The sequence below is a fragment of the Acyrthosiphon pisum genome, chromosome A2 (genome assembly GCF_005508785.2).
Source record: "Acyrthosiphon pisum isolate AL4f chromosome A2, pea_aphid_22Mar2018_4r6ur, whole genome shotgun sequence".
NCBI classification, from domain to species: domain Eukaryota; kingdom Metazoa; phylum Arthropoda; class Insecta; order Hemiptera; family Aphididae; genus Acyrthosiphon; species Acyrthosiphon pisum.
This window is the reverse complement of record NC_042495.1, coordinates 33545042-33655557: the sequence shown is the minus strand read 5'-3', so window position 1 is coordinate 33655557 and position 110516 is coordinate 33545042. Positions and strand designations below refer to the sequence as shown.

At 30.0% G+C, this 110516-nt stretch overlaps 2 protein-coding genes and 1 long non-coding RNA gene across 6 annotated transcripts; 2 read left to right on the top strand and 1 right to left on the bottom strand.

Annotated features, from left to right (window-relative positions):
• Positions 1–128: 128 nt before the first annotated feature.
• On the top strand, positions 129–3025 carry LOC103309962. 2 transcript variants are annotated; one of them, XR_510892.3, is made up of 6 exons: positions 129–828; positions 883–1154; positions 1224–1364; positions 1438–1618; positions 2043–2186; positions 2732–3025. It is a non-coding gene; the product is annotated as an uncharacterized LOC103309962 (long non-coding RNA). The 2 variants fall into 2 exon arrangements; XR_001679820.2 differs by having other exon boundaries at positions 130–828; positions 905–1154.
• Positions 3026–17432: 14407 nt separating this feature from the next.
• Positions 17433–26418, top strand: LOC100166084 (tubulin beta-4 chain). The gene is made up of 3 exons (XM_001946941.5): positions 17433–17738; positions 23573–23684; positions 24141–26418. Exons 1-3 carry the CDS (start codon positions 17682–17684, stop codon positions 25400–25402), a joined length of 1431 nt encoding a protein of 476 aa, XP_001946976.1. The 5' UTR covers positions 17433–17681; the 3' UTR covers positions 25403–26418.
• Positions 25816–105508, bottom strand: LOC100159234 (RNA-binding protein fusilli). 3 transcript variants are annotated; one of them, XM_008186769.3, is made up of 15 exons: positions 105053–105505; positions 97564–97819; positions 76528–76674; positions 59198–59426; positions 47215–47304; positions 46516–46570; positions 40014–40124; positions 39607–39782; positions 39437–39531; positions 39129–39344; positions 38595–38888; positions 38158–38380; positions 33406–33671; positions 29971–30022; positions 25816–29610 (listed from the first exon to the last, which is right to left on the bottom strand). In XM_008186769.3, the coding sequence occupies exons 2-15, from the start codon at positions 97807–97809 to the stop codon at positions 29579–29581; spliced, it is 2232 nt and encodes a 743-aa protein (XP_008184991.1). In that variant the 5' UTR covers positions 97810–97819; positions 105053–105505; the 3' UTR covers positions 25816–29578. The 3 variants fall into 3 exon arrangements, with proteins under 3 accessions (XP_008184991.1, XP_016661500.1, XP_001946855.2); XM_016806011.2 differs by having other exon boundaries at positions 29975–30022; XM_001946820.5 differs by lacking the exons at positions 25816–29610; positions 29971–30022; positions 33406–33671 and having other exon boundaries at positions 35742–38380; positions 105053–105508.
• Positions 105509–110516: the final 5008 nt, after the last annotated feature.

Here is a 110516-nt window from a genome sequence, read left to right as displayed (position 1 = left end):
TCGAGAAAAAAACTAAAGTAATCGAAAATGTCATATGCATATGAATACCAGAATACCTCGACATGAATCTAAATATTTGAAAATGTTATGGTTTTAAATTCTAATAAATACAATCAGTGAAAATTGCATGTATAACTACAGTAGTTTATTTTAGAGTAGGTAAAACGAAAAACCAAAACCGAACTCAAGTACTTAAAAATTCGCGTTTTCTTAAATTTTTTTTTGTTATTCCCAGCGCTTTTGTAGAGTAACTAGGTACTGTTCATTTCGACATCCCCTATGCACCTACTAGATTCACTTACCGGAAAAGATGAAAAGCGGAGCATTGTTTCGAATACTTATCGTGTACACTGACACAAATAATAAAAATTTATTAAGCAGAACGTACATTTTGTCATTAGTATCGATATAGGTCGATTCACTCTAATTTTTAAACTAATTATGCTAAATGTGATCGTAAATTTGCTATATATAAGACGGACACAATAAAATGCCCGTGTTACGTGTTAAATCGTGGAGCTGCATCGTTCACGAATTTTCAAAATTTTAATGCCCGCGATTCTGTCTTATCACTATGTACCATTAAATAGTAATAACTGTTATCAAATAAATAACAACATAATATTATTATTTTTTCGTATGCCGACTTTAAATTTGAATCACTCACGAATCTCGATTATTTGAAATTTGAACAAAAATACAGACTACAGAACAGTCGTAAAGAGTTCTATTCATACATTTTAGTACAAAACCATCATGGACAAGTGTGTTCTTTTCAGTAAAACATTCAATGTATCGCCTCGCCACACATCACGTTAATCTTCATTTGTAAGTATTATTTTCTAGTTGTATTGATTATATGTGTTAATAATATGGAGTCAGTCTAATTTGTTCACAAATATAGATTTCCAAAAAATCAATGAAATAGAAGGAAATAATGGCTAAAAATGATTATCCCAATTTCTACCTGGCATAGAATCTGCGGTAATCATTTCACAATGATTAGTGGTTGCAAACAATGCTCAGTAAATGAGTAAACATGGTCAGAGGCTGTCTCAAAACATAATCCAAACCACTTGTCTGGGATAGAGAAGTAAAATAAATGTTAGTGATTCACGGCAACATTGGCACGACTAGTAAATCGCATCTAAGAGGTAAAATCTATTAACATAATTCATAACTTAGGTAGGTATTTATATATTTTTTACAATTTGCATTTTCAGAAAATTTTGTTTCTCCAACGATGTGTTAGGAGAAAATGAACAGACTAATAAAGGATTTTTCGAGTCCGTACAGTTGATGATTTTAATTCACACCTAGAAAAGCCTTAGATACCTAATAATGTCTAATTCACACATAATTATGTAAGTATATCACTGTGTCAAATTTAAAATGTTTGCCAAAACCAAAATTAACTTGATAGTTAATCGTTTTTAGCTCATACAATGGATTATGATTATTATGGTTATCAAAACTGAAATATATGATATACCACATACAAGGAGCTAGGTAGTGGAGCCAATGTATTGACAATTTTTCAGACGTTGACTTTCTTGAAGATAATTCTATTGACCCAGATGAAGCCATACCTTATTGGAGCGAATTATAAAACTGAAAGGTGAGAATATTGTTGATAGGTTTTTATTCCAGATCTATTTTACTGTGCTATTAGCTAACATACCTACCTGTTCATGCGGACACATTGTATAATATATTCTAATTGTGTGCGTGGACATATTATATTCAACCCGTTTAGTCAAAATAAATTAATAAATAAATAATTATATGTTACAATCTTAAAATATCCATGACTTGTTTTAAAAATAAAATACAAATATAACAGGTGCTCGTCAACATGAGGTCCTTTAAAAAATATTCTTGCCTTTAAGTTTGATTATAACATTATGTCATATCACTCTAATATATTAAGACTAACGGTACAAAACTGGATCTATTGTACACACATTTGCGTGTTGCTTGTTGTGCAATTAACGAAGACAAATGGTGCACTGACATATTTTTAACAAAGTTTTAATTTTCAGGTAATACAATTTTGCTGACCAAGAATCCAATTTTAACAACGCAGAGGGCCTCAACATATTCCAATAGCAAAGAAACACATAACCAGTTTGGACATTGGTATCTTTTCTGCAGGGAAAGTGCATCTAGTTGGATGCGTTAAACAGGTAAAGATTGAATGTTTCCAGTTGTTTTCAAATACATGGGGAAAAACAAAAAGATGATTGAGGAAAAATGATAATATTTTTGACAAATATTGATTTTCTTTTATTGGTAAAAAATCCTAGGTATAGATACATGATTTGTTCGCCAAATGTTCCTATTAGCATTTTTCTATACACCATACAACTTTTAAAACTGTTTTACTCTTTTTGAGCCAGTTACGGGGATAATACATTTCAATTTTTTCGATTAGTTTTGTTTTTAAAATCGTCGTCAATAAAATGTTCTTTGCTGTGTCGAAGAGTTTGAAAATATAATACAGGCATCCCATTATAGTTTCTATAATATCTGTTCACAAATATAATATATACGTAGCCACCATTTTTCATAAGCATTTTCAGATCACATTTCGACAAAATTCATCAATAATTTGCAAATTATTTTGTAGTTAAAAATGTATCAAATGTTCAATTATATATTTAGCTTATGCTTATAGTAAAAATTGATAAAAATTGATCATAATAATATTACCTAATTCATTGGTTTACAGATCGGCAAACCCGTTCTCATTACCAACCAAGAAAGACAAACTTGTTTGAAAAATAGTATGCAATTACCAAAATGCTTCAGTGGCTGTTATTAAAATTCTTCAACTATCAACAATAGACATAATTGATGAAGATGTTAGGTATATTCTGATTGGTACCTATTTCCTTTAATTTGTGTACTAATTTTTTCCCCCACCACACATCAGAAAGTAATTAGTTACTCAACCAAAAAAAAAACTATATTTATGCACTCTGGAGTTATGTTTGTGAATAAAATTATCTTGTTAATGACTAATTTAAGAAAAGTTTATTTTTGATGTTTATGATAATACTCAGTTTCCAATTTTTTTTTAATGCTTTATTTCAATGCAAATATTATATTGAAAAAAAGATGCTTTATGGAATCAACAGATTTATAGAATCAAAATGTCCTGAAGCCCTGAACCAATGTGATTACATTGAGCGTATCACTATATTATCAGTGGCGATATAATCATTATTTTATTATGAAAAGATAGTATAGGCTTATGCATAGTGTTTAAACTTATCTACTTTGTCTATGCTATCTATATATTATATAACAGCTATATAACATTATAATACTAGTGCATTTATAATATACAATATACCAGCTACTTATATGCTATTTCTTTATAGTCTATGGACGTACTGATATAAAATCAATAAAAAAAAAAACAATGGCCCTACTCAGTCTCTCTTCCCTGACTGCGTTTATAGCTGATAATCACTTGATATTTTGTAATGGTCTGGTGGGCTCCGATTTCCGTCGATGCGCCATTCTGCCGTTTTGCTCAGTTTGTACTTAGCAACCAAATTCATAATGAACTTACCAGTGAAGTAAAATCTTTTATTCATTGTTTGTAATATGTCGCATTATACCGAACACTATACAAAATGGAACACTCGAATTAACACTTGATGAGAGTTTCATCTTACAAAACTGATTAATTTGCGTGTAATAATTGTACACTGAGTACACTAGGCCCTGGTGACTAGAGCGCCACTTAAATTTTTTATTTTGTTTTTACCTGTTTCTTATTTTCTTACATTATTTTTAGGTAATATCTAAAATAAGATATGTATTTACGCGTATGACGTATTACCTAAAATTTATTATGTATAATTAACATAATAACATAAAATAATGCAGAATGACAGTGTTTACATATTAGGTAGGTATATGATGTTTACAAATTATGTTTGTATTACAATGTAACTTAAATTACAATATATTTGTTCAATATTGTTGAACAGTGAACGACTATAGTTAATTTTTTTTTCATAATTCGATGCATTAAAATAATTGGTTAGTATTTCTAAGCTTGATTAAGTATAAAAAAAAAACCAGAGCCTTGAACCCGAATTGACCAGAACCCGTAACACCCTTAAAATCTTTAAAAAATCAAACACCCCAAAACCCATATAACACAAATGATTTTATTTTCAAAACACCCAAATAAACCAAAACCCGAATAAAACACTGTGGTTAACCCGAAACCCAAATAATTTTTATTCTCTAGTTTTCATCTAAAATTTTGACACTTAAAGCTTTATGGACATGAAATATTATCGGTTTTTTAAGTTTTTTTTTCAATAATTGACTTGAAATTGTTATGGCAGATTTTTTATAAGTGGTTTAAAGTGTAATTAAAATAAAATTTGAGCTTAATCCACACTGAATTTTTATGATTGGCTGAAGTTGGAATATTTATGGAATTCGTCGAAATCACTTAAATGTGGAAATTATTTTTCAGTTAAGAAACATAGTTAAAAGTAACATAAACGCCGTTTAAAAAACTGTCGCCAACACAAAGTTAAAAAAAAAGTAATATTTTCAATTTTTTTTTCCTTTAAACGTATAGATCGCCATTTAAATAAATAGTTTAGCGCAGTTTAAAGCGTCAAAATAAGCTCCTTCCTTTTAAAAATCTAAGTAAGATAAACTTTGTTTTAAAAACTGTTTTCAATCCTTTTGACAGTTAAAACTAATATTTTTGAAAATTGTTTTGGCAAAGTTGTTACTCGGCGGTTCCGTAAACTATCTAGCTTAGTTTTAAAGTTCGCTCGGAAAACATTCCTCCACAAAAAATCACTAAAAGTAAAATTTGTTATTAAAAAGTCATCAACAGGTATGCTGCCACCTAAGCTTGAAAAAAAGTAAAATTTTTCTTTTAAACGTATAGATCGCCATTTAAATAACTATATTATAGCGCAGTTTAAGGCGTCAAAATAAGCTCCTTCCTTTTAAAAATCTAAGTAATATATACGTCGTTTTAAATACTTTTTTATAATTTTATATTATTATATATATTTTTTCTTTAAAAAAATGGTTGTTGCAATTAGAAATATCAAATATTTTGTGACTAATTTATAAAAATAAAATTTGTTTAAAAAAAAAAAAAAAAATATATAAATTATATTTTGATATCGCTCAAAAATTAACAATAATATGTAATCCACTGATTGAATATTGGTAATTTGTATTGACTAATAAATATTAATTGTGGTAGGGTGGGTTCTCAGAATTTTTCTCAGCAATACATATTTATTTGAGTATATATAGCCACCACTGGCATGTTATACAGGGTGTAACAGATAGAACTGACTTTTGGAATAACTTTTATTTCAATCAATATTTAAACATTTCATTTTTTGATATATAATTTATAGCCACTTGCGCTGCACGTGTAACAAAAATAAATATTTTTATTTTTCAATACCGAAAATGAAAAATTTTAAATTTGATTTAAATTTTTTTGAATAAATTAAAAATAGCCAATTTGTGAAAATGATTATAAGAACGATTTGGATTGTAAAAACATTTATCTAAACCAAGTAGTTTATTTTTTTAAATATCAATATTTTTTTGATTAAATTAATTTGGAACGCAATAACTTTTTTAAAAATATTATTTTTGGAAATTTGCTAACATGTGTATATTTCTAAAACTATTTACTAATCCTATAATTTTATCAGTTTTTGTCATACGCTTAAGTAGCATAAATATTTTTTTTTTAGTCAGTTCTTTCTGTTACACTCTATATATCATTTTGTATATGATTTTGTTGTTAACTATTTGTTTAATAATAATACAATTTAAACATTTTACTAAACAGTTAAAAATTAAAATAATATATCTTATATAAAAATTACCTACTATAAAAATTATGTTTTTTCTTAACTACTAAGCACCCGTATCAAACAATATTAAACCCAAAACCTAAAACCCGAATAAATCATTCGGGTGCAAAGCCCTGAAAAAAAACATCGATTAGTATTAATATAGGGTAACAAATAATTGTAATCATAAAACACAATAAAAATGTATATTAGTTACAAATTACAATATTTCATATGTTGATTACATATTTTTAGACATATCAAAATATTTGGTTTCTGTTTGATTGTTATCGCCTGGTAAAATAACATTATAATATGATAATAGGTCAAACAATTAAAATATATAAAGCACTTCATCGAACTGAACTGAGACATTTCAAAAGAATCGTATAGAAAACACAATTAATACACTTGATCATCTCGTAACGCATACGTGGTTAATATGGTTATTATAATTCAGTGGCACCGAACTCTAAAATTTTTTATGAAGCGAAATGCAAAATTATTATCTCACCAGCCAAACACCCGCCGCGACTTTCCAGCCATCTACATTGAAGGAGTGAAGCAATCAATTCATATGATATACGAGTTAAGCGCCACATTATTATAATATATAAATAATTTTAATAATTGTATGATTAGTTGTAAGTATACAATGTATTGGGCAAGATAATCAAAAAAAAAAAAAGTAAAAGCATTTAGTAGGAGACCAGGGTAAAGCGGATAGCTGGGCAAAGTGAATAATGTTAATAACTTTTTGAATATTGGTGATTCAATAATAATGAGCATATAAGTTGGCATCAATGTGTATCGTATTTGCTGGGATGATGATTTAGTATCATTCACTAGTTTACATTCACCGTAAAAGCGTTTATACGAAAATAGTTAAATTTGTTGAAAAAAATACATGATAAGAATTTAAGGTTTTTTAAATAATATTTATAAATTAACTTTTTTAAACTTAGTTTATTATGTTCATAATTATATTTATTTTATATAGTTATTAAACACAAGTTCCTAAATCACGTATACATAAAAAAAATAATGTTTATTTAAGAAAAAATCAATCTGGGCAAAGTGGAAATATCATCGCTTTTTAGGAAATATTTTATTTTTATTTGATGAAGAATATCTAAAAATGTCATATTTTCGTGTTTATATTGTAATATGAAAAGATAATTTTTTATTTTGTTTTTATTTTACCGAGAAGAATTTTATATTTTATGTTTTTTTATGATAATGAAAAATTAAATATAATATTTAAAAATGTTGTTTTTTTATTGTGAGTAAATTTATTAATATGTGTTCGTATTCATATTATACAATTATTAATTGAAGAACATAAATTATTTATTTATCTCATTGTTTATTACTTTGCCCAGCATATGTTTTCACTTTGCCCTGGTATCCGGGCAAAGTGAATAAAATTCCATTTTTAAAAATTTTTCATTTTTTTATTAATTGAGTGCTTATTAAATTTTTTGAATGGTTAAATAATGAATTTGAGAAGTCAATTTATGATTATATTAAAAAATTGTTCTTAAAATAATAGTTTGGACACCATATTTTGACACATAAAGTTAACCTATGCGCTTTGCCCTGGACTCCCCTATATATACAAAGTACAAGATACATAATATTATGAAACTCGTACTTTTGTATTTCCAAAATAATTTTATTAACTATTATAATATTTTATAGTTATTTTACTGACAGTTGACACAGACCAGTCACACAGAAGACAGAACGAAAAAAAATTTACAACAATGCGAATGGTAGGTACACTGTAATTGCTCATCTGTAGGTACTTTTGATTTAATTTTTTATATTATGTGGAAAGTACGAAGTTAGTGGTTTCATATTTTATGAGAACTAAAATTTCAGCATAGCGCTTATCTATGTATGACTGTAGTTAAATAATATTGTAGATGGGTATAATTATTATAGATAGGTAGATGGTAATTTAATTTAATCATTTTAAAATTATTAAGATATTTATTATCTTACAAGTTATAACATTGTCTGGTAATTTTTTTCGTTATTGCTCATTTCGGTATTCGGTTCAATTGCGCCTGGACGATTTTCCGTAAAAATACAATCCGCGACAAAATTATAATATACAATTCAATATTAATAATAGACGCACACGAAAAAAATTACCACAATATTGTTACATTCATTTGAATTTTGAGTGTCCTGCAAATCGAATTCAATTTTCTTGGTACTATTATTCAGTACAAAAGTTAATAATAATAGTATATCTTGTATCTTTTGGGGAAAAAAGATACATTCTAATTTCTAGTATAAAATATATCAAGATACATGATACTATTGGTACTTACATCAAAATTATATACAACGATACAAGATACAAGATACAAGATACAATTGTATTTTTGATACGAATCACGGACATTTCCCCCCTAGACAATTTACCCCTGACTGTTATCGGTGTAATACGACATTTTTCCCCGATATATTTTTTATGTGGACATTTATCCCCCCCCCCCCAATTTTTTTTTAAACTTTACTATTTAATAATATTAAATTATTGCTTAACATGAAATTATTTTTTTTTGCCTATTGCCTAATATTTTCAAATATTTTTATAAATATAATAAATTATAGATGTATACTTTTTATCAACCGAACTACTTGAATCAAATTCACAAACAACTTATTAAATTGTTTAATATCCAAATGGCAAACTGGTAGTTTAAAGTCCAGCGGTTCTTAACTTGTGGTCCGTGAGAGCCTTAACGCATTAAGTACATAACATACGTAAATAATAAGTGACATGAGTGCATTATTACAATATTGTTGGATTATTATTTTTTTATTCCTATTTTATTAAAGGTTAAGAACCGCTGGTTTAAACAAAATAAAAAAATTGAACAAACGCTAAAAAATATGTGTTTAGATTAACAAAAGAATCAGAAATCAAGTTTTTTTTTACAAAATGTATAATTTTTAGGCATTTTTATTAACTATTAATTATATTTTATTTTATACATGTTTTTTTTTAAAAATTTTTATCGTTTCAAGTAGTTCAGTTGATCAAACGTATACATTTACAACCTATTATAGGTATAATATATTTTATTTAAAAAAAATAATTTCATACTAAATAATAAATAATATTATATTATTAAATTAAACATTATTAGTCAATAATACACTTTGAAAAAAAGGGGGGAATGTCCTACTATAGTATAGTTTCTATTGTAACTATACCGAAAACAGTAAGGGGGGAAATGCCCATTTACCCATTGATATTACTGCCCAACCCTGGTCGTATATAATATATTTAAATCTACATTCTATTATAACATCTCCCATTAGCCCAATTAGGGTTAGAATAATGGCAGTAAGTGTCGCCACAGCATTTCGAAGCATGTGTGCAAACAGAGTCAAACGGTAGACAAGAGGCAGACGATGACGATGGATTTTTCGGATCAGAATAATCTGTCGAACATTTTATATCGGCAGATATCGCGTTACCGCTGAATGGTAACATTGTAAGGTCCATGTGCGTACAATTTGAGAGCTTACAATTTACATAATTAACGTTGTCGAACGGGTTGCAATACTTTTTGTCATAGTTCTCGTAAATAATGGAGAAGACTTTCTCCCGAACCACGTAAGGACGACACACTATCCCTGTAAAACGTATAGCGTTCGTTCTGGCAAGTAATTTCACTCCCTGACCGGCTTTAGCCGTACACGTCACAACTTCTTTCCTTAGCATCGAATTTTCTCTGGTCAAGGAATACGATACGGTGGACCCCGTGGTAGACGTTGTTTCTATCGAGGTTTCTCTCGTCGATGATTTGTGAAATTGAATATCTGCTCCCAATGTGGCGGTCAAAAATTTGATTGGAAACCCTATTTCGGCTTTAAATGATTCTGTAGATTCAGATGTGATAACATCTATCACCGAGTGCGAAACTCTACGTTCTTCCGACAATTCGCTGCCCTTTTGCCACGATACGTTTTCTCCAAAAGACACGTGTAACTCCCGCGAACAGTCGTTATCGCCACAGTACAAAGTAGACGTGACAGTTCTCCAGACATTGTCAACTGTAATACTTACATTTTTAAAATATGGTTCAGTACTCGATGTACACAATGGACCAATAAAGTAGTTTTCACACGAAGTTACGAAATTACTACTCATACAACCGACGAGGCAAATCGAGTTAATCAAGGTATGTTTGGTGAACATTTTATTTCTTATGGAGGCGATCCGTTTAGAATAATTGTAATTTTTACACTGCACAACGCGAAACTGAACTTTTTATTTCCAAATAGTTATTCGGAAATTTAAAATAAATTATATCGAATATCAAAATAATTATATAATTGACTTACAACATGATTCACGGCTATACAGTTACTACTTATGGAGTATTATTCTCTCTCTGTTCTCAATCCTGTGAATTGTGATAACCTGTCCATAATGTGGACCCACCTGGTGGGATTTAACAACCTCAGACTCAGAGTTAAGATAGTGAGGTGGGCTAACCTTGCCACCTTGGGATGACCTTGCCACTTAGACCTAGTCTAAACTTGTAACTAATATGTGCGGATTAAAAGTAGTTACGGACTATTTCACTGCCACGTAGCGCTCTCTGTCGCTTAAATGTTGCAATATATTTTTTGGCGTGAAGTTAACTTACATTTTTATTTCGTTTTTACCTGTCTTGTATTTTCTTACATTATCCTTAGGTAATATTTAAAATAAGATGTGTACCTACTTACCGGTATGACGTATTACATATAATTAATCATAATATATAATTAACATAATAACATAAAATAATGCAGAATGAGCATAAAGATATTTGAAGGGGTCTGTGGATAAAGGTGTTAACTGACATTTTTTTTAAAATCCTTATTATTATACAAAATGTCGCATCATGACGTACCTATTATATAGGCTATACAAATATCAGAACAAAATAACATATATTTATGGAGATATCAAATTCATAAAGGTGTTATTTATACAATCTGTTGTTCTTGTTTTGTGGATTAATGGGCTATTGTATTATATCCCCTATTATCATAATAGCAGATAACATTTATAATTAAATTTATACAATTTCAGAATACTGTTTATGACTTTAAAATACATAATTTTTGTTTTCAAAGATTTCTTAGCGTTTGAACAGTTAACAAGTTCCAAACGTTTATATAATTGAACACTAAAACTGTCCTGAATAATTTCAAAATTGTGAGTTATCACCTTTATCTACTGACCCCTTCATTTATCAGTAAGTTAAGGTATCCGTGTAAATCCATGTGACAATCAAGGTAAAAAAAAACTTAAACAGGTTTATTAATATTGAACATTCCATACTAAATTGACAGTGTTTACATGTTAGGTAGGTATATTATGATGTTTATATAATATGTTTGTATTACAATGTAACTTAAATTACAATATATTTGTTCGATATTGTTGAACAGTGAACGCCTAAAGTTATATTTTTTTTCATAATTCGTTACATTAAAATAATTGGTTAGTATTTCTAAGTTTGATTTAGTACAATAAAAAAAAAACCAGAGCCTTGAACCCGAATTGACCAGAACCCGTAACACCTTTAAAAACCTTAAAAAATCAAACACCCGAAACTCATATAACACAAATGATTCTATTTTCAAAACGTTCGAATAAAACATTGTGGTTAATCCGGAACCCGAATAAATTTTAGTTTATAGTTTTCATATAGGTACCTACCTAAAATTTTAAAAACATTTTGTCACTTTTAAAGCTTTATAACTATGAAAAATTATCGGTTTTTTTTTCAATAATTGACTTGAAATTTTGATGACAGACTCTTTATAAGTTGCTTAAAATGTAATTGTCTAGCTCAGTTTTAAAGTTCGCTCGGAAATCCTTCCTCCAAAAAATTAACTGAAAGTAAAATTTGTATTAAAAAGTCATCAACAAATATGCTGCCACAAGTTTTAAAAAAGTAACATTTTTCTAATTTTTTTCCTATCAACGTATAGTTTCAAGTTTGTATTTTTATTTTATATTTTGTAGAATTATATTTTAGGAATACGTATATATATACGAATCGCGGACATTCCCCCACCATCAATTTTTTTTTTTTAAGTTGACTATTTCATAATATTATATTATTATTTAATATAAAATAATTATTGCCTAATTTTTTCAAATATTTTCATAAATATAATAAATTATAGATGCATACCTACTTTTTATCAACTGAACTACTTGGATCGAAGCAGTTATTAAATTCTTAAATATCCAAACTGGTAGCTTAAACAAAAGAAATATATGAACAAAGACTAAAAAATATGTGTTTAGAAATAACAAAATAATCAGAAGTCAAGTTTTTTTTTTACAAAATGTATAGTTTTTAGCCATTTTTGTTAATTATTAATTATATTTTATTTTATACGTATTTTTTTAAATAAATTTATCGTTTCAAGTACCTACCAAGTTCAGTTGATCAAACGTATACATTTATAATCTATTATATATTTTATATTTTATTTAAAAAAAATAATATCATATTAAATAATATATAATATTATATTATTAAATTCAACATTATTAGTCAATAATAAGCTTTAAAAAAAAAATTGGGGGGGAGGGAAATGTCCAGCATCAAAATTATATCGGTGGGGGGGTGGATGTCCATTTACCCTTTGATACTGCCCAACCCTGGTCGTATATATATATTTAAATCTACATACTATTATAACATCTCCCATTAGCCCAATTAGGGTTAGAATAATGGCAGTAAGTGTCGCCACAGCATTTCGAAGCATGTGTGCAAACAGAGTCAAACGGTAGACAAGAGGCGGAAGGTGATATATTTTTCGAATCATCTGTCGAATCAGAATAATCTGTCGAACACTTTATATCGGCAGATATCGCGTTACCGCTAAATGGTAACATTGTAAAGTCCATGGACGTACAATTTGAGAATTTACAATTTACATAATTGATGTCATCGAATGGGTTGCAATACCTTTTGTCATAGTTCTCGGAATTAACGGGATTGCCATGAACATCCTGAGACCCGTAAGGACGACAGACTCTCCCTGTAAAACGTATAGCGTTCGTTCTGGCAAGTAATTTCACTCCCTGACCGGCTTTAGCCGTACACGTCACAACTTCTTCCCTTTGCATGGAATTTTCTCTAGTCAGCGAATACGATACGGTGGACCCCGTGGTAGACGTAGTTTCTATCGAGGTTTCTCTCGTCGATGATTTGTGAAATTGAATATCTGCTCCCAATGTGGCGGTCAAAAATTTGATTGGAAACCCTATTTCGGCTTTAAATGATTTTGTAGAACCAGATGTGATACTGTCCATCACCGAGTGCGCAACGCTACGTTCTTCCGACAATTCGCTACCCTTTTGCCACGATACGTTTTCTCCAAAAGAGACGTGTAACTCTCGCGAACAGTCGTTATCGCCACAGTACAAAGTTGACGTGACAGTTCTCCAGACATTGTCAACCGTAATACTCACATCATATAACTGTGGTTCAGTAATTGTTGTACACGATAGACCGTAGAAGTTTTTACATGTACTCACGAAATGGCTCATACAGCAGACGAGGTAAATCGAATCAATCAATAAGGTGTGTTTGGCGAACATTTTATTTCTTATGAAGGCGAACCGTTTAGATTAATAAATTGTAAATGTTACACCGCACAACACGACACTGAACTTTTTATTTAAAAAAAATCTTTGGAAGTTTAAAATGAATTAAATCAAATATCAAAGTGATTATCAAATTGACGCGTATAATCACGAGTCGCGGCTATGTAGTTACTATATACTTATATAGACGTATAGTATTATTATCTCTGTTCTGTGAATTGTGATAAACGCTGTTCATAAGGTGGACCCACCTGGTGGGATTTAATATACTCAGAGTTAAGTCCGAGAGGTGGTCCATAATTGGCCATAATTGAGCAAACCATGCCACCTTGGGCTAAACTTGTGACTGATATTAAGTGCGTAGTAAAAGTGATTACGGACTATTTCACTGCCACGTAGCTTAAATTTTGCAATATATATTTTGGTGCGAAATTATTGAAACTATATTATATTTTCCGTTTATTTTTACGTATACTTACCTTCAAAGTATATTGTATTTTATTTTGTTGTAAGTTGTAACTTTATAAGTTTAATATATACAATAATATGTGGGTTGTGTATTTTACAAGTTAATAAAAAGGAACAAATTCACTTTAGAATTTGGTACTTTTAAAATTTTTCTAAAAAATGTATGTATTTTTAACTAAATAAGAACGATGCAGCAAAAAAAAAAAAAATTGCGGAATTAACTATTTTGTACAATATAACGTATAGTCTTCTGAATTTGCGATTTTTCACTTTTATGCATGCGCACAACGGCTCTAGTTTACCACCTCTTTAACCGTTTTTGTTTTCTGGAACTTAAGTATTTTAACGAGTTAATATTGGCGGTACATTGTACAATCATAATCGAATAAACTTTTCTTTTCAACCCTGCAGTTAATACCTACTAACTAGTAACTGCATATTATAATATAATACCATATTGACTATTTATATAATTATATGATATTATAACACATCATAAATAATAATTTGCAGGTACCTAATAATAAAGTATTACAAGTATAGTCAATAGTCGCCATCGCTACGCCTGCTAAAATACATTTACATAAGGCATAAGTATTAAGTAAATAAGTGATAATTTGATAAACTTTTTTGCTGAGTTGGAGATTAGGTACGTTATACACTTCAAGGGGTGGGGAGGGGGTGGGAGGGTACCTATTGTATACATTTTTGGTCCTCACAAAAATTAGTTCAACACGCCACTGATGATGATATAGTTAGTATTATAATATTATAGTAAACACGATTTCGACATAATAATAATATTATAACGTAGGTATAGACAATGTAGACGTATAGTCAACGCTTATATATTATCCATAATTTTTAAGTAGTTCATTTTTTTGAATATCCAAATTCCAAATTCAGAAACCCACAAATTACAGTCTTCTATAGTTTTAATGTTTGATCGAATAACATATTCATAACATTCTAGTTCAGTTACTATTTTGTCAATGAACGACTTAGGCAAATGCAGATTCATTTTGTAAATTATAAGGGTGATTTTTATAATTAAAAACCGTACAAGCAACAACCCATTGACGCATTGTATGATACCATAACAATCATTATTATAATGGTTACTTGTTTAATTATAGCTATAACTATTAATAATATCAAATATTTTTTAGTAATAATATTTAATATTATAATTTTAAAATAAATATTATGTAAAACCGCGGCATCTGATATCGTATACTTTTGATAACATAAAATAATAATTAATTACTATTCAATAAAACCGCGGCAAATTTGAATCGTCCAATCAGAGAACAACGGTCGTATAGCAATGTACAGTACCTATGTTAATATGCATCCGGGGCAGGATATATTATTCGGTGTACTTCGTTCTACAAATATCAAATTACGGACAGTTAGTTTATTAGTTAGTAGTTATAGCAGTTATGGGTAAGCAGTTATAGTTGTGATGAGCGGAGCGGTGTTTTATCAATTTTATTATTGTAGCTCCACTACTCTGCTTAACATAATTTTTAAATTTAAATAGGTTATAGATAACTAGTATCTAACTACTAATAAGTTATAACTACTAACTAATAAACTACTTGCCCATAATTTGATGTTTGTAGAACGAAATAATACGAATAATACTCTATCCCGGATATACAAAAGAGTAAATAATTTTAAAATGATAGATAATGATATACGATTTTTTTTTTGCAAAAATATCGTTTCAAAACTAATTAAAATTATGTAAAAGAAATATTTTTAAATTTCTTTCTATATAAATGAGTGTCAGCGTAATTTGTACCTATGTCCTGGTCGTATTTCTATTAATTTTTCTAGGACTCGCAGGATTACTATAGGATTCGATCAAATAGCATTGTGATTGGACATTAATTTTTTGGTATCATTATATTTATTTATTTATTTATATATAATAAACGGGTATTAAACCCTTTAGCAATTAGAAAAAATATAAGTACAGTTTAGCTTATCTTATAACATAATTTGGACACAATAATGATGTAAAATTACAGTAAAACTTCCGTTTACGGTCACCTCTATGTAACGGTAAATTGTTTTGGTCCCGTCGAGTGTTATCCTAGTGTTGTCCTACCTCTGTAGGACGGGCACCTCTAAATAGCGGTCATTATTTACAGTCCCTTCGGTGACCGTTATAGGGAAGTTCTACTGTATTTGTACCAATGGAAACAGCTAACAGCCAAAAAAGAATAAATATATAGTACAGTAAAAATCATTAAATTAACAATTAATGGTTACACAAAAAAAAAAAATTAATAAGAATAAAATAATAATAATGATATTTAAACAAGAGAATTAAAATTTAAAGCCAGATAAACATTTTGTCTGAATACAAAGCGCGACATAGCAAAAAAATCAACACGGTCCATTATACTGTTAGCCAAAGACAAAACTCTGGGGAAAAACGAGGTGGAAGTATAATTATTTTTGGAAAGAAAAACATGAAAAAAGTTTGATTTTCTTAATTATAGTAACCAAATTGCAAGTTGAAACCGAGAGCCTACCAAGAATTGACTACAACTCAACTTTTCAACCAATATGGTTAGTGGTTACTTGCAGTTGTAACTATTTATCTATAGTTAGGTATACCACGCCCTCGCACGACATGACACGCGCATGACATAGTATACCTACCTAGCTGTGACGAATACCTATATTATATACCTAGGTATACTTATAAAGCCGTATAGGCTTGGTCCAAAGTAACGACTAACAATAAAATTAAAATAATCGTTTTTAGAATAGAATCTCATTTGGCCTAATAATGTATTTTAAATTGTAGTCCTATATATAAGGACGAATACCCACTTTTTTCTGTCGTTCAGTAGATATTTTTCCTATAAATACACTCGATTTTTCCCCAAATATAACTTGGAACATATTTCAACCTATCTATATATATTTATAATTGTATAATGTATAACATACAAGAAACTTGGAAACTTTAAAACTACGTAAAAATCTATCATACAACACCTTTATCTTCAAATTGCTGGATAACGAGATTGATGATTCATTTTTATTAAGTCAATTGAATGTCAAAGTTAATAAACACTATGCACTCGCAACAATCAGTTATTTTATATTCCTCACACTTCTAAAAAGTATACGTCAAACGACCCAATAAACATTTTAATGTATTCAAGAAAAAGTAAATTACTTTAAAAAACATCGTATGTGTATTATTATCATTATTATTATTATTATTATTATTATATGTATTAGTCTAATTATCTTTTATGATGTTATATCTTATTATTTTAAATTATATTATATTATTGTTATTTGTACAAATATAATGTGAATCGGTTGTCCGCATTAATAAATAAATAAATACTTGTAGGTAGGTACCTACCTAGTACCTAAATATACGCATAAATAATATTAATAATTTCGAAAGTCGATGTTTGAATATTATTTAAACACTTCCTACGCTACTATAGGAGCATATTGGACATTTGTTGTCAAGGGACTTTTTCTCTCAGCTGCTGCTAGTTGCCACGTTATCATCACGTATATATACGATTGGAAGATAAAAATTGTTTGTTTTCAAACAATCTAAAATGGAGTGATGTGATCGAGATTCGTAACATTCCAGAATAACTTTTTAACAGCTGTATCCGCTGGTGGTAGTGATCAGCACAGGCGGCATGGGAGAAATATTGCAAATTCAAGTTGGTCGTTGTGGCAATCGGATCGGAGACAGCGTACGTGTGATGCATAAAAAATGTATTTTTTCTCGAAATAATATTTTATATTTGCCGTAACTTTTATATAATGAGCACATTTAAAGTTCGAACAAGGTTCGGGCCTCCTCTACCGCTACCGCTACCTCTACCGCACTAGAGTAGGTAAACCTATATTAGACTGCACTCCAGAGCAGGGGTCACCGATTGATATTTTTTAAGGGCCGCATTACGAATCTGGAAGTTTAGATTTATTATTTATTACAATAGATTATATAATGCATCAATAGATAATAATTTGCTGGCCTTCTTTAAGCTGGTGCTTGTATTGAAGGTGATGAGTTCTTGAAATAGTGTATAACAATTAATATAGATATTTAAATAGTAACATAATATTATAAGTAGACTGAACCAGAAAAATATATCATAGTTACAATATATTATAATAGAAGAGAAAAAAAAGAAGTTAATAATAATAATAACTGAAAACAATAGTATATGAATAAGACATAATAGCATACTTAATACTTATATATTAATTATACATTAGAAATTAGAGTAGTTTTAATATGCTATACTCAAAATGATAATAGTTTTTGAAAAGATTAAAATTAATTTTTAAATCTTTATGAACCATAATAGCAGTAGGTACCTACCTTTTAATGAGCCCAAAAGATTTATAACATCTATAACATAGGTATATTTATATTACAATTTTTTTTTTTATTAAATAATCGTATACGATTAATATATTAATATGATGGTTACATATTGGTACAACATTCCTATGCTTATATATAAGTGATAATATTTTATTTTTTTTTGATAAATTGTTTGCGGGCGCTATCAAAATCGCAGATATCCGTAAAAACAAACGAACAAAAATGAGAAATTACAACGTACATAATAGAGTCTAGACGTACAATAATAACGATTTTAACTTCTCGTCCGCGGGGCTCTAATACTATCTACCATTAATCTAATGGTACCTATATAATATTTAACTTATAGGTACATATATCAATGGTTTACCTTCCATCCTCCTAAATTGGCTGTTACCTATTGTGATGGCCACCCATTATAATATAACAAAATATTAAATAATATATATATTTTAAATGTTTAGCTGTTAAAAACAACAATGATGTAGTTGAGCCTTCTATACAGCTTATGTAGGTAGCTCGGAGGTACAATAATGGATGCTACAAATTACAATGGTACACTGACAGTTTAGTAAAATTACTTTACAGCGAAGTCTTTATGATAGCTACTCAACGCTAATATAGATAGGTATAGTAATATCTATAGGCTATAGCAGTGGTGTTCAACCGGTGGGTCGCTATCCATTTTTGGGTCTCGTCAGCTTTAAAATTGGATCACGACTCACGATCACATAGGTACGTCTTCTTTTTAAAATAAAAAATAAATTTAATAAATGAAATAAATAAAAATGCAGTTTATATAATCTATATTCTATAATATAATGGATATCAAATCACAGTATATTCAGTTATAATAGGTAGTATACTATACAAGGCATTAAGCAATTATAGCTTTGTTTTTGTTTTTCTACAAAGCTTACATGGGTCGCGAAAAATGTGGGCCTAAAAGAGTGGGTCGCTAGTCCAAAAAGGTTGAAGATCACTGGGCTATAGTACCTTCCTGGCTGCACAACAGCTAGCGACTAGTCAATCCCCTAATATTGAGGATTGCGACAATATGATTTATTTTCCTTTAAGGGAGACATAAAAATACACGCCTACAAGTGGTTCCACGACAAAATATCCCAAAATCAAAATATTCCCGCAAAAGTATTCCATGACAAAATATCACGCGTAAATATTTATTCAACATTTGACCTTCATTATAAAAGTTGCGATTAGACGAGAAGTACCTAATAATCGCTCAACAATAATCGCACTTTATCTATCTAAATTGATTGTCTGTTATTCGTTATATTGTTAATGGTATAGGTCAGCGGTTCTCAACCTTTTTAGCCGGCGATGCCCTTTTGTTTGTACAAATTTTGTTAGGTGACCTTCTGTGAATATCACGAGGCACGTGATAAAAATAAACACTAGTTTTCATTCATAACTGATTTAAATAATTTTATCGAACATATTATTAATAAATTATAATTTTATAGTTGAAAGTAAAAAAAAAAAAAAATACTGCTTTAATAGTGAAAAACTAATAACTAGTTAATGAGATATTTGAGGCTGCTTATTTTTGGAAAGTTTAACAATATCTGGTTCAATTTGAGACAACTGGATACGGAGATCAGGTTGCGGTATTTGGTTTTACCGGTGAAACCCAAAAGCGCAAATCGACCTTTTTTTCCGATAACTCAAAAGCGCAAAACGAATTTGCGCTTTTGTACCTTGGTAGTGGGATAAAAGCGCAAAAATAAATTGTATTACCTGATACATTATTTTATTTTTAATTGAAATTTGAGTGACATTTTTCAATCGTATACTGTGTCCGGTTTTCGCTAAAATTAAAATTATAAGTCTTCAAAAATGTATTATTAAAATGTCATTTACATTAACTTACACAAAAGGTCTGAGCTACCTTCGATAGAGCCAAAAACTACCAATGATCCAGAATCATATCACAGGCATTTAAAGGTTCAATTTTATAACCCCCCAACCATATATTTATAATTTTATTAAAATTTTATTAAAAGTGATTAAAGAACTAAAAGTTTATTTAAAATTACAGTCAAACGGTCGAAAAACTACGTAGGTATCACAAATTTTAAGCCATAAAAAACTTGGACCTTCTGTAAAGAAAAGAAAATTACCAGGTTGGAATACTTAAAGACAGTGGGCTTCAAATTTCAAATTTAATTTTAAAGTACCTACTCATTATTATATTAGATAGTTTAATATATTTATTTATTTATTCATAATACTTTTTTGACTAATTTAAAATAATACTCAAAATTCTAATATTTATTTTTCACTGATTTTTTGAGCTTATTTCAATATCACTGTAAATGCTTAATTAATTATTAATAATGACTACAATTTTTTTTTGTAAAATTGATTTGCGCTTATGGGTTATTTATTTTTGCGCTTTTAGGTTTCGTTTGGGTCATACTTGCGCTTATGGGCTACAGCCGGTTTTAGTAGCCTTATAGGCCGAAAATCCTGCCTATGCAGTGGCGGCTATCCTCAAAAAAATATGTGTTGCTGAAAATTTATTTTTTGAGGACCCACCCACCTTCCAATATTTATTAGAAAATAAAAATTACCAATATTCAATCATCAATGGGTTCACATATTTTTCCAATTGTTGGGTCTTATTTAAACTGTGTGATAATTTAAAAAAAATATACAACACTATATTAGGTATAAATTAGTTACAAAATTAATTATACTTATAACCTATTACTTTAAAGTTGAAAACAAGAACAACCAAATCAAAAACTATATACTGTATAATACTATACAATATTGTATATATTATATAAAAAATAATGATGATGATAATATAATAATATTATAGTCTCATAATTTCAAAAGTTTTGGTTAGTCATAGTTTAGTTTTAAATTGAGATATAATAAATTACTTCAAGGAAGAATTACCTATAGGCAATATATTAAAGCAGTAAATAATATAATATACTATATTATTACTATGTACATTTCTATGCTAATTTTATAAAATCTTTATTTATTTATAACTAAGCATAAAAAATTACATAACATAATTATTTATTAATCATAACATATTCGTCTGAAAACGATTTATTCCAGAACTTGTATTTAGTATTGTTTTGTTTTAATATTATAAATCATAGTATAATAAAAATGTACACAAGTACCCAAGATCCATCCAATCACCCATCTGGGTACCCACCCACCCACCAAATGTTGTGTGTGTTGCTCAAGCAATACATTCACCATAAGATAGCCGCCACTGCTGCCTAGCATAAACAAGTTGTAGCAAAGGGTAGGAGTATTGTTATTGCTTTTTTATTCAAATCATCAAAACTTGTATTTTTCAAATTTAGCCAAAATTGAACGTAAGAATTGCTGCTGAAAGTGGATTTCAATGTCGAATTTGAAGTAATATCGATCAAACTCTCATATTAAATCGAAGACAAACATGAGGGTTTTTCAAAAACCGAAAATGGATTCAGTATCTATTCATGGTCTTTCAACAACACTTATCGATCTGTAGGGAAATATTGATCAAATTAATTTTTCAGCTGTTTGAAGTATTCAGAAATCTCGTTGATAATGCTATAATGGGAGCCTGTTCTTCATTTTCCTCCGAAAAAGCTTGCGTTATTGGAAAATACTCAAACTCTCTTTTAGAAATGCACTCTGCCCAATAATGGAGTTTTCTTTTAAATGCACATACTCTGTGGCTCGCATAAAAAATGGTCAAAGTTCTACCTTGTAAGGAAAGACTTAAGTCGTTAATTTTGTTAATAATGTCTGCCAAGTACGATAGTTGACAAAGCCAAGTGCGTCATTCATTGTTTCAGCTAATGTAAATTTTTTCATTCTCGGGTGTGTCGTGGTACCTCTTAAATGAGCTAATAATCTCAAATATTAATATTAATAATATTATATACTAGCTGATCCCGTGCACTCCGTTGCGCGTAAAAAAATATAACTCTTAAAATATTGTGATTACTCATGCTTGTCCCTGGTGTGCCCAATGGGGACTAATAACAAATAAATACTAATTTCTACTAAATATTTCTCCTGTAACCAATAGCAATCATTAATAAACGAAAATTTCAATCATAAATCTCATAATCCCCGTTTGAGCCCCTACCAGTGGCGTCCTAACACGAATATAATTGGCGATACGTTCTTCTTCTCGACGAAAAGAATGTATTGAAAAAAAAATAAATTGAATCGGTCTAATATCTCTTGAGAAAAATGGTCACGATTATCCCGCCACTTAATTTTATTATATAGATATAATATATTTTAATATTTATTTAAACATTTTTATTTTAACTATTGCTACCTGCGTATTACAGTTACCTATACACCTACATATTCATTTTTTTCTGATTTTTGACAATAGATATTTCTAATATTTATTTTAACAATTGTTTTTTTTTTGTGTTCAATAAATGTAAATATTAAAATATGTATGTAACTTTCACAAAAAAGGTTTATTATTATTTACGCAGGATATTTTGACGTGTCACCCCTACAAGTGGCTACAACCATTATCGACAGCGGTCACCGGGATTTATTAGGGGATTAATAATTAATATAAAATAATAAACTCTAACCGGCAAGGGGAGTCGATTTTGAAATCATCCGTGATCGACTGTCTGGTCGACCTAATTATACAGGAAGTATAATGTAGGTGGTTTTTTGTTTTATTTTCGTACTTCACTCACAACTACATTGTGGTCTGGCCGACTTGAGTTTTTAACTATTAAAAGTATTACTATTTAATAGCCTATAATAGCCTACTACAAATATAAATTCAATTTTAAAAACACCCTGATACAAAACTAATTTACTTTTTTTTTTGTCATAAGTTACTTAGATTTCAGATAGGTATTATGTAAAACGTAAGCTATATGTACTATACTAAAAAATTTTGTTAAATTTGTTTTTACCGCGAAGTTGTATTGTTCGTGATAAGTAGGCACTAGGCTAAGATGTTTCATTACCAACATAGCACACAGCATAAAAAAAATCCTAGATCCGTCACTGCCTTTGATTCAATAATTTTGATCCGTAGGTATAGGTACCGATTCAAGTTTATTGTACTTGAGTCGTACAATTTTTTTTTGTCGACTGGTTGTCGGTTGGCGTTAAATAATCGCTAAGTTATATTTGCAATGATGACATTTCTATAATCTTTTATAGTTTTGGAAAACCATATCTAACGAACATGGACTTGACGAGCAAGGTAAATTTGCCGGTTATTCAAAAGACGAGCAGTTGGAGCGCATAAATGTGTATTACGATGAATCCAAAGGTAAAAATACTGTACCTACTTATATGCGGATTTAAATGTTGATAACATTATATAAGAATACAATTGGAGCCAATACCTATAGCTATAATATAAGAATATTTTACGACTATTGAATTTTCAAAAATTATTGAATCACATTTTACGTGACATTATTATACTCCGTACAATTATAAAAAATTGCAAGTTTACATAAGTCTATAAAATCCCGAGGTGCCATATTTTAAAAACATTCTATTCTTAATAGAAAATGGCAATATAAACATTTGGTAAGCATTTAAACAAACTATCGAGCTTCGCTCCGACCTTAAAAATATTATCTTTTTTTAAATAAAAAAAAAATTTAACAAAATCCGCCTATTCTACAGCGGCCTGAGAGTTTTCCTGTAAGACGTGTATTTGTACTATAAAAAACGCACCGGGTCAACGCCCTTAAAATGAATTAATTGAACTGCGCAGATGGAGTGTACGTGCCTCGCGCGGTGCTCGTGGACTCCGATTCGACTTTGTTGAACACGATCGGCGGGCGGCAGTGTGGCGGAAACGCGTACCGGAAGGAAAACTTTGTGGGGGGACATGGCGGAACCGGAAGTAACTGGGCAAAGGGCTATTACGGTGGCGGCGAGATGTCGAGACGCGTTGCGGACGCGGTCCGGTCGGAAGCGGAGCGGTGCGATCGGCTCCAAGGGTTCCAGTTGGTGCACTCGCTGGGTGGCGGAACTGGTTCCGGTCTGGGCGGACGCGTGCTGAAGAATGTCCGAGCGTCGTACCCGAACCGGGCGGCACACACGTACAGCGTGGCGCCGTGGACGGCCGTGTCGGACGAGCCCGCCGAGTCGTACAACGCGTCGCTGTCCTTGGCCAGGCTGATCGGCTGCTCGCGCGCCACGTATCTGGCAGACAACCGGGCGCTGTTCGACGCGTGCTGCGGTGGTGCCGCGTCCGCTGCCCCCGCGTACGCAGATCTCAACCACCTGGTGACGCAGATCATGTCTGGCACCACGACCGGGCTCCGGTTCTCCGGCCGGTTGAACGCCGACATGAAAAAGTGCACCGCCAACCTGGTGCTGTATCCGAGACAGCACTTCTTTTTGCCGGGATTCGCGCCGCTCACGTTCCGCGGGCAAACGGACGCGTGCGCGTACACCGTTCCCGAGCTGGCCACGCACCTGTTCGAAGCGGTGCGGCTGCAGCGGCGTTGCGCCGACGCCGGTGCCGTCGCGGCCGTCGTGATGGCCGCCGTCATGACGTTTCGGGGCAGAAGTTTTGCGATCGAACCACGCAGTGGCCACGTACCGCTGCAGCCTTGCACGGGGCGGACTACGGCCCCGGAACATTGTTGGCTACCGGACAACCTCAAGACGGCCATTTACGGTGTACCGTCGCACGGACTCAAGAGTAGCGGCACAGTGGTGGCCAATACGACGGCGGTGCGGGACGTGTTCGAACGGTACTTCCGGCGGTCCGCGTCCATGTTGGCCAAGCGGGAGCTGTTACACCTGTACATGGAAGAGGGCATGGATTCCGACGAATTCCGAGTCGCCCACGAACAGATCGAATCGCTGATGGCCGAATACTTGTCGATCGAGCAGATCAACTGCACCGGTGACGGTGACGACGTCGACGGCGACCACGAAGACGACTGCGGACAATCGTCTACAATTATGGGCCTGCAGGCCACAACATCGACGGTCGATGGACTCGACCCGCCGATGCTTTAGACGTAGTGTGGAAATTATATAAATTTTTTATACCAACAACAAAATATTTCTTCGTTTATTACATAGACAATCTGTAAAATTCCGATGGTTGTTAATTATAGTAAATTGTTTACACCTAGCTGCAGCAGCTCGACGTCTACTACGTATTTTCTCTTCAATTCAAAATTCTTGTAAAATAATAATGAGAGGTTCAATTTTTTTTTTTTTTAAGAAGATATATACTTTGTTAAGGAGTATCGAGTATATACCACCTATCGTTATAAGACTGGTACGTATCGAATTATGTGTATTATGATAGCATTATTATTTGTGTATTATGACACCATTATTGGTGATGTTGTCGTTGAGTCGTGGCCAAAAATGGAATATAAGGCTCAAGGTTTAAGAATAAAAGACATAAAACGCACATTAAATGTATTTTTCAAAGGTCTATAATAATATAATATATTGTATTCAAATTAAAACAAAAATGTAATATTAATAATGTCATACAAGTATTGGTACTAGACGACGATTAGGTGTACAATTAGGTAGGTATTAATAATAATAATAATAAAATTGAAACTATAATAATTAACTAAAAAACATATTATGTACGTACACTTTATTTTCATGTATTTAATAATATTATAATTGACTAAAAGGGACTGGAGACGACTTAAATACAAAGGGGTTGATCTACGGTCAACCATAAAAAAACTACGTATTATACCAGATAATAAGTAGACTTTAAAATATGTGAAGTGAATCACAATTTCTAGGTTACAAAATAATTAAACATTGTTTTCACACGCACACACACACATTTAATTTATATTTAATTTAATTTTAAAACACTACAACTATAACGTAAAAATAGTAATAATGTATAATTAATTAACAACACGGGTATATATATTATAATATTCAACGATTATTATATTATTGCACTACAAAAACACAGATAGCAGCATAAATTATTATTTTGGTCTATATATTCTTAACCTGCATATTATTATACATCTAATCGAACGAAACAAAAGTAGAATTTAATCATAATAATATTTGTAGGTACCTATATCTATATCCTATATCTATATGATATATTAATGCACGACAATGAATTATTTCAAAGTCAGAGAGACATCGAGCAAAATAAGATATGTAGTAACTTACAGATCATACACCAAACCTAACCTATATATGAGCTTAGGGTGGTAATAATACAAAATTCGATTACTAAATTTTATTATAGTGACATGTTTACGCGATGTAGTTACAACCAAAATGGAAAAACGGACGCGATGAGAAATACTATTACTTGAAATCGTAAATTGTATTGTTCAACGGACAAAATTATATTATATCATTTAAAGTATTAAACTATACAAGACATTATACAACGAAAAATCGCTTATTTTTTCGATTGGCAAACGGAATTTTTTATTGAAGCCAAATGGCGAATACAAAACATTAGTCATCGGATGTTTTTTTTTTTTTAATATTCACATTATATAATACATTGGTTAGGGCAGTATAAAATATTTAGAGTTTTACAAAGTGCCTACATCACACATAAAAACATCCATACATGTTACGAATAAAACATTTTAAAATTCAATAACGACGTAGACACTTTAGGCAGACAATTATCGTTATATGATCGAGATTAAACGATACATAGGTATCCAGGGTATAATATATTACAGTATATAGGTATTTGCGTAATCCATCCCTCTTTTTTTAGTAATTTATTGCGACTTGAGTGGTATAATATATTATATATTCGGTATATTATTGTTCGTATTTATTTCGGCCAACTGAAAGTCTGAAACCTATGTATACTATTATATATACATAACATACATATGTATTATGTATATATATTATATACACGTTACGATTACATATAGACGTTATAGATGATAAACACGAGACTTATAATTATTGTATATTATATCATAACATTATGTAAAAGCTGACACTTCGTCCAGTTTAATAACTATTTCGCTTTAAAATTACTGTCTGGGGCGAAGACTTTTTCACACTTCATAAAATAATATTTTTTATAAATAATATTTAATAACAATAATAATATTATGAAAATTATATATATATAAAAAAAAAACCGTATACACATTTTTGGAACATTGTCGATGTATATTATTATTTTATATTATATAATACCTATATTGTGCGGCCGTGACGGTAGGGGGGGGAGTAATGTATTTCAATAAACGCACCTAAGTATACTCGAAAAATACGAAAATACGAAACTACTATATAGAAAGCAATCGTAATTATAATTGTTTATATTAAGACAGATGGCCGTTCGTTGGCCGGGTAGAATGTATTATTATTGTGTTGAAAATTCGTTCATCCGGAGGAGGACCAAAGTATAAAATATACATTCGAGATTAATTTAATTAAAAAATTGTCAAAACATCTACTTTTTTGAGATCTACTTGGAAATAAACAAAATTAAATTAAATTGCACAAAACATTATATAGGTAATGTTAAAAAAAATATATATATATATATATCATATTACAATACTATATAAATATTGTTTTCGTTATGTTTTGTCGAGCATAAAGAATACTAGAGATCGTACAACCGAATGTTAAAATTTTAAACAAAAATAGATTCATAAACTAACATAATATTATTATTATAGCTGGTACCTATATGTAAATGATGACTTTGGCGGCTTAGCGCCCGTCATCGTTATAAGTTACAATGTGTGCATTTCTTTTATACGCATTCAAACCGCACTTAATGAAACGAATATAAATATAAATTAATCTCACTAATTCCTACGAAAAAAAAAAAATATTAATAATACTAATAAACAAATTTGGTCGTTAAATAGGACTTGACTAATGACAATGCGAGGGCATAAAAACGAAAAAAAAATATTTTCAAGAACCGTTGCTTGTTATATGATTAAGAAAACTCGATGAAGACCGTATTACGTGCGGAATATTTTTTTTATAAACCGTTATTACGATATTCCGATCGCATCGATATATTGTATTATATTAATAATAATAATAATAATAATAAAAATAATAATATATTATATTAAATAATCTAACTGTAACAATGTGCTAGAGTTGTATTATGTGCGTCAAATTATATAATGACATCAACGCCATCTACAAGAATAACGTCCACACACCAGTCATTTTTAAATTGTTATGTGTAGCACTTGATATATTTTATTACATATACACTATCATCCTACAAAGTGAATTTTTCAAACTTAAGACATATTACACGGGTTTTCGCAGTCGACAAGTTTGTGAAAAAATATTGTTTTCATAATTTTTTTAAGCTTTAGAACAATATTTTGAATTTCATATTCTAAAATTTTTAGAAAACATTCGACTTCAGAATATGAAATAAGAAATATGATGGGTTGCCATTCGAAAAAATTAAAATTCTAAGAAATAAGTAAGTACTATCATATTGTATTGAGTATGTATCATTTAAATGCATTAAGTAAAATTCACCATGTATATATTTGCAGATAAAATGGGAAGTATGTTATTTTATGTCATTTAAAAATTGAATATAAAAGAGTAAAATTTATAAAAAGAATACTAAATTGGTAAAAATAATAGAAATCACATTGAAAACACATACGTTAATAATTCACACAAAACATAGAAATTCGACTTAAAACTTTCGATATGATGATAAATATGTAAATATCATCATATTGTATTGTTATGTACACGTGACCAACAATAATATTATTAACGAGGATTAGGTAAGTACTATTTCTTCGTCTTTAATATACGCGCGGTGGAAGACGACTATATGATATTTGTTGACTTTCTAAGGTCGAGTTATCTCGACTATATTAATATTAATGTTATATGTATACTATTTTTTTCCGTCTAAGTATATATATATATATATATATATATATTATATACATTCTTAAATCTAATAGAAATATCTCTCACTCTATATATAACATAATATTATATAGTTATAAATAAATACAAACATTACTATTTATACATATTATTATAAACACGTTAAGTACGCGGCCGTTTGTACTTTGCACAATTTAGTACGGTCATTGTTGTGACTTTGAATAATAAGACCGGTCATCGACGGCAACGACATCGTTGTTGTGACGATTGCACGTCGTCGGTTGCCGCCGACTGTTGTTTCGCGTCGCGTCAAGCCGCAGCCGAGTGCATGCCCATCGGACCTGTAAAATGTTTAGTTTTAATAATTATTAGCCTCCAGAGACGATCCCTCGTCGTTGTTGGGGGGAAGTGGAAAGGTGCCGTAGATAATAATATTATGTCATAACCATAGTATTGTTATAAAGGTCCAGTGGCGTGTAACATATTAGGGTCCAAGTGTTGCTCAGGCAACACCTTAATATGGTTGGGTGGGTGGGTTAGTGATAGAAGAAAAATAGGAAATTTTATAGGTCGGTATAACAGTATTATGAGAGGTAAGTCACCTAAAATTATTCGAGCAACACCAATTTTTTTTATGATACACGCCACTGTAAGGGTCGGATATACAACTAAAAAAATATTTATATTCTATACAAACATACCTACGTTCATTGTGCAAAATTGAGGATTCTGTTGCATGTAATCAATGTTCCACTGAAAATAACGATTCGAACAAAAAAACACAATTAGTTAGTATACTTAAACTATAAAATATAATATATTTTAGTTAGATTATTAAATAGATGTGTTAATTATAATATGATAATTGTATTAGAACTCATAAGATAACCCTATTATATTATTATACTACCGTCTTTTTAATTTTGTCCTTCCAATAAAGTACCAACAACCAATTAAATAACTACCAACAATTTTCTACTAGAATTACCCTCAATATTTAACTTTTTTTCTGCTAAAAAAAGTCGGACAAAAAAACACACACACACACACACATATATAGTATATATACAATCATAAAAATATAATTAATTTATCGTTTAGATCAAAATCTAAAATTCATATTATATTAGTTTGTATTATGCTATACTTTCGCTAACTTTCAAAGTCATGCTAAGAATCTGGCGACACTAATTCAATTCGTTATGAGCAATTTCGGATACGTGAATATAACAGTGATGGAGTTTCTACCTATCATTTGTATACATGGTAATATTTTTAGTGTTTTAGACTTTTAGTGTCCCGCAGCAGTAGAAAAATAAGATCATACGATTAAAATCGACCTGGTTAATTTATTATGCCTATATAGGAGTTCAAATAACAACGCTAAATACATATATTATCTGAACTTTATCTGAGCTCTATAAGCTTCTTAGCTGAATTTGCGCTATAGTCCGTAGTGCAGCGTCAAAACTTTAATCATATTATTATAATCCACCTATATTTGTGTGGTTACTTGTAGCTAATACATGTGATATTTCCAAAATTCCAAATTTAAGATCATTAGAAAACTACTACATTTTAAGAGACTAGTTATATACATATAATAATACATAACATATTACATATTATAATGATTAATGAGCATTATTGGGTGCATAGCAAAGATCGTATAGGTTACATAGGTATATAGGTAATATATGGAAATATAGAATTAATATATATGAATAATATATTACAATATCGCATTTATTTCTTACACAGTTACCTACATCTTTTATAAGCCGAAACACTACTGCTTGGTAACCCTATATGTACAACACTGTATAATGTATATATGTAGTTAGTCCATTCTTGTCAGTGGTCGTAACGAACAATAATATAGTGTGCAGTATAGTAGTTGCCCATTTGTACATTTCCCTGCAGACTTACAGCTTTAGAAACCCATATAATATGGGTCACTTCCGCCCATACATTTCTTTTTTACTATACGATATGATCTGAGATTCCGAACACTATAGGATATTTCATATGATATTATAAGAGGTGTGACGTAGCCGATAGTAGATTTTAGAAGAGACGAGGTAACAAATATAGAGCGTGCAGGAACATATTTTAGAGTTTATATAGCATGATTAGATTTAAATATAATAATAAAACACGTCTGATGCATCGGTACCCACCCAAGCCAAACCCCAGAGACGACACCGCAGATATTACGTGGAGATTTTTTAAGCATGCTCCCCCTATTGTTATGTTTAAATTATATACATATATATTCAAATTTAGATTTTTGGAATTTTTAAATACACTATATTATAAGACCATATTTTCGAATACTTGAGATTTTTTTTTACCACTTAAGGTTAATCAAGTTACTTCTGTTTTTCAAATAAGAACCCTCCCTCATTTAACCTTTAATTATTCAGTAAACATTTTTTTTAAGAATTTTGATGTATTTAAAATTCGAGGGAATAGTATTTGAGGTATATAACTTTGTGTACTAAGGACAATATGTATCTATGGTAATGGGTTAAGAGGGCTCCAGTCGCTTTTGTCAAAAGTCAAACCTAATGTAGATTTGACCAATCTAAACATAAATGTCGTTTATTTTAATTTTTTTAAATATATTAAAATTCCGTATCATAAAATAAATCTTAAAGGGGCTGCAGTCGATGAAAAAAAATGGTTTTTAGACCAAAAAGCTAGTCTAAACTGAAGGAATTTGGTTTGACGGAATTCAATTTTTAAAACTGATTTTCATTGATTACCAAGTTTACTAGGTTTCTATCGAGGCGATTTTGAATATCTATTTTTCAGCTGTAATATCCATGAATAAAAATATGATATTTTTGTATTTATTTTAACACATTATGAGTATTTATGAGACTAATAATAATTGGAATATTAAAAACTACCTCAATGGAAACCTAGTAAAATTGTTTATCATTCCATAATCTGTTTTCAAAAATTAAAATCCGTCAAATCAAATTCCTACTGCTATGTCTGGCTTTTTGGTCAAAAGTCACTTTTTTCATCGACTGCAGCCCCCTTAAGATTTATTTTATGTTACGGTAAATTTTAATATATTTAAAAATATTATGTCCCCCTTAAGTTGTCATGGGAGCTTAGATGAATTAAACATTTTAATTACCACTATTGATGTATCAATATGAATAATTCGTAAAAACGATCCAAGTAAAATGAATATTATATCTAAAATTAAATATTATATTTTTGTAAAACCATTTTTTAGGATTATTATCCTTATTAGTTTAAACATAATACAGAAACTACTCATTAGAATGTTGATTGAGATACATCAAATTTATCAAGAAAGTCAAGAAAATCATCCGTAAAATAAAAGTTTGTATCGCCACAGAACACTCCTTAAGCGTAGTCAAACAATATCGGAAATTTGAAAACATGAACTTTAGGCACAGGTCCTTGAAAATTTTAAAAATCATAAAAGTTACTATTAAAGAGCACAATGGAGGGAGAGCATTCTCAAAAAATCACCTATTGTATATTATTTTACGCATTTAGTACGAGTATGACCTATACATGAGGGGTGGAAATCCAAAACATACTATTGCCAAAATTGAGTTAGATATCGATTCTTATGGAAAAAATATCGATACATCGATTTACGATTGGCATCGTCAGAATAGGTCAAAACGTATTATTTCCTGGCCATATCTGCGATTCAAAATGACTGGTTAATTCAAAATGAACCTTTTCCATACATAAAAATGATATTTAGAAAATCAAAACGTACTATTTCCCATGTTAAAAGAATAGGAACAAATCATTAACTATATCAAAACGAACTATTTCCAAAATGTATTAAAATTTTAATTAAGTTTTAAATTAAATTAAAAATATAACTTTAGAACATTCAACATATTTCAAGTTTTAAATATAAATAATATTAAATAGTTTAAAAAAAAAAATCTTTTTTTCAAATTGATATTTGTCCGGTTGCAAATGGTTTGTTTTTATTGGAAATTATGTTATAATAGATACAGAAAATCGCTTTTCCTGAAAAATCAGTATTTTGGCAATAGTGCGCATTTTGGATTTCCACCCCTCGTATACAGACATATTTTATATTTAGCAACAGGCAGGTATAGATTTACCTCGGACACGGAGTGTATGAGATTGCACATGTCCACGGGCGGCGGGGGCGGCATCGGCGGCGGCGTGCCCTGCATGATGAGTAGCGCGGGCTGTTGGTGCGGCGGCGATATGGGTGGCGACGGGTACGGCCAGTAGAGGATCGGCGGCGGGTACGGCGCGCCCAGCGACGGCGGCGGCTGGTGGCCTATCAGCGGTGGTGGCCCGGAAAACGGCGAGTAGTTGGAAGTCGGTGGCGGGAACGGCGGAGAAGTCATCAGCGGTCCGCCTGCGTTTGCAAAAAATACATAACTTTGTAAGTACAATATTATAACATATACTGAAATATAAATATTATATTTTATTATATTATAGTTAAGGGTTATTGAACCGGTATGCGGTAAGGATGGATGTATAATATTATAATATAAAAGCTCAGAAAATATATAATGTGTATATATATATACATATATAAGAAAAAAAATCGTAAATTTTAATAAGCGCGGAAATGGGATTACGGAGGATGATGATGATAAAATGTATAAATAATGTCAGTAAACCTCGGACATAAAAAGCGAAAGGAAAAGTGAAATAAGCGTTTAAAAAAAAATAAATATTATATACTTAAACTATATTGTATATTATGTGTAATATATGTTAAAAAATATTATTTATATAGTTTTAACGGACTCACCGGAAAGATTAACACCACCAATCACCAGCAACCAATATATAAATTTTGCTTTTATACGCCCCGTGCTCTAAATTTATTTACCAACAACATGTGTGAACACCGTAGTTAAATCTAATACGTTTTGTAATGAGAAAAAAAAATATAAAAAAAAAAAAAATATAAGCCATGATAAAATACGTCTAAATAAATAAATAAAAAATGTCAAGCGAACGATTTTTTTCCGTCGTCCAAATACAGTCGCGGATCCGCCACACATTTCGCGTCCATTCTTGATGACCAGACGAAACCTCTATATATATTAGATTAAGCGAGTATTTTGTTAAGTTTATATTTTTCTTAAAAAGTACAGTTCATTACACGACTGTGAAACTTTAGTGATCCATCGGAGGTATTGTTCAGCCATCCAGTGGCGCCGATCTAAGACGTAATATAGGTACATTTTTTTTAGGGTTGTACCATCATCTCTCATAAAGCATAATATATCATGTAAAATATTTTAAAAAGAGAGTGGGTGTTTTTATGCAGGATTTTTATTCCTACGATATTGACTTAAACAAAACCTCGGCGCCACTGATGACCCCATATACCCACTGCGCGCAACCACCTTTACCGTGGCACCACAGCCGTTGACCACCTGCAGACTACAGGTCTTGTTAGAGGAGCTTGAAAAAAGCTGCAGACAGTAGTTGTTATAGGTATAATAATATTAATAATAACATAACATTACACCTCACGTCCTCACACGATAGAGTGATTAGACGGGCAGCAAACAAGGGTAAAGGTCTCTCACACCAAGTAATATATATAGGTTGCGATATAGTATTTTATGAGGGATGTAAAACGACCCACAAACACCACCAATCACAACCCCACAAATGCTATTTATTTTTTCTTAACATATTTTCTTAACCCGTCAGGCCACCACGTCTTTTTTTAATCTACATGCATCAGTATACCTATATGTAATAAGTATAATTTATTAATAATATACTATATAAATATGTAATAGTATGTATGTATGTATGTGTGTGTCGTATCAGGTCGGAAGTCTGGGGAGAACTCTGGTATCACTAATCCATTTGCTGTTCATTAGTTAGTAATTTTTGTTTTACTATATTGGCTCGAGTACAATATAGGATGTGTTGACAGTTGTGGCAGAGGGAGAGGGTTATATGTATAAAAAAAAATACGGACGTGTATACACACCACCCAAAGGTCCGAGAAGCACAATATACGTGTGTCCGATTCGAAAGCTGTTTTTTTATTCTACAATTTATAAACTACATAAATATCTATTCTGCTGAAATCCATAATTTAAACCACAAACGTTCGATTGTCGCCAAAGAACGAAATAACAACTTTCGAATCCAACACCCGCACAATATATTTTATTTTCCCGGATCCAGTGAGGTTTTTGAAATCCAGAGACATAAACCACCATTTTTAATACGTATAGGTATGTGCAATTAATAATAATGATATTATTTTTAATTTTTACACACACTAAGAAAAAAATACCGCAAAGTTAAACTAAAGTCTGCGTAGAACTTAGTTCATCTTCCTTGTGTCCCTTGCAATTGTCTAAAAGAGTCAGTTTGGTGTCAACAACGTATACAAATAAATAAGATAAAAAAGCAGAATAAAACATACGACTTCAACACCAAATTCCGTTAGGCAATATTTCGATATATTTTATATTACTATATAAAAATAATTCGTCTATTATTATGATTATTAATATTAATGCGTAACATATTAAAAAAAAAAAACGGGTCAATAAATGATTTGTACACATTTCATATTCGCTATCTAGATACAGCATTTTATTAAAATATTTAGTAGCACACAAATCCCAAGGTTCCGCTACAGTAAATTTATTTCTGCCCACACGGTCATTGAATCCAGGGAATAGGGTCCAGTTGTTCTGTTCAATTGTATAAGTTAGGCTTAGGTGTCATAAAACAACAGGATTATCCAAAAATTTTCAAAAATATATTATACCCCGCATATAAAGGATTTCATTAAAATAAAAATATTAAACAATACTTTTCATCAATGTACCGATTGTGTTTAAAAATATATATATTTTAAGTTATAGTAGTATTACAACTGCAATAGTATTTTAACTAAATAAAATCCGTTACAGTAAATGTCAAATGTAGCATGCAATGGATACGTTTGACATTGTAATGATAACAACATGTATTGGTTTAATAAAATATTTGAACAGAACAACAAAAAATGTGCTAACAATGATATAAGTATAGTAATGATCATGCAAAAAAAAAACACCAAGCTTGTACTAACCCCAGAACCATTTTACCACAATGACAGATTGATTATTATTAATGGTTGTAGATTTCACTATTTCATAGATAATTTCCCTTTCAATCACCATACACGTGATTGGGCCACATGAAGCTTTTAATAGAATATATCTAAGCGCAAAACAATCCCACAATGTGTATGAAACAGATTAATATAGAAGAAATAAATTTATCAATAGCGAAAGCCTGAGACTTTTGAACAAAACGTAACTGGTGTTAATGTTATAAATAAAAAATAAAATTATTTAACTACTTAACTTAAAAATGTCTAAAGTCTAAAAGTGCCTAAATAACTAATTAAAACAAAAAAGGTAAGTAATAATCTAATGATATTACATTTTATCAAATGATATGATTAAAACAGATTTTAAGCTAAACACATTAGGTTAGTCCTAGTTAAGCAAGGAAAAAACTAAAATAATAATAATATAAATAATAATAATATAAATTGTAATAATAATAATAGGTTAACAGGGCCTATAAAACTATAAGACAGACGAAAAACGAAAATAAATAAATAACAAATAATCCTAACAACAATAAGATATTAAATTAAAAATAATATAAAATGGGATCTTTTTAATGTTTAAGGAATGTTTGGTGAAAGTATTTAATGATTTTAGTGAACTGAATAAAGTCACATAGACAGTGGTCCATAAAATTCCATTAGTTAATTGGGAACAATATTTAAGTACATATTAGTAATTTAAAATTAGTCTTAAAATCTATTAAAAGTAACTAAAAAAAAGTTAAAAATTAATTTACAAAATTCATTCAGTACCCTGTAAATGATTTAAGCTCAATTGCTTTAAGTACGCTTTGTGCAGTCTGTATTTTTGTATATATATAAATATATAAATATATACAATTTGTATATACTATATATAATATATAATGGAAAAATATATAATCCAGAGGACGGATAATGTTAAAAAAATAAAAACAAATTTTTGTGTAACCATTAACCACTAACCATGTACCCGGTTATAAGCTCTAATAACCAAACTAACAACAGCAAATTAACATTGGAGGGAGGGAAAACAGAGTGGTGGAAAGAAGTTAAATGGTATAAAACTGTGCAGGGTGTTGTAGATAAGGGGATGATGCGGCCATGGCAGCTGCTGCGGCAGCAGCCGCAGCTGCGTTAGGGCCTTGACCCATTTGAAACATGGGCCCAGCAGCAGAAGCAGACGGTGGTGCAAAGTGTCGTTTATTGGAACTTTCATGGCCACCAGGAAATGCTTGTTGCCATGAACGTTTTTGTGGCGAATTGGCCGTTGGCGGCATGACAAACTGACCTCCAGCAGCCGAAACTGGCACATAAGGCTTAGCTGCCATGTTGTGAGGAAATCGTGGCATATTTAAGTACATATATGGTGAAACTGCACTTTTAGCCATATAATTTTGGGCACTATTATCCATCAAATGATGAGCTGCATTCGGAGATAATATAGATTGAATATTATGCTGTTGTGCCATACCACCATTCATGTCTTGTTGCTGTTTGGTGAATAAAGCAAGATTGATTAATTGATTATGCTGAGCTAGTTGATACAACCATGATTCCTGTTGTTGCTGCTGCTGTTGTTGTTGTTGTTGGGCAGCTGCCACAGCCGCACGCTGCAGGGCTAGGGTTTGGGCTAAATTCTGGGCGTAAACGGACATTGGATCCCAAGCGGGCATTAGGGTAGGGACTGGGGTACCAGGATTAGCCACCTGGCTGGTGGTCATTAGAGGCTGTGCAGGTAACATACCAGGTGGTGATAATAGCGCTTTGGCAGCTACTGGGGATAAAGCTCCTGACGCAGCACCTCCGCCAGTCAACACCAGATGCATATCTTCACCAGAACACTGGAACACTTCGATATACCGTTGTTTTTTGCCAAAAGACATATAATTGTGGTGTTTAGCCATTGCTGCCTGAGCAGCACTGCCCTCGTTGTTCATTTGAATGAATGCTTCACCAGATGCATGACCCTAGGGGGGACAGTATTTGAAATTTAAATTATGAACGTCATAAAAAAAAACTAAATGAAACATACATTGGTATATTACGTATACATAGGCATACAAAAAAATATTGAATAGTCAAATAGTTTTAAAGTGACTAATTATTTTTAGTTTGAAGCAAAGCATACAATTTTAGTTATATTTTTCCATTTTTACCAAATTATATATCAATATTACTTACCACAGAGTTGTAAACCATATGTACACCTTGGAATACAATATTTTTGGAATGTTCTCCGAGGAACTCAAGTATATGTTCTACATTTGCTTCATATGGAAGTCCACGTAAGCGTATACAGTCTTTTCGTGTGCCACTAGTGATGACATGCTGAGGCAATGGCAGAAGCGGCACATGCCCAAGAAGTGCAGTAGGTGAATTATTCACACCAGCTGTTGTTGTTACCGGGGTGGTAATGTTGCCATTGCTATCACTAGCTGTTGATCGCACAGATGGGTCCATTGCACGGTTCAAAACCTTAGAACATTATAAAAAATGTAATCATAATTTTAGACAAATAAAAGCAAAAACAACAACATTTTCATGTTTAAATGAATATGTAAGTTATCAAATAATCATTGTGATATTAATCATAAAATAAAAAATTCTGTATTATAATCATATACAGTAATTATATTTATTCTAATATTATTATTTTACTTTAAGAAAAAATATTATTTTTTTTGCATTGATTTAAGATATTTTAAACATTTTTACCTGTTGTACTTCAGCTGTTGTACTCCTAAATAGTTCAATGTACCTTGTGCCTATTAGGTCTCTGTGCTTACTAAGTGCTTTAGGAGCATCATCTTCATCAGCAAATAGAACAAACGCATCACCCGTTGCACGTCCATCAGGTTTTTTAACAAATAAAACACCATCTTCTCCATCCATTACAGAACAAGTTTGCTCACCATTTTCAAAGAAAGTAATCTAATATTTATATAAAAAATATAATCATTAAAGTAATAGTACAGGCGTACAGTTTTTATATATTTTAAATTAGGTAGGTATTTGAAACTTACGACATCTTTAGCTGTACAATCATAAGGTAAGCCCCTCATGCGTACAATTACTTGGGCACCCTTGGTGAGGAATGTTTGGGCTTCACTACTATTACCTGCAAGAATAAAAAAATATTTAAAATAAAATCATTGTTTATTTTATTATACAAAACTTCTTTAGTTTAACATACCCCCAGCAACATTTATGAAGTCTTCGCCATTAGCTTTATATACTTCAATATAACGGCTACCAATATGGTGTTTATGTCTTTTCATAGCCATGTCTCTATGCTCTTGGTTCACAAAACGTACAACTGCTTCACCGTTACGACGACCATGCGCACTTAAACACAATGCTACACCACCTCTGCAAAAATAAAATGTATTATATATAGTAAAAATCATATTGTTCAAGCCGTTTAAGGTCTTAATGCTGAGTTGCATAAAAAATTGATTAATGGTTCACCAAAATGTAATGTAGTAATAATGGGCCACTAAATCATGTTTAAGGGACCATTGACTTACTACTAAATTATTAAATTTTTAATCATTGTTTATGCAGCCCGGCATAAAGGTTTTAATTTCTAATTAAACATACTTGGCTATATTAAGACCACGAAAGAACTTGGCTATGTCTTGATCAGATGATTGCCACGGAAGACCTCTTGCTCTGACTACACAATTGTTATCTACTTCTTCATTTTTCCAACTATAAATAAAAATTAAATATATAAAAGTTAGATTTGTTGATGTTGACTATAGTGAGACTTATTATTTAATACTGGGGTCACCAAATAATATTTTCGGAGGGCTAAATTAGGATTTTGGAAGTTGTTAGGAGCCATCAAAACCTAATATAAATGTTTAACCAAAGGAAGTAAATGCAAAATCAAATAAAAATTTATAAAATATCATTTAATTCACCATAAAAAATAAACACAAAATTACAAATTACAAATTAATCAAAATTGTTTTATACTTCATTGATTAATTGGTGTAGAAAGTGATATAGAAAAATTAGACTAAGCATTCTTAAAATATAATTAAAAATCATAAACTATAGAGAAAAATCGAAGTTAATCGAATCGGTGAAACAATGATAGTTCTCGAAGAATAAACTATCTATACCTACAAAATCAAATCAATAATACAATTTAAATTATGCCCGTAGATATATATAACATATCCAGTGTTATTGTATAAATCACAATATATTTGCTACCAAGTTAAAATAAAAACAAGTGATATCGTACGATATGCATCTAATACCTACTTAGAGAAATTAAGTATTCACCCAATAAAGAGATTTTTTGAATATAATTTAAATATCTAAATGTATGTGTTTCAGTGCCATAGTTTACATACATACAACATGTCTTATATAACATAGGTATGTATGGTGCACAAAATCACAAACCTTTTATGTAATACAAGGTTTAAAATAATATTCCAAGATAGGCACAAGGTATAATATTAAAGCAATTGAAGCAGTTATTAAAGAGTAATTGTTTAAATTATAATAATGACGTTATTATCGTTTTAAAATATTGAAAAAACAATAATAAAAGAAAAATTACTTTTAATAAAGTAATGGTTTAATAGAAAAAAAATCTGTATATATTATTTTAGTTGTAAACAAAAACAACAAGTAGGTACGTCATAGATTATTACTACAGAAGTGAGAAGAGTCGTCGTCGAGGCGATACCGAAAACTCAAATGGAATCGGTACACACATGGATATAAAACACTAATTATTGCTCGAGATCTAGGCTCAGTGTCGTTGTGATTATTATTATCGACAATCAATTATTTTATAAAATACGGCTGGTGAGTATAATATTATACTATACTATATTATACTATTAAATTGTATCGCTTAAAAAAAGATGCATTTGCGTCATATCGCTTTGTCCATCGGCATAACATTAAGTTAGACACTATATAGACATTACGTTTATGTGACATATTATTATTATGGATAAATTAAAAGAAACAGATTAAAAAAAAAAAAACCGGGCAATTGAAAAACGAGCGTCGTTATAGATTCGTTTAGACGACGAATCAGAACGCAATGAAACACGTTATTTGCGTGGAGGGCGAACCGAGTATTGATAACCCAGTTACGAAACGAAGACGCAACGGAAAAGCGGCAAGAGGGGAAGGTAAGTAGGTAGTTGGACGACGGGAAGTCGACGAAATATGCATTTTTCATAACCTATTTACAACTATTGACCTTTGCCCATCGACCGTTATCGTATAATAGTGGTCGCGATCGGAAATTCAAATCGGGGACAACATCGAAAGTCTCCAATATTAAAAAAAAAACATGGTATTGTTGATGATAAACGATAATAATAATATTACAGAGCGTAAATATCGACGACGACGACGACGACGTCGCCATGGTGAATAATGCATATAAAACATTACATGCGATTATCTATATCTCCATGAAACTAAAATTATGATGATTTTTTTTTTTTGAGACCGACCCGAGGACATTTATCTAATACGCGGCCGTGAATTGTGAAAACAACACTCGAACGAGATAAGAACAACATAATCACATTATTATTATAAGTAGGTAATAATATGTCGTCGAAACTCTCTTCGTGGATGTGTAGGTAATTTAAAATATAAAGTATATCATATAGGTACCTATAATATTATGTGTGTGTGTGTGTGTGTGTGCGCTTGTATTATATTGTATGCGTTTTTTTCAGGGAGACCATAACTCGAGCGCGCGTTCGAGGAGTGAAAAATGAAATAAAACAATAGGCGCGGGGGGAGAGACAGAACGAGAGAGAGACAGAGCAGAAGGTATTTTTTTATTTTTTTTATCGTCTGCGCCCGTGTCAACGCCATAAGTCAAGAGTGTGTGTATTGGTATTGTGTTCGCCTCGTGGCTCGTTCGCGGCGTTTATAGTATGCGAAGAGTTTGTGCGACACACGCGCACGTTTGGAGAATTAATTTTTTACTCGTATTGTGGTAATATATTAGTATTATTATAATTAGACGGGCGAGGAAAACAACCGAAACCAAAAAAAAATACGTACAACGCCGCGTGTAATAAATTGTCAAAATTATACCAAGTGTGTATGTGCAATCGCGCGCGCGCCGCAGCGCTACTGCAGCAGGCTGCCAAATGCAAGCACGCACACACTTGTTGATGGCGACGAGTTTCACGATAATAATATAAATTATAATTATTATAATATTGTGTCGTATTACAAATAGGTGCACACACAACACTACCTACTAGAAATAAAAATGTGTAATAATAATGATGTTAAAGAAATATCCCGAGAAAAACTTTTGCTCATCGAGAACCTTCGGTGCAATGATAAATTATCATGAGATATTGTATTTGTATATCAATTAAGTGTATTTAAAAACAAAAAAAAACGGAAGCTCGAAAAAATATTGAATAGGCAATAGTCTTGTCGTAGGATTTGTGTTCTCTTTCGCGTAAAAATCAGTTTAATAATATATCACACCATATTCTTATATTATACTAATAATTGTACAATATGAATAAATGATTACAGGCACATTTTCAAAAATTATCTTTGTTCGTCCAATAGATTCCAGTTCGTGGAAGAATAATAAGCACTTAGCACAGTATTCAAACATAAAAACGATAACTTGATGAAAGGCACGAAATCGTAACTGACATTTAATTGAGTATTTACACAAAATCTCATCATTATCTTTTTACGAAACGTTCAAATAATAGTAATTATATACAAATTGAACTAATTATATTTAATGTTGGAAATAGAACGATTATACGAAATAACAAAATAATATATCTTTCAAAATATTTTGGAAATTTTTCATTTAACTGTACAGGCTGAAATGGTGAAGTATCAATAATAATAATAATAATAAATAACGTTACAATAAAAACTCGAGTTTCACCGTTCAAATAGATACTTATAGGAACATTTAAAAGTTATTGATTGATGTCTTAAAAATCTTCAAAGATTTATGTTCGTTTTTCCTAACACATAAAGATAATTTCATATTTTAAATAATGACGTTATCAAATTAAAGACCTGTCAGATTAAAATACATTAAAACCAGTATATTATGGAACATATTTCATATCAAAGTAATTGTTATCATAAAAAAGTCAATTATAATAAATTAATAAATGAAATATGCAATTACAGTAAGCAATAATTTTTATTTTATAATACCTTTGGCCTCTACAATTTTTTTTAAAGTGATTTAGAAATCGAAACTATACAGCTTGACTTTTGTCTTCGGATTTTAATTTTTAAAAATACCTTGTACAATATTGTTACGGTTATCGATGAACTGGAACCGAAAAAACCTTTTGAAGTGCCGTTACTATTGGAAAAAGAACTACTTTAAAATTGCTTAGTACGTGTAATCGAAAGAGCCGTTGTGGTAAGGTCATTTATTTTTACGAATAAAGTATCGTAATTCAGGTTCTTTACATGTGTTAAGATTTAGAACCGTTTTAAAATAGGTTGATTTATCATATCCCGCTATCCAACAAAAAAATTAAATGTGAAACATCCGTACCGCACTTATAACCGATAACCTCGGTGTCGAATCAATATAATGTGAATAATAATAATATAATGATTTACTTACAAAGTCCCATATAGATTGGCAATTGGTTATTTATATGATATTAAACTCATATTTAAAATAAATTACCTATAATAATATATAACAATTTATTTATTTTTCAAGAAAAAGTAAAACGAATAAATCCAATAAAACACATTTGAGAATGTTACGTTTGAACATCACAATAACACCGTGATCATAAAATTAAAATAAATTAAATGTTTAGAAATATATTATATACCTATTAACTACGTGTGGTAGTAAAAACAGACGATACTTAATCGTATATAACTGTTCCCTCATCGAAAAATACGGTTTATTTTTTTATAGTCGTACTACCTATTCACGCTTGTGTTTGCGCAGCAGGTATGTTCGTAATGAGACCTGTTTATTGTTATGTACAATGCGTGAACACAATATATGAAAATATGAAATATTGTCACATTTGTCGGAAACGTCCCAGAAATAATACGTAAGTAAAATGTAGCCATGTACTATAGTGTACAATATACAATTTGGGCAAATGGCTTTATCTTTTAAAATTAATATGTAATTGTTCTACGCCCTTATATATGCATAGGGAAATATGTTGTTTATATAGGTACACGAGTAGTAGACTTATTACATTAATTGCTAAAGGATAACGAAAAATGTAGCAGTACAGGTGAGTGGTGTCAACGTCATGTGACTATACGTGCGCTTAGTATTTACAACGACAGTAGGTACCTATATAGTTCTAAATTAGTAAAAAGAAATAAACAACAAACACCTTGAGAATAATTATAGGTGCTGCTAGTTTTTTTCCTCGCAATATCGATTACTGTAAGTTCTAGTTTAGTTATGAATACACTTAACACAATATAAAGTCGTTGATGTTTCATTTCACTACCTACCTATATATAGGTACAATTAAGAACTGCTGGGTGGGAGAGGGTGCGAAAATAAGTAGATAATTTCTCACAATGTGCATTATTTAAAAATTAAAAGTTACACGCATACAATATGTTTTTTTCTCATGGTCCCTATCCCCTCTCGTGTTATAATTTTATGGTAATTATTTAAAAAATATATTTATAACATAATAGACGATTGTGGCTTATCGCGAACAAAACGGAACGCCGATAACCTCAGGATTACGAATCGACGACACAGAGACAGCGCAATATATCGGTGGACAAGCATGTGCATGGAAATATGCATAAAAAAAACTTATTTTATGGGTAGATCTTATATAATATTACGATTTATGACCGTTGCGCCGTTTTCGATATAACAACCTAACAAGGATAACAGAAAAAAAAACGCACACGTTGTGCCCAAGCTGCAATAAGGGTGTCGATTTCCGCCCGACACTCAAATATGTGGTTGAAAACATTATCGAGTATAGGCACCTATAAATTACAATAATTATAATATCAATCAATATTTATGTGTAACGGCGGCGGTCGGCGGTAATGGTTTTACGAATATATTTATCTAATTAATCGGTTGAGCCGAAGAGGATCGTTTTATAAGTCTGTCGGCGCTAATCGCTATTTTATTATTATAATATGATATTTTTTCCAACCGTTCATAATCCGTATAACCTTTATGTGCATTACATACTCATGAATTAGAAAAAAAATAACGATTATACAACTAAAAGTCTACAAGGAATGGTCACGTAACTCGCCGTCAAAAATATGCGAATAATATTACTATATAATATTATAAAGTAAAAACACACATTTCAAATTGCAATATAATTGTTAATAAAACGGCTAAACTTATAAATAATTATCTCAGCGACGATTATTAAATTATCTCAACAAGATTTATACCACAAATAGAAAACAACTATCGACAGTTATTATAGTAACCACGCCTAGTGTTGTTTTAACAAAACTTTATTTATTGATCGTAATAAATTCTACTCTGTTATAGTCCTTAATAGAAAATAGTACCTACTATTGAGGTAATTTTAAAACCTAGATAATGCTGCGATCACCCATGATTACGGGGGGGGGGGGGCAGAGGATACCTGACTCTACACTAGTCACAGATATATTATTTAAGAGCACAAAGCTTACTGTCTTGATACGAGAATTATTATAATCTCAGTTCCTCTTGGGTCCAAAAATACTACTAGTTACGACACTATATATGCAGTTATTAAAAATAAATAATGAACGAAATGACCTCTGGACTCTTGTTACGTATAAATAATACATACCTATCAAAATGGACAATTTAAATCTATTTTCATGAGTCACATTATAATAAATTGATCGTATTACAACAGCCGATAATAATATTGTTATGTTATGTCACAACAATAGCTTTTAAAAAAGTAACACAATCGTTTACCCAGACCAATAACCGTTTTATTTAATAGGTGTTTGTTAATTAGGGATCGAGATATTTGTGAATGCATTAAAACTAAAAATTACAGATATGAAAACCCATTACAAAGGCAGGTATAATAATAATAATAATAAATAATGTGTAACTCACCAAATACCCGGTTCGAGTTTTAGCTGAACGATTTCCGGCGAATTGAACGTATGGCCTGAAACACGAAAATAATTGTTTACATAAAATATTCAACTTACGAACTAATGACCACCGATGTTTCCCACACCACTATAGCATCAGAGGCATTGCGTAGCAAAAACGATTGCGAAACACATAATATAATAATATAGTGATAATTAATGCGATGAGTGAATATTGTTTACTGAAATTCGCTGAGCGTTGCACTTCCTGTTACCCGGACGGGTATATGGATCGGTCAAGATGGTGGGGAAGGGGTGGTGGAAAGAAAAATTTTAGTCATACGTTATTGAAGAAAGACGTTGAACAAATTACACAACAAACAAAATAATATTGGATTACACTCGCTGTGTGAAAGATGGTTAAAATTTGATGACTTCATTAAATTTCGGTTAAAATATATGCTCGAACACGGGGGGGAAGAGCTAGAAAACTGTCGGCACAGCTAGTTTTTGGCCTACGGGGACCTCCTTCCACCCCACTCCGCCGACGAAATAGATCGACGATTCGTATAGCGTTGCGACACACAATACTCGGAAAATAATAATTGTTTATTAATTTAATTTCTTTTTTTTACTAACCTAATGCGCACGGGCACTAAGATTGCACTATAAGAAACAAAAAAATAAAACTTTGAATTTTCAATACCCGAGAACTTACCATCAGCTATGAGCCTTTGGACAATGTTTACCATATCCTTGACCTCGGCTACGTAGAACTGAGAATCGATTTCATGAGTTATTTCTAGATCTGAATAGACGGGGGTCAAGGAAACAACCACTTTGTGAGAACAGCAATAGCCAATAATAATATATGTATAATATCAAATTAATTACGATGGTAAAAACACAATCGACGGTAGTATTATATTATGATGATATTATTATGAACGATAAAAACACAATCAGATACATGCATAATATCATTAGGTATAAAATATAATATAATAGGTACGTGGTTCGTAATTGAATTAAACGGAAATTAAATATATATTATGCAAATCGAAGTGGGTCGTCAAAGCCAGCCAGGTGCGTTAATGATGATGTCTAATCACAAGTATGGTTGTAATTTTTTTTTAACGGTATTTATAATGGTTTTTCATAATATTTCCAATTCGTTACGAGTGTGCATGTGAATGTAATCGAAAATATCCCTATTATTATAATAGTGTTCCACAAAATATATTCATAATTATTATATATTGTATTTAACGTACCGTCCTATTCAACGCACAATAATATAATTAGTTAATAGAATTACAATATAATATTATACCTAAGTAATGGGTACCAATAATATTCACGTTATCCTGTAAATGTAATATAATATTATGTTATATTTAACGCGGGGCAAACAATAACGCACGACTACGGTGTTCGTTCGTTCATTTCGATGAGCTGTTTTTTTTTTGTGTTTGCACGTTTGAGCACATAAATTATAATATAATATATTATAGTAAGTAAAGCGATTAACGGCTGCACACACAACAACCTGTTGCTGATAACGAGAAGCCGCCTTATGTAGTGCTATATATGAGAGGTGTACCTTTTTAGATCGTTACTCACCTATAGCATACAGGTATCGAGTATTATCGAGAGCAAAGTGCGGGTTGTGAAATTTTTTTTATTTACACTTGAGCCCTTTTTTAAATTTTTACTTTGTAAAATCCATAAAAGATACATCACGTGCAAATGTGCAATGGCTTTTTTAAACACTGGCGTCACAGCAGATACATTTAACATCAAATCGTCACAGTACAATATTACACGCAAGTTATATTATTTTCCCAAGTACGTTTTTAAGGCAGACATTTTCCCCGTATTATGAATACAATTTATTTGAATGTGTAGTTATTTTTTTTTTTTGGTAAATATAGTAAAACAATTATTCAAAATACTACAATATACACCTACCTATATATATAAATTGATAATAAGTAATAGGTTTAATATTAATTAATTATAAATTAACTTAAAAAATATATAGGTTATATAACTAATGGCTAAATACTTTCGTAAATTAAATATAATTAAGAGGTAAGTATTGAAAAATGGTAAGATATTTCTACATAAAAATATTACACTTAATAAAAATTATTTAATTTGTGATTGTTTTGTTATCAACAAATACCTATTAGAAATTTTTTCGTAGACTCGACTATACTTTGGATACCTATTCAACAGTTGAATAATAGGTAATGAATTTATCAAGAATTATCTCTGGATTGCTTCAATGAACATCCAAGTATTTGAAACTGAGTTCTTATGCACTTTATAATTTATTATTGAAACTTGAAACCTTTACTTATATTATTATTGTTCTACTCGTGTTTTTCTTTGTAGTATTATGTACGTTCCATAAATAAAGAGGAAATATAAGTTATAATTTTGTTTTGTTTTATTTTACTATAAATTAAAACGAACAAAAATAATAGTTTTAAGTTCCATTAAATTTTTTAAAATATGGGGGGATATATTATCAACCTTAAAAATGTCCCATTCAACCAAAATGTTCGAAAAGAAATTTTTCTATACATTCATAAAAAAAACAAGTGACAACATTGACAATAATATGCTATATAAAACACTGTACACGTAGCACTAGATTATAATAATATATTATTGTATACCACTTAAACTCGAAATATCTATAAATTAAGATTATACTGATAACTGCAGCCAACAGATGTGAAAGAATAAACTAGTATTTAAAAACGATTAAAAAAAAAAACAATAATTGCTCAAATGTAATATAATATTATAAGTAATAATATTATGATATCAGTAGAAAATATTCGACAGCCAAAATATAAGACTAGGAAAAACGTTTGTAATGACGACGGCTTTAGATAGAATTTATCTATCTACAGTCGTGGTAATGACTAATAACATAATATTAGTATCATTTAGTGTTTTCAAAAAAATGCAGGAAACGTGAATTAAAATATTTACATGCGAATTAATAGATAATACTATATCAAATAATTATTATTTTGAACTACCTAGGTACCTATTCGAAAAATGTATTTGAAAATTCCTCATATTTGTTTTTGAACCAATTTTAAACGGATAACAAAATAGGTTATGAATAAAAAGGAAAATTGTTTAAAACTTTATTTAGTTATTTTTATTTAAAAATGGTTATAAAGAATGAAAATAATGTAATTTATTAATTTCAAAAACCATTAGTTGTTATTTAGGTGTACTAATGCTGTGATAAATAATTAGTCTTTAAATAAATTTGTTATGTAGCTAAACAAAGACTTTGGAGACATATATTTATGATTCTACTATCACGTATAAATAAAGTTATTCTTCAAAAATTGCGATCTTAACAAAAAATATTATTTTTGAATGCTTGTTTATGTATAGACATTTTTATTTTCTAATACCATATACAGACGACGTATTGTGTCTGTTATTTTCATTGATTTAATTCATAAATCTTCGATACTTGTTATCGACGACAAATATCGGTATCCTCTAGACATTCTCGATGCTTACAAGTGTTTCAAGAGCGACTGAACCAAATAAAATATATTTTCAATATTTACATAAAATACTATATATACATAATAAAGAAATGTATATATTTATAGTTTATATAGTATATAAACCTTTTATGCATATTTTTTTAAACTATTTTTTATCTTGGATTTATATTTAATATAATAGTATTGAAACAGCAACGTGTTACAAAACAATAGGTAGGTATCAAACTCTCATAATAATATGATATTTGTTGAGATCAATAATATTATTATTAATTAATTATTACATTACTAAAAAAAAATGACGTCACGTGACCGAAAATCAGTATGTTTAATAGGATTCTAATAATGACCAAAGTATGATAATTATCATTACAATAAAATACAATTAAATGTTAAGAAATGCCTATCTAATATGACGATACTTTTAGCTCTAAAATGTAGAATTAGATAAGCAATAATACAACATTACTATTATAGTCGGACAAGAGTTTATTTTTGTCGTTATCTGGAAGTAACAAGAATAAACTATGTAGTTTATATCTATTAAGTTCGAAGATTTATGTGATCACATTAAACTGTAAACGGTCTAAGCAAATTGCATACAATTTAAATAACTAACATCACACTAAAACAGATAAAATTAATCCTGTAAATAATATAGCGATCCTTTAACAATAGGCATCCCCTTTAAGTGTAACCGCGTATCCCGTAAATACCGTATTTCGTGTCTCTATTTGTCATCGTACTATGTTATCGGCAATGTCCCGATATCAAAATCCAAATGTACATATAATGAAACGAGCCATTTTATTTGATTGATTTATGTTAATGAGGGGAAAGGGAAACTGAGAAAGACTGTAATATAACACTTATTAGTATATTTTTTATCTACTAATTTTGTTCCATTTTGTATAGTAATTTTTAAGATGTATTACTAATAAAATAATGTACGTTTTTTTATGGAATACTATTTCTCGAATATATTATTATGTTTTGTTGGATAACGAGACATTCAATAATATTATTATTAATATGAGCGAGAAAATAATGATAACACCACAAATAGTTGTATAAAGTCCATAGCACATAGGGCAATACGTGTTGTATAATTATTGCAAAAATTAAACACACTGTAAGAAAATAAAAATAGTCAAAATATTACTCTCTCAACGCCGTGGCTGAAGATATTATTTTAACACCACTTTATTTTCCTTACGTACAAAAAACACCATTCGTTGCCTATAATAGTAGTTAATACGTCTATGCAGTATGCAGTATGCACTACACACACACACACACACACATACCCGGTAGAGTGAAATCACAAGAGCTAACAACTGATTACCGATGACGTCATTGTTGACGACGATAAGAAGTAACTAATTTTTTTCAAAATCGGTAATTGCCAACGACAAAAATACAAAAATATTTTAAAATAATATGTATGAATCCCAGTGAAGCGACCTTTTAAACCACCCCCGAAATCGAACTAATATGACCGGCCCTTAAATGAGCTATTAAAAATAATACAGAATGCCGACAACATTATATACTAATTGCCGAGACCTGACATATCGGTACATAATAATATGAGCTCTAAACGACAGTCATCTAACTTATTGGTAATATTGTACTAATAACATGGTAATAAACGACACGTATATACAATGGTGGTTACTGGTTATTAATTGTTAAACTGGCAAATCACGGAATTTGTTTATAATATACACGAGTCAATATTTTCATATTATTTTCAATATTTTTTTATTGGGAAAATAAATTTTCATTCATATTTTTAACAAGTGTATAAATGTAATTTATCAATTAATATTATTTTGATTATGGCTAACCAATGGCAATCAATGCTTATAATAATTATAAACATAATATTGACATATTGTATGTTATGACAATGCCTATACCGCGGTCGCATTGTGTACACACTTATATACCTACGTTATTATAAGCGACTTTACAAAAGTATGTAAGCATATGTAAATATTGTACAATATTTTAATAGAATAATGTGAATAATGTGAAAAATGTAAAATTGTTTTTTGAAATGTATTAAAACATATAAAATTCAACTATGCTGCATTGCTGCATAAAAAAACTTATAGAATAATATTACTTATTAGTAATGAAATGTCGAAATCGTCTAGACAACAATAATACTTTTAATTGTTTTAATTTAATAGCCGGTTAAAAAAAAAAATACAAACAATTGACTACGATAAGAACCAAAAAGTTGGACAAAATGTTATCGAACAGTGATTTATAAGTATATTATAATATTATAAAACAATCAAAATATTTAATCAAGTCTCAAAATTGGTTTAAATCGGTTTACTGGCCAAATATTAAAATACTCGAAGTATAATTGTTTTATTCTAATAAATACATTTGAAAATTTCTATTTTTGAACATAAATAAATACAAAAAAATATAATACTCACGTAAAACGGCAATGTACACAAAATGTTCAAGACAAAATAACAACAATTACAAAATTATAATAAAACGTATTACTAACCACACGCTCAACGTAATAATCGCGACTGATGACTGATTACTGATTAAGAGTCTAAGAAATTAGTTATCTCTAGTCCCTTGGTGTGCCACCTGTAGCGCACTCTACGACGGGTTTGTATTAGCCACAACTCGGCTATACTCGTGACTGTTCGGAAATTGTCGACTTATCGTAATTTCATTATTATTTACATTTCTTATCAGATATTTTTTTGTATATTTTTTAATTTATTCAAACAAAGTTCAACACTTCAGTCCTCACACGAAAGTGGAAATTATGTCATTAACTTAAAATATTAAAATGTTATATTTCAACATGACGTCAATAGCTAAGGACTGAATACGTATCTTATAAGACTACCAAGTACAATAGGTACTATATAAACTAAAACAATATAATATAATATCAAGTATTATTTGGTAAATACAGTATAATATGGAACACTTTAAAATATTGACTATTGTTTATTGATTTAAAAATTAAAATGCAAGCTATTTGACTGATCACATAATCTCAATTATATTTATAACATGTCATATTATTATTAGGTATTATAGAAATACATACCAAATATTTATTCGGTTGATAAAATGTTGATTTTCTTGGTAAACAAATGGAAATTGTATGAATGGACCACAACGTTCAACATTATATGTGTCATAGGTCTAGAAATAATATTATTTGATTTAATATTATAGTGAAGAAATTGAGGTGAATCGACTAAATCAGATGCCCATGAATAGTATTATGGTTTTTCTATTACATAGAATCTATACCGTTGTTTTATTTCGTAATTCAGCGTCTTAAAATGTTTCCTGATATTCTATTATCGAATTGTTGCTTATGTTGTTAATTTAAATACAATATTGAGTTCCTTTTTTTTTTAGATGTTTTAATAATATTTACAATCAGTGGTGCACGGCACAATAAGTAAATTTGACATAAAATATAGGTATATTTATTTTTTTAGTCGAGGAGACCGTACCTAACCAGTAACCATACACTAACAGAACCCAAGGGAATTTTTTTTATAAATTATATACATAGGTATATTAAATTGGACAAATTTTTGTAATCGAATATTCATATCACGAAGACAAAGAATTGCAGATATCATATCTTACACAAATTGTTTTTAAATGTTTAAAAAATTAATAAGTATCTATTTTAATACAATTTCTAAAATGTAAAAACTGTTGTTTTGCGTCTTATATTGTAAGAACAGTTATTCAAATTATTCAAATTACTGTCCAATATTATTTTTTTATTGTTATTAAATTATGAATTATGAGAGATAATATGTTTATAATATTATTGAAGACCAAAAACTAAAAAAAAAAATAAAATTTTAAAGTTACTAAACGAACAATACCTAACTATTCTTCTTATAATTTACAATATTTTATTCTGGCGTATTATCAGTGTTTATATTATACAATTTATTATACAACTAAGCGATTATTATATATGTATATGTACCTATTACGTGTAATGTAATAATGAACTACATAATATAAATAATTTGAAACCATTAATTTTAATTTTAATACTCGGTCATCTATATAATAAATTATAGTATAGGACATTAAATGATATACTTAGAAAGGCGATTCGGTTATAACTCATAACACCCATCTAAGGGTCGGTTTATCAATAATGTTATCCATTAACAATCCTCAGATAATCCCATTGACCCTTTGAAACTTACAAATGTATTAGTTATGCAATGTTTCTATAGTTATACAATATTTTATATATTATGAAGAATATACCTACATAGACTGAAATCGCGTAAATATACTTATTGAGATATTCAATTGATAAATTACGGGAGAAGAAAGATATTTTATTACTACGATCACCAAATCCGTTGGATTATGTATTATGATTTAAGTATACTTAAATATATATATTTCTGAACGATGGACACTCATAATATTACAATAATTATCATAGTTAATCAATGAAATGAAAATGCAAAGAAGAAAAGTGAGGTACGTGGCTCACGTGACATAATAATATATCGTGTGCACTTCAGCAATGGCTGTTACCAATTTTTAAATACTACCAAATTAACTGGCTATAAATCTTATTTTTAGAATATGACAGGCATTGATACTTTTAATTTACTCAACTAACTCATTTACATAACAATACAATTTATATTAGAATATATGTTTTATACATACCTACTTAATATTATTATACAGCTGCTCTAGAAATGAAATATTTAAATATGTAATAAAACACACAAAACTATGACCTTTGGGAGCATTCAGTACATAATATATACATCTAATAGAAGTTGAAAAAAATGAATAAATGTTAACGTCTTATAAATATTAATATTTAATGTAGGTATTACCTACATATATACAAATAAAAAATGTAATAAATATATTTACCGCATAATAATTTGACTTATTATATACATTAGGTATACCTATTAATTATATAAACGATCCAGTCAATATATATCTAGGTATCAATAAACCTATAAAATATGCTCAGTTTAGACGATTCGTGAATCACATTTCGAGTGTTTTGATAATATAGATTTGTGTACCTATTACCTAACTTGAGCGTTATAAACTTGTGCGATGTGGCATATCATAAAATACGATCAATTATAAATACCTATCGTAGAGGCGATATTGAATTCGATTGTCTATATAGGAATATCTGTGAATAAAATATTGGTGACTGATGTGCAGTCACCCCGGTCCAGTGTACGATCCTCGGAAAACGGGTGACCTGGTGTTAAACGCGGCGTTAAAGGGGGGGCTAGGGGTCATGGCCCCCTTTAAATCATTAACTATTCCCTATAAATAATAATTTCTTGTTGAACTTTTAAGTAGAATTTTTGGACCAAAATGATATCCCCCCGCCCCTCTCTAGAAGACAAATCAAATCCACTACTGGTCAACGGTGATTACGAAGTTCGTAAATATATAAGTTCAGCTGTGTAAAACTTATTTTGTCGACATTTTTGCGAGCGTGGATCAAAATTAGTCGATGATAAAAATGTTCTCAAGACTGAAGTCGGACCCAGTAAACACTGTAATATCGTGTCACGTTTAGCATATTTAATGAACACGTATATGTAACATAATGTCGGTAACACGTTACCTACAAATCGAGTATATTCAACTCTTCAAGACACCGAGTGTAGTGAGAACCCCCGGCTGAAAACATCGTGGTACCATGTATTTAACGCATAATTGTGAACTGTAGTTTTCGATTTGAAAGGGAACCGGATAGTATTATAAACAACGGTCCAACCGGCAGGGATTACCACGGTATGTATTGCGTACGCCATCAGGTACCGGACGTGTGGCTAACCACGAAATTGGTCAGACTTTAAAGTTTACAAGTTAAGTGAAAATCAAACATTTTCATTGCATTCGTCACACTGTACTACGTACACTTGTGAACCTAACCGCTTTCGATTCGACCAAATGATTATTGTTTGTTTTTCGTGGATTATACACGCCGGGCACACCAGTCACCTAAAATTTACAAGTTCTTAGCGTAGACGTCGTAATATTTTAATATCGTTATTTAGAATTTATTGACTTTCTACATACAGCAAGCAATGTGTGTAAAGATTTGTAAAATTCGAGTAAAATTTTGATAAAATATATAATTGCGTAGCAAATGACGATAAGTTTCTACTACGTTCTAAAATAATTCAATACTATGAAATAATGTACATACCTAATGGAAGAATGTTTTAGGTAAACCTCGTAATGAAATAATGAAATGTGTCCAAAAAAAAAAAAAAAACAGTTTTAGGTATAATGCCCGAAATAAAATATTAACTGTATGTATTTTATACACTAATGGTAATTAATTTGCCTATAGTAACGGAGCAGTTGAATATATTTTATTTTTTACTGTAAGGCACATCATATTATAAACGCATAGCAAACATTTGAAAAATATCAGATTAATTCATTAATTTTTTTTAAAGAGATATAATGATATAATTCTGAATGATACCTACGAGTTTTATAGTCATAATTCATATGAATGGAAATTGAAACAATTGCAATTTTTAAAAAATAATAGGTTTAAATGCATGTTTTTTTTTTTTAAAATCGAATAAGTTTTTCACTCAAATATTTAAATATTCATTAATCTAGTCATTGATGGTTGAGAATTTTGATGGTCACCCTTACATACATTGCAGTATTTGTCAATGACGCATAAACTAATATTATTTATATTAATTGTATTGATACTGGTAAGTTAACAAACATCGAGACAAAAATGGCACGGAAATTGAATGTGATTTAAAACAATATTAACACATAATCCGAAAATGTAATGTATTCATTTTTACATAATTTTTATGGAAGATATTTTGATTTTTGATGTGTGAGCAGAGCACACGAGTAAATAATATAATCATCGACCATAATGGAACGATTGATATACGTCAATATATAAGGTTGGTTTTTAGGATTTAAACAATTCTATATACATCAACATATTATGATCTCAAATATTGTTTGTATTGGTGAATGGTCGAACGCTATTTTATAATAAAATAAAACATCACAGAAATTATCATCAGTTAGTTAGCTGATACACAGTTAATAATTTTGTAACTTCAAATAATCAGATAAAGGGATGAATGGCTGAGTGGAAATGTCAGATGTGATGATATATATATGCAGTATAACTGTATAAGCAATGACGATATTACCTTATTTTATATTTTTGTTTTAAAAATAGAAAATTAAATAAATGGAACATTCGTATTTGTAGTACATATAAGTACTTATAGCAGTTGATGCATTCAATTAATTAAATATAAGCATGAGGTAATATTGTCATCTAATGATATTATTCAGAAATATATTATGCTGTAGGTATATTATTTATTTTTGAAAAATAAATTAAAACAATGGAATGATAATTATCAATAATATTATTAATTATCAGGTATCTAAAAATAATATATACATAATTTTTATCGGTGAAAAACTGAAGTTTTAATTTTCTTTTAATAGTAATATTATTATTAAATATATAACAATAATCAAAATAATAAATAAATGAGTTTGTGGAAACAAAGAATGAAAGATAATAACTATTATATCAGTATCATGTATGTAAAATAGTAGATGTAAGATATGAATATCATATTAGTTTTTTCCAAACGAAAGACGAGATAAAAATAATTTGTAATTAATTATTGATAACTGGTATAATATTCACATGGTGCTTTATCACAACGGCTATAGCGATTACAGAGACCCATACATTTAATACATTAATTGTACAAGACATAGAACGCGTAAGAGACTGATTCGCATTTATTTGATTTACTTATTCTGTTATACTTATAATAAACAATATTTTAAAATATCATTCAACTTAAAATTTTAAGGTTTTTATAAAAAAAAAATTTCTTATAAAAATATATGTTTTAATATTTTTATATTCCATTAACGTTTCCGTTCCTGTGACCCTTTGAGAGTTTAACCCTCGACTGGCGAGCTCAATAACTTATCGGGCCGTTTTAAATTTATATATTAATATAACATTAAATACGCGATTCGACAGCTTTATAAAATTGTTCACTTATTATAGTAGCTACCAAATTTAGTACAAGAAAAATTTTGACAGTGTTTTGTGATAATTTTGTCTCGGTGAAAAAATGAAAAAGTGAAAATAAAATCAATATTAATTATTTAAATAGTTAAATGTATGGTCCACGAGAACATAAGAAAGGAAAACAATTTATAACAAAATGTGTGAGCCCCTGAGAAATACACAGTCATGCATATACATTGTCTATATGGGAACTCCGTATAACATGAAATATTTCTATCACGCGACAGGTTAAAATATTAAGTAAAAATTGTCAAAAGTATAATTAATAATGAAAATTAAACGTCAATCGAATAATAGTTGATCATTTGGTCATCATATTATAATAATATATCGTACGAAGTAATAAGTAGACTACATTTGCAAATGAAAATATTGATGAATTATAACACCAAGACAACAGGTGTAATAAGTGTTGCCGTGTTGACGCCGTTCAATAATAAAAAAATCATTCTGCCGGTATTATCATGTTCAGTACTTTCACAACAAAAATGTTATCGTATTAACTATTTAAGTCATACTGAAAAAGTAGGAAAAATTATGTATACAAAATATCCCCAAAAATTAATGTTTAATAATTTTTGTAGGTTATAAGGTAGGTACGATTCATTTTGTTTTATGCTGTTGACAAGAGTACGATTAAACTTAAACCTATTTTCTAATATACTATCTTATAATCATTAGTTACATTTTTTTTTTAAATTCAATGTTAAATTAATAATAAGTAGGTTTATTATTTTAAAAAAACTCTGAAATATCAGACTTTAGTAGGTATAATTATCAGGCTTCTAGAGAAAAAAAGTCCCGTTTTTGACAGTCTATAAAAATACGTGGCTGGCCAATTTAGGCCTACTGAAACAAGTAAAACTAGTTTCGTAAATACGCTATTTATCTAAACATTGTGTGCATACTAACACTGGCTGTAACGACTTACCGGTAGTAAACTAGAAGAGTTCTACTAGAAGAATTAATTTTTACATAATAATATAAAAGGATACAATTAACCAGATCTGTAATTGAATTAAAAGTTTGGTCTTGAGGTGCGTTGTAGAATTTGGAAAAGTCCTTCCGCAGGTCGTGAAATACGTTGTAGTATTCGGGCAGTTCAATGTCTTTAATGGATGATTCCCGGTGCAAACACTGACGGATTGGAAGCTGTCCATCTGTTACTATTCGAAACATAGGTGTTTGAGGTTCGATATTCAGTGACTTTACGTAGGTGTCGAACTAGAAAAATAAAATAAACAATAAAATTAATCGAACTATTAGTGATTGGTGTGTATAATAATATTTGGAATAATAGTATTAATAGTAGTTCCTAAATTGCGAGTTGTGATAACCAAATAATATAAAATATTTGTATAAAAAATATTTACAATTACTCTATACATAATATTAATAACTAAGTAACTTATAATATTAAACTTAATTTTATATTTATCGTTACTAACTATAAAGGCGTATCTGGATAGGAGAGGAGTGTTCGGTAACATAATAACATTAATTCAAGTACTGAACACTATAGGTATATGGGCATATGGCATTCACGTGTTTGTAATTAAATTTTAATTCTATGTATTCATACGACTTCCATTGATTTAATATAAATTATAAATCTAATACTATAGCAAAAGTTTTTAAAAATATAAGACTATAAATAGAGAAACATGGTTTTTGAAAAAAAAAATATGTTCAGTATAAAAATGAATTCATTTTATACTTACAGAATGATAATTGCTAATTTTAATACTAAAAATAGGTAATATAATATGTACATTGTACATAGGAATTAGGAGTAGCTTAATTTAATTTAAATCCTAGTTGGGAACTTTGCATTCAATATTCAAGTTTTTTGACTGTTTATTGACATTAAAAAAATTTAAAACTTAATATATATCTATAATACCTATATACAGTTCAAAAGAATCAAAATATTTTGAAATATATATCACGTGTAGAAAATACTAATATAAACATTTGGTGAAAAATTTAAGTATTTGTTAAATTAATTTTTGAGTTACACAAATAAAAAAATCAATTTGATCGAATTTGGTCAGGTTTGCGTAAAAATTCCGGTTTTCCTTAATTTTCTTTTTTGTTTATCCCGGGTATTTTGAAAAGTATAGGGAATTTTTGTTCCACCCTCCCCATAAATGTACCGAGTAGAGTATTAGACCCTAGTTTCTACTTGAAAACACACCAAAAGTTGACAACCGAAGCAGAAATACTGCTTCAAAACGTGATGAAAGCCAGAAAAAAAAACACATAATTTTAAAATCAGCATATTCATATTTTCATCGCTCCACTCAAAATCTAAAATAATAAGTTTAATTTTGTGTTATACCTACATTTTAATGAATATGACTATGCATAAATAATATAAGTAATAATAATTATTTAAATGGCACATATACGATATTTATAATATAATTATGTATATATTAAAACTATACTAAATAAATGCATATTCAATGGTAAAAGTTATCCAATTTTCAATTTTGTTATAGCTAAAATATCTATCCTATATTCGGTAATGGATCGTATAATATTACATTATACAAGCCCCAACATTAAATCCCAAAAGTACGCTTCTGCTACAGTGCTACATACACGATTTTTTATTTTGAGATAATAAACTTGTTTCGATTTTATTCAAACCTAATTTATTTTATTTTACTTTTATAAATGTGTCATGGCGAGACGGCGAACATATATTATAAAAGTATATCATTTTGATATATTAAACTGAAGTAGTTTTCTTGTGATTCCATATTGGTTTACTTATAAGTGTGTCTAGAAATGAATAAAATATTTTCTTTTTTCGCTGGCGTTGTTCGAAATGTAATTCGGTTAAGTGTTGTATAACATTAGAAAGCGCAATAATAAATAATCTCTTTATTATGTAAAAAATATTTCATACAATCATCCCTTTGTCAACTCCTCACGCTCAGACATATAGGTACTAACCTAAATAAAAAAACAAATGCACAGTTACATGGCCCCATTGCACCAACCATAGTTGTCTCTTATTCCACGAAACTTCAAGAAAACTAACAAAATATTGTTCCTTTCGTCTTGGGTTGTGTCCAGAAAGTTTGAGGTAATTGTCATTTGTCATAGACCATATTATTTTTTATTGATATTTACCTAGGCATTACAATTATTATTAACTATTATAAAGTATTTACATACTTTTAAAATAGATAGGTGATGAATGTAGTTAGGGATTTATTTTTCCAAGTGAAAACCCAAGATTCGAGAAATATAAATCACTTATTTTATTAGTCAAAGCCAAAATAACGAAGATTAAGTGATATGCATTCAGAGATATTATAAGTGTAGGTAATCCCTCGGTGAAAAATCAAAGAAACTCAGATCGTAAAATTATTTGATTTGGCAGTCTAAATGACGAGCTGCGTGTGATTTAGCAATGTCTATGTCGTTTGGTTGTTCCTGTGGGAAAATTTAGGGAGCTAACGTGACGAGGGGGTTTCAAAAAACGAAATTTAATTTATTGACGAGCCAACCCCAAAGTGGGTTTATTTTGATGGCTTCCGGTTGACTTTGATCGGACGAATGAATATTCAACGTTGTCAATTACAATCGCGCAGCAGACAGTAAAACAAAACGTGGAAAAAATAAGGCACATGAAAAAAAAATATAGATAACTGGTCCACACTCCACACAATAATACAGTATAGATATATATATATAATAATAATAATAATAATAATAATAATAATAATAATAATAATGACAACAAGACAAGCCGAGTGGGAATCAATGGGATCTGACGTTTTTGCGCAGACTTTAACTCATGATTGCTAGTACAACTACTCCTCTTTTCAATGGCACAGACCGGCCATTGAACCGCACTGCACAGCAGTATTATATATTATTATTATTATATTATATATTATTATACGTCTCTGTGTATATATAAAGGCTGGTGCGAGCGGAGAGAGAAAACCATCTCGCCCACCAATCCGCCATAGGTACTACGTAATACGTATTATGTGTTGTCGACTGTTGTAATATTATTATAACGACAGTAATGCGGTTTATGAGTAATATATTTATGTCGACTCCTTATTATTGTCTTCTCTAGTTCAATAGAAAAATTCTACGTGTGTGAGTGCTACAGTGCAAACTAAATCGCAACGCGGACATCAAAATATAAATACGTATATTATATTATCTTCCGAGATTTTATTATCAATGCTAGCAACTCGCCGCAAAGTGAATGGTTTTAAATTGATATATCAGTCAAAAATTGATTATTATATTATAATATGTACCTTGACCGGTTTTAAATTGAGATTTGTTATCAATGTCTTCAGTTATAAAAATACATTTCTTTTCCTATATTTAAATACATAAAAAATATATTTATGAAAACTAAAGCACACGTATACGTGCCCATTATTATCGACTACAATAATAACATAACGACCATATACACTACAGGTTTTAAATAATTGATGCAGCACATGTTATACAGCTTTTCGATTTTCAAAGTCCTAAACGGTGACCATTTATGGACCGGTCGCAGCCATTTGAACGGACATCCAAATACACGTACACGTATAATATGTCCCCCTAAATGCGGTCTTACGTGACCAGTCATCTCCTCGGTACATAGCCAAAATCAAGGACTGGAAAGCGAAAGGTAAACCAATCTCCGAACAATACATGATATCGTATATATAGTGGCCATTATACATATACTTATATACTGTATTATTATTATTATAATAAAACTATATTTCTAGATCGAGGACACGTTGCACTTGAATAAGTACTCAAAGTGATCCACTGCTGCGGCACTGCATACAATTTGACACGTTTTAATGTAATTTGTTTTGAGCCTATAGGCCATATATAGTATATACGTATACGTATGTTTAAATTTGTAACCAGTATAGTTTGCTCGAATATTATAATTTTAAATTGTACGGTTTTAATTAAGATATAATAAAACTTTAAAGTATATATTTCAGTAGGCTTATAAGTAACAGAAAACGTATAATATGTCGAATATTATTTTTACATATACCTATAGTTATATTAAAATAGCAAAATAGAATTGACTAAATCGTACAAATTATACGATATGTGAAAACTAAAAATATAAATACCACCAGTTTTCTAGTTTTTATGATATAAAATATGTGTAATGCTGTCAAGGATAGTGAGGTTCAGGTTTATATATCAATATACAATTAGGTATTATAATTTATTTACACATTTCACTTCATTACTACTATTTCATTCATTTTCGTTTAAGGAGGGTCACAGAAATATGCATTTCTTTTTAAAAATTGTTAGTTATTGAAATGGTATACTTAACGTTAATTTAAAGTACATACCATTGTGAAATTATGAGTTTACAAGCGTGTGAACCAGACCGAGGGACCAAGGATGTTATAAGTTATAACGTATATACTATATAATATAGTCCAAAGACGGCGTTGGCCGAACCGAATTACGAATTCACCACACCACAATGGTGGCGAGGCCGTAAATTGGTACAATGACCTTCCGGTGGTGCCAGCAGAAAGTATTTAAAAATTTTTTTTTCTAGACACTGGCGTAGGAAATGATTTCTTGTATGCCAAAAAACCTAATTTCAAGTTAATAGGTACACATATACTGTACAGAGGTATTGATAGAATTTCTAGGGATGATTTTTTTTTAAAATTTATCACAGTGCAAATGCACAAATGCATAAATCAAAACATAATATAATATTTTTACAACCATCGATAAGTTATCAATTATCCGATAATTTAATAAAATTGATCGATGTATTATACGCATTATTGGCGTGTATTAATTATAAACTGTTTATATAGTGTTTGTACACGACACGGAATTATATTGGAATTAATTTCGATGAAAAGCATTCAAAATTATACACAACATAAATAAACGCAATAAATGACATGCATAAAAGAACAATAAAACAGTATACGGTTAAAGGATTTGCGTTCAAGTCTCCCGGGGTCAAAGAGTTAAATTTTGTCGCTAGGTATATTCGGAATACATTATTTGAATTTCATAGAATATCCTAAATATGAATTATACGTCGAGTTCAACTATATACCACAGTCTACTGTAGCAAGCATACCTATAGGTATAGGTAAGTAGTAGTAACAGTAAGTAACATACAAAGGGCAAATTCGTTTCCGGTCAAATTACCAAAATATGAGACAGATATAATATTATACAATATATGACGTGTTTCGACGGATGTACCAAACGAAAACCGACGTAATAAATATTTCCATACACAGCTCACGTTTTATTGTGCCTATATATGTGTATAATTTTTTTTTATTACTATTTTGAAGGTACAACTTACGTTTATGTACGTTGGTCCTTAGTAGTGTATTTTGTACAATCTAAAACCCATAGGCCTACCTTTCACTGTAGACGTATGAATATAATGTATGTGGCTGTCATGACTAGAGAAGTCTTATGATAAAAAAAAAAAAAACCGCGAAAGGTTTTACCGTCATTCCACTTATACGTCACACATTAATACATCGCAGCTATTGTGTAATTTACTATATAATATAATGTACGTACACACATTTTATAACATATGAATATGTATTATACAACCCTTTAACCGCCCACAAGTCATATAAAATAGGGAAGGTAGAACCGTTGTGCCGTAACGGTTCCCACATTAAAATTTCAATATGCAAATTGTTCAGGGATTTAAAAAATCGGGGTTCTCCTCTTTGAACAGGTCCTTAATTCGTTATAATTATACGCTGCTGCAGGATGTTCAAACAGGTGTTCGAGCTCAACATAAACAGTTTCAAAAAAATTCACAATTCACCGGTTTTAACTTTTTTTTTACAGAAATAATCATCTTATCGTTCATAGTTATAAAAAGTTCATAAATTTGTTGGGAATGTTTGCTAGGCTATTAATTATTATAATTTTTTTTTTTATGTAATATTTTTAATGTTATTTAAATTTTGATAATTTGATAACTTTAGTACACAGATGCACATATGCGTGTTTGAGTTTATTCACATTTTGCGGCCAACAAAAATGTCATGGTTGATAACCTATGGTGTCAGCCCCTATAGATAAAACTTTTATATTTTTTTTTAGTAATTGTTGCTTACACATCGTAGATGCCTTAAAATCATATGTCAATTCCTCAACTGTTTTCAGAAAATACGATGTATACGATAGTATAGAATATAGATGCCGAATAACCTACAACTTATACGCGTCGACGTTAATAGATATGCCTAGCGCCCTAAACCTAAATTCAAAAAATTTGACTCGTCGACGCTACGTGATAGATATTTTATTATTTTACTACCTAGCGTGATATTTATATTGTTATTAAGTATTAACATAATTCGAAATTCTGCGACAAGCTAATTTCTCAGGTATAGCCAATAACCATAAATACACCTATACAATTATAATATTAAAAATTTGGTAAAAAAAAAGTGTGTTCCATAGTTATAGTCACAATAAATATTGGATTATAGTTTTTGTGAAAGTATTAGGTACCCGTCGTCGTAATAGTTATCTGCAGTGTTACCCGAAAGGAAAACCTGCGTGTCCTGTGATTGTTAGTTTATAGTTACCTAAGTTAATTTTTTACAATTTTCGTGGAATATTTATTTAAAATATGTGAATCTACATCATTATATACCTCAAAATATGATAGTTTTTAAAAATATCTGTGACCGGTATTACCCACTGGCCTACAGAATTCGGCCTCTATATTCTCCATATTAAGTGTAGATGTACAGCAAATATCATAATAATATATTATAGCCCATTGAAAAAGCAATTATTGTCTATTTTAAGTATTGAGTAAGACATAATGTTCAAATTTAAATCAAAACGCAAAGTTGCAGCGAACATGATTAATTTCAAGTTCAAGATTTTTAGTTAGTTGATATACCTGTTTATTCATGAATTTACGCAAACGTCACAAACCTATAATTGTCAACTGTTAGTCTAATTTTTTTTTTTACGTTAAATTAGACAGGAATTTCACAGAGACAGGTTTGATCGTTTAGCTTGTGTGAATTACAACTCATTTTTTAAAATTAGTTTATTATATGTAGGATAACCTACAATGTGTATAATACGTGTTATGTAAAACCATTATGTAAAAGGGTACAATATCACACTAAGTTACGATCTGTCTTAGATGTCCATTTTTGGTTTCAAATGTGTAGAAATTCTACTGTTTATTCTATATTTTTGGCGATAGTACCCATAAAATCTAAACGAGTCAGACAATTCTTAACCATCATGTAACAACAACAATAATACAAAATACAGGTATTATATTATTCTTTTGAAATGCGTAAGTTTTAGATATTTAACAAAATTGGCATATTATATTAACATCAAAAATATTATATTGATTACATAATCATGTGATATAAAACAAGAGATGGTAAACTTAAAAAAATTTACAACATAGGTAATTATAATTCATATTATTTAATTATTAGTTTTGGAATTTTTGACATGAATATGTTTTTGGGATGGATATACAAGATTTTTTTATTTTTGACCTTAATTTTTGTAAGGTTTTCGTTGTCATGGTTGCTTATATTAACAAAAACATATTAATGATTCATGGATTGTCCTCGTAGAAGAAAAATGTCGAGTATATAGCGTGCTATGGTTTTTATATTATATTTCAGATCCACACTAAAATAGTAAAATATGTAAATTATGGTTAACATACAGTGGCAAACTAATTATTACTGGGTATCCTATAGAGAAATCATATTTGGTGTCCCTAATCAACATGACATTTGATATAATTTCAATATAGGAAGGTTTTACATACATTTAACCCTCCACCAAAATCGCTCCTCCTGAAAACGTTTTTATCTTGGAAAATCGAAGCACTACGCGCTGTTCATGTCATAATTTTATATTATTATTTATCAACACGAACAATGACTATTATTCAAAATTAATCAGATAACACACTTTTTAACTGAACAAATGACTTGTAACTTTTTTTATCACTTTAATTTTATTTTCAGTATAATGATATTTCGAAATAAATTTAGTTATGTTTAATAAGAGGTAGCATGTCAACAATGAATAGAAACATTTTATATTATATTACATTTTATTATTTTATACTCGTATTATAAAAATACTTAGGAATAATAATAATAATCTATATTAGTTATAAACTTCAACAACCGTTTTTTATATAGCTATAAGTTTTAAAAAACAGTAAACTAGACTTATCCAACTTCCTGACAACTTTATCTTCAATACATAATAATTGATAGAGCTGATAACTTTTCACTGGCTAATGATGACCTTAAACGGATATTAACTCTTTTTAATACATAAAAAGACCTTTTTCTGCATTAGATTGCTAAAATAGTATATTATATATTAAATTAATATTATTATGGCAATTCAACATCAGGGAATGTTGAACTTAAGGACGCATTACTGAAGTATTTTTGTAGTAAAATATTTTTTTTAATACTAAAAAATCCTCTAAATAAATATTCATTAGCTTGAAGCTGTTTAATTTGTTTTTATGCGGTTCAATTTGATTAATCATTTTAGTCGTAAAAAAATCCAAGTTTGGTTACATTATTGGTTCCCTCGAAAATAACGTAGTAAGGGGAGTTTACCAATTGCGCTTAAAATTACCTTTTAATATACCAATTGCGTTCTGTCTTTTTTGGGGTCGATATACCAATTGCGCTCTGTCTTTTTTGGATAGATAGACCAATTGCGCTCAGTTATTTTCAGGGTTTATAATATTATTCTAATATCAATATGTTTTTAATATTAATTACTTTTAATAATACATAAGATTTTTTCAGTCAATACAAAAAATTATATAATGAACGTCAATATTAATAATATTTGTACAATATAAATCTATACCAAATCATACACATAGATACACGTCAATAATACATAATTAATATACATAAAAATATAAAAATATAATTAAAATTTATGTTTTTCATTTAATGTTTTTTATGTTTTACTGTAATAATAAGAAACTGATTTTAAAAATTTATTGCTAGTAATTTTTCCGGATTTATATTTCTCAATAATAGATTCTATGGTCACTTTTTTCATTAAATACGCTCGGTTTGATGTATATTTATCTTCTTCAGTACTGTTTATTGAAATATAAATGCTGATTTGTGTTTCTATAATTGCTTTTAGAAAGACAAAAATATTTGGATAGGAGGAATAAAAATTTGATGAAAATGAAGCGTGGAAACTTTCACATGCATTGGTTATACGTTCAGAGCTTATTGTATTCGATGCCCACAATATGGGAGGGAATATAGAGGTTGATGATATATAATTTTCAACGATATAGTTTAGTGAATTTAGTAACTTTTGAATTCGTTGGCTGAATTGTCATTAATTCTTTTATAAAAACATCCTCCACTTCATAGTGTGGAAAAAGTGACAAACCAAAAATTAAATGTAGCCATTTTCCTATTTCAGAATCTGTGTTTTTATACTCAGTTTGTAGTCCACATCTTTGGGATATTCCTCCACCAAGCTTGTGTTAAATGAAACGTACAACTACCAGAATTATTGAAGGCCAAACTTTTTTAACTGCAAAATGAATTGCTTGTTCAAAATCGGCAACGACTGTTTTTGGATTAAAATAAAGGTTAAAAGTTGCACATTTACTAGTCAAAACTCGAAATAAATATTCGTAGGTACTAGATAACTTATTTGGCAGCAAAGTAAATATTAATGGTATATAGTAACCGTTTTTTAAGCCATGTATCGTGAATAGCTGATAAAAATATTTGGAACAAAATTCAAAAGTTCCATCAACAAATATTTTTTCACAAGTACATAAAAATTCTAAATTTGTTTTTATATTATATTAAAATACTATCGTTTATTAACAATATATTCTCACCCTTGTATGTACTTATTGTACTTGTGTCCAAATTAGTTAAAGCTGCATGTACTTCTGGTAAGTTTTTTGGTAATGGTGGTAACGTTTTTCTGCGTGAACGATAAACACTTTGTCTTATGGAATTCACATCGTTCAACGTTAAATCAACTGCACTTGATTGCACTTCATTTCGAATTAATTTCAGTGGTCGTGTTGTTATTTGATCTATTGCCTTTCTTTTTAAAGAATTAGCAACAATTTGCCTGTTAATATTTGCACTTTTTTCATGTTTATGATTTGAGTTGGAAGTTAAAAGCGTAGTTACACTTTCATCAGAACATACATTTGAGGTACATGATTTGACGGTACACCTCCACTTAATTGATCCATCTTTTGATTCACCAATTTTTTGAAATTTAAATTCATTGATAATCAATAACGGTTTGCCTTTTTCACTCAGAACTTGTTGTAAGAGGTCCATATTGTAACATCAAACACTCAAAATATATTAAACTGCTGACAAGGTACCTATCTACTATCTATGTTTTTATTAGTACACTTTTTGATCGTTAAATTTCTGTAAATATACAGGGTGACTTATAAACAAATTACAATATCGTACATTCGTACATATAAATGTCATACTATTGTGATTTGTGTTACCCATATATAGTACCTATATTAGACAGTGTGTGGAACGTACAAATTAGGCGGATAAATAGGTGGGTAACGATCATTAATGATAATGAAAACTTGTTATCGTCTATCACTCAAAGTCATAGTATCAAAATAGTGTATGGACGTACCAATTAGGCAGATAAATAGGTGGGTATTTATTAGATATTTTATATTTCGCCCTACGTCGAGTCGGGATAGGTACTATTATCAGCTTGTAGCTTATCGTATTTTCCCGTAATTTCGTATACGTTTTGCTTTAAATTGAGTATATTTGAATGTATATTAGTTAGCTATATTTAATTGAGTATAATATACAGATGTAACTTTTTCCGCCGTTTAGGAACTTACATATGTCCATGTAAAAATAAAGAACCTAAAATTTAAGCGGCGCAATTGGTGTACTGACCTAAAATTTAAGCGGCGCAATTGGTATACTGACCTAAAGTACAAATATTGTTTTAGGCGCAATGGTCCATGCCCGTAGTAAGTACCTACCTACCTACATGGAGAAATATATATTATATTGTTTTTTTTTGCCGCATTTAAAAATGTTAAATTAAAACATAACGAATATACAGTGTTTAATTAGTCGAGGAACATTTTTAAAATTATAAATAAATATATAGGATATTCATTTTAATCGATAGTAAATATTATAACTTAGACTACCTACCCAACTATTTTTATCAAACTATATTATTATTTCAATATATATCGCACGATCCATATTCTTTAGTATCAAATAATAACATAATGACGGAAGCCAATAACTGTCTGCATACGACATATTTTCACGAGAACCAATATTGACTTGAATCAAAATTTGTGTATACGCTTTTGTTTTATTTATAGTTGAACAATTTATTAAACGCGCCGTTATGAGAATAAATGTTTCGTTATTAATCTCCAATTCGCCATTATTACCTACTCGATATTTCTATAAATTATGTTTTAAGAATGACGTGGTACTAGCGATTTTTTTTTTTTATTATTCTATCGTTATAACGGAACTTGGACCGTAAACAATGCTAATACCTTATACTATATACATAATGTATATAAAACGTTTCGAATCGGAGTCCTCAACCGACAACTGGAACAAAATCGTTAAACTGTACTTGCCACTTTTATTAGGGCACTTTGTGGACTGGCTTCTTTACCAACCTGCTCGTCATTATACCATCAAGAAACAGGAGGAAGGGAATAAATAAATTTGATAATTTTTCCCGAAAACCTGAACACCTTGATCAACCGAAACCGAATCGACCGAAACCGTCATGGCGAATGGTGCAGCAGACGATAATGATGATGATGACCGATAGGAGTTCACTATATAAATATAACAATAGGTAGGTACCTATAGCCTATATAGTATATATTATAATAACATAATAACAATAGTCAACAAATATATTATACCTATACAGTGCAAATGGAGTCAAATAATAACTATAATATACCACTAAAAATGTTATGATTAAATAAGAATACATCTGTATCCTCGACAATGAGAGGGGGAGGAGGGTAAAGTATAAATTAAACTAAGTTTTTTACAGTTTTCGTATATAATTAATAAATACATTTATTAATGGTAAAAAGGCAATTGGGTGGGGGGTTTACCCAAGGCTGAACATAAACGAGTTAAAAAGTTAATTTTGTTTTAACTTTTTCAACTTAAATAATTACTTTTGAGGAGTAATATTGTGCAAACAGACCCTCCTCTACCGTCGGTTCAAAACAGAAAAAAACTAGTTATTTATAGCGTTTTATTAACTTAACTGTAACTTACTAAATTTCTTGTTTAATTAACGTGAAATTAACGAATTAATCTTTCATTTTAAAGAATAAGTTAAGTTAATTTATTTTGTTTTTGATTTTATTATATTTCACTATTTCAGTCTATTTCGTTTTCATGTCAAAAAATATTTACCGTGAATTGTTTAAAGTAAAACAATTATAACATTCGAATCTAACTTATATGGAAATACTGCATATAGTATAAACACTGTAGTCTATAATTTAGTTTTAGGTTGAAAAAAAAATTAAGTACGCTAGCGTTGTATGAAAAAATTAATAAAAAGTTAACAAAAAGTGTGTATTACCTTTTAACTTTTTGTTATTGATGCATATTAACTTAAATGAGTTTAAAAAAATCGTTAACTTGCCCAGCCTTGGGTTTACCACCTGACCTCCCCTGGATATGCCACTGGGCGCGGCACTGTGTTTCCTCGTTTTAGACTTTTTTTAAGAAAACGCGATGGCTCAACCTGACGTGCCTACATAGTACATACAATATAATATAGGATCGGACAGAAAAATGTGGAACGTGTTTGACCAGGCCATATCGAAATGAGTTGTGTTGTTTCATTGCTATTGTAGCGGCAGAGTGCCGAGTGCTGACGTTGCGTCAATTCGATTATCAATATATCTACCAAGAAAACTAAATAAACAATCCAAGTGTGGATTAAACTGCTGAAGAAAAAGTGTTTAACAACCTGTTGTAAATTTAATCCGAAAATCAACCGTAGAATAGTTTAAAACTGTCTATATATATACGTAACTACACTGCAGTAAACCTAAATTATTTAACGTGACAAATATCATGTACCAAGTACGTATAATAATTATACAAAATATATTTAGGTACCTACCTATATATATATAAATAGTTTTCGACTGTTGCAGTAATAATGCAACGACGACGAGCAGTGAGTTGTCAAAAACTAATAACACTGAGATTTAAATCTAAAGACTAATTCGTTTAGACTCTGAAGTCAATTGTATACACCCAAGGGCGATATGTCCTAGTTTGTACAACGAGTAACTGATTTACGTTATGAAGGTTTGCGACATCTCTCGTTGAAAAATTATAGGTACCTGTGTTCAAATAACGGGTTTTTGCTCATAGTTCGGTGGTTAAGTATAATACATAAACAGTATACGTACCTGTTGATTACTTACATATAATTATTGTATTCTAGTAGTAAATCGTATATAATAGGTACATTGCATTTCACCGAAGTGCATTGCAGTAGGTACATAAACCTGTACGATATGTTTAAAAAAACATTTCACGGATGACGATAGGTCAATAATAATATTATTATATTATTGTATTTTTTAATAAAAGTCTTATCAAATAAAACCTTGAGTCTGAGAGTGCATTGGATTGGTATGAAATTCTATTTCGCCGACAAGTAGATCAATATCCAAAACCAGTTTAACGGTGCAAGTAAGCTGTAAGTACCGGATTGTGAGCGGTATATACCAGTATTACCGGGTATATGTATAATTCCGGCATACGTATACAGTTTTTGAGTTTTATATATATAAACGTCACTACTACTACTACTACTTTCGATCATAAGCGAAACCGGTTGATAGCAATATTATAAGAGTTCGCAGAAGCTATAGCCGTCCTTTTTCTAGGAATATAATAACATCGTTATCACATCGTCGAAGAAATTGAAAATGAAAGCTTACAATATTATAATAGGTATGCAGCGTACAGGGTTGAATTAGATGAGTTTGTTTCCCCATACCAAAAGAAAACCCAGCGTGGAAAAGAGAAATACAAATTCGACAATTCTATTTATTTATTCGATGGCATACATCTTATATAGTAACTATAATACACTTCCTATTATAGGACTGAACAATAATTTATAATTGTGTAAATCGTAAATGCAGGACGATAATCGTTAGGTATAAATATACATGTTACACGGTTATCTCATAAGTTTTCGATTTTTTTAGTAATTTTTTTAACATTAATTTCTATTCTGTGCGACATAATACAGCTCACAGTGTAGACATACTTTTTATGACAACTGACAAGTTTTGGAAAATAATTAAATAAGATCATCGTGGTTAATGGTTAACAGATAAAAAATCTATATCATATACACATTAAAAAAATATAAAAAATAATATAAAGATGATTAAAGATAAAATGATTTTAAAAAAAAAAACCCATAATAAACTTTATTACTTTTTCATAAGAAGTTTAACAGGCGGGAAATCGTATTCACATAGATATTAAACGGTATCCGTACCTCGTAAGGTTGTCGTATCTATAGAGTATATGTAAAGATATAATATGTTACAATCTTAATAGAAAAATAATGACTAATTATTATTTTTTATTCAAGTGACTTGTAATGCTCGACCATACACGAGATTTCTAAATCTTCTAAATAAGAAGAAACTAAGTTCAGTAGTTCAGACCATATTATAGTTTATGTCCTTTTCGTGTACCTTGCTGTACCTGTTGGGTAGATCTGGATTTAATGCACTAATTAAGTACGCACTGAATTATGCGAATTGCCAACGAGGACCCATCCCTTATAGTTCCATCTAACATTTTTATATCTTAGTTATTGTCATAATATAATGTTGTATTATGTAAGCCACTATCTGTATTTGTGAATATTACATTTTATATGGTTTATATCCCAAAAAAATAACCGTTAATTATACAGTTTTTATTTTATGTCGAAAATCTAACTAGTCACTAATATTTGTAACTATATAATAATAGTAACTATGAGCATACCCATATATAAAAGTGGACGATTTTTTGTTCAAGGTAAACGAAAACCTCATAGTAGTCATTGTTGTTATGACTTAATACTTAAAATTTGGAACCTCGGTAAAATTATACACAGTTCACACACACAATATATTTATATTTTCGTTATATCGACTTATGCAAATTGTGGCAAAAAAATATAATTTTAGAACCATATCCAACCAAAAGGCAACACCTCGCAGGAGATGACGGGCAAAGACAACTTTATAATGTGAGTACACGGCCCGGGTTGTAGCTCTTTTGAAAACCTGATGCCAAATCTCGTTATTTTTTCACTAGCCGCAGCAGTGTGCCCCGCACTCAACAGGTTATCGGATGTTTCGTGTATCCGGGTGCCGCACAGTACCTACATTGTAGATGTATTATAATAAAAACGCAAATTATATGAACACATCACCGATTACCTTGACGGTTTGCCTTGGGTAAAACAGACATCCCTCCCCTATATTGTACGAACAAATATTATTAACACCGCGAGATAATATAAAGTGTGGTGATATTGTATAATAGTGATGGTCTAATATATATATATATAAACTGTAGGCATATAACCGCAGTTGCAGCTGCTGTAGAACGTTATTATTATTTATTATACGGTGTTATAATATGTTATCAGCAGCTTTACACGCCCTGTGGCCCTACATGCAGGTGTATACACATCACAACTACGGCGGTCGCGTGTTGTAATCGACCCACAGGAAACTGATTAACACGAGGTACTCCGCGATCATGGTGTGTGTTAAGCACTTATATATAAGTACACTGTGGCGGATACCTGTTGCGGAACATATGCGGGGTTGATCACCCTGTATAAAAACAATATAGGCGATCGCGCTCGGCCACCCGTGGAGAGGTAATATAAAAAAAAAGCCCGTATTTAGCGTAATATTACTGACTACTGTCTGTCCTGGACGAAAAAATTGAAATCACGTCGGACAAACTCTACTTGGCACTTAATAATAATATAATATTCTGATATACGATAAATGTGTATGACGAATTCAGTGTTGGGAATAGATAACTAATAATTTATCTAGATAAAGATAAAAATTAATAATTTGGTTTAGATAAATATCAGATAATTTCATGTTTAATTTTGCAAATATTCAGTGATAAGTATAGGCAATAATTCAAAAAAAATTCTCTGACTCGATTTAATAATAATACAAAGAAAGAGTTAAATTTCAAAAGAAAAAAATAATAAATGCTTTTAAAATAATATTAATAATTCAAACCATGTTTGATCTACAACGTAAAATCATTTCAAAAGTTCTATCATTTAAACTATTACGTCCAGGTGTTAAAATTTGAATTGCCTTGCTAAATAACCTCTTAACTGGTGCTAAGGATGGAATTGTAGGATTATATTTTATAAATACCTCAAATAATGGGGTATAAGTTCAAAATGTCTGTCTTTTTCTTTGAACTTAAGAAAGATATTGCTTGTAAATTCGCATTATTTAAAGTTTTCGTCGTTAGAACCATTTTTATTTTCTGTACCTACAGACAATGCTATAAAATAAACGTTTGTTTTCCGTGTAATAGGTTTACGGTATACACAAAATAACGTAAATAACATTTTTTTTTAATTTTCAAACTCAATATTACTCAGTATTGTCTGTCCTGGACGGAAAAATTGAAATCACGCCAGAGAAACTCAACTCGACACTTAATAATAATATAATACTCTGATATACGATATACGTATGTATAGGTACCTATGTATGACGATACGAGTTCTGCACGACTGTCGATGCATTATGGGCTTTGAATAAATATGTAAACAGCATAATATGCATAATAAAGAAGCCAACTGACTATATTATATATAGTCAACACGTATTGCTCGCGACCTCGTGGTAGAGTTATATCACAAGTAGGTATTTGCATTAAAAATGGACACGACTGATCTAAATAAATGCTAAAATCGTCGAGCGAACTCCGCTGACTAATAATAATATACAATTGGATGAAAGTTGTTCACTTGTACGGCAAACGTATCGATGTCAGGTGAAACATTCATAATATTAAAAATTTACTTATATATAGTATTATGGAAATATTCTTTACTATCGCCACTTGAATATTGTCATAAGTTCGGGGGATGTATACCTATTTATTATCAAATATTAAAAACTAACCTTGTCGATAGCATCCTGCAGGGGAATACCGGAAGTCTTGACCATTTTCTCAGTGATGCCTATGTCTGACGTGACTTGATCAGACAGCATGTTTTCGTTTTGGTCAACTTCGGTCGGCTTCACCAAATATTGCTGGATGCCTACAACCTGAAATGAAAAATAAGACAATTAAGAAATAGGTAGGTAAGTAAGTGTATTATTTCTGTTGGTCTGTATGCTTAAAACAATTTCAGCTTTAGAAATAGAAATGCAATTTATACGGGGATTTGGGGTTTGCGTAGCTTGGTAACTTTCCAAAAAATAAAGCATGTCTGAACATACATAAATAAATAAAATAATACAACATACCGGTAGAACGGGCACTAATGCACTTCTCAAACCGTATACGTCATTAACCTCCCGAAATACTCGTCCTGTAGCTATATACGAGTATACGTAGAGAAGAGAGAGAGAAAACAAAATAATAAAACTTGAAGAATTCCTAGTGAACTCGGCTTAAATATCAACGATATTGCTTATAGAGTGGTACTTATACCGTAAAGAGGCAAACACGTATATAAGCAAAGAGCCACGCAGCTTACACTGCTTTATAATTCTTCAGTTGATCAACTACAATCCTAAAATCTTATATTTAAATTAAATAGACGAGAGACTACCTATACAATTTGATTATGTCGTCCAATAAATAAAACAATTGTCATCATTATAAAAATACAATAAAGTATAATAATAAGTCTTTGACGATGTCTCCGAAATCAACGTTGGAGTTTAATGGATGTTATTTACCAAGACCGGTTGTCAACAACTTTCGGACACGTTGTAATTTAATATTATGATGTGTGCTGCAGGTATATAATATTATACTAATGGACTTGAGCGTCATTGATATTTTTATTATTAAAGACATAAATAATATGATTTTTGGTTATGACGTAAATATATTACACACATTTAACGTAGCTTACAAAAATTAGAAAAATATTCAATTTTCTGGTAAATTTATAACTCATAAGTAGCAACCGTTTAGTATAGCATATATCAATAGTATATTAAACACTCATATAACAAATCGTAACAAACAATTGACGAAACCTATACACTTATAAAATCATTTTTATGATATCCGAAGGCTTTTTAAAAATGATTTTCCAGCTGAAGTGATGAGTAGTTATCGAAAAGACAAATTGTCGAGACTTAATTTATACTATAAATAATAATTTAGGACAATCAAACATTTTAAACGTATAATCATTATATTTCAATACAGGAGTAGACGCGCAGAGTTAAGATTCTATGTGGAGGTACCTATACGGCTATACCTAACTGAAACGTACATAACACTTTATTCAGTTTTACACGCGCTCACATTACACAGGAAAAAAACATTCATAACGTCTAAAATGTCAATTTTACCAAAGAACAAGTATTTTTAGGACAACAAATTACATTCACAGTACGTATCACTCATGTTTTATATGTATATGTACATGTATATATATATATAGAGTACTATCAATGAAAATTGATCCATTATATTTTAAATCAAATTACTAATATATATGAATAATACATATAATATGCAATAAATAATAATTAATTGTAAATAGCTTCAATTTTAAAAGTAAAAAAAATTTTGAATCACTAAATTATGCTTAAATACCATGTAGTATGTCAATCATACATAGTAAACTTTTCAATAAATTGTGTTCTTTGATTATAAAAATACCTTTTAATGTTATGGGTACCTCATCGTGTTATTTTTTATTCGATAATCCGTTCCAAAGATTAAACAACAATATATATAAATTATTGAACAAACGGTAAACAAAAATACAGTTAAGAATTAAGATTATTGTCTAGGCAATTTTAAGTTATTGGGAATATCCACTTGATTACTATTGGAGCATGAAGATCATTGTGAAATTAGATCATTTCAAAATATTTTTTTAAAAAAACCCAATCTCTGGATATTATAGCAGAGGACAACGGTGTTATATTATTATTATAATACACGAATGCATCAATTATTAACTAATATTACTATAGATTTTGCATCCAAAAAAAATAAATTGTTATTAAATAAAAAGTAATATGCTTTACATAAAATATTACAGCTGCAAGCCTCAGTGGCGCATATAGAGCGGACGGAAGGGGTAACCCCCTTGTTCGAACCCTCGTCCACTCCCCCACTGGCGAGCCTGCATAAACTGTAAATATAATATGTAACTGAAAAAATACGAATTATAATTTTAGAATGGTTAGAAATTAACGTTTACACCAAAGTGTAAAAAATACAAATAAGCATTGTAGTACGATAAAATTATTATTTAATAATAATGCTAATATAAACAAGTATACAAATAAAATGATTAGTAAAATTGTATTGGGCACTAGTTTTTTGGGTACAAAAAAAGTATTCAAATGCCTTTTTTTCTAAGAGAGTTTAAAACAGTATGCGAATATTTTTATTTGAATACATTTCTTCAAATACTTTACAAGACTGGATTTGGGCATAGATGGACGATAGGTAGTATTATCAACCTATCGAGGGATGGACGGTTGGGTGCTGCAGTTTTGCCCCTATTATTTTACTGAGTAAATTACTAATAGAAAATAGTTACAATAAATGGGAACACAATAGGTATAATTAAAGCACAATATTGCATATAACTATGTATTGTTGAACTTATTGCTCATAAAGTATATTGTTTAGTGTTTACTTATCTATACCAAACGTTTTATTATTTATAGACAAAAAGATCATGTAGGTGTGTAGGTCCTTATAATTAATATAATAACTTATGGGTAATATACTACAACGTTATACAATGCATGACATTTTTTTTTAGATTATACACGTTACATAAGTACCTTTATAAATTATAAAGGTACTTATGACAAAGTAGTTGGACTACTCTTCTAATATTCAAATTGCTCAATCTATTCTTCAAATAATTATTAATATGCATATTATTATACATTGTACATAACAATATAACTGCGAGAGTAGGCGGGGGGGGGGGTCTCAATACTCATAGACCCCTCTCAAAAAAGTTTGGAAAGATTGTATACAAAGAAACATGTTGTCATCTAAAATTAGTAGTTAAATAATATATTTTAACACCCCTCCTTCCAAGCTTAGTTAAAGCCACGAACGAGCTGAAAAAAGATAATGTATATTTTTATTACACAATGTACGAGTATATACTGCGTGTCCTTAAAAATAATACGCACACTGTTCGTTTAATCGTCGTTCTCACACGTCGCGCAATCGGCATTTACAATCTCGCGGGTGCTGATGATCAACATTTGGGTGGCCGCGGGGTGGGGGGGGGACCAGCGACGGCAGCACCGAAAAAACGAGCGTCGTAGGTGATTTAACAACGCGCGAATCTCCTTTCTAAACGCATTAGTTCGTTTCGAAACGATGGACCAGATAAAGTGGGAGAACGAATAGGAGGGTAAGACTCGCAACAACAACAATGAACAAAATAACAACAACAACAACAACGACGACGACGACGACGGCGGTGGCGATATAATCGTCATGACTCGGGAACAAACAAAAAAAAAGCCGAATATAAAAGAAGAAGAATTAGATGGAAACTTAAGAAAACGACGACTCTGCGTGGTGTTACAAGACCGGTGGCGGGGACGCAGTGATGGCGGCAATATTGTGTTGTTATTCGTGGGCCAAAACTTTTGACTATGGATGAGTGAGCGAGCAGGCGGAACGACCAGGAACGTTCCGAATCTCCGAGAGACCGTGTCGCAGCAAACGACCAACAAAACGAGACGGGGCGAAAAACCGATGGAAAAAAAACGGCCAAGGAAAATAATAATATAATAATATTAATACGTCATAAGGAACGCGCGTGACGACGTCCGCCTCCGCCGATGCCCGCAACGCCACCTACCTGTTGCGTAGTACCTGCGGAGCGACGTCGGGCGCTGCTGTGCCAGTAATGTCATCGCTCCCCGAGGCCTTCCAAAACTCTGCGGCGTAGAGGTCGTTCGCCCCCGCCACCGAAGACTACGACGACGTCCGAGTTCGTCGAGCGAGACGAACGCTGTAGGTATACATTCTTGTACCACGATTTCGGCGTGGTAGCCCCGGCTGAGGCGCGGGGTCCGCCAAACACTTTGCGGGGGACGAGTTCCGGAAAAAAATTTCGACAACCCGTAAACCAACCCCCCGCGGTGTACCATGCACGTAAATGTTATGTAAGTACATATTACACGCAGAGCGGTTCACCCCAATCGTGTTTAATCTGATATTTATTATTTCATTCAAATTAAAACGATTTTGGAATTTTTAAGCATATACTTAAATAATTAATCAAGGACCATAATTATAAGATTTGAGGATTTTTTTTTAAATCAGAACCAACCTTTTATCCTGTAAATTATTAATTATAGATGAATTTTTTTTTTTAAATGTTAATGTATCGAAATCAAAATTCGAACATGTAGTTTCTAAGTTATTAGTATCTATATATAATAGGTTAAGGATAATAGGTTACACACAATATTAAACAGATACCTATATGTAGAGAGAGTATCTAATATTGGATCTAGTATTTATTAATAACTTACTTTTAAAATCCATCTTCCAAACCCATTATATCATGAACCTTAAGTACATGAAGTTAAAAAAACTCAAAAACTACTCGTTTGAATTTCGATGTATAGTATAGATACATCAACATTTTCAAGTCACCAGATTAACAATATTTACAAGAAAAAATAGTGATTCTATTTTGAAAAAATTAAGATGATAATATTATAATCACCGCATAACGCTCCTTTGATCGTAAGACAAGGCTATGTATTTGGCCCTCAAATGTATATTTAAATGTTTCGATCAGGATTTGAATGATTTCATTATAGGTATTAAAAAGAAAAAAGGGGATGATCATGCTTGGTGATTCGCCCTGCATAGTAAAATTTCTGAGGGGAGTTGCGCTGCCGAGGACTATACCAAGTGATCTACAAATGTGTTTCATTGTCAGCTATAGTTCGTGTTTATGAATATTAATAGTCCTTTAGAATAAACGGCTTGCGAGAAATTAAAATAAAAAGCTGAATAATGCGTAAATAATGCATTAATGCATATCGTTATTCCTTAGCCATATGTAAAATACGGAATCGTTTCTTATCCGCCCGATACTAGAATCAAAGTAATCTTACGAGTTTTTTTATGACATTCTGCACACGTGAAATATATCACGAATTATAATATCACCAACACCATTCGTACTAAATAAGTATCTATATAAATCTCTATTAGTTTTATAATGATTATTGTTCTTTTTTTTAATTTTAAAATTATTGGGTCCATCTTTGTTTTTGGAACAGTATATACCAAATTGAATCTACTTTTTACTGTCGGGAGGGGGAGGGGGGGGGGTTGAAAACATAAAATGTCCAGTAATTTTCATAATAATTGGGAAAAAAAAATTACGGAAAAACGGGAATATAATAATAATGAAGAAGATTATGTTCATCATTTATCTCATTAATAAGCGTTTGAAGTTCAAATTACGACAAATTGATTACCTATATCTAACGATTTTAGTTATTTTGTTGTAACTGAAACTTTTCACCATTCTGTACGTACCTATCAATATTTTTTTATACACAATGCAATTTACAAAATATTTAGGTTTAATTTAACTAGTTATATTCGATCTATTCAATCAGTTCTACACGTCTACGGTATACTTCAGTATTGATTTTTAAGTCGAAAACCGCTATAGTACCTAATATTATATGAAATAATATTTTAATAATAATTACTATCTATAATATTATATTAATATATGCGATATTTTTGGCAAAATTAGTTTAATCTACGGTATTATACTAATAGTAGATACTAATAATTATAGTAATACCACATGACTATATATTATTATATATTAATAAGTAACTGTATATTATATATATTAGCGAAAGTTAATATATCTAGTATATACATCTACTACATACAAATCAAGGTCTATAGAAGTAAAAACATTCTCATGTTATTTATAACGATGATCATATTATATTTTATATTTTTAATGTCTGAATTATAATTAAAATCTTTATTTAATGTAATAAACCGTAATATTGTTTTAACATTTGTAAAAATTAAATATTTTGCTCATAGAAAAATTCATGTGTCACTGCATATTATAGTTAAGTTTAGTTCTTGCTATATGGTATTGGTAATATGATTTCGAATAGAAAGTTTTATATTTATTACGTGTACTATAAAATTAAAAAATTATGTATAATAAAAAAATTTTAACGTAGGTAGTAAAAAAGGCATACTATACCTAATTATGTGATGTGCTTTATAAAATTGCAGTATTTAAAACGGGATATTTATTAAAACTAAAATTATACTATTATTATTTATTTCCGTTGTCAACTAACTATTTGAACATCATACACATATTATTACTATGTCATAAATCTATACATACCTACATACTTAAATCAGTAGTTTTAAATATATATAGGTATTACCTATATTATATAATAATATGCAGTAATACATGATATATCAAAAAATGTGGTAGATATGTTTTATAACATCGAATATCGATAGTCATAGGTTCACTTATGTTTACTGAATTTTCAACCCGAAATAAACAAAAATATATTAAAAAATTATTATCATTGTTAATGCTATCTAATACATTTTTTTAGATTATCACGAGTGATTCATGTGTGTATCAATGTGTATTCCTGTTTCATATTTAAGATGTGTACTATAATATAATGGTCATTGGCTGTCACAGAAAATTTTCTGATATTTAATTTGTTTATACAATTTATGGTTGATTAAAATGTATATTTTACTAAAATATCAATATATATTATAAGTACCTACCTACTTAATAGGTAATTATTAATAAATATCAACAGACAGAAAATTATAGGTAGGTACCTGTGTTATAATGGTTCACTATTTAATAAAATCAATTCGTTTTTGGACAACTTAATTATAAAAAAGATTTTCGTCCTACCTATCCCGGAAATCAACATGAATCGACAGAGTCAATTCCCATCTGTTGTTTTGTGTACATTTTACAACCCCGTTCTTTATAGACTTTGAGAACCCCTCGAAAACTAGGACCGGTTTCTTACACACGTCCCTGTCTTCATGAGATTTAAACTGGCAAGTCCTTTCTCCTCCAAACTTCTATTTCCCTCGGGGAAAGATACGGTATATTTTCTGAGTTACAGACGATACAAAACAATCCCAATAATGCCTACGTATTTATTCTATATTATAATATACATTTATATTAAACGTAAAACGTACCTAGTGTTGGAATTGCATATTATGGTCTATTTCCTTAAATATATTAAGCAGTGTATACCTCATGTATATTATAAAATATATTGTATAAGCTAAGAGTTATGTAAGTATACAACACAACAATGATAATAATAATAACATTACTTATTATTATAGTTTAAAAAAAATTATAAGTTCAGATTAAATTGTTGCTGCAGATAAAAATGAATAACCTTATGTTAACTTACATAACCGAAATTATTTACTACGAACATTACAAAGGACTTTATAATTATTATAAAATGTAATATACCTTTTAAATGAACTTATATATATTTATTTTATTGAAAAGTATTACCATTATGTACCTATACCTTTTTTAGAAATATTTTTTTTCATTATTTGTTGTTATTACAAAACGAAATTTTTTATAATTTTTTAAGATTTTACTACTTTTTAAAAGACAGCCAGCACATATTTTAAATTCCTTATTAACTATTACGAACCTGAATATTTAATATAATAAAAATACGATAAAGTTTAGATGAGCGAAGTAGTAATGAACACATTTTCGGAATATGTCTGTATCACTTCGCTCATCGAAGCTTTTAATAATTATAAACTAAAACTAATCAATAACTCGTTAGAAATTCGACTTTTAAACGCAAAAAAATTTTTAGAGAAATATTCTGCTTTGGAATACGAGATTAGAAGTACTTAATATGCTGTCATTCAAAAAAGTAAAACCACGACATGTCTTCATTTTGTATAAAAACATTTCATTACATTCACTATCATAATATTATATAGGTAACTAATAACTAATAACTATTTATATTTTTTGTAATAATTATTATTGTCACGAATAAATTATAATGCAAGTTGATCCCGGATATCGTACTATAATTTGCATGCATTTGCCGATTGTATTCAATGCAGCCTATTTTGTATAACACACATACATATTCATTCAATTTTAAATTTGCAACAAAGTTATTAGTTGTTTTTTTTTTATATACCCTGCATAATAAATGTATTATTGAAATCACAATTAGTGGACTGTATATTATCACCAGCCGTCGGCCAATATGGTGATTATAAGGATAACTAATAACTAAGCAAGTATAATGATGCTAGTGGGTTAAATGTGATTCGATGATTATCATACACCAAATAAACATAGGTTTTATTTCCTTCCATTTAATTGTGCACAGTCACTCAATATAACGTCTTAGGCGAATGTCTTAATTATGATATGAACTGCCATAATCATATTGTATTTAATTTGATCATTCATCAAACGGTTATGTGTACAGCCGCACAAGTGCACAACTTACGAAAAGCTAAAAAGGAAAACAAAATCTATTCTTATTTGATACATGTGGTTGAGCAAAAAAAAAAGATGGATAATGATTAGGGCTAGGAAAATAAAGCACTAAAAACCTACAACAAAGGAATTAAAAAATTGCCAAAAATGCTACAAAAAAAAGCATTTTAACCAAGAAAATGCAACTAAAAAAGACTTGAACATTTTAAGTTTAGCTGAAAAATATTTTTAATATCAAAAAACAATTTATTTAACACATTTTTATATGTTCACACTAAGTAATTCTTAGAGCAACTAAGCACAATTTATAAATATTGAAAAAAATAAATTAATAACTGTTTTATTAAATATCGATAAATGTCAACGTATTACGTAATCACTACTCCCCACTCGGTAATCACTTTGACAAAATCTAAGAATCTATTTTCAGATAAGGCGATAATATTTCACTACTAAATCACGAAATAAGTATATATAATAATACAATTAAAATAAATTAATAAATAATAATTAGGATAAATATGTACGTAAATGTTCTAAAAATGTTAAATATGACTATATGAGTATAATTAACAAAAACTAATTAAAAAGCTAATAAACTGACAAAAAAGTACCAAAAAGCATTTATTTACGAATAACATTAGAAAATGCAAAAAAAGCAAAATCAAAATTGCATATTTGAACTCTGTGATGAATGAATCGAATTTTGTTTTTGATTAGCTATGTCCTGTAGTACTACACATGCTACAAAATCCTAGCCCTAGCAATGATATTGTGCATACAAAATTTAACTACGCTCTCTCTCTCACACAACCTAAGCTCCATCATTGTCCAATAACGTAATTCTGTAAACACGACGCACTAGTTATCCTTGACTCGTCCTCCGACAATATAAATATAACCACAGCTACTGCATATATAGGGATCTCCTCGAGTTATTTTAAAATATTAATGTTGAATACACACATCTATAGCCTTCGTCATACATCTTAGAAAATGTGCTTTATATTTTTAATGTATTTTTTGGTTGACTTTATTCAGTTCTTAATGTGTACATAATAATTGTAAAGTACTGACTAATGACTATATACTGTCTAATGTATTATAAGTAGGGTTATAGGTTTTTAATGTCCTTTGCATTTTCTCGTTGTCATATGGTAATGTGCTCGTTTTGGTACAAATATCTATCTCCATGTCTTATTGAATGGATGGAAGTACCTACCAAATCTAATTTTGGATTTATATAATTTCTTAATTTTTATGATTATTAGGGCATTGTATGCGTATATTTTAATTTAAAAACGTTGTTCCAAAGTTTTAATGGAATTATATATAGGTATCATAATATAATTTATTCTATCAACGCAAACAAAATGTTAATTAATAGTGATCTAATATCTTGCTTTTGAATAATTCCAACTAATAAAATCGATATCGGTCAACCGGAAATATATAACCTAACAGCCACCTAGCTATATTTTTATGATCACTGAATTCAGCATCGTCAAATCTATCATATGAAAATACATTTTTCTATGTGTGATACATATAGAATTTTAAATGTTTTGTACACCTAATATTTTCTTCATATTTTAGTGGATTATGTAAGTAAAATGTTTTTTAATTTTAGGGCATTTTCCAGCCCCAATTATAAGATACCTCGAATGACTTATATTACGAATTCTACATTTAAAAGGACTATAATATTATACAGGAACTCTGACCCAGTTGACATAAAATATACTACACAATTAAATTATTAGAGTGTAGTAAAATACAGTTGGTAAATTATTATGTCAACTATATAGCCTATAGAAGACATAGATGTACTATATCTACTATATATGTGGTATAAAAATCCACTCAATGCGAATTGTTATATAAAAAATTATAATTATAATTACCTATACAGAACCATGTGCAATATTTGTGTTCAGGATGTAAACAAATTAATTAGTACCTATAGAAGTTTCAAAGAAATTTAAATCCGAAATTATAAATCCAAAAACATTTTTTATCAACTTTATTTATTCCCTTAATCGTCTAAAGTTTATCAATATGCCCCCCTAGGCATGATATCAAATTGTCCATAACAAATCTCGACTTTCAGTTTAAAATGCAGCAGTGATTTAATAATTATGTTAATATAAATAAATAAATAAATAAATAAATAAATATTAATCTTCGTTTTTTAACCATCTATAACTATTTTGTATTATGAAGATTGACTGTACCACTCACGTGATAAATTTACTTCAAACCATTTTTTGATTTATTATTTAAAATTGTTTTAAAATGCGTACATAACTAATGTTTTTGTAATATTTAAGGTTTAATTATTCATACATAAATAATATAGGTAGGTACAACAAAGCTGTAACTGGGGAGGGGGACCAGACCCCACTGAATTTTTTTAAAGTAGAAAAATTTTAGCAGTGAATATTGTTTATTGGCTATTGTATTAAAAATAATGTTATACTTTCATCAGAACAATAATAACGATAGGTAATAGAGTTTTATATTTTGAACGTAAAACCTATGAATGTCCAGTACGTATGTATATTAAAAAAATGCTGGTCCACCTCCCAGGAATTTGTTTTCAATTACGGCCTTGCAACTTATAATGCGTTTATTTTTGTATAGATGATATATATAGGAATAATATGATATAAAAAATATATTTATTATATACGTACAATCAATGTGCGTACCATTAAGTTTGGTACAATGGTACACATAATAATAATATATGACACAGAACACAATAAATAATACAATGTACCCGATGTTTTACTGAGATATAGCTCACTAAAATATAAGTATAATGAAATTTACTTTTCATAACAAACTAATAAGTCAGAAGAAAACATATAAATAAAATTTCTCTTTATGCAATAATAATAAGGAGGTGCAACTGTACGGGGACGGTAAACGGGTTCTTCATTCTAGGGTTATAGTAAAAATTATACTCAATTAGGTACATTATTAAAAAAGAAATCATAACATCATATAAATGCAAGGCTGGGAAAGTTAATGATTTTTTTTTAACTCAGTTAAGTTAAAAGTTAATACACACTTTTTGTTAACTTTTTATTAAGTTATTTATTGAGATGAAAACGAAATAGACTGAAATAGTGAAATATAATAAAATTATAAACAAAATTAATTAACTTAACTTACTACTTAAAATAAAAAATGAATTCGTTAATTAAAAAAAAAAATTAGTAAGTTAACAGTTAAGTTAATGAAAAACCAAAATTAACCATAGTGAAGTTAAAAAGTTAAAATAAAATAAGGTATTTAACAAGTTTAACTTTATTACTCGTTAATGCCCAGTCTTGTATAAAATATTTAAAAATATTTAAATTATTTAACTAGGTAATATTTTTTTATGTAAATATACATTTTTTAAAAATCAATGTTTATTTTTAAATAACACGTAATCGATAATATGCAATCGCTTAAGATCGTCTACTCGAATACAGACTACAACAACAACAACAACAATATACAATTATATTAGTTTGCGAGCATTAAACCGGATGTACCTACACGATAACAGTTGTCGTACGATGATATCCGTTGTTCCTAAATGACATACACTGCACCAAATACCAATAATATGATTGAAAAATAGATACTACCGTCAGTTGTACAGATTACAGAATATCTTCACAACAATAAACAGGTATGGTAAATCAAAAAGATCATGTTCTATTTATATCACTATGAAGCAGGGGTGAGGGGGGTCAGGCTGGTGGTAACTTCTTTTCTTCTGCCTCCGTCGGTCGTGCACACACTTTACTTCTGTATTCTTATGCTCTATGGGAATTTCCGGAAACACTTTTGTTCCACCACCGCACCCGTCGACGTGTGGTCGGTTCCCTTGACAACACACAAAAGAAGAAGTCGGCAAGGAACAACGTTTTCGCTTTGCGTATATAAAAAATAGATTAAAATAAAAATAAAAATAAAATACGAATAAAAAAACATAGATAATACAATATAGTGGAAAAACGGAGAAGGGGACATCAAACCGTGAATGCAACAGTGTTCCTTTACCCCTTCTATCTAACCACTATACCGGAGGCTCAGTCACGGTTTGTGGTCATTCGATGTGCGAGAACCCCTTGTGATGTGTAAACGCGCAACGCCGACCTTCGATTGGTATTCCGATTTTTTTTTTATTTATTTAATTTAGCCAATTTAATTTAATACGTCAAAATATATGGTTGCATGGAAAATATTGGAACAAAAATGTGTAAAATTTTTGTTATTTTAATAAGTTATAACAGACATAAATTAATAATTTCTACCTACACAAATATACAATGTACAAAACTGAAACTGTAATTTTGTATTCGTATTTTCAAAAAATGTTGAATTGCAATAAAACATGTTTTACAACTTGAAACGATGCAGTTGTTTTTTTATCGAACTTAAACCAGTCCGAAGGGGACCAAGGTTTCGTCTTGGACATCTTGAACGTGTAAAACTAAACCGGACAGACAAGAAAAGTACATAACATACGTATTTCAGCAATGGTCGGTCATGGTAGGCTAATAAATATTTAATATAAACATTGTGTTGCTCCCCCTTCAAATTAAATACTATCATAATAATTGGCTCATTTTAAAAGTGATAGGTGTCACTAGATATTTCACTATTTAAATATTATTTTTTATCAATTCTTTTCTGACTGATAATGCTGTATGGTATTTTAAAAAAAAAGGAAAACAGTACAAGTACAATATATTGCTATAATGCATTTGGACAAAAATAATTTTTAAGTGTAATTCAGTTGATATTTTTACAAATATTATTTGATTGAAGTAACGAACTTTGAAACGAAGGTTGCAGTTGATTTTTCTTTTGTACAAAACTCAATAACACGCGTATATACTTTATTATAAATTTTAGTGATTAAAAACATCTTAATTATAATATAAAAGAATACCAATACTGTGTTATATTTTTTAATTATTTTTATAACATAATATAGTTGACAAGACATATTTTATTTGATTAAAATATGTATGTGAATAATAATTTATTTTTGTACTACTGTAATATAATTACTTTAACTTTAGATTTTATTGTTATTCAAATGTCCATAAGAAAATGTTATAATATATTGGGATTCGTATATAATATCATATAAATGTCAAGAAATCAATTATGATTAGAAGAAATGAAAACCCATATTCTTTCAGACGTTAAATACATTATAATCATGTGACAATTTCTATTGAATGGAATCGTCAAAATACTATTAAAATTAATATGATATTGCTTGCCTACTCGTTATTATAATGGCTATAGCAGTTGTATTAGTTTCATATTAGTGGATACATTGTAGTGAGAAGGAATATTAATTTTGTATTTAATGATCATCAACTTAATAAGATAATTAATATACTTTAAATATTGCTGAGGTAATAAATTAGATATTTCTATAAACTTAAATATCTCAATAACATACTTTATAAACTAAAATGTAAAAACAAGTTTATAACTAATAAATAAATACATTTTTTAATTCGTAACGAGTTGTATAAATTTAAATATATTGCAATTATATAATAAACAGCCACGTGGAAACAATGGAAACAGAGGTATGGAAATAAAGAAGAGTATGCATGATACCAGTTTGGTGTTTTTTAATTAAATAATTTGGAACTCCATTATAATTTGGTGTACCTATATCAAAATACTACATTGTAGCTTTTGCAAATACGACATTCATGATTTAATTCGAATATTAAATTGTAATATTATACCTAGGCACTTAGCTGTTATATTAATATTATTATTATTACAAATATTTTGCCAGAATATTAAGTAAATTAAATATGATAAGTACTGAACCAATGCGTAAGAAAGTCATCATTTAATACGAACGGATGATAAGCTGATAGAAAAAGCATTTTCTTTTTATCACTGCGCAAGTCGACGCGCTGCAGAAGTGCAGTCGTTTCAAAGTTTCAGTCTAAATCAACCACAACGAATATTATTGCTAATAAAATGTATTTAGCTGCAATAATGTTACAGCAGTATAATGCAATGTATGAAATGTCAGTACGAAACTATGAACGGTGGCAAGTATAATACGATGATGGGAGGAGGAGGAGGAGGAGGAGGAGGACGGTCGAAACCCGTTATGTGTTGCAGCAGCGGCGCGGCGAAGACAGAAGCAGCACACAACAGAAAGGAAGATGATGGAAAAAAATGCGTTCCGTACGCACTTCATCATCACATCGGAGCGGTATTAACGTATTATATTGTAGAGGATAATATGCTGCGCCGTAGAAAATATATAGAAAAAAAAATATTAGAAAAAGAAAAGGCACTGTGCTCGCCGTTCCGAATCCAATTATTACGCTATGCGCACCGCCAGGTATACCACGAATACGCAATTAAATCCCGACTGGAACACAACGAAAACCGCTCGCGATGAAATGCGGCAAAACACTGTGAAACGCAAGAAATATGCAAGAAAATAATGCTCTATCGAAGAGTAGAACTAATTTTATTCTGCAAATATTACAAATAATACGTTTAATGGTACATCATAATACATAGGTACCATATTATAATATAGTTCGTATTCTATATAGACATTAGACATCTGTTGCTATACTGATAATACCTACGTGGATTCGCAGATTAGTCTATAATAATATATAAAATCAAATCTGCGAGAATAAACTACGAGTAGAATTAGGACGAACCCATAATGCATAAAAACTGAATTCTGCAAAGTCGATTGTAACCTACATACGTAAAAAAATGTTACAATGTGTTTGGGCTGTACCTATAGTCTTGTTGTAAAAGATACTTTTAAAAGGTATTCAAGTATAGATACTGATACTTATTTTCAAAAGTATTTAAAATACGTATATGAATACTTGGAAAAAATGTATTTAAGTACAAATACAAATACTTTTAAAAAGTATTTACAGATACTTTCAAATACATTTTTATTATTTTTTTAATGTGTTTTACCTTTTTACTTTGGCCTAATAACCTTATAGATAAATTGAGAAATATGTAAGAAAATAATGCTCTGTCAAAGAGTAGAACTAATTTTATCCTGCAAATATCACAAATAATACGTTTAATATATATAAGTACTATATTATCATATATTAGATTCGTATATTTTGTATAGACATCTGCTGCAATACTGATAATACATGGATTCGCTGATTAGTCTATAATATTATGGTAACTATAATAATATATTAATACATAAAATCAAATCTGTGAGAAGAAACTATTAGTAGAATTAGGACGAACCCATAGAGCATAAAAACTGAATTCGGCAAAGTCGATTGCATACATATTATTATCTTCTTATAATAATATGATTGTAATGTACAACTAAAAAGTATATACCTACTTTACACTTGATCGTATATGTAAAAATACGTAAAAAAAATGTTATGTGTTTGGGATGTATACTAAAATACAATGTGTTGGTTTTTTTTTTTAAACAATATTGATCTTATAATACATTCGATAATAAAAACGAACAATGCGAAAATGTATTTTTGTTATCCAAAAAAAACTAGAGGTATCATATTATTTATGTTCTTAAAGTTTTCTGTAAGTATATTTTTGTTGAATAAAAAAAAGTAAAAACGCGTCAGATGTCAAATTTCACACTAATTTCCGCAAAAATAAGTTTTATTTTCCGTTTACAATTCACAAAAAAATATAACATCAGCGCCTATAAGTTATATAGCACACATGCGAGTATATTATATAGATATAAGTACCTATATATTATATATATTATTAAATACGCATGTTATGCTTATGATGCGTATATATGAAACATATGTGTTTGAGAAGGCCTTGAACTGCTACCACAGTATAACCTTGAACTCTTTGTGCGACATTGCAAGTTACTATATTTTATACCTAAAGTATACTCTTCGCTCTTTTTAGCCCCTATGCTTAAAAAAACCATGTAACGAAAAATGAAAATTCATAATTTATCAGATGTAAATGATAGCATACAAAGGTATAGATCAGCTAGCAGAATAATAGGTATCAGAGACAGAAGAATATCAACTAAAAGATAAATTGCCAGTTATATATATAAGGAAAAAACACTAACAGTATATACCTATTCTTATAATATATACATAATTTGAGTGCAAAATACAAATATATTGATTAATTGATTATAAGCTATAACTTTGAATAATAACTCTGATACGTATATGAAAAACATTATCGGTATACCTATAGGAGGTCAATCTGCAGACATCAATAGCCAATCATGAAATTATAACAATTTTCTTATTTGACGTTTTTATCAATATTATATAATCATCATATAACCTGTATAGATTTGATTTGACGCTTTAACAATTTTTTTTTTTAACAAAATATTAGGGTTGGCCCTGTGTAATAATTCTGTCAATGCAATGTAGTATACAGTTATAAAAATCGACGAAGGACACAAACTCGACTACGATTACAAGGTAGGTTAGGTAAGTATAGTACCTGCATCAAACACGAGGCATTTAGAACAGCTATTGCAACCGTTTTCAAACATCATACCTACACGTTTTAAACGGCCAAATAAATGTGCACACGTAATATTATTATCTCAATCACACTGTAATATAATACCTATACATCAGCTAGGGACAAGGCTGTTCAGCTGATTAGACAGATAAAATGACTTTTTTAAAAAATCGAATTTTTACCGGTTATAACGCATTATTTCTGCAATATTTTGAGACGATTAAGTGCACACAAAGTACGATATAATATTATATTAAATAATTTTAATTTATTGTTTTTTCACTTCCACGATATTATAGTTTAAGTCTTTTTTTTATACGTTCACTATTATATTTTTTGTCTCTTAATAATATAATATTATAATAACGTCCGCCGCATGTGCGTGTGCTCCGAGTTAGAATGTTTTGATTCATATGATAATCATATTTCGTAAAATATGTAGTTATAAAAGTAAAATTACAAACTATTATTATTATGTATTTTCAACCCGTTCCCCCGCCGCCGCCCGGGGGGGGGGGGCCCTCTGCACACCGCACATCATTACGCCGCGCTGTGAGGCTCACACTGTAACCGGTGCGCACGCACACACGCTCACACACACACGCCGCAGACACACACGCAAATACCCGGCCGTGACTAATTGCCCCCGACCGTACCCGAAACCCCCGTGTGTGACGACGATGATCATTATAATGTGTATTTTTACCTCTAAATCTCATTATTTCGACTCGTTCGCGAAAGCCCTAATTTTCGGGGCAGCGTATTGAACGCAATCGAAGAATCATAATTTAATATTAACATCAAAATATTAATACCCATCGCTAAGACGACGTCATCGTTGCGGCAACCCGCCGAACGTCATTTATTTTTTAGAAAAATAATAAATATAGCACGGCCGTCGCTCGGCGCATATACGAAAAATACGCGTCGTCCGGCGCCGCGCCGCCGCCGTCACCCGTATTCCGTTTTCGTGCACGCGGGAAAAGTTGGGCGGGATAAATCGGACGCGCGCGCAGGGTACGGGCGGAGGCGTTCGGCCATTTTGACGCGTCCCTCGCCCACAAACGCCCGGCGGCACTTAATCGCCAGCTGGGTTCAACGTTTACAATCTCGCGTATTTCTACGCGTTATCACATTCGGCCGCAATGGATTTTAATTAATTTCGTTTTACTGTATTCGACAATAAAAAATAGAAACACTATCATATCACGTTTTTGTCATTATAATAATATTATTAAATAAATCATAACACGAAAGCATAATACTCAGACGGATTGTTTTACGTGAATAATCAAAAAAAATATTATGTTTGCTGTTGCAACAGACAACTTACGCGTGAAGACGTTTATAAAGATTCAACGCATCGAGGTTTCCAATTTTAACATGAAAATACAAAAATGTTATGGTATTAATTGTTAACGAGGCACATGTTGTCCCGTGCAGATATCGGAAAACGTTCAAAACGATATTAAAATATAATATTGATACACAGAATTTTCGCATACGTTTGAGAACGTAAGGAGTACTTATATAAAGACAAATGGAACCTATCCTCTTGTTAAATTTAAAATACAATACATATGATTTTTAAATAATAACGCAGCTATATTATACTATTATACTGCTGGTCAGAGGAGGAAAAAAGTTGCAACCAAAAGCTGTAATCACGTGCAATTTGGTTGCTGGGGCGACGAAGTTATGACGCAGTCATGTTGAACGAGCAATCTTTATAATTACCCACCTGATGATTAGTCTAACAAGATTACATCTATGAATAAAAATGCAATCATATTGACCAATATTAATTTTCTTTTGCTTATAATAAATTACAATGTGCAAATGTTACTCAAATCTTTTTTTATGTTGACACATATTATACATGTTAATAATATGAATCGATCAATGCAATGAATGTATATTTATTAAAGTGTACTTGCATTTTTAATTACAGACGGAATATTTAAAAACTTAACTAACCGGCTAATCATATGCCTACATTTTTTATACAACACCGTAAATGTGCGAAGAAACTGGTATCTAAATAAGTATGGTAAAATACTCGCCTTTGCAGTAAATTTTTAAAGTTACCACGTTACCGCGGGTCTTATAAAAAGTGTACTTAAACAATACTTCGTATATATTATAGCTATTATACATAAACTGTTGAATGATATTTTTCGTGAAATATCTCGCAAGCTAAATATCCATATTAATATGTCGTTTAAACCAAACATGAGTGTTGTTCGGGTATTTTTATTATTTAAAATGGGTAACCTATATATAGATAGTAGATGGGTGAATCGTGCCTATATATCATATGTATAATTAAATTCGCGGACCCTGTATCTAATTATTGATAATTTACTGTTGTAGATGCAGTGGCGTCCTCTGCAAGGTGGCTGTGGAAAGGGGTACTCATTTCCCTCCATCATGATCTAATTTTTATCGTCCCACGATAAACATAAAGTACCTATACTTATTATATTTATTTTTTCCTCCTACTTGGAAATAGAAATTGGTCTACACCAATGCTGGACCGAATACCGGAATACCCTCAGCGATAAAAATAAATCCGGTTATAGGTTTATATTACACATTATTTAAAATCATTGCAACATAATATAGTAGTGTCGACTTTAAACGGCTATACGGTCCATATCCTAATAGATATTTAAAAACAATTATTATGTAGTCGAGAAAATTTTTTAATTGAAATATTATTGTTGTCACGGCTCGCGATTCATGCGGTAATACGAAATTCGTTATGGATACGACTAATGTATTGTGGCAATATTTAAAATGTTTTAATTGATAAATTTGTGAAATTTATTTATACAATAAAGGTGAAGTCACACACGTGTTTCGGTATTGTATTAAAAACTGTGAAGGTAAACATCATTCAAAAAATATAGGGTCCGTAGATCACCGAAGTCGTGAGAAAATGACAGGTCATTCATGGACGAGGGCGGTAGAATTCGGAGGCAACCACAACTACACTCACGTTTATTATTGTATAGGAAAGGGACAGGGGTTAAACAGTAGGTATTGTGCGATAGGTAATAGTAATAAAACCATTCTCTTACAATATTTATTGTGCCATAAAATCAAAAGCCTTTCAATAAAGTGTCAACCCGTGTCATAAACATATAGATAGGAGCACGTTACTTGTTAATGGGTATATTATCATTTTCGTAAAGTTATTAAGAAATGTTGAGATAAAATAAATATTTTTTTTTTATAATGGCGAAAGTGGTAGGTATAACTACGAATATAATATACAGAACAATATTATGATGTACAATTTTATCATATCCTACACTTTGTTTAAATGATAATAGTGTGAAATGTACTACAACAATGGGATGTCCCGGATCGTCCAAATCATATTATTTCTTTGTAGACCACCCGCAATTTTGCTTAGGGAAAACCCCCCCTGTGTGCACTCCGCACGCCAAAACGAGCACAAAAGTACAATTCTCTCGGTGAGCTATGACGATGATGTGCTAGCTGATTTTTTTCCATCGGAACGGAACCGGTTATGAAATGAACAAGACACAGCAGATACAACATGGCGTGTATCTACTCGTATTATCGTCTTCGTCCTAATGATATGGTGAATTGCAAACGTAATAAAGGTAATTATACTGAGGCCGTATTGAGGAAAATTAAAATCAAAGAGAGAGTTAAAAAAACGAAAAACGCACGTATAAGTTGGCACTGAAATTATATGTGTAGGTACCGCAACGGACACAGGTGGACAAGGACGTTCTAAAAATATACACCGAAATAATAGCACGAATTCACTACTATACGCTCGACCGAGTTATGTCTAACTTATACTAACTATTGTTACTCATATTATTATAGCACTTACGGTGTTTGTTGTCATGTCGACGACTACGTAAATGAGCAGGACGATCTCCTGTTCATCAGATCCAAGAAGGTTTCCTTGGTGGCCGGCCGTGGCCACGTACAGCGCACATAGGTACGGTGTGGCTGCTCTCATGTTAGTGACTTTAATGCTTTTGCAAACGTCTTGCAGTTGATTCTGGAGGCCCCCCTCCTCCACCACCTCCACCACCGGTCGAGTATCACAGACCGTCGATTTGATGTCGGACATTCCCCATTACCTATATAAACAAACATACAATATTTAATAACAAAGCTAAAAATAACTTTCTTGCATTGCAATTAAAATAATAATAAACACTAGTTTAAGCCGTTTAAGGTACTCACAACTCATAATGCTTATTTCTACTTTCTAAAAAAAATTAAACAGCTGTTAAGTAAAATTTTATATTATCCAATATAGTTTTTAAATGAACGAAAAGTTCACACAAATATATTATGTATTTTACAATACAAGTAATTATATAATATTAATATAATGTATAGGTATTTATAATTTTCAAATTATCTTTACAAAGCCTAGTTTTTTGGCAGATAATTTTTAATATGTATTTTTAAGCATTTACTTATTAATTTACTATTTTTTTTTATCCTATTCTGATTATTCATAATATAACAAATGTATTTCAAATTATTCAATTAATACTAAAAAACAACATTCATCATAGCTATCTATTTATAACTATTTATTTTAATAGTATAATTATGTGGTTATCTTTTTGAAACGCATCACATTCTTTTTAAGGACGAATAAAAATACATAATTCGTAAAAATATTTAATTGATTGCTAATGTAATAGCGTAAAACATCGTCTATTCTTGTAAAAATTTTCATGGCCTTGACAGTGTTTACTAGACTAGTCTCCTGTAATTTAAGAAAATTTACATGTGACGCAATTTACATCCATGGCCGTCCTCTTCTATTCGCAGACTACGAGTACTACATTATGTTTTCAACACGAGGTTCGTATTATATTATCAACACGATATCAATTTTTACGAGTATAATGTACTTTAGAAAATTATGTATTATCGTTTTTATGGAAACACTTTTTATTAATAAAAATCGGAAGCATTACATCCAGACAAAATAATGACTCAAAACACAAAATGCTAAGGTGTATAGGTACTAGATTTTGTATTGTTTTATAATGACAATAATTTGATTTTACAAAAGTCCAACAAAATATTTTTTTTTAAAGTGTCACACCCCGAGGCTTAACAAACGTTCAACAAATCGATGAACTGAAGTCTATTGATATACGTACAATGTATCTTTTTATTGACGTACAATGTACTATGATGAACATTTTGACTGCCAAATCGTATGTTATAATAATTAACATTTATAATAATACTATGCCAAAACCACACCTAAGCCAATTGAAACCTCTACAATAACCTATTAAATCCGTAGAAATTAAGACATTTTCGTAGAACAACGTATAAACAAGTGAAATTACGAATTTAAATAATTCCATATATCTTTACACATTTTCAATACACATAAATGAAAATGAAAGGGTTGAAAACGTTATTTTACGCAAGCGGAGTTATTCAATATAACGATCGAGACATTCCAACTTATATATGGGAAGCCAAATAACATATTAAACCACAAAAAGTAATTCTCTTTACAAGCATATACAATGTTATTGATACTGAAAACGTCCTGTATTATTGTATTCACAACGCACTATATTACTAAAAAAAACATTCAAAAATATGAAAAAATATTATTAAAGAAAATTATAAAAATTTGTGTACAAAATAATAGTAATAAAAACAACTTATTTTGTACTTTAAAATTTTTAATAACAGATTTTAAACTAAATTAAAATAATACTACGAAGTGTTTATCAAGTTCAAGGATGTATATAAACACTGAACACACAATAATAAGTACTTCCATTGTATCTAATCATCAATTACGTGTATGAGACAAACATTTTTTTTTAATAAAATCAAATTGTTACCTATAGGTACAATCCTATTAATTAGTATAATCTGTTTAGTATTTAATTTATATATTTTAGATTAAAAATAAAATAGGTATACATATATATAGCACATGCGTGTACTAAATATACAAACTAATATTAATTAGGTACAATAATATAAATAATATATTTTTTTAAATCTTACGCGTAAAGCAGATACTTTTATAATAGGATTATTATGTTACCTATTATACATTTATACACCTAACAATATTTCCCCAGATATATTTTTTAATGAATATAATATTTATGGCCTTGATGTGTTCAAAATAGAATAACAAATTGAACGTACCTACCTAGGTATTATAATGCATTGAGCATAATGAAGTCCCCACACTCAATTTATTACAAATAGAACATTTTATAGTATAGCCGTATAGGTATTCCTAGTTTAAATAAACGAACTGCAAATTACTTAAATTAATGGATTTCTAAGTACGTGCAAATTATTTACCATGGTATTATACACATTTCGTATAATATTGTAAGTATACCATATAATCAATTTTTTAAAATTTTTATTTAATAACTATAATATTATAATACACTATACATATTATTTTATTATTTATGACTATATGTATCATAAACATTGGTTAGTTCCAATACTGCATCTTAAAAAACATGATATTTTAAAATAAAATTTCTAAAGTTATATCAAGAAATAGAAAATTGTTTAAGGAAAAATGTTTAGAAATATTAAATGTTACGCCTTTAGTATGTAGGTAACATGTTGATTTCCCTAACCCAACATTTATTGATATTGCGTATTAAGTACACTAAATGACGTCCATGTATAATTAAAATGTAATAATAAAAAATAGTTTACCAACTAAATAATGTACTAAACCATAGGTACAAAGATATTGCGTGATCGATTATTAACTATCGGTGTTTAAAATGAAACACAGATTGTTACAAATGGTAAGTCGCATTAAAATATGTAATTAATTGTGACCATGATTAGTTAGGTATTTTAGTATTTAGCAAGTCGGTGAAAATAGAAAAACCAAAAAGTTTCTCAATACAGTATCTATAATAGGTATCGTACGTCATATGAAATATTTTTAATTTTTAATGAGATGTGGTTTTTCTTTACAAAGGGTAGTCGCTAAAAATAAATTTGTATACACCTTTTGTAATACAAAACGGAAACGTCAAAATATATCGTCGAAATAATGAGACCGCGTAGGTAGGCTTTCACCAGCAACGATTCGGTTACCGGTGGCCGCGACAGTCCTCCGTGCTCGGGAAAACCGTTCAGCGACCGATGAACCGATTAAAAACGTGCGGCGAGCCATTCAGAACCTGAACAGATGCAAATTGAGGAGAACAATAATACCAAAAAAAAAAAATTGTACAAGCAATAGAGACAAAATAATGTACCTAATAGTCTATATACTCACGATACGGTTGATAGAGCAACGGTTACACAGAAAAGTACCTACTGCAGTTATTTAAAGGTTAAGTTTATTTGATAAAATTAGGATTTCCAATTACACATTTTCCAGTATAAAATGTAATAGGTCTACCTATTTAATCATTTATTTTGAAAACGATTTTGATAAATGCAGCATTGTAGGACAATGCTCTCTTTAAGTATATGTATTATATTATAAAAGCGTAGGTAAACTTATGTACTATAAATTATTATTATGATAAAGTCTTTGATTAAAAAACTTTGAATTTTCTACAAACGTCAGAAAATATAATTCAGATCACATTCACTGGCATCACATAAGAATTGTTGAATGGAATATATTATAATATTTTGCTTGTATAGTTTAATAGGTGAGTAGGTTTTTTGAAACATTAAATTATATATTTTGTTAGCATATGATACATTGTTATGACTTTACGAGTGGGTGGATAATTTTAAACTGTGTCCTGACAATAAAACAAAAAGTGAACGATGCCGCTATGCCAGTACGCACGGTAGATACTGCACTGATAGTATTTAATTGATAAACATCTGTTATGGTAAGCAGCTTTTGGCCTTGATTAGTTGAATATCTGGATAATTTTTATAAAATTATACTATTGACAAATTATTTAATAGATGTATCCGACTTGGTCCATACACGATCATAATAATATATATGGTGCACAACAAATAAAATATGAATTATATCACGCATGCGCATCTAGCAATTTGATATTTTATATCAGTATCACAAATCTTATTATTTCGTGCGTGACACAAATAATACTACTACAGAATACTATGTTTTTCTAACAATTTACATTGCCTACTAAAATGTATTATTATTTTCTTCTGTGAAAATATGATTCATTTCTTTTTTATTTTAAAGAATTTGTGCAATATTATATAAATTCAATTTTCATTTTACCTAACTGAATCCAATCTGTTATCACAAGGTTATTAAACTATTTACAAAAAAAAAAAATGAACAAAATAACATTTTTATATGTATATAAATGATTAAATATACTGCCAGCTAATTACTAGTATTAACGTTATAAATACAAAACTTAAAATCCAAACCTAATTAAATAATATTGTAAACTACATTCGTGTTCGTAGAACTATTGAAATGAATATGATTAAAAATTAAGTCCAGCTATCATAAAAATCAGTATAAGTAAACCAGTTAAACATGTCAGAACTTGTCTTTTTTTCTATCCCTGGCGTTTGATACAAGTTTGAAAAATGATAGATAATCAAAGCATATTATAAAAAAAAACTCAAGTCGAAATCGTTAATGAAAAACAAAACTGTATGATAGATATCACCTACCTAAATATTATTTGAATAGAACATTATTTAGGGACGACTGCTTATTGATCGGCGATTGTATATACTAATATGTTGCCGCACACAATGGGGAGGTGAAACACAATTTAAATGACTATGTGTTTTATATTATAGGTGCGTATTTGATGTGTTCTAGACAAAAAAAAAAGGATGAAGCCAAACACGGGCGTTACATAATCAACACAACATAATATGTGTTTCAAAAGGTATTATGGTTTATTATGGAATATTAATTAACGTTACCGTTTTCGAGATAAATATATATATCAAGAATTTCGGATTTCTATCGATTGTCCTTGGCCACAAAGTTTATCATATATTCAATTGGGCGAGGGACGGGTAGAGGGGGGGGGGGGTTATGAAAACAACAAGTTGACAAATTCCTTCACGGTATTGCTGATGGGAATGCCCGCTGCAGCAGTCGTAGTTCCCTGGACACGCATCACAGACCACGGATGGAACAATAAATACGCGTGTTACGTCGTCCAGAAAGGTAACACGGATGTTGCTATGTAGAAGAGCATCAATGGGAAAATATCAAAAATGAAACAAGTCTTCGAAATGATTACATTTTATTGGGATGAGTGAAAAACGGACAATACGTGTCATAAAATCACATAAATGACAAAAAGTATTAAGTGTCGGTACCTACCCATATTATTGTATTCAAACTAACGTTTTAAAAATCGTAGAAAATTAAACTGTTTTAATTATTATCTCATCTTTCTCGTATTGCGTATTTAAGAACTTTATTGTAAGTTATGAAAATAATATACATTTCATTATTTCAATATCTAAACATATTTTAGGGTCAAAAATTATATTGAGAATATATTTTTTAATCCAATTCTATATGCGTATGATTTGTATGAATCAAAGAATGGTTCGTCGAATGTTATAATAATAGTTTTTCTATTGTTTTGATACTGTTAAGTGTTTTACGTAACATTTTTAAATAACTTACTAATAGATTAAACCACATGTTATACTAATGGCCATCAATATTTTTAAAATGTTCACTAGATTGACTAAACTATTTTAAAAGTTTTAATATAATTATCAGTTCGTTAAACCATATATAACTTCTAATTTTCCTCATAGCATATTAATTTACACATTGCATTAAAAATAAATACAAACAAATTGATAATTTATGAAACTTAGGTATGTAGTATTATAACACAGACAAATTTTTTTTAGCTTAATATACCTATACTTATTTAAATATGTCAAAAATTAATAAATATTTACCACTTAAAAACTCGTGTTAGGTAAGTCTAATTTTGTATGTACTCTAATCTAATAGTGTTATTATAAACATCCATTAGTACAAGTATAAACATTATTTTTTGTCTTTTAATCCAAATGCAATATACTGGGTACCTAATTTGTTTTTATTTTTTGTTTTAACTTGAAAACAAATTTTAATATAATTTAAGTTTAAAATAAACACATTTATTTAGGCACCTAGTCTTAAGTATCAAGCAAAATAATCTCAAATGTTAGCTAATTAAATATATTATTATACAATCATATTTTACGACGATATACTGTGGTACTTGTGGTAGTGTGGTCTGTGATGTATAATAAAGATTGCTGACGACTTGCAGGAGTATACTTGTATATCAAGGTATATTAACCATACGAATATCGAATTAATTAAAGTATATTATTATGTATAAATAAATATTTCTATAATAATTTTTTAAACTTAGGATGAACGAATTTTATTAGAAACCATTTCAAATCATAATATAATCATGAAATCTAAATTTTAAGATTGCTTAGTTACTCCTAACAATATATCTAAATAATAAAATCTTGTTTTATCTCGTATTTCATTAATATTTTTCAACAATAAAGTACACACATTTTACTATGAGCAGTGAGTAATGACTAATACGATATGTAAGATAGGGAGAGCAAACATTATGTGGTTACCTTTTTAATATATTATACAATATAATAGGTAGGTGCAATAAACGATGTCATTTCGAATGCGAAATCTAATAAATTGAAGCGAAGATATATCATTTTGTACGCATTAGAAATCACGGAGTCTAACATTAGAAATTGTTCGAAATTCACTATCACGCACGTTAATCAAAAGGTGTTCGATTCAAACGAAAACCCCTATGACCGGTTATAAATATATGTTATCGGTCAAAGGATAAGAGACAATGTATAGAAACAACATGTTGCTATCATGCGACAACAACATTATTAACGAGTATGTATAATAATAGTTTGATCTAAATTTAGAAGTAAACCGACGGTATTGCAGCTTTTCCGACGGAAGGCATAATAATTGCATGTAACGACTACAAAATTCATCGGTTTCGATAAAGCATCATCATATTAATACGAACGCACTAACACTGATACCTACGGTTTTATCGTAATCTATTGAGATTATAGGAAAAAAGTAAAAACGAAAATATTGAGCTACTGTGCCCGGAGAGAACGGAAAAAGCTTCAAGCAGGATACCTGTTGCTGCGGACGATCAGCACATGTACCGTATACGGAGATAGTATCCACACACGCACACACACACACACACACACACACACACACACACACACACACACACACACACACACACACACACACACACACAGTACACGCGCACACACACACACACAGTACACACACAAACATCATGACAATAGTAACTCACCGTTCAGCCCGTTTCATATCCGTTATTTGATTCCGGTCGTTCGGGAGGCGCACACAAAGATACAAAATGTTGTGTTTCCGGCGGCGGCTGCGACGGGGGGGTTGGCACGCACACGCGACGGGTAAAATTGTAGAGACCGAACCGAACTTTCGAAATACGTACGTATATCCGGAATCCCGATTTACGATCCGGCGGAAGGGCGCGCGAGGAACGTCAAAGACTTGTGCGTAATGAATAATAATAATATACTATTATTTACCTACACTAAATTATATTATTAAAAGGACACACACTCAGTACACGTAAGTCTTATTTATAACAATAATGACATGATATGATATCGTGAGTTCAGATTTTCGTCGACACGATCGTGTATGTGTATTTTATTTGTGACCGAACGTGCTCGCACACCGGAGACCGAATGCTGTCGAGTGGCGGCGGCGGTTCTCTGTTGCGTTGTGTGAAACGGCCGCGGCGAGAGTAGGAAAAAATACTACAGGTATTACAAACGCGATTACGGCGGGAGCGGGCCGCGGGGCGGTAACGGAGGACGGTCCGCGGCAGCGGCGACGGCGGTGGGGAGCCAGGTGATACGGCCAGGTGAACCAGGTATTTCGGTGCGTGTGTGCGCGCTGCATGTGTGTGTGGTGTGTGAGCGGTGTGTGTGTGTGTGTGTGTGTGTGTGTGTGTGTGTGTGTGTGTGTCTACTGCTACGTGTATTACGGCGGCGTCGTCACTCCCCACCAGCGAAACCGGCTTTCCCCCTACCACGGGTAACCACTACCCCGTCTTTCCCACCGCAGCCGCGCCGCCGTCGTCGGTATCTTCTTCGCCGCCGCCGTATCGTCGTCGTCGTCGCGAGGTAGGGACTGAAAGCGGCGACCTTCAGGTGCGTATTATTATCGTTATGACGTTTTATAATAATATAATACGAAAATATATTATATATATATAAGTAAATACGTACCATATGCACATTGTAAGGTACATTGTGGTTAGGTTACCACGGAGTGTCGGTGGGAAAAGAATTGGGTTGCGGGACGACCATCGATCGCGTTATTTTAAGGAACCGAAACCGCGTTTCTCCCACTCTTCACCCTTTTTTTCTTTAGGAGACGTCTCATCACCGAGCACGTTATTTCCGTCGAGAAGCAAACCTACCATAGGTACGCGTAGGTGGGCGGTTTGCGTTTCGGCGAATTTTAAAAAAATGCAAAGTGTTTGCCGCACATCCGGATTAAGGGAGGTCTAGTCGGGGTGGAAGCCCGGGGCCCTTCCAAGTACCAAAATGAAAGGGGCCCAAACAATTTTAAGCTGATACACATTTTTCAGTGATTTTAATGAATACTTTTTCTATATTTAAAAACCATTTTTTTTATCGACAAAAACAACTAAATAGTAAATACCTATAAAAGCACTACTATGGTAGAATAGAAGCATCTCACTGTTATTTAATATTTTCATTGATATCAATAAGAGTTGGCATCAAGTAAAGCAAGAAAAAAAAAATTGTTTGATATAACGGTTTTTGTTTTATATAGTAACTTTTGTTTGATATTTGTTGTAAATAGGTATACTGTTAATAAATTAAAAATTATTATGAAAATTTTAATTTTAATTAATGAAATATGAAGTATTAACTTTTATTATAATATTACAATTAGTAGTTTTATAGATATAAATTACATACAGCTATTAATTTTATAATTTTAAAATGCAATTGTCAATTTGTGAAATAGTTAGAAAAAAGTATCTTCCTGCGAGCGGCTTTGTAAAGTATGTTTTGTCAAAAGGGCCTATGTGAAATTTCAGCCCCGGGGCCCAATAGGTTCTTAATACAGCCTTAGTGTTTGGGAAATTTAGCATAATATACGTTTGGGTGAGTGATTTCAAAACACTGTAATGGGTTTTGGCGATCTTTTTTAATATCCTGGGATGTTATCAATCCATTCTCTCTCTTATTTTGACAGATTTGGGTTGCCCATGAGTATAGTTAAAAGTGGATTGTTATTTTTTGTGTGTATGATTACAAAATTGAAATGATTGAAAATCATGTTAAAATATTATTAAAATTAAAATAATATGTAAGTTAAATATAAGTGTGCGTAATTAAAAATTGAAATTATGTGCCATTAGATTGATATAGAATTCCCTATAGATTTTATATGTTATTTTTATCTTGTAATCTTAACAAATATACAATTTTATCTTTTATTATGTGGATCAAAAGGTAATTCACCCAAAAGCATGATGCATGTAGGCCTGCAGGGTACTGGATAGTGGAAGGGTGGTGAGGTGTACGGATGTGAGGCCATGATAATATTATGAGATTGACTTGTCATAATAGAGAATTAAATGTTAACAAATAAAAAACCGTTGGGAAGATAGGGGACTTATAAATTGTACAGTTTGTATTTATAAAAATAGTGGAGGTGGTGGTGGTGGTAGAAAAATAAAAATGCACTGGGCCTCACACACAAAAAATGTTCTACACGCCACTGGGTACGCGAACTTGGGGTGCTCAAAAGTAATGCACGTCCATATGTGAGTGAGTTAAAAGCAAATTTGATCAAATTATTAAATCGTAAGATCTTACGTCATAACAATATCATATAATAATATGATCGGAACCCTGTCACGAAAAATAATTACAATCGCACTGCGTGCGCGTTCTGCATAAAATGTATTATATAAGTAAAAAATAAACATAATGAAGCCAAAGTATTCTATTAATTGTTGCTTTTCCATTATTTTATAGTTTACCTATATATAATGCTAATAGTGAAAAACATGCTTTTCTAAGAATAAACATAATATTAATGCGTTATTAGACACGTTATTATATTATACTCATTTAAACTGCAGGTAAAGAATATTGTGATTTTCGACATTGATTTGAATTATATTATATTTTATGAATAAAGATTTCCAAATGTGAATACTTCGGCGACTTAGATAATGTTATTATAATTTCATTAATAACATAATATGGCATTGAGTGGATTGGATTCATTATATGCTTGAATATACTACTCGGTATAATTGAAGTGAATTTAGAAACATACAATTAAGGTGTAGACAATAACAATATTAGGTAGTCCCTCTCCTTAATTTATACCTCCAAATACATAAAATAATTAATGGAAAAATAATGTATATATAGGTATAATACAGGAGGTGATATAGACATTAAAGGTGATGGATGTCAAGAATTAAGAAAAACAAATCAGGATTCTAGTGGAACAATCTTATGATGATAATATTATTATATTGTTCGTTATAACAATAAATACTTATTTTATTTATTTATTTGATTAAATTATGTAAAATAATATTATTATTTATAACCTATAAGTTATACCATATTTGCTAAATTAAATATTTAATACTCTCTATATGAACAATTTCTACAAATAATTTTATAATTTATCGGTCAGTTTAATTCAGTTCGATACTGGTCAGTTAACAATTTTTAATCATACCTACATTAAATATATTTATTTATATGCAAAGTATATGGTGACAACAGTATATAGTGTATATTATGCACTTTATGTCCAGTCATAAATTAATAAATTATTCAATATGGAAAATAAACATGGGACGTCGCACTGCAGCAGCTGTATGCCGAATACAATTTGAGCGTATATAATATATACCTACTACCTCGTCATTGAGTTGGTCACTGAATTGTATTTGAATTCAATGATAAATCTTTACACACGATTCTGAACAGTGACAGTGTAATCTCCAATAATGGAACTCAGGAGGGGGGGGGGCTTGGGTGCGGCAATAGGCCCATCAAAAGACATTCGAGCTAGCTTAAAAAGAAATAAAAAATTATTATAACATATTTTTCTTCATAAATATTGTTAAAAATGTCAAAAGAAAATTGTTATGTATATAGAATAATATTTTCTTAGCAAAAGTGATAAATATTTTGACCGGAAAATGTGATTATTATCCGCATTACTATTCTGATCACAGGAGGCGGACTTTTATAAGTTTAACTTAAACTTAAAACGCTTATCAAATATTATTTGTTAACATATATTATACGTCCACTTTTCGATATTTTTGAATTGATATAAGAAACGACTCTGGAGGGACATTTTATTATATTTTCAGACTATAGGTTAATTAACATTATGAATTATGAAGTATTAAATAGAAAATAATTTGTCATTGATCGAGATTTTGAACAGGTACCTTAATATTAACGTAGTACCTACTATTAAAAAAAAAAAAACAATACCTAGTAATAGTTTTGTAACATTAATTATAGTTATAGTAATTAAATCAATATAATGCAATTTTAATAACAGTAGTTCACGCGAAGCGAGAACAATTTTTTTATTGCATTTTAAGTCTTTACTCTTAATAGCGAATATTTGGAACCCGATTTCTGCCTTTATGGGTGTAAATCAATTATCATCCCCAATAAACTACGAATATCTTAACATGCATTTATATATTACTATTAGACATTAATTTTTAACTTTTAAATTCTATTACAACGAACATATTTTGGATTCAAACGAAATAGCTAAAATATTTAAAAATCGTTACCTTTATACGTAAATATAAACAATAACTTCGTAAAAATGTGAACTTCAAATGTTTTTAAAAAAATGTGACTATGTATTGACGATGTTTTTAAATTTCCAAAAGAATAACTTATAAGGAACCTTATATCACAAAATGTTTTTAAGAATAAATGTATAAAAAATAAAGAAAATCTCGAATACCTATATGATAACTGCTCGTAACTGATATTAGTCAAATTATTTTGAAAATTTAATTAATTATGTATAGTGGAATAATTCTACGATTAATATTTTGTGGATCGCAACCAAATAAAAATATATCGCTCGAGGATAAATTATTATTTTACATGTACTTAACTATCCAATTTTATCAACATTTAAAAATCAGTATGGAAACTTGTTTTGTGTAAATATTCCAGTTTCTCGTCATTTTTAGTTTTTAGTTTTTTACAAATTATTAAAAAAAGTAGTGAAAATATTTTACTTTTGATCTTATCAACGTACCAATTAGATCAAACTTCCTCCTAGAAACAACTAGCAAAGTTGAAGTTGAAGTATTTTTACAGTCTTCGGGACTGAAGTAACTGAAGTGATGCCTGATGTCAGATGTCAGACACACAAAATAAACACACATTATTGTAAAACCAATACGCTCATAGCCAGTCTTGTAAAAAATATTTTTGAAAAAGTATTAAAATACTAATACTAGTATTCGAATAAAAAAAGGTGGGTAAGTAGATTTGGCTCTGCTGTACAGTAGGTTACAAGTGGGTCACTGTATAATGGATGGTATTAAATTTGAATTCAATGATATAATATCATTGTATAAGAAAAACGATTCTGAGCGGAGACGGTATGTCAGTCTAGGATATAGAGACTTAATATTATATTATAGTCTGTAGTAAGTATTTAAAAAC

Coding starts and splice junctions, on each gene's coding strand:
- LOC100166084 (XM_001946941.5), top strand. CDS start 17,682: ATGGGAGAAATATTGCAAATTCAAGTTGGTCGTTGTGGCAATCGGATC. Junction 17,739..23,572: donor GCAATCGGATCGGAGACAGC/GTACGTGTGATG, acceptor AATCTTTTATAG/TTTTGGAAAACCATATCTAA. Junction 23,685..24,140: donor GTATTACGATGAATCCAAAG/GTAAAAATACTG, acceptor TGAACTGCGCAG/ATGGAGTGTACGTGCCTCGC.
- LOC100159234 (XM_001946820.5), bottom strand. CDS start 97,809: ATGTCCGACATCAAATCGACGGTCTGTGATACTCGACCGGTGGTGGAG. Junction 39,783..40,013: donor CGTGGTCTTAATATAGCCAA/GTATGTTTAATT, acceptor TTATTTTTGCAG/AGGTGGTGTAGCATTGTGTT. Junction 39,532..39,606: donor CTTCATAAATGTTGCTGGGG/GTATGTTAAACT, acceptor TTATTCTTGCAG/GTAATAGTAGTGAAGCCCAA.